Raw genomic sequence first — 136,464 nt, forward strand, 5'->3', positions numbered from 1 at the left:
TGGGGATGCAGCCTGGCTGCTCCTCCCCCAGGTTTGGCCAGGTGACAGGAGAAGGCCTCGGGGACTGTTCTCGATGCAAGAACAGCATGCTGTGGGCTGTGCACACTCATCTTCCTGGGGTCACTTCTGGTGGCCCACGCCACGGCGAGCTGGCACAGATCTCCTGGCCTGGAACACACCTGGGGCTGAAAACCCCAGGCGGAGCGTGGGAATCAGATCATCCTGAGGGCCACCGAGGGAGAGGGATTCTCCGAGGTCCGCACAGAGCACTAAGCAGCTCTCACTAACCCACTCTCAGGAAAGCAGCAAGATCCAGAATAAGAGGCTCCAAGAGAAAACAAGGGCCTATTTATCACAGTTTTTAAAAATCCACATCTCTGCCCTGGCTGGTTAGCTACGTTGGTTAGAGAGTCCTCCTGACACAAGGCTCAGGTTCGATCCCGTCAGGGCACATACAGTCAGTCAGTGCATAAATCAGTAGAACAACAAACTGACGTTTCTCATTTCACTCTAAAAATCAATTCAAAATATTGATTGACACCATGCCCTAGCTGGTTTGGCTCAGTGGTTAGAGTGTCGGCCCACAGACTGAAAGGTCTCGGGTTCGATTCCGGTCAGAGGCACATACCTTGGTTGCAGGCTCCAGCCCCGGCTGCGGAGCGTGCGGGAGGCAACCTGTCAATGTGTCTCTTCTCGCATCGATGTTTCTCTCTGTCTCTCCCCATCCCTTCTACTCTCTCTAAAAATCCTTGGAAAAAATATCCTCAGGGGAGGGTTACCGAGCAAACGAACAAAAAAAAATCCACCCATCTCTGAGCTGCTCCTGCCAGTTCCCAACACCTTCCCAAGTTCATTCTCCAGGTCACCTAGGCCAGGCCCGCTGGCCGTGATCCCTGGCCCGCGAACTCCGAGGTGCAGCTGGAGGGCCTCTGCTCTCTATGGGTTTCTGCCTTCTTGCCTCACGCCCAGCCTGAAGCTCCTAGCCCAGGGCCTGCTCTGGTCAGTCTTTGAATTGTGGGCGAAAACAGGGTTCCCTGGGAAAGTAAACTGACCGACGATCTGATCGCACATTCCTAACTGGGCAGGTCCCCGCCATGCCTGGGGCCTGTAACTGCCTTCAACAGGCCCTGTCCGTTGTTTCTGAGCATCTAGGTTAACATATCCCTCCCCCTATCAGCCGGGGAGGGAAGTAACAGGCCCACAGCCCCACAGGCCCACAGCCCCAATCCTGTAACCCGATCCCCACCATGGCCTTCCCTGGCCCCCCCCCTTCTCCGCCTTGTCCCCTCCTTAATCTCAAATGCCTAAAGGAAGCCCGAAGCATCTGAGATCTTGCTCCTGGGACATATGCCGTCAGGTCTGGCTCGGCTCTGACGGCCTATGTCGTCAGACTGGTTCAAATAAACTCATAAAAATTCTCTACAGGTTTGGCTGTGAGGGTCTTACGTTGACAGAATCCACATTCCCAAAACAGAAGGATTCTGCCCGGTCGCCTGCCCTGCACCGTCACCCGCCACAGTGTCACCTACCCTGCTGGCAAATGGCTGGCACTCGTAAATTATTCGTTCAGTCTCCCATCAATTAAAAGCTGGACCCAGACACACGCATCCTTGTTTAGCTCCCTGAGTCAACTCACGGGGGGGGGGGGGGGGGGGGGGAGCAGACAGTTCCCCAACAATGAGCGTCAAATGAACGGTTTTCGGGGGAAAGGCTCCAGCATCTCATTTGGTTTGGGTAAGATGACCTTCGATTTAAACACTTTGCCCAATGTCTCCCCCCCAAATCCTCGGCCAACCAAGTGGTCTGTACTGTTTTTTTTCAAATGTGTTCACTGTGCCCCGCTGCCCACAATCAATTCCTCCTCCCCTAAAACCTTTCCCCTCAGAGGTCAGTGGCCTGCAAATCCTGACACCGGCCCCAAATCAAGAAGCCATCCCAGAGACGAGTCCGGCCTTGGCCAGGTGGCTCTGTTGGCTGGAGCGTCGCCTCGAACACCAAAAGGTCACGGGTTTGACTCCCAATCAGGGCACACAGCTAGGATGCGGGTTCGATCCCCAGTTGGGGTGCATATAGGAAGCAACGGATCCATGTGTTTCTCTCTCAAATCAACAAAAAGCACATCCTCAGGTAAGAATTAAATCAAAACAAAACAAACAAAAACAAACAAATGTTTTAAAAAAAACAAAAACAAAAACAAAGGATGGGTCTATCTCTCTTGGGGGGAAGGCCGGGTCCTCAGGCAGACGGGCAGCTGGCCTCCCGAGTCCTGCCCTCCCCGGTCCGGACGGGCAGCCTGTTACAGGAAGGAAGTAAAAGGTCTTCATAAATGCAGTTCGGTGCCAGACTTCAAAGTATCCCCAGGGGAGATGTGGAAACCTCCTCTGCAGCATAAATGAAACTTGCCCTGTGACGACAGCAGCCTTCCAAGAATACAGTCTTGATAATAACCGAAATATGTAACTGAACTGTGTGTGGTCAGAAGTCTTTCAACACAGCCCGAAAATCAACCCAGGGAGAGGGGTAAGGGGCGGGTGGGAGGCAAGCAGGTACATCACGTAGGTGGGCAGACAGATTAGACACACAGATTTCGTGCTATGAACAAGGCAGCCACAAAATATTCTCTCTGCCGAGCTCCTGGGCACATGCCGGACATTGGGATCTCACGTCACCTGCATGGCCCATTTCGTTCCCACTAGAGCCCTAGGAAGTGGGTCCTATTGCTATCCCCAAGTTTACTGATGAGAAAACCGAGGCTTGGGAGTCAAGAAACTTTGTCCAGGGTCACAGCCAGCAGAGAGCAGAGCTGGGAATCCCTCAGGTCCGACTCCAAAACTCACGCTCTCACCTACCAAGGAAAGTGGTGAGTACAAGCCATATAAAAAAAAAAAAAATTCCACTTAAGGTTTCTTAAATTACAACACAGATATAAAACTAGGTCACCCTGTTGGAACCAAAATGATGTGATTGCAGCCGGCAATAAAACTACAGTAGCTACGAACGCGACACTGCCAACTCTAAAATTATTCGCACGCTCGTCTTCCCACTAGAATTGCGCAATTCCCGCCGCAGGAGCGGCCCAGCCTCTATTAACATCCAGCGCACGACCCTCTACGGTGGCTCGGCTGGAGCGTCGCCCCAACACCAAAAGGTGGTGGGTTCCATCCTCGGTCGGGGCGAGTACAGAGAGGTAACCGATCGACGTTACCCTCTCTCCCTCTCTCCAAAATCAATAAAAGCATATCCTCGGGTGAAGATTAAAAAAAATCTAGCTGGCGGTGGGCCCATCTGGAAATCCTCTGAGAAAAGCTTACCCACAGGAAGCGACAGCTCGGCACAGCACGAGCACCAGGCAGGGGCTCCAGGAGCACGGCCCTGGCCTCCTCAGGGAGAAAGTGTGAGGCTGCACGACACGTGGGTCACCACCCCTGGAAGACCTCCCGAGAGAAGACATGGAGGGGGAGAGCCAGTGGCGTCATTGTCAGCGGAGGGCAGAGCGGCTATCACCGACAGCATCTCCAGGCAGGTGGCCAGTGCCCAGGAGGCTTCTCTTGGGCCGGTTCTGCCCTCTAGGACGGGCTCCCACGTGGGGAAACCACACCCCTGCCATGCATGACTACCAAGGTGGCACCCAGGCTGGCCTCTGCACTGCTCCCCAAAGCCTTTCAAGGAAGGTCCTAGGAAGGTCTCTGCAAGGGCCTCACCAGCCGGGGGGGGGGGGGTGTTCCCCGACACCTGCACGCGTGGCAAGGCTCCTGACTCCTCCCCAGCCCCTATGTGCTCCCCAGTATTTAGTCTTCCTGCTGCGCTGCTGATTAGGGCGCGAAGTCAGGTGCGGCAAAAACGAGCAGTAACAGAAAGAAGAAACGAAACGGCCCCTCTCCACTGGTGTGCGGCCACGAATCCCCCGTGCATCCCGAGGGCCACGCCATTGGCCACGTGCGGGCCACAAATCCCCCCACGCACCCTCGAGGGCCACGTCGTTGGCCACGTGCAGGCCAAGAATCCCCCGTGCACCCCGAGGGCCACGTCATTGGCCACATGCAGGCATGTTCTGTGGCTGTGCTCTGGTGTTTCTGCAGGGAAGTGTGGACACAAGCGACTACAAACTGCTGTTCCCCCAACCTGACGGAGGCACCACAGACAGGACTGTGAGGCTCAAAACCCACTTTCTGTGTCGGGAGGGAACCGCCGTCCCCTCGCTGCCCGGCTGAGCGTCCACGGTTGCGTTGGGCACGCTGGCCGCGCGCTGCCCCCTGCACTGAAATACCCTCCAATTAAGCCATTTACCCTGACGGGTGAATATGCTGAGTCAGGCAGGTCCGAGAGGGAATTCTGAACCATACTTTCCTATGGCCCTCGGAAAGCAGCGCGGCTTCTGCCCACCGAGAGTCTATAAAAATAAAGCAAATTCAAAGTTAATTGGGAAATTAGATCTTCACAAGAACTGGGGGAAGGTCACTGAGGGTCACATTTTTGTAAAGAACCCCGCCATCGTGACTGCGGGGAGAGGTGTGCACCCACCCAGAGGTCTCTGAATCTCTCCCGGTCACAGGATGCTGTTGTCACGAATAAAACCACGGGGGGTGCCCTGTAATTCCCACGAATTCTTCACCTTTGCACCCAGAAGTACGACCGAGCTTGTCACACAGCACGTTCCGACGTGGGGACTGCGGAACCCCGTCGACCCATCAAACCCGCCTGCAGCCGCCTCACCGCTTGCGGCCGCCTCACCGCTTGCGGGGACCTGCATCCCGTTCATGCCCTGAAAACTACCCTCCCATCTGGCCTCTGATCGGATCCTCGTAAAACCCGTGCGACAGACAACAGGAGTCAGGGGGCCACCTCCTGATTCATTTTCAGCGCACCTCACTGTACGCACATTACGCAAGGTGTGCTCGAGAGGGTAGACAGAAACCCAACCTGTGCGAAATAAGCCTTTTTAAGGGCAGTAGAGGAGCTGACACCCGGGGAATCCGTGGGAAACGCGTAATTTTAGAAAGGAATTCTTTCATAAAAACAAAGTTTGAGTCAGAGCACAGTGTCTTAGAGGCAAGGGTACTTTGTGTTTGCTTTTAACACAAAGATATGTTACTTTTTAAATGAGGGGCCAAGGATTCTAAAGAGAGGAAATGAACCCCCAACTTGAAACCCCGGACACAGAAAGGAGAACACAAGGTGCGAAATGCTGTGCGTGGGCTGGGGATGGAGAGCCGTGGGATCCCCACAAGAAGCCAGGACTGCCGGGAGCAGGAGGGCCAATGACCCCTTGACGTGGGGAATGAATGAGCTTGGTGGTCTCCACTCCACGCGTCCCTGAGCACGGTAATAGGGTAAAGCAAGGTGCAGGGTTAGGAGGGAGCCAACAGTTGCCTCTGCTTCTGGCTACCCTGGCACCAGCTTCCTGTGCCCCAAAGGATCCCCACCACTCCGGGGGGGCCGCAGCAACCAGGAGAGAAAGGCTGCTTAAACATCCTATAGTCCGTTGACAAATATCTGAATGGGGCTCTGGCTCGTGGACAGGGGGAGCAAGGGGAGTGTAGGAGCCATTCTGGAAGCAGAAGTCGCAGGTGGGCTTAGGAGAGGGAAGAACCCAGGATGGCCCTGAGGCTTCTGGGTTGGGTGGCTGAACGGCCACAAGAAGAGTATGGAAGAGTCTTTCCCTTATTACCTGAAGAACTCGGTGTCCAACAATTAGCCGAGAATCCTTCGGAAGGAGGGCAGTAACCACCCTATTTCCCAACCTGCCATACACCCGGGAGGGGCAGGCCTCACTCAGCACCACTTCTTTCAACCATCAACTTCCAGGACATAAAAATAATCCACACAATATACAAGGTGGATATTCCCTAAAACTGAGCCTCCCAGTCACCCAAAAAGGTCAAGCTGGCCTCCGCCCAGGGCCTGCTGGGAAGCCAACATCAACCTAATATTTGCTTGGGGTAGAAGGTGAAGTTCACAAATGGTAACAAAATATCACAAACCAAAAGCAGAAAGCGTTCCTTCCTCGTGTTAAGTAACAGTTGTTTTTTTAAGCACTCTCTGTACAGCCTGGACTATTTCTAGACTCATCAGAGAAACTGTTAACAGTGGTGCGCTCTGGCGAGGGAGCCCGCGGGAGGGGGCCGCCTCTGCACCCCCTCCCCTTACACCGTGAGCTTATCTTACTATCTTTAAACAGAAAAGACCCGGCTCGGGCCACTCAAAGCAAGCAGAGGCCTCGGGAGAGCATGCGAGTATCTCTGAAACACGCTTTGCACATACGAGCTTGGAGAGCAATTTTATTCTTAAAAGCACCACTTCTTCCGGAATTCAAGTCCAGGCTCCCCCCGGCCACAGAGCTCTGTCTGGCCTGCCAATAATAACCATGCACAGTGACTAAACATTTTTTCCAACAAAGGGGGAAGAGAAAAAGAAAAAATGCTCCCGATCAAAGTGCAGAAGGAGCTCCGGGGCCCGGCGCGGGCGCGTCTCCGCCTCCCACCTTCCCACCGCCTTTGCCTCTCGCGCAGTCTAATTGCGCGATTGGATGGGGTCCTCCGCCAGCCACAGCGCCCCAAGCGCCCCGCCTCCGCCCGCCCCCCCCGCGCCCCGCCGCACGAGTCACGTGACGGCTGAGAAAAGTAGGGGAAAGGTTAGCGCGAGCCCCGCCCCCGCCCTGGCATGCCCCGGGCGCTCAGATCCTGTTCCACCCGCCGCGCCTCTAGAGACCTTCCGGAGCTGGCAGGCTCGCGTCGCCCGCGATGCCACCAAGGCGACGGCGAGCGAAACGCAGCGCCCCTTCGTGGGGAGGGCCGAGTCCTGCGTGGTCAGCCTCGGGGACAGTTCAGAGCTTAGCGTGCCTGGATGACACCCCACCCCAGAAACGCAGCGCCGCGCCCCAACGAGCCCCGAGCGCGTCGGGGAGGGGCTCGCCGGGACGCACAAGGAAAAATTAATTAACGGTGTTTCTATGAATGGACACACACAGGGTCAGGGTTGCATAAGCGCAGGTCCTCGCCCCAGGGCTCCGGGGAGGCCCACGCTTGACCGCTCGGTGACCACTGACTGGGCCCAGCCAAGGCCAAGGGCGCAGCGACGCCAGGTTTCTTCCCATCGCCTCCGGGTTAGGCCATCTGTTTTCAGCACAAACTCTGAAAGGTTCTTTTCGCCCGGCTCTGCCGCTCGGATACAAAGTTATGCGCGCTCCTCCCGACCGCCCCGTTTCCGTCCCGTTCAAACAGCTGTTCAGAGAGCGAGCGGCGCGCAAGGTCCGGGGCAGCCTCGCGCCGTGGGAAGGAAACCGCGCGTCTGCGTGCAAACCGAGCCCCCGGGCGCGCGGGGCCCGGCCTAAAAGCGACCTTCAGGGCCAATCGGACTCGACGGGCCCAGACGCCCCCTCCTCTCCACCACTAGCGCGATCAGCACCCGTGTCCCCGTCACTATACCCCCCTCACGGACTGCAAGTCACCTTCAGTAACTTGGGGAGGGGAGGGCGATGCTTGCCGCGTAAACAAAAAAAGCAGTGCGTTCGGCCATTTTTTATTCAATTGGTTTATGGTTTTTAAGGAAATAAGTATGCTCGAATGTCTGGAATGGCCAGAAACCGGACACCTGTGCAAAGAAAATGGTGTAACAAAATACAAGTTTCAAAAGGTTAACCTGATTCTCATTTTATTCGGCAATGCACAAAGTTACCGGTTTCCTACTAAAATCTGCCCTGGGCTATTTTAATACACGAAGCTCTGAGGGGCTGAAAGCCTGTCCCGGTTTGGGAATATTAAATCTGTTCTGTATTCAACCTGGTGAATTACTTGGGATTTTTTTTATTTTTATTTTTTTAACTTTCGGAATTAAAAAAAAAAAAAAGAGAGAGAGATCAGCCGTCATCTTTGTTCTCTCGTCATTAAAGAAAGCCAACCACTATTTACATTATAGAGACACCGACCCACAGCCGAACCAACAAAACGAAAGTAGCTGCTGGCTGCCTGGAGGAAGAAGCTGGGGTTAGGGGTTTGCCCCCCGTCAAACTCCCAGGCCGCGTGGGTCCTCGGCACCTGACGCCCCCACCCCCGCCCCGCGCCGCAGCTCCGGGTCCAGCGACCTTGGGCAGGTTCTTTGCACCCACCTGCTCTGAACCCCGCGTGGCACGGGAGAGGGCGGGGTATTGCAAGCGGGGACCGGGGCCCAGCGCCCTTATCTCGTCCAGCGCCGGCGCTCAGACCGCGTCTGCAGTAGCCATGCGTGGAGTACCCGCGCCAAGGGCGTGTCCTGCAGGCTGCAGTGCGGGAGAGGGCCGGGGGCTGCGGGGGAGGGGGGGCTGGGGCTCCTCGGAGTTCCGAGGTCCGAACGTCCCCTAACTCCTGCAGGGGACTTTCGTACCCCAGACCTAATCTACTCCGTAGAATGTGGGGTTGGGTGATGGTGAAGGAAGCCGGCGGCCCGAGTGGCCACAGGCCAGAGCTGTCCTGCCCAAGTCCGGAAAACCAAGCATCCCTCCATCTATCCCCTGAAATGTACCTGCCTGCGGGTCCACCGACCCTCGGGCGGACCCCCAGACCCATTCCACTCCCCGGGAGTGGGGCTGAGGCGGGGCGAGGAAGGAAGCTGGTGCACGACTGGCCCCGCGCCGGCGGCGTCTTGCCAAGTCCGGCGGGTTGAGCATCCCTCCCGCCGCAGTAAGGGACCCTCCTGCGTGCAGACCGACCCGGGGAGGAGCCCCAGACCCCATCCACTGCGGGGGTTGGGGAGTCCCTGCCCCGCTCCGGTTTCGGGTTCTCTACTGACCCCGCCATCCGAGACGGACACTGAGGGTTCCCCTCCGCGCCCCGGCTCCGACGGCGGCCCCCCACCCTCTGCCCAGGTCCGGGCCAGGGCAGTCCCCGCGCACGCCCCGCCCTGGAGCCCACCGCCGCCCGCAGGGCAGCGCCCGCCAGCCTCCCCGCGGGGCAGGGCCTCGGCCCGGCCTTACCGAGTCCGGGGACGGAGGCGCGGCGGGAGCGGCGGCGGCAGCCGAGTGAGCGAGCGGCGACCGGCGCGGGGGGCTGGAGGGCCGCCGGCGAGGCCGAGTGCAGCCGACGCCGACCCCCGCGGATTGGCTGAGGCCGAGGAGGGCGGCGACTCCCGACGCCGGGCGGGCCGAGGGCGGAGCCTGGACAGGGCGGGTCATCGGGGGGCGGGGCCCGGCGTGGCGCCCGGGGGAGCGGGTCAGGTGAGGAAACTGAGGCTCTCCCTCGGGCTCGTAACCTCGGCCTTCCCAGCGTGGGGCCTAGAGCAAGATTCCGCCCCCTACGAGCCTCAGTTTCCTTTTCTGAAAAATGGGTCAACTCATTAGGGCCATACCCATAAAAGCGCTTAGGATGGTGCCCAGCTCGTGCGCGCCCTTTAGAGGCATTGTCCTATGTAATCCTCATGGCACTGCTATAAATGGCTGATCCCAGGCCGGGGGGGGGGGGGGGCGGGGAATAAGTATTACTAAGAAGATGGATCCCACATTGGCCCCAGTGCTGACTCCAGGGCCCACGCCCCAAATCGGACCTTATCCCCCGAGGGACAGCTGGTGCAGCGTGGCTCGCGGGACCAACACGCTAATGGGAATTCCAGTGACCCTTCTGAGCCCCCTCCTCAGCTAACTGGGATAAAAATACTTTCCTTGATGGGTAAAGTTTCATAAACTAATTAAACATGCGCCTAAAGCATACTAAATGCCTGGAAAGAAATGGCTGGAAGTGGTGACAGAGCGACCGAGAGACTCTTGTGCCAGCGACTGAGCTCGGGAGAGGGGCCGGCGGTGGAAGCTGCGCGCGGGCGCATCCCAGGGGTCTGGGCCCAGGGCCGCCGGCGCCGCGGGGGTCGCGGGGGAAGAGCGCGCGCGGCTCCGGGTGCGCCCTCCCCGCGGGGGGAGCCCCCCCTTGGCCCGCACTGTTCCCGGGCCCGAGGCGGCGGGCCTGCCCACAGCAGGTGCTGCATAAAAGCACCTGCCTACGGCCCAGCCTCGGCTCCCCCGAGGGCCAGTCTCTCCCCGGCTCTGGGAACCCGCGCCTGCCTCTGGCTTTCGGCCGGAGTGATGTGGTCGCCACGGCGCAAGGATTCGGAAGAGAAAACGAAAGTCCTCGGCGCTCCCGCCCCCGCCCCCGCCCCCGCCCCCGCCGCCGCCGCGGGCACTTAACCCCTGGTGCGCAGTGTCCAGGCTGTTTTCAACTGAGTCATGGGCTGTGCGCCCTTGGTAAGACTTTGGCTTGCGCCTGGCCGCTGTCGCGCGCAGAGCTCCTGTCGAGGCTCGGGGATGACCGCGTCCCTCCCGGCCTTTCCCCCGCCGCGCGCGCATCGAGCCCCTCCCCCCTCCCCCGCTGCGGGAGTAAATAAGCTGCCGGCTTCTCTCTGTAAATCCCTAGAAATGAAGCAACCGGGTTAAAGGGCAGGCACGTGAGACATTTAGGTGACCTTTTGGTGCCGAGCGGCCCTCCAGAAAAGCTTTCTACCACCCTCGCGTGGGAGCGCGCCCTTGTCCCCAGGAGCTCACCAGCGCTGGATGTCATTACCGCGTTTTTAAGTCTTCACCAATCCTAAAGGTGGCCGCAGGTATGCCCCTCCTTATTTTAATTTGCATTTTTTTGCAGTTAGAAGTTGGTTCCCCCCCCCCCCCCCCCGCAGATTTTGCGGCCCAAGAAGGCAGATGATCTGGGCTAGAGCACCGCACCCTCCCTGGCCTCTCCAGGGTCACCTGCGTGCCTCCCCCTGCACTTGGGCCTCCCTGGTTTGTGCCTCGGAAGCTAGACTGTCGCCCTAATTTCAGATGCCCTTCCTTCTTCTCCCTGGAAACCTGGCTGTCTGTCCCAAGGTCATTTTCTCCCTCGCTCCATGCTCTGTCATGCGCCCCACTGGGATTGGCCCGGGGCCCGGTCTGTTCCCTGGGCTCTTTGGCCTTGACCACGCACCCCTCCCTGAGCGCTGCCTCATTGCCACCTGCAGGCCGGGCGGTGGCAGGGGCAGGGCCCGCGGTGGGTCAGGGCGCCGCCACCCCACCCACAGGCGCCAGACTCACCTGTGCTCCAGTGGCCCAGCTCTGGGGCGGCGGCAGTTCCAGCCGCGCCCTGGAGGCCTCGGTGTCCTCTCCAGCTCGGCAATCTGGGACTGCAGGTCCCCAGGTGGCTTGGCCCAGCAGAAGAACTAGGCCCCTGGGGAGCTGTGAGCCGCGTCCTATTTTGAGTTCCCTCTGGACCCAAAAATATCCCAAAGTCAGCCTCAGAAAGGAAAGAAATATTAAACTTTTTTTCTTCTTCAAATTCTTCCCCAGTTTGAAACAAACATACTTGAACAGCTGCTTATTGTGGCTATAAGGAAACCTCTTTAAAAAAAAAAAGTGCAAGTACTAAAATTTTTATTATCACTAAGAGATTTCCCCCTTTTTACTCTAAAAATATCTTTGAAAAAATTTAAACATATAAAAAATTAATGAGAATAGCATAATAATATACTAGTATAGTAGTATAATAAAGTCCTATATCATCACAACTCAGGTTCAACAGGTATAAAGCGAGGGCCAAGGTGTTTGTGCACCTACCCCCCCCCCCAATAACTTCTTTAAAGCCAACCCAGAAACCCTACTGTTTTTGTCCCCAAGTCCTTGAGAACAAATTTCTACGAGATAGGGATTCTTTTTAAACAAACATAACTGCAACACCATTGTCCAACCTAAAGTGGGGGAACAATGCCACATAAAACTTGTAAAGCCCTCTTTGCCTGCCAAGAGCACAGCTGAGCATGCTCTCTCTTGCCAGCCACTTTCTTGCTGGCAGCTCCCAGCCGGTTCTGATCCAAAAGTGTGTGAGACTTTTTGGAACTCGGCTGCCATTTCCCATAGGAAACAATTTTGTCATCTCAGAGCTCCGAGCTACCCTCTCCTCTCCAGAGCTTCGAGCCCCTCTGAACTCGAACCTTGAACCCCTGTAGGCAGCGAGGAAGTGGTGGCTGCTCCACATCAGGGGAGTGATAATATTTGCTAGTAATATTTGCTCAACCAGCATCCCCGGGGTTTGGTGAGGACACGGTGAGGTAATATAGATGCAAGCAACCCGAAGGCAGCCAGGGGAGGTGGCAGTGAAAGGAACTCCAAGCAACAATGCAAATAAATGTATTCTTCATTGAATAGGCTCCCCTCTGACCCAGTAAGCCTACCCCCCGGGTACACACCACAGGGAAACGAGAGCTTATGTCCACACAAAGACTCATACAGGGATGTTTACAGAAGATTCATTCAAATTGACAAAACCCAGAGAACAACCCAACGTCCATCAACAGTAGAATAGATCAATAAACAGCAGTTTCTCCCTACAGTGTAATAATTAATAGTAAGCAGCAAGACACACACAACATGGATGGATCTTGCAGGTCTTATTAGGCGAAAGACAGCAAACAAGCACACGGAAAGTATATGTACTGTTTGTTCAATAACGTAAATGATGCACATTGACGGCGGTGACCGATACTGACTGAGCCGCCCATGAAAGGGCCCTATACGCCTAAGGTTATGCAGGTGACGTTCTTTGCTACCTGTGTGTTAGGCCTCAGTTTTTAAAATTAAAAATGATTGAGCCCTGGCTGGTGTGGCTCAGTTAGTTGAGCGTCACCCCATGCACCAAACAGTCACTGGTTCGATTTCTGGGTCAGGGCCCATGCCCAGGTTGTGGGCTGGATCCCCAGTAGGGGGCATGCAGGAGGCAGCCGATCGATGTTTTTCTCTCACGTTGATGTTTCCCTCCATCTCCCTTTCCTTTCCTCTCTCTCTAAAGTCAATAAAAACATATTTTTAAAAAAAATGATTGAAAGTTGAGTGGGGCATTGAGTGGGCCATCAGGTGAAGTGGAGGTGATGACACTGAGACAGTGGGATTACCTGGGGAGACAGCACAGTTGGGAGGAGGGGAACAGGCTGGGGCAGGGGAGAGGCAGGGAGAGTGTCCCAAGCCTGGGAGGTGGCAATGCCTTGGGCAGGAGTGGGAAAAGAGGCCTGTGCACCCCATCTCCTCTCCCTCCTCCTCACTGTTCCTCCCCTCCAGGGCAAGGACTCTATCTGGCTTCCTCTGCACCCTGAAGTATCCAGCACCCTCTTGGACCATTTTAGAGACAGGGAAGGTAGGCAGACATTTGCCTTCCTGAGGCAGCATCCCAGTACGCTGGCTGCATGGACGCCTTGCACCCCCACCTTGGCCTCAGTTTCCTCAGGTAAATAAATGAGGTTTCTGCCAGCCATTGGAGGCCATGGACTTTCCATCCTAGAACCACGGCCCAATTTGTCTGTGACCTCGTGGAGAAGGCCCTGGCCCTGGTAAACACAGCTGTGACTTACTCCAAGTCTCAATTGCCCAGGTTTCGGCATTACGCCAAGGTTGAGCTGGTCCCTCCAACCGCTGCTGAGATCCCTACAGGTATTCAGAGCTTGAAAAAACTAGTCCCTGGTACTCAAGCTGGTGGCTTCAAACAGCTAAGGAAGCTCTGCTAATGGCCCGGTGGCCACGGAGGTGTTATGTCGGTGAGGTCATAGGCAAGAGTGGCGTCATTGGCTACGTTTGAAGACCGATCCATCTTTCACATCTGATTTTATTTTATGCTTTATTATTTGCATGTTCTTGGACCATGAGTGATCGGAATGGTATTTGAATGAAAAAAGGTATGTCCTAAAATGAGGTTCTTGAGCGAGGAGACTCGTGAGCAACTTTCACCACCCTTTTTTATTGATTTGGAGAAGCAGTAATTCTGGTTGCTTAGGGATGGGAACTCCAGAGCCAGGTGGCCTGGGTTCAAATCCTGACTTTGTCGCTGACCAGCTGAGTGATCTTAACCTCTCGGTGCCTCAGTTTCCTCCCCTGTAAAATGGCAGCATGATAGGCGCTGCCTTGGAGAGTCTCGAGGAAGATAACCAGAGTGCGGACGGGAGGTGCTCAGCGCGTTACCAAGTACACAGTAGGTGCCGCAGGAGCGTTAGCTAGGATTACTTTTTCTCTGCGGAGACCATGTTTTAAAAGCTTTTGTCTATAAACAGTAAAATTCAATGAAAGAAAAACTTATTTCCTTGTTTGTTAATCAGAAACGGGCACGACTGCCGGCTGGAGAGCATTCCTCGAACAGATTCCTCCCTCGGGAGCAGGGCCGCGACTGCTAAGACCCACAGAAGCCAGCCAAGAGCAAAGAGCCCGGCCTGGCAGATGAATGTGGAACCCCTTTAAGGCTTTTTGAAAAGGTCAGAGTAGTTCAAAGGTCAGCATCGTGACCTCTTCAGATCCCAGTCACCTCTGAGACCCACTAGCCCAGCCACAGCCCACCTGAGCTTCTTGGAGTGAACCAAGCAGCATGCCGGGCATAGAGCAGGCGACAGCTCACTGGGTGTGCCTTGAAGTCGAGTCTTAGCTGGCCCACAGCCGTGGCCAGGCCAGCCTGGACCCTGGGGCCTCTGGGCACCTGTTCTTGCTGTTCCTCTATGTGAAATGCCTTCCCTCTCCCCTCTGGTCTTCGTGCCTAGCTGTGTGCTAAATGCCAGGAAGGGCAACGGGGTAAACCAGGACCCTTTCCCGATGCTCAGAGCGCATCTAGCTTTCGGTTCAGCTGCAGCCCTGCCCAGCTGTGAAGCCGGAGCAGATAAACTTTCCTCTGTTGCAAAATGGGGTAATAACCAGATGGTGCCGGGTCCATGTGGGGCTCTGCCCACAGCCCTCCTCCCTTTAAAAAATCTGCTAGGATGTGACTCATGTATGCCGTGAAACCCAGCCTTTAAAAGTGTACCAATCTGTGGTTTTTAGTATATACATAAGGCTGTGTAACCATCATCACAATCTAACCCCAGAACAGTTTCCCCAAACATGTTCCCCTAAAAGAAACCCCGTCCCCATGAACAGTCACTCCCTCCACCCACCCCCCTCCGAGCAGCCACCAGCCTGCTCTGTCTCTATGGATTTCCCTATTCTGGACAGTCCCTATGAATGGAGTCCTACAGTATGTGTCCCGGCTTCTTTCACGGAGCACAGTGTTTTCAGGGCTCATCCAGGGTGCAGCCTGTCAGGGCTTCATTCCTTTTTAAGGCTGAATAGCACCCCATTGTATGGGCCGATGGCGGTTTTGTTTATCCATCCCTCCTCCGGCCAGTGCCCTCAGCTCCTTCACTCACCAGCCCTGATCCACCTGTGGGGGGAGGTCAGGGTGGGGGGACGGGGGTCGGGAGGGTTGGGGCTCCCACAATGACCTTGACCCTGAACTATTACCCAATTGCTGTCTCCTTTCTCACCTGGAAAATTCATGCTTAGCCTTCAAGGGTCAACTCAGACCCCGCCTGCGACAAGAAGCCTCACCAGATGACCCCAGACAGCCTGAGAGTCCCGTCCTCGGGGTCCTCCCGCAGGCCCGGTTCCAGGGCGCGGGCCTTTGGTCGATGCGAGGGGCCTCCCCGCCCCACTCCGGATGCGGACCGAGGTGGAGTCCGTTTCTGATGACCCGAACCCGGCCAGCTCGCCAAAACCGGTGGAAAGTTAAGGAAGGGGCGTCGGCTGGGCCCGAACTGGCCGCCAGATAAGTTAATTGTTTCCTTGAGGTCACTTGCTTTCGGAGGGAGGAGAGAGGAGCCTGGGGAATTTCGGGGGCGGGGTGGGGTGCGGGAGAGGAAGTGACAGCGGGTCCGCGGGGAGGTGGGGGCGGTGGGCCGGGATGGGCGGCCGGGGGCTGGGGCAGCTGCCTGAGCGGTTGCATTTTAAAAACGCCCAAGGGTCCAGCTCCTTTGGATTCGTGTTTCTCCCGCGGGGAGCTCGGCGGGCGACCCCGGCGCTGCAGCCCTACCCCTGCCGGCCTGGGTGCCAGCGGGGGTGCCCGACCCAGGCCCGGGGAGCGGCTGGTGCCCGGGGCGCGACCGAGGTCCCGGGCGCTGTGCGCAGGCGCGGGTCCTGCCGCGGGGGGTGGCTGGAGGCGGGCGAGGTGCGGGCGGGAGTCCGAATGCCCGCCCCCCGCGCACACCCCGGCTTCCTCCGCTCTCCCCCTCGCCCTGGCTCCTCTCGGCGCCCACCCGCAGCCTCATTTGCGTCCCAGGCTCCCCTAGAGCCCGTGTTTTGCGCGCTAGGAGTTGCTGGGGTGGGAGGGGTGGCAGACCGCGCGACGCACTTGTCCCCCTGCCCCCCCATCACCGTCCCAGCGCGCGCGAGAGGGCGCCCCGGGAGGTCGCCGCGGGTCAAGGTCGACGGGGCGGGGCGCGGGGCGGAGCTAGACGGTGGGCGGGACCCGCGCGCGCGGCGCGACTCGGGGCCGCGGGTGGGGAGGGTGGGGGTGGGGGGTGCGCGCCGGGGGAGACCCCGCGCCCGCCCCGAGCGCCCTCCACGCGCGGGGCGGGGCGCCTTCCTGGGCCGGGCGCCCTCGGTCCACCCCACCCCGCGGCCCCCACCCCCGCCCCCACCCCGGCCGGTCGCCAGCGCCCCCAGGGGCTGGAGCTGGAGTTGGCCTCCCCAGCTGGCTGCTCGGGCGCCTCTTTTTTAAGCCCTAACATTACGCAATGACGGCGCAGTCACTGTGGGAAAAGAGGAAACGCTGGAGGTGCAGGGAAAAGCTTTTACAAACTGCCCGACACCTCCGCGGCTGGCGGCGCTCGCTGCGTTTCCTCCGGTCTCCGTGCCCGTGGCGCGTCCGGACGCGCGTGGCGCGTGTTCGCGGCGTGGAAGCCGCGCGGTCCCGGAGCGTTTGGTTCTGTTTCTCCATCGGATGTGAGTAGCTTTTCCCAGGGAAATAAGTGCGTTCCCGGGGCCGAGTCCATAGAAACTAGTCAGCAGCCCCCCCACCTTCTCCCGCCCCCCCAACCCCCCCCCGCAGGTAACCACGACTCTTAGTCGGCTGCGTATTCGAGACTCTTCCACATTTTACATCACACTTTGGTGTCCCCCCAAAAATGTATACACACTTTAACAACCGATAGCTCAGTTTTGAAAATGAAATATGTTTTAATAAACACTGCCTTTATAATTATTCAAAGTGTGTGTATACATTTTTTGGAGCACTATATATACACACAGTTTTATTTTTATACCCGCCCCCACAGTTTTATTTTAGGGATCTCTTTTACTCAGAACAGATCGAATTGTGTATAGAGTCCTGGGACTTGTCCCCCAGCCCCTTCGCCAGCAGCGTTTTGGAAATGACTTGCTCAGCCACGGGCACCTATGTCAGACATTCTCTGTTGTTTCTTGATCCTTTGTTTCCAGTTCCTCCAGTTAACCGTTTGCCCCAAATGTGTTTCTCCAGCCCCTGCTGCTGTGCACCGCACCTGCCCTAGGTCGGGGACGTCCAGTAATGACCAGAGGAGATGCCACCCGCTGGGGGCTGGTTTCTCCGAGGGCCACCAACAGGTAACGCTGCAGGTGGGCGGGGGAATCTTCACTATGGTTCAAATAGCAAATCAGTCTGCAGAGCACCCGGGCGAGCGCCTGGCTGGTGGTGTTGCTCTCACGTCCGCCCGTCGGGGCAAAGCAGGCGCACGGCCCCTCCTTCATCGTCGCTTGATGGCTGTGTTGGTGGCCAGAGTGTTTCATAACTGGGGCACGTGAAAAAAAAGTAGGGAAAAGTTTTACTCTCACCCCTGCCCCAACGGACACACAGGTAACCACTCTGACTAGTCTCTTGGGTTTTCCTTGCAGAATTTCCTTATGAAAATACAAGCAAAGATGAGTATATATGTATATTTCCTTCTGATTCATGTGAAAAAAGGCAGCTTAGTCTAGCCCCGTGCCCTGTTTGCCTTTTTAAAATTTTGCTTATATGTCTTGGTGCTATTTTGTTTTAAGCCGCCAAATGTGTGGTAACTTTTTTTTTTTTTAATTGATTTTAGAGAGAGGAAGGCAGAGAGAGAGAAAGAAACATTGACGTGAGAGAGGAACACATCAGTTGCCTCACAAAGGTGCCCCGGCAGGGGATTGAACCCACGACCTGGGTACGTGCGCTGACCGGGAATCGAACCCACCGCTTTTTGGCGTACCGGGCGATGCTCCAACCAGCTGAGCCGCACCAGCCAGGGCTGTCTTGGTGCTGTTTTCTTGTCACTCCTATTTAAATTTTTTCCTATGTTGTTTGAGGGTACAGTGTTCTGTCGTATGGTTTATTTTACCACAGCTTATTTGTCCTCTGTGACACTTAGGTGTCTGCTGTCTTTTGGTCTATAAACATTGTTGCAACGAATATCTGCATAAAGGTCAGTTGTTCACCTGCAAGCCTCTCCGTAGGGTGGATTCTCAGCATTGTGATTGCTGGGTCAAGGCCATGTGTGTGCACAGTGTGGATGTCTGTTACCGAATTGCCCTTGGTATTTGTATTAGTTATGGGTCTCCAGAGAAACAGAACCATTAGGGTATTGGATGGATATATATAATTTTAAATATAATATAATTTATTATAAGGGATTGGCTCATGCAGTATGGAAGCTGACAAGTCCCAAAACCTGCAGTGGGCAAGCTGGAAACCCAGGAGAGCTGATGGGATAATTCCAGTGTGAAGTCTGATAGGTTAAAGACCCAGGAAGAACCAGTATTTCAGTTTGAGTCCAAAAAGGGGGGGGGGGGGGGAGAATCAATGTCCCAGTTCCAAGTTAGGCAGGAGGAGTTTCCTCTTACTCAAGGGAGTGGCAGCCCTTTTGTTCTGTTCATGTCTTCACCTGATTGGACCAGGCCCACCTGCATTAGAGAGGGCGATCTGCTTTACTTAGTTTGCTGATTCAAATGTTAATCTCACCTAGAAACACCTTCACCCCCCCCCCAGAATCATAGTTGACTAAATAGCTGTTCCCCCCACAGCCCTGTGACGCAGTCAAGCTGACACATAAAATTACTCCTCACATGGTCCGTGAGATTGTCCCTCTCCCGCCACAGGTATGAGCACACTTACACAGCTCCACAGGGCCTCACCAGAAACGTGTGTCAAAATGTTGGATTTCCCCCAGTCTGGGAAGTGAAAAATGCTATATTCTTGTCCAGTTTTAATTTGCATTTCTTTTATTATGAGTAAGGCTGGGTGTCTTCATAAATTTGAAGGACTTGTATTTCTTTTTAAGTATAGTACTCATACACTTTGCCTATTTTCTTTCAAAGATTTTTACTGATTTTTTAGAGAGACGGGGGGAGGGGGGGCAGGAGAGAAACATAGGGGTGAGAGAGAAACGAGAAACATCAATAGGTTTGCCTCCTGCAGACCAGGGACCAAACCCGAAACCGAGGTATGTGCCCTGACCAGGAATCGAACCTGCCACCTATTGGTGTCCGGGACAACACTCCAACCAACTGAGCCACACTGGCCCGGGCTAGGTTGTGGATCCTTGTATAAACTGAGCTGAAAAAAATTTTTTTACCAAGTGTGTCTTTTTTAAAGTATATACTTGAATGATTTTTAATACATTTACACAGATGGGCCGTGATCACCACAATTTTAGAACATTTTCATGGCCCCAAAAGAACCCTTTGCCATCAACAGTCACTTGCCATTGGCCCCTGACCCTTCCAGGCCTAAGCAACCACGAATCGACTTTGGGTCTGTATGGGTTTGCCTGTCCTGGACAGTTCGTACGTGGCCTTTCGTGTCTGGCTTCTTTCACACAGCATGGCGTTCTGAGGTTCACCCATGGTGTAGTTTCCTCATTTGTAACACGACAGGTGATAGAGTAGGTTATTATGGGGATTACATGGTTAAACTTCATTATTTCTGGGCATGTTGTGAGGACGACTCTGAGAGATGAGCCCTTGAGTTTTTAGACGGAGTATAGATGGTCCCCCTTGTCCCCGCTGACATGTGTCTGAAATGTGTCTCTTTGGCCTGAGGATTATCTTTGGCTGATTATTTTTAAGAAACAGCAGACTCGGGAAGCTTTTCTTTATCTTTCCCTTAACTGCCTAAAAGAATTTAGATAGAGGGCCTGGCGCAGGAGGAGAGCTGTTCGCAGAGAGGTGGAGCGAGCGGCGTGGTGAGCTGGGGAGAAACAGCGGGCCCAGCGGGCCGACTCTCCTCTCTGTCCCCTGTCTCCGCAGGGCCCGGTGCGCAGGGCCCACAGCGGCTCCTGCACCGCCCTGTCGATCGCCTCCCTCCCTTTGACGTCCCAGCCCCGTCCCTTCTCCTCGGCGCAGGGGCATAGAGGCCTCAGCTGCCTGGCTGCCTGTGGGCCTCATAATCTTACGGGGCCCTCGTGCGTATGTGATTAAATGTTGTTGTTCTTCTGTTAATCTGTCTCGGGTCAGTTTAATCTTTAGACCGCCTAGAAGGAGAGAGGACGGTGTTTTTCTCCCGACACCTGAGCATGTTTTCTCTGCTTGAGCTGGGACACTCATCTGCTCCTGGCCTTAGACTGGGTGCTCCTGGATCCTGGGCCTTTCCATTTGGATTGGGATTTGTACCAGGGGCTTTCCTGGTTCTGGGGCCTTCACGTTTGGACGGGATTTATGCTTTCCGGGGTCTCCGGCTTGCAGGGGGCAGATGGTGAGACGGCCTCCACATGAGCATAGCCCTAACGCACCTTTCTGTGTACCCACAGAGGTGCCACTGGCTCTGTTCTCTGGAGCCCTGACTAACACAGAGGGATTACTTTTGGGATCACACGTGATAAATTTTGTAACGTGCGGGCACAGGGCCTGGCTTGCAGCGAGCCCTGGGTGGCAGGTGGTGACGGAGGGGGTGGAGCCTGGGCTCAGCCTGGCCACGTGGACAGAGCCGGACAGCTTGCTGGGTGGGAGAGGCCTCTGGGTGGGCCGCGAGGCAGTGACCTGTGAACGGACCTCACAGGACCTCCTCTGCCAAGTCCCCTCCACTTCCCACTTGCCACTCTGTCCTCAAGTTCGCTCAGTTCCCAGCATGAGCTCCTGCTGTGCCAGGCCTTGTCCCTAAGCAGGGCCCCAGCTTGGCCTCTGGACATCATGACTGTGTGGCTGGAATTTGGTTTCCTGTGTTTCCAAATATTTTTCACGAGTAGAGCTTGTCTGAGAAATCAGCTGGCCAGACTCTCTTTCCCAACATTCGCTTACCCGTCCACCCACCCACCCACCCATTCTTCCATTCATTCATTTACACAGACTTGACCTTGTTTTTGTGATTTATTTGTTCTGCGTTCCTCAGGTTTCTAAGTGCTTTACCCACCATTGTCTTGCCCATTTTGCAGACAAAGAGGATGAGGAGCAGAGAGAGGTGAGGCCGCTGCATCCAAGGCCACAGGGTTGAAAGGGGCAGAGTTGGACAGCAGCCCCGGCAGGTGGGCTCCAGGGCCAGGCCGAGGGCCCGCCGAGGTCCATGCAGACCCACAGCGCTGGGCTCCACCAGCCCAGGTCAGGAAGATGGTTGTCACTTTGTCCCGCGTGGGGCACCGGGCCAGGCTTAGTGCAGGACCCAGAAGCTTATGAGGGCATCGTCCTTGTGAGCAAGGAGCTCGCCTCCTCGGGGGATAAACAGAAGGATTTGGTGAGATTCTGGGAGCGTCTGCAGCCCGGCCACGCCTGCTGTGACCCGTGACCACTGTGGTGGCGAAGGAAATGGATCCAGGAGGGAGCTCTGAGTAATGCTGAGTGAAAATGGCAGGACTCATGGTGACTTGGTTCAAGGAGGGGGAGGGGAGGTGCCGGGTTTTGGGGGGCGGGGGGCTGGGAGAGCGTGTGGCTGGGCTCCAGGCAAGGGTCCCAGCCCATGGGATGGCTGGTGACTTCAGGAGGAACTCTTGGTCTCATTACCACGCCCTGGCACTGGATCGTGCGCCTACACCTGAGGGCGACCTGTCGTCACCCCCCCCCCCCCCCCCCCCCGCTGGGCTCCATTTCGGACGCTCCTGGCATCTGCTGCCCTCTGGCTGAGGTTCGGGAGGGATGGAGTGAGGAGTGAGGGCAGCAATGGGACCTTGTGGGGCCTTGGCTGCCTGGCGAGGGAGGATTCAGGCTCGTTTGCTGCCAGGGGCGACTCCTCGGGGGCCTGGTCTGCAGCGGCGCCCGAGGCCGGCCTGCCGGGGTGGCGGGGCCGCGCCGGGCTGTCCCGAGGGCCCGGGCCCGTGGGAGGGACTGGCTGTCGCCGCTTGGCATCCAGATTCAGCCTCCGGCCGGCCTGCAGAAGAACGTGTTCTCTTTTCAGAGATTTGGTAAGTTCTCTCAAGGAAAACATTGCTTATCAGATGAAATGTCCATTTTGGTGTCAAGGTTTGGGTTTGACGGTGAAGGAGTGTCCTCCCTTAAAGGGGAGGAAGTGTTGCGTTTCCGTCTCTGTGCACCCCGTCATCCCGGGAGGAGGGGATCTTCTGGAAGGCAGGAGACGTCAGGGTGCTGCAGAGCTGCACGCGGTAACGTTAGCCAGCACCAGGACAGGCGGCCGCAACGTGTACCCCACACTCCCACCGGGGCGAGAAATGGTGGGTACGCTAGTGTCCCCAGTCCACAGATACGGAAACTGAGGCACGTGGATGAACTTTCTCAGGGTCACAGAGGGAGCAAGTGGCAGAGGTGGGGCTCCCCCTTGCTGGAGGACAGAGACAGGCTCTGCTGGGGACGATGCAGGGTCTGCAGAAGTCCCCCCAGTTCCTTATCTCTTCAAAACCGGCAGCCCTGAGGCCCTGGCCAGGCAGCTTAGTTGGTTAGAGAGTCGTCCCGATGCACCGAGGTTGCGGGTTCGATCCACAGTCAGGGCACATACAAGAAGCAACCAATGATACATAAATAAGTGGAACAACAAATCGATGTTTCTCTCCCTTCCTCTCTCTCAAAGTCAATAAAAAATAAAATTAAAATAAAAAACACAGAAAAACCCCAAAACCTTCAGCCCGGAGAAGCCCCTCGGTTCAGACGGGAGCTGCACCCGAGCTTCTCAGCCCTGGGCCACCCGTATTAGAATCACCCAGGGAACCACCCCAGACTCAGTGAATCAGGATTTGGGGGTCTGGCTGGGGTCTGGCCATAGGACTTTGAAAAGCTCCCACGTGCGCACTGGCTCCTCTGCCTGGCACCCAGTGGAGCGGCACCTCCCAGCACCCCACTTGCTCTGGGATTGAAACCATAGCCCAACCGGCACAGGTTTCTCGTGAGCGAGAAGTGAGACGTTCCTGCGCGGACAGCCCGGAGAAGCAGGGCTCACCCGTTACAGCAGCAGTGTGCGCCTCTCCTGACCCACGCGCCCGGCCGTCTGAGGCGCAGCCGGGCCGGGACTGGCCACGGCTTCTCTGTGAGCAGCCCGGCCTGTCCACGTGAGAAACGTCTGCGCCAAGCCGATGGCATGCCGGCAGCAAGGTCTCCAGTGCTCTGGAGGACAGTTTTGCCGCTGCAGCTACACATTGGAGACTAGGAGGGGGCCCAGGAAGACCGGAGAAAGCAAGGCCGGGCCTGGATCAGAGGTTCTGGGCTCTCAGAGGGGGGGCCCTCCAGGGTGTTCCTTCTGGCGCTCAAAGGTGTGTGAACCTGGACGCACACGAACAAAGGGCGGGGGCTGTTACCCTTCCACCGAGGAAGCTACAGGCCAGGCCTGGGCGGGAGCACCCCCCACGCCTGCCCAGGAAGGAACCTGGGAGCCGCTCGCCCTGTGAGGTTACTTTCCGTAGGGCTGCCTTTTATTTAATCTTCACTTGAGGGTATTTTTTCCATTGCTTCCCAGAGCGAGTGGGGGGGAGAGAGAGAGAAACGTCGCTGCGAGAGAGACACATCGGTCGGTTGCCTCCTGCACGTGCCCTGACTGGGCTGGGGATCAAACCTGCCCTTGGCCAGAATCGAACCCCGGACCCTTCAGCCCGCAGACCGACGCTCTAACCACTGAGGCAAACCGGCAGGGCAAGCTAGTGAGGGTTAGATGAGTTAGTGTGTGTGACATGCCTGACCTACCCCTGCACACGGCACCAGCTCAGCAAGTGTCACCATTGTCACTGTCCCGGCCCGGGTGCACTTGGGCCTTCCCAGGCCTGGTTCCTGTCCCTGGACCAGGAGCATCGGGCAGGAACCCAGCAGGTCTCCCTCTTTCCCCATTTCCTCTTTGACGTGCGGGCTCCGAGGCAGCCCCCGCGCAGTGTAATTGTACGTTAAAACGAGCGACCTTCGAGCCCCTCAGAGGTCGCTCCTGGAGACGCCGGGTGGGTTCTGCCAGCCCTGGGCTTCCGTTAGGAGCCTGGGTGTAGGACCAGACGCACCCCTGGTGATTCTGCTGCGCACGCCCAGGCTTGGAACGGTTGGCCGGGTTCCCGAGGGCGACGTCTGTGTCGCCTGGTGGCCGTCAGCAGGAGGAAGGAAAGAAGAAAACGGGACGGTGTCTTTCAGGTCAGGCAGCCTGGGCTCTGCCTGTCCCCGTCTCTGCTGAGTCACCTGCGCAGAAAGTGGGCCGAAGGGCGCGCGGCCGGCAGGTGTGCCATTGCCGCTTACCTGCTGGCCGAGCCCCACCCAGGAAGTGGCCCGGGAGCCTGGGCCCGGGTGGGTGTGAGGATGCTGGAAGGTGCTGGCAGGAGCCCCACGCGCTGCCTGCGGGCCGATGGCTCCACCTGCTGGACCAGGGGATCTGCAGACATCCCCTGGGACACGCTTGATCTAATGCTTTCAGAGCTGTTCTCCTGTGGTTCCAGCAGGCACGAGTGACTCCCGGTCTTCCACAAACCCCTGGGCAGGCTCCTGACCCCTCCTCCCGGGACGCCGCAGAGGTCTGTCTGCACGGAACTAGCCACGCTGGCCCTTCCCGGGGACCCACTGCTGTCCCCCGCAGTGTGGAATCGGGATTCCCACGGAGACGTTTGGAGCGCTGCCTGCCTGCCTGACGGGGCCAGGGTGGCGGTGGATGGTGGCTGTGTGCACGTTAGCGGATAAAACAGACACACGTCCCCTCCTGGGGCTGGCGGTCCGGCGGGGGAGGCAGGCGAGACACTCAACTGTTGACACCAGGAGACGGAGCTGAGACGGTGACCAGGGAGGGGCCTCCTGAGATGGGGTGGCCTGGGCGGTCCACTCTGAGCTAGTGACACGTATTCATAGCAGCCAGGCACACCGGTGAGTGATGGAGGTGACAGTCTGACCCAAGACCCTTATGCCTAATCCCTGGGCCGTCTGGGTCCCACTGTCCCCTTTCACACGCTCCTTCCATGCCCACCCCCATGGCTCTCGCACATGCTGGGCTTCCTGGGAGGCTTTGGGTGGCACAGCCTGGGCCTTGGGCCACTTGTGGCCTGGGGAGGGTGGAGCCACGCTCTCAGCCCAGGGGAGAAGCTGGGGTGAAGGCTGCACAGCACCGTCAGGAGCTGGGCGAGGCCAAGGTGGGTGCCGGCGGGGGCGGGGGGCGACTGGGCTCATGGGAGGTGAGGCGGGCAGGTGCCTGGAGACCCTGGGGCAGCTCACGGTGCTGACCGAGCAGCGAAGTGTTTCTGTGGAAAAGGGGAGAAAGCTGGCCTGGGCGAGCCCAGCGGGCAGGAGGGACAGCGTGTGCTGGCACAGGCAGAGAGCCCTCCCAACCCTGAGGTGACGCTTGGCGTGTCCGGGACACCTGCCCAGAACAGCTGCGTCGGGCCTGCAGGGAACATTCACACTTTGCTAAGGTACCGATGGGGATCTGTTCGGCTCCCCCCCAACCGAGAGCGATGTTGTTAACCAGGTTTCCTATTTGTTTTTAAATTTGGGGTAAAATATACAGGCCATAAACCTACCTTTTTAACCTTTTGTGACAATTCAGTGACGTGACTGTGGTGACACCATCGCCCCTATGTGTGGCTTTCCCGGGACCTAGAACCGAAACCCCGAACCTGTGCCCCTGGGAACCTCCATCTACTCTGAGTTTGCCTATTCGAGATAGTTCATGTGAGTAGAATCGTACAATATTTATAATTTTGTGTATGGCTTTTTTTTCTTTTAAAAAAATGTCTTTATTGATTTTTAGAGAGAAAGGGAGAGGGAGAGGGAGAGACCGAAACATCGATGAGAAACATCGATCGGCTGCCTCCTGCATGCCCCCCACTGGGGACGGGGCCCACAGCCCTGGCATGTGCCCTGACGGGGATGGAACCGGTGACCTCCTGATGCCTGGCACCACGCTCAGCCCCTGGGCCACACCCGCCCGGGCGGGTTCTTTCACTCGGCCTGTTTCCAAGGGCCGTCGATGCTGCAGGGTGTTCACTTTCGCCCGGACAGGGGTGTCATTTCTCCCTTTTTGTGAGGGTACCTGGTCTAGTTTGAAAAGGAGTGAGCGCCCGCCAGCCCAGCACCGGTGTTAATGTTTTGTAGGCGCGTCGCCAGGCCCTGGGGCACAGGCTGCGCTCTCCTGGGTAACAGGTGACCACTGGCCGAGCTCGCTTCACCCCCTCGGACGGGTGAGAAGTCAAGGCCTAGTGCTTGGTCACGTAGCCGAGATCACACACGCTTGCTGGCCTGCGTGGCTCCAGGACCCCTGATGAGCTGGGCGGCCGACCGTGGCACTTTTCAGGTAAGTCCTGTCTCAAATGTTTGCAGCCTGCACGGGGACAATCGCAGGACCCGGTGTCTGGCTGGCGAAGGGAGAGCCAGAGAGAAGGCCTGGCTGGGTGGGACTGCAGACACGTTGCTCTCAGGTGTCCGCAGGAGCTAGGGCACAAACTCCCATGTGGCGGCACCAGAGGGCACCCCACCTCTGAGGTTGGGGCCCACCACCCTTCCAGCCCAGCAACCACAGCAGGGGAACAACTGGGGTCTCCTCCTGCAGGACTGAGCGCCCCCTGCTGTCCACGGAGGGCACTGCCGGGGAGCATCCCCAAGGCCTGGGCCAGCATCCGGGGAGCAGGAGGGAAGGGGGAGAGGCCTCCTGGGTCAGTGCTGTCTTCATTTTCTGATTTCCACATCACAGGGATGACCCCCCAAGGGACGCTTGAAGGAATCTTGCCAAGAAGGTATTTATTGTCGTTTGTGTTTGTGTCACTCGAAAGCCCTGTTGTCCTGGAGGGAGGCACAGAGCCAGGGCCTGGGTGTCTGAGAGTCCCTCCCTCCCCACACCCGCTCCCCAAAGTCCACGCCTCCATCCCTTGGGCCACGCTGGGTTCAGGACCTGTCCCTTCTTTCCTGGGTTAGCTGCCTGCCTGACCGTCCCAAACCCTTCCAGGACAGGTGGCTGCTTTCAGAACCAAGTTCAAACCTCCTTGGCCCCCTGCTGTCTCTGCTACTGCTCAGCAACTGGCCCTCAAGGCCCAACGAGGTCCCTCCTCTGGTGGTCAGGGCACTACCCCCGTACCGTGACCTCCCCTTCCTTCTACACCCAGTCTCCTGGTTTCACCCCAGCTTTTAAAAAGCAAATCACTACCAACAGGCACACGGACCCACTCAGAGGTGGGATCTGCTCGTCTTTGTCTGTCTTGCCCAGAAGTGGAATCTAGATTGTCCCTTGGCGTCAGCTCCCAGGTCCCGGATGCATCTCCTAAAGGGTCCCTTTGGCCTGCTGCCAGCAGTGGGGGGTGGAGGGTGGCCAAGAACGCCAGTCTTTGTCTCACGCAGCACCCAGGTCTGCTGGGGGAGGGCCAGGCTACGGATTCTCCCCAACTTCTGGCCCCTGGCGTGGGGAGGCTGCTGCCCAGCGACCCGGCGCTCGAGCCAGAACCAGAACCGGTACAATTCTGGCATCAGAACAGAAACTCAGGCTCCCTGGAAAACAGTTTATTTTTATATTTCTGCAAATGTCAGTTCGACGATCAGCTCAAACACGGAGCAATCTCAATGGTGTTTATCCGCAGGACAGTCTGCGGGCTCACAATGACTGGAAGAGAGAGAGAGCTCAGTCACTGCTGGACCACCACCTCCAACCTTGTTAATCAGCCACCTGAGAGACCCCGCCCCCTGGCACCCACTCTTTCCATGAGGGACTCTGCCTCGAACCAGCCTGGGGGCCAGGAGAGCCCTCGTCGAAGCCCCCAGCCTTTCCCCCACCGTGCTCAGAGACCCCGGGACTGTAGGGGGGTGCACGGCCCCATCTGGCTGACCTTGAGGCTTCCTGACCCAAGGCCAGGTAAAGCCAAGGCTGTTTTCTCAGGTGTACTGGAAGGACTCCCTACTACTGGCAGGCCAGGCAGCAGTTCCCGCTGTGACTAAGGGCTGTGAGTGACACACATTTCCCGAGACAGGATCCCGCAGCTTGCAGGGTCCCAGCCTGGGGGAGCACCTGCCTCATGGGGACTGTGACTCCGGTGGAGGCCCTGTCTTGAGTCTCAGTCCCTGGTGTGGGGGGAGCACCTGCCTCATGGGGACTGTGACTCCAGTGGAGGCCCCGTCTGAGTCTCAGCCCCTGGTGTGGTCAGGAGGAGTCTGGCCTGGCCCTCCTGGTCAGGCCCAGTGGGTGGTGCCGAGCAGGGCAGGGACACGGGGGGTGGCCACAGGGCGCCAGCTCCGCCCCATTACTCACTTCTCTTCTTCCTGTAGTTTTTCCTTTTCTTAAACTTCATGTTGATTTTTGGCCATGATTCTGTCTTTTCAATGACTGTGGCCTCTACGCGGACAAGATCCTTCCTAGGAGAGGGAAAGTAAATAGTGACGTGCTTTCTCCATTTGCTTTCAATGCTGCTCATGTTTTTCACAAGATTCTAAAAAATGAGTTTTTCTTTTTTGCTGATTTTAAAAGGGACACATGCCTCCCTGTAGACGGTCTGAAAGCTACAAAGCGCATGATGAAGACAATGCAGCCTGCCCGCAGGTCTTCAAGGGCCATGTGGGGGCGAGTGAGTAACAGACCGCTGGCCTGGTCTGGGTGTCCTCCCACGGGGACCCGGAGCATCCGCCATCACGGAGTATAAGCCTCTTGTGTTTGGCGTCGGATCGAGTGATGGATGCCCACCCCGTCCCCTGCCCGGCTTCACCGCCCAGCCGTGGACAAAGCCCCGCATCTGAGCGCACGTTACCCCAGGAGAGGCCTGCCCAGCAGTGTGAAGTCATCAGCACCAACCAGCAGGACCTGAGAGGGAAACAGGGTGTTGCCTGTAAGTGACACAGTCACTCAGGACAGGTGGTGACTCGGGTGCACTGGGAAATGAGAAAGGGACCAGTCAGAGATCCTGCTATGGACGGGATCCGCTACCTCAATCATTGCTTCAAACAAACCTTACCCAGCCCTGGCCATGAGTGGTACCTCTCAGAAATGCCTGGACCGTCAGACGCAGGCGGTAAGATTGTTTGATGTGGGGATCGCCTATCATGTTAAGTGTCAAACTCCTATGAAAATGGCAGCTTTTTAATAATTAACAACAAACACAAAAAAACCATCCTCAGTGATGTCTGACAGACACAGGGAGAAACACACACGTCGGACAGCGGTGCCCTGGAAGCCGGTCGCAGGACACGAGACTGCGGCTCAGGTGTATCTGACACCAGCAGAACCCCAGCTGCTGCCACCATGTCCTCAGTGCAGCGAAACTGCCACCAAATGTGGCCACAGATGAAAACACCCTCGCAGTCCAAGCACAGTGCTGTTTTTGTAGATGCTGGAAGACTGTCTTGAGTTTTACTGGTAAGAAAAAAATCCAACCGCACTAAATGTAGATGTCTAAAGACAAGCGCATCCGTAACACCACCGGTGGCCTGCGCACATCAGATGACGACAAATGACAAGTTGTCTTAGGCTCACTTTCAGCACCTGCTCCCGATGCCTGGGTTTCCCACGTTATAAAGAACCACCTGCGTTAGACGGCGCTTCCCATCATGTTAACGTGAAACGTTTCCAAATAACACCTTTTCTGAAACCTTTACAAACGCACTCCCGAAGCCGTAGTGACTCAGGCTCCCGAAGCCCACGTGCTCACAACAGACCTGCCAGCGCCCGCCGTTCAGAAGAGAGCTTGCGCTGCTGCCGCCCAGCTCCGAGCTAAGGAGGCGGCTCAGGCCGCAGGCCCTGAGACCGTCTCAGCGAGAGCAAACGTGCCAAAACCCTACACTCACAGAGGACGGAGTTTTCATTAATAGGGAAAATCCTATGTGTCACGTTACATTATATTGACAGTAATACATATCCTAGAAAAGCGACCTAGTACAGAGAGCTTATATTTTGTATATAGTTTTATAAGTAGGAGCAGAGTAGGCAAAAATCAAATAGACTCTGAAAACAGCAAACAGAACCATAACAGAAGGGTAGCAACGCTCAGCTAAACAGACAGAGCTCGCAGTTCCCAATGTAAGAAAGAGCCAGTGCCCAGGGAAGGACCTCGGAACCGGGCCTCGCTGCTTCAAAACAGAGCAGCCGGCCAATCAAACGTCAGTGTTCCAGCGGAAACTTAACATTTTTCCCCTAAAAATATGGGCTTCAAACTCTATATCCTCAACTGGGACCTTTATCTTACCTGCGACGGAGCATTTCCTGTGGGAATTCGCTAACGACGTGAGAAGATCAACAGACACGCTGCCTGTCTCCGGTGAGGGGTGAGCCTCCTGAGTCGGCCGCCCTCGGAGGTGGCGGCCAGCTCTGCCAGCCCCTCTCAGCTCTGCCGGCCTTTCCCTCGGCCCTGCCTGTGCCTGCCTGGCCAGCCCGCTTCGTCACTCACACTCCTGTCCCTTGGTCTTGCTTGTGGTCACCTCTGATTTGAGGAAAGCTCTCCGGGGATGGCCCAGGAGCAGGGGTCAAACATTTGGGGCCGAGTCCCTGAATGCAAAGAAACTGACAGTCTCACCTTCTCCAACCGGATCCTCTCTCCACATGCCAGGTCTAGTTCATTCTCGATTAAAATCAGGTCTTCAGCGGTCACCTTCCACTGGTGGCTGGCAAAGTGCACCACAGCAAAGAGCCTGCCGTACTGGCCGGTGGCGATCAGCTCGTTCACCTTCCCCACGACCTCTGCGGGGAGGGAGGCCGGAGAGTGGCACAGGGCCAGCCATTACCCACGATGGAAAGGCAGCAGCTACACCTCCACACTGGGGCCTGGGACTTTAGTACATAAAACCACGCCTCCCCCTCCTGCTCTCCCGCAGCTGTGTGACGTGGGGCTCCTGGAGGAGTGGCTATAGGGCAGGGTAACAGCAGGTGGCGGGGCCTTGGCTCTCTCCACCAGGGTCACAGGTGCTCAGGGGTCTCTGCTGAATTAATGTGGCTCTCGAGCCTGCTGCTAAGGGGCAGAATGAAGCAGAGCATTTGCTGTACCAGGTCTTGGAGCAGGAGAAACGTGACCCCCTCGCTCAGCGGCCAGGTGGTGTGTGGAGGGTGGTTGGCACCCTGGCTCTGCCTCTTACCTGCGTGGTGTTTGGTCTCTTCGGCTGGGTCTGGCAGAACAACTTCAGGCCATGGTGGTGAACTCAGGGATGTTTTAGGAACGTATCTGTAAAAACATTTGACACATGCATGTCACACATGTGAAAAGGCAGTTCAAAATCATGAGACATTGCTGTGTGGAAACGCCAGGAAGGACAGGGTCTGCCACGTCACCCAGCCACGTCACCGGGTCCCCTCTCGGATGCTGCCAGGGCAGCTGCCCCGGAAGTCAGAGGGAGATGTAAGCCCACATTCTCAGGGACACCTGCTGAGGGTGTCATGTGATTTGGGACCACAGCGGCACTGGCTCTTTGGTAGGGACCCAACCCTTTGGTGTAAATCTGAGGACAGGCCCCCACATATCCTCTCAGAATTGCCATGCATTTCCAGGAACAATGGCTAAGCATTCAATAGTCCAGAGAGAAACTGTGAGCTTTCCACTCCAGAAGGGCCCTCCCCGGAATAACCCTGTGGACCCTGGGTCTGCACCCCAGCTCCACTGCAGAGTACGTGACCTTGGTAAGTGTTACCGACTCTAGGCCTGGCTTCCTTAACTGAGAAAACAGGAATAAAGCACCTGCCTCCAAGGGCTGTGGGGGGTCAGAGGGGACCATGTGCCCAGCTGTACCCAGCAGAGGGGGGATGTGGTCAGCTCAGGGCCCTGGAGCTGCAGACCACTGCCACACTCCGTCCTGTGCTTCGGTCACCTGTCTGCTCCTCCCTGCCCAGTGGCACTACACTAGGTGTGGCTGTTTTCTTCATTCCAGAAACTCTCCCCGAGCTCAGTCTGCTATAGAGAGTGGGGTGGTTGAGGGTGGAGGGCAAAGAAGGGAAGCCTGGTCTCAAAAGGAGGGGTCTCCCTAAATTCCTGACCTATTGCTGCCTCAAATTTCTGCAGTCTATAAAAAAGGGGAGGTCTGGCCCTGGCCAGTGTGGCTCAGTTGGTTGGAACGTTGTCTTTTACATTGAAAGGTTGCATAATCGATACCTGGTCGGGTGCGTATGGGAGGCAACCCATCGATGTTTCTCTCTCTCTCCCCCTTCTTTTCTCTCTAAAATCAATAAGCATATCCTCAGGTGAGGATTAGAAAAATAAAAGGAAGGGAGGTCTGTACACCTAGATGGAAGTTCTCAGAACTGTTTTTAAGCTTCTGTTGCTGTTTGCTACCAGAAAGTGAACTTTTCTGTCTTTCTCACCGGCATGTGCTCAACACAAACCTGTGAAATGAGTGACACTTCCCATGTTGGAGTCAACTGGCCAAAAAGTTAACCTGAGCTTTCCCAACGTGCTAACCTCAGAGCCCTAGAAACATGGGCTCTGGCAGGACTCAGCTGAGCCCGTGAAAGGAACAAAGACCGGAAACTGGAACCCGCTGGGGCAGCAGTCGCCTTTCACAGAGGAAAGGGGAAAAAAATAAGCCAAATTAATGAAAAGGCCCACTTACGATTCCTTTAGATCCTGACTCAGTTTTTCAACTTTCCCTTTTGAGAAACAGAAACCCCTGGACCTCCCTGCTGCTGAGACTGGTGTGGAGGTGGTGGCGCTGAATGAGGGCTCTGTGTACACCAGGCACTGTCCACACTTTAAATGCAGACATTTACTTATCCTCACAAAACTCCACGGAGCTAGACACGCTCGTCCCGCTTGCAGAAGAGGTGGCACGGCTCGGATGGGCGGCCTTGCTCGGGAGCTGCCTGAGGTCCTGAGCACAGGGCAGGGCAGGGCCGGGGCCTCTGCACGCGTAACTGCCACCCTGTCCTGCTCCTCTGTGTACGTCCACCATCCAGTGTGACTTTGTCAAATCCACCTTATGTAGTTTACAGTGAAGTTTCTTCCTTAAGTATGAGATTTTAACACTGAATATTATCTTTCAAAGCTCACTGGTTCCTCCTAGAGATCTTGACCCAACCTGCCTGTGACACAACCTCCTTCCTGGTTGGAAACCCTCCATTTAGGAGCCACAACTTCCCCTTGATAACTCCAGCTACGCAGGAACGGGGAACACCTCGCCCTTTGGATTCTTGAAGTTCTATCTCCACTCTATGTATGTCAAGGGTCTGAGAGAATTATTGTCAAAAGAGTTAAAACAGAACTATTTCTGAAAACCCAAAAGTGTGAAGTTTTGACGTCAGAAAGACAGTCCTACGAGCGGGAGGAGAGTCATGCAAACCGACGTTACCGTTGTGGAAGTGGAGCGCTGTGCGAACGGGACCTCCGAGGAGTGGACCACAGGGAGGCTGAGGGGACAAGAGAGGCGCAGTTACCATCGTGAAATGCGAGCCGCCCTGGGTGACACCAAACGCAGGGCTGTCCCCGTTATTGCTTCGAACCCCATCATGATGTGTCCGCAGGACATCCAGGCGGACACAGCTCAGAGAGCATCGCCTGCCGTCCTTAGTTGTTACCGTGGGCATTGAGACTCGTCCGTCACCCCACCTAAGGGGCCTAAACCGAGTCGCCCACCCGCTAACCCATTCCTTGACCAAGTGTCCGGCGGGTTCAGACCCTGTCCTGTGCCCGGTGCCTGGCGCCTCCGGGTGGCCCCGTTGACAAGCCCGCCTCCTGGTACTGTCACCCTGTGTTGTCCCCGCGTGTGGCGCTGGTTTCTGGGACCGAGGGCAGGGGACTGAGGTGATGCAACAGCTTCAGCCAACGGCCAGGGTCTTGCCGCTCTTCTGCTGAAACCCTCCCAGAGCTTCCCGTGCCATTCAGCGGGAGCAAAAGCCAAGCCCTCGGGGCCCGCAGGGCGGTGGCAGCGTCACCCCGTCTCCCCTGGCTCGCCGGGCGCCCCCCCTGGAAGCCTGGGCCTCGTCTCCCCGAACCCCTCCCCCGGGCCTGGGCTCTCGCGCTGACCTGCACGACACACGAGCCCCCGTGCGCAACACGATGCCTTAAAAAGCAAAATGACCCTTAATACAGCACCTAAAAAGGGGGAGCCCTTTAATGGCATCAAATATGCATTTAGCTCAATTTAAAAAAAACAGCCCTGGCCGCCGGCTCGGAGGTCGGGGCCGGGCCCGGCGGGCAGCGGGTTCGCTCGGGGCGCGCGGGGGACTCCGGCGCCCCCCCCCCTCCGAAAATCAGAGGCAAACACCCTCGGGGGAGGATTAAAAAACAAACACAGTAGCGGCGGTGCTCGCGCGGCGCGCACTCTCCAGGCCATTTTCTGGCAGAAGCGGTTTCCGGGAACGTCTTTTCTGAGCCTCTCAACCCAGCGGCTAAAGCGCAGGCGCCGCTTCTGCTGGACGGTGACGACCGGGCGGGGGGCGCGGGTCTCGGGGGTGGACCCCGCCAGGCCCCCGCCCTCTGACCCCCGCGAGCGCCCCGCGACAGGCCCTGCGCGGAGGGGAGCAGCTGTGCCAGGGCTCAGGCTCCTGACTGAAGGGCCCGCGTCTGGACCTCGGCGGCCCCGACCCCAAAGCCGGGGCCACGTTCACCGCGCCCCAGAAGGCGACCGGCACCGACGGCTTCAGGTCGGACGGACGCAGGGCGCGGGCCGGCGGGAAACCCGCTCCCTCCCTTCGCCCCGCGGCCCGGGTCTCACCTGCTCCGGGCCCCGGCGGTCTGAGGACGCCGCGGCCGCACGCGGACAGCAGCCGCCCGAGAGTGACCGGCAGGGCTGAGGCCGCCATGGGCGCCGCCATCTTGCCGGGGGCCTCGGCCGGAAGCGGAAGCGCCGCGAACCTGGTGCGTCGACGCACCGGCCCGGCGGGGAACAGCGCCTCCCCGCGCGGCAGCAGCACCTCGGCGGCTCCGGGCTCGCGCCCCTTCGGCGGCCATGGCCTCGGCGGCCGTGGAGAGCTTCGTGACCAAGCAGCTGGACCTGCTGGAGCTCGAGAGGGACGCGGAGGTCGAGGAGCGCAGGTACGGCCCCGGCCCTGATCCGCTCAGGCCCTGCGGACCCCCGGCGGCGCGGCCACCTTGGGGCCGGAGCCTCGTCACCTCCCGGCGGCCGGCTCCGGGCCGGGGCCCTCCGGAAGCCCTTTGGTTTCTCGGCCCGAGGTCCCCCTCTCTGAGCTCTCACCCCGAGGTCCTGCCTCTGCCCCGGTGACCCCGCGCGTGCCCAGCCCTCGCCCGGCCGCAGGGGGACCGCGCGGGGCCCGGGCCCGGGCCCGGGGGGCGGGTCGCAGCCTGAGCAGCTCCTTTCCCGCGCGACTGGGGACCGGCGGCGACGCCCGGGCCCGGCCCTGCTGGGGCAGGGACACTGACCCCCGACGCCCGGGCATTGGCACTGCTGGGGCAGGGACACTGACCCCGACACCCGGGCTCTGCTGGGGCAGGGACACTGACCCCGACACCCGGGCTCTGCTGGGGCAGGGACACTGACCCCCGACGCCCGGGCATCGGCACTGCTGGGACAGGGACACTGACCCCGACCCCCGGGCCCTGCTGGGGCAGGGACACTGATCCCCGATGCCCCGGCACTGCTGGGGCAGGGACACCTGACTTCCACGCCCAGCCCCGGCCCTGCTGGGGCAGGGACACTGACCCAGTCGCCCAGGCCCTGCTGGGGCAGGGACACTGATCCCCGACGCCCCGGCACTGCTGGGGCAGGGGCACCTGACCCCCACGCCCAGCCCCGGCCCTGCTGGGGCAGGGACACTGACCCCGACGCCCAGCCCCGGCCCTGCTGGGGCAGGGACACTGACCCCGACGCCCGGCCCCGACCCTGCTGGGGCAGCAACACCTGACCCCGACGCCCGGGCATCGGCTCTGCCGGGGCAGGGACACCTGGTCCCAGCATAGCGCAGGACGGCTTCGGGGAGGGGGCGCCTGAGCTCAGCTGCAGGAGAGCCCGAGTGACACCCCGAAGGAGGAGCAGCGGCTTGTGTCTGAGCGGAGGAGGCATTTCACTGAGACCCGAGCACTCCCGGGCGGGGGAGGCAGAAGCGGGTCGGGCACCTCGTTCCTTTAACCCTGTGCCCTTCCCCGGGGCTGGTAGGCCGAGAGGGAGGGCGAGGCCAAGCCACTTGCCCAGGTGATGCGGGAGGAGTCACACCTGACACCAGAGCCGGCTCTCAGCCGTCACACCCTATAGGTTTGATGGGATTTGTTTGAGAGGTTTGGATCCTGACAGTTAAGAGCTCTCGGAGACTCCCAGCCCCCTTCCTTTTTATGGCCGTCTCAGTTTGCAGGTTAGGTCTCTGAGCCTCCATTGCCTCACCTGTAAAATGGGGTCATTCCCCACCTCCCAGGTTTGCTGCGAGAAGGAAATGATTGTACTGAAAGCCCAGCGCTCAGCATGGTACCAAGTGCAGAGCGAGCACCTGTGAGAAGATAAAGGGGCATCAGATTGGGAGGGGCCTCGCCCAGGGGCTGCTGTGATATTCTAGTGTGGAGGGTGGCCCCCAGTGAAGCCAAGCAGGTGGGGGTGGGAGTGAATATATTTGCGTTTTGGGAGGATCACTTGGGCTCTGATGCTGGCGACAGGAGGGGGAGAGCCCAGATGATAGGCAGTTAGGAAGCTCTGTTTCATCCAGACTGCCCGTGGCGTGGGCTCGAATCTGAGTGAGGGCTCTGGGGGGGAGAGTGGGAGGCAGAAGTGGATTCAGGGTGTAATGGGAAGCACCCCATAGGACTCAGCGACTCGAACCAGGATGGGGGAGAGAGTAGAGAAGGTGAAGGTGACCGAAGGTCCTGACTTGGGTGACTGGGAGAAGGGCACGTCATGAACTGCACTCAGGGAGGTAGGAGGAGCAGGTCTGAGGGGGCAGAGCTAGAGTTTCGTGGGCTCATGTTTGGTGCCTGTGCCCCAGGTTTTTTGTTTCTCTCCCTTTTACATTTCTCCTGCACGGGTAGAAGTAAAAACTGGTGAAATACAAGTACTGACGTTTACTACTGGGTGTCTTGCAGGTCCTGGCAGGAGAACATCTCCTTGAAAGAGCTCCAGAGCCGAGGCGTCTGCCTGCTGAAGCTGCAGGTGTCCAGCCAGCGGACCGGGCTGTACGGACAGCTCCTGGTCACCTTCGAGCCCCGGAGAGGCGCGTCTGCAGGAGTGCTTCCCAGTAACAGCTTTTCTTCTGGTCTGTGCATTTCTGACGTAGGCACATAACTGGATACGACTGGTGGGCATTTATCGTATAAAATGATTCATGCTTAACTTTTTTCAGTGTTTATGTAACTGAGCCTTTGTTTCGCAGGTGATATCGTGGGTCTGCACGATGAAGGCGGTCAGCTGGCCACTGGGATCCTGACCCGGATCACCCAGAAATCGGTCACCGTGGCCTTTGACCAGTCCTGTGATTTCCAGCTGAGCTTGGACCGAGAGAATTCCTACCGACTGTTAAAACTTGCCAACGATGTCACTTATAAGCGATTGAAAAAGTAAGTATGTGGTGGGACATCACAGGTAACATTTTCCTTAAACACGGCTTGCTCGGCCCCACCATGTTCCCGCCGGGCAGAGAGAGCAGCGTGTCCCGTCCAGGCTGGGCTTGTCCTCGCGAGCCATCTCTGGAGGGGGGCCCTGTAGGGGGGTGAGGGGCGGAGGCTTCGGCACCGACTCCATTGCTGGTTTTCACTAAGCTCCCCGTTTTCATTTTCTTCCCGGGCAGAGCTCTGATTGCCCTGAGGAAGTACCACACCGGCCCCGCGCTCTCACTCATAGAGGTCCTATTCGGCGACGCAGCCCCCAGCCCTGCCAGCGACATACGTAAGAACTTGTGCCTTTTCTCTTCTGATGGAAATCTTCAGGGAAGGTTTGGAGAGTAACGTGACCGTGGGCCACTTTGTCAAGAGTTTGAGGAGGTACAACTAGAAGAAATCACTTTAGTTTCTTTTTGTAAATTCATGTGAATGACCCAGATCAACTGGGCTCTCTTCCCTGTGCTCAGCATCAGAGGCAAACCCCTTCCGCTCACTTCCACAGTGTTCTCTCTGAGACCACCCCATCTGTGTTTCGAGATGGGGCGTGTTTCTCCCTGCCCAGGTGACAGCCGATCATACTGGAGGATTGTCTTCATCTGTGCTTGAGTGTTACTTTTTGGTTTGGAAAGTCTCATTGGGTTATTTTCTCAGCATCCTGTAGGTATTATAAGAGTGATGTGTGTGAGTCACGGGAAATTAGGAAACACAGAAGCAGGTAAACAGGGAGACAATTGCTCAGAAATCTGCCACTCAGTTCGTCTCACGAGTGTCAGTGTCTAATCTTCGAGCCTTATCCCACATCCACATACGACAGTGTGTTTCACACGTGCGCTCACAGACACACACACATACACTTTACTGCCTTTGAAGCAGCATGACATGTCTTGACCACAGCTGACCCCTAAGGAGGGAGGGGCACGGTGTGGCGTGGCGGGAAGCGCACTGGCACCCCAGCTCCGATGGCATCACTGTCCATGTTCGTCTCAGTCTCACTCGGTCAGGTCCGCACCTGGGCCTGTGAGTTCACACGCCCACGGGTTGAGCGTCTCCACGTAGCTGGTGCCGCGGGGTGGACGCTGGGAGCGTAGCCGGACACGGCGGTGCCTACTCTCAGAGCACAGAGCACGTGGAGCAAATAACCCGTCTGGTCGTGAAAGATACAGGGTGGAAACCCGACCCTGGAGTTTGCTAGTACTTTCTTACCCTTTATTTTTGTCATTTTTGGGCACGTATAGAGGCGCAGTGTGGAAGCAAACATGTCCCGAGAAACACGTCCCTCAGAAGAACCTGTTATCCTGGAGATGAGTTGGCAAGCGTTTTCAGTAAAGGGACAGATGGTCAACATTAGGCTTCGCGGGCTGCTGCAGGAGCGAGCGGGCAGGGACAGCGTGATGGCATGGCTGGGTGCCAGGGGAACCTGGCCCTGGGAAGCTGGCGACAGGCTGGGTTGGGCCTGGTCTGCAGTCTGTGCTTCCTGTCCCAGGGAAATTTTTTAAAAACAAAACAGGTTGATTTTGAGTTGATTGGGTGACTCCCGGGGAGGTCCAGCTCCCTCCCTGTGCTTGTCAGCGCTCCCTCGAGGAAGACAGGCGAGGAGCATGCGCCAGGGGCTCGAGAGCCTGACCTAACCCTGTTGTGTCTCCCGCAGAGGTGCCGACCTTCTACAACGCCTCCCTGGACGCCTCCCAGAAGGAAGCGGTTTTGTTTGCACTGTCCCAGAAGGAGCTGGCCATCATCCATGGGCCTCCTGGCACCGGGAAGACCACCACTGTGGTGGAGATCATCATTCAGGCTGTGAAACAGGGCCTCAAGGTGGGACCTACTTCCCCTCAGCACTGACCAGCCCCGGCCGGCCTGCCGCGTTCGCCGGCGCTCAGCAGGCCCAGGCAGTCAGCGGGCCCAGGCGGCTCGGGGGGAGCTGGTCAGGACCCCCCTGATGTTCACTGAGCATTGGTAGCTGCATGGGACATGGGATGTGACCTTGCTGTGGGTGGCGGTGCCAGGATGTTGGGGGGAGGGTGGCCTTGGCTCCTGTTCTTGGCGTTGATGTGAGGAGGGACTCTCCTGTCCACCTCCTCTGCTGGCTGCCACCTGCCTCTCACAGTGGGACTGCAGTTCTGGAAGCAAGACTGAGCCCCCTCGGAGCTTACCCTGGTCCACGTTGTCAGGTGATATAGTGATGTGATTGATGATGAGATGGTGTCCCAGCCCTGGTTTTTTCAGGGCTCCAAGTCCTTCCTTTCCACATACAAGCTGCTCAGCATTTCCTATTTATTTATTTATTTTTGGTTAATGCTCACCGTAGGATATTTTTTCCCATTGTTTTTTTTTTCCTAGGGAGAAGGGAGGGAGCTGGGGTGAGAGAGAGAGAGAGAGAGAGAGAGAGAGAGAGACATCGAGAGAGAGAGACATCAATTGGTTGCCTCCCGCATGCACCCTGACCAGGGCTGGGGATGGAACCTGCAACCCAGGTACTGGGAATCGAACCCGAGACCCTTCGTTCTGCGGGCTGACACTAACCACTGAGCCACACCAGCCAGGGCGCCACTCAGCATTTCTGATGCTCTGGAGCCCAGTAGAGCCTCAGACCTAGTTCTTGTTCTGCAGACACTGTGACAGTTTGCAGTGAGGTGTGTCCTTTAGGCCGCCCCCCATCCCACATCTGCGGTTACACCTGAACATCACGTCGCCCACATGGCACCCTCTTCTCTCTCCCTGTAAAGCCTTCTGTTTGCTTCGGTGTAAACCTACGTGGTTTCCTTAAACACAGAGTCCCCAGACCCGACCTTGAGCTTTGCCCACCCCCAGGTCCTGTGTTGCGCACCCTCCAACATCGCTGTGGACAACCTGGTGGAGCACCTGGCCCGGAGCGGGCGGCGGGTGCTGCGCCTCGGGCACCCCGCCCGGCTCCTGGAGTCCATCCAGCACCACTCGCTGGACGCGGTGTTGGCACGCAGTGACGGCGCCCAGATCGTGGCGGACATCAGGCGGGACATCGACCAGGTCTCCGTAGGTATCTCTTAGCCGGTGTCCACTTCAGGGCGGTTTTCCAATCTAAGGCTCTCCACGGACCAGATTGTGTCTGCCTGGGTTCCTTTTGCCCTTTATGGCCTCGGTGGCTCATTTAATAATTTCCAGCATCGAGCCTGCCCAGTGTTAGTGGAAACCCACACTCAGCCCTTATGGGACTCAGGTGTCTTGCAGGTGGTTCCCCGGGCAGGTGAGGGGCTGTTTGAAAGAAAACATTGCTCTCACGTCTGTGTTGTTGGTACTATTGGTAAGCAAAAGAGAAAAGGCCTGGGAATAAAAAGTCAGAAAGTAGTTATCTTCCCAGTTTTTCGCCCATCTTACATGATCCCTGTGAAGGAGAGGGTGGCGGGCAGTAGGTCAGTTTGAGATGGCGTTTTCTCTCGTCGTCGGCGCTTCCGAACTCTCTGGTTCTCCAGCTTCCACGATTATCCGGATTTCCTGAAATGTCCCGCCCTGTGTGTGCTCACCACCCCTGGTCTCACTGCAGCCCCACTGTGCTCCTCGGGGCCTTGGCCTCCTAGGGTCGGTGCTGGGAGTTAGCCTTTCCCGCAGAGCAGCAGGTGGTGCGTGGGGATAGCAGGGCGGGCACAGGACGGCCCATCTGTCAGCGTTGGAGGGGGGCAGGAGCCTGCGGTCCAGCTAGTGCTCCCTCCGTCACAATGCGCAGGAGTGCCAGGCCCTGGTCCTTTCTAAGTCATGCTGTCCTGGTCGTCCCTCTGAATTAGGCACAGTGACCCTCCTGTCGCCACTGCTGGGATCCTGCCCTCCAGAGCAGGAATCACAGGGAAGGAGGGGGTGACGTGTCTTTTTGAGTATTAAGGTTGGGGTTTAGATAACCACTTTATGTGCCAAACAACATTTTTTAAGTGTCTTGATGAATGCGGAGTAAAAAGTGAAGTTAAGCCACTAAAACCCAAGTCCTGAGCCAACAGGTGCTCGCCCCCCTCAGCACCACACCTCAGCCTGTCTGGTGACTGAGGGCGGGGCTGGGCCCCGAATTCCTGGCCATCTGAGTTTATAGTTATAGCGCCTCTCCCTCGAGGACCCAGACTGTCCCTGTGCGGTGACAGTAGCTCCAAGGCCGTGCACGTGTCCGGTGCTTAGTCACCCGTTTGTATCTGTTGCTCCTTCAAGAAAGAGCTTGAATTTTTAGTGCCTTTTAAGGAACCTGGGGGAGTGGACCAAGTCATTATAAATAAAAGCACTTTGTGAACTGAAAAGCGCCAAATAAGCGCACAATTGTGTCAAAATGTTGTATTTTCTTTGCTTTTCTCTGTAGGTGAAAATTAAGAAGACCCAGGATAAGAGAGAGAGGAGTAATTTCCGAGACGAAATCAGGCTGTTGAGGAAGGAGCTGAAGGAGAGGGAAGACGCCGCGATGCGGGAAAGCCTCACGGCAGCCGACGTGGTCCTGGCGACAAACACGGGTGAGGAGGATTGTGACCTAAATTCAGAAAACCATGCAGGAACCGCATTTTAGAAATCAGACAGCCTTCCCAGGACTTGGGGTGCAGCCCCAGAGGGGTGATGGGTTTGGGGGATTGAAGTGTGGAGTGGCCCACGGCTGGGGACACGCTGCTTCACAGGTAAACACAAGGCAGGGACTGCGCCTTTGACTGTCCTCGCCACGTTTTTATACTGAGCTACGTGTTTACTGCACGGTCTTAACATGGGACTGGATGTGGACCCGCTGGCTGTGGTGTCTCTGTCGGTGGTGGCTGCTCTCGCAGCCCGGGCCTCTAAAAGCCTGTGCTTCTGATCTCAACCAGGTGCCTCTTCCGACGGCCCCCTGAAGCTGCTGCCCGACGGCTACTTCGACCTAGTGGTCATCGACGAGTGCGCCCAGGCCCTGGAAGCCAGCTGCTGGGTCCCCCTGCTGAAGGCCAGCAAGTGTGTGCTGGCCGGGGACCACAAGCAGCTGCCCCCCACCATCGTCTCTCCCAAGTAAGACCCTCCTTTGAGCGCCTTGGCCTCTCCTGCGCCTCCCTTTGTTCTGTCCCTCGAGGGCCGCCCCAGAAGCCCTTGCTCCCGGGAGGCCCTGGACATGCCGTCCTCTGCACTTACTCGTTTAGACAACGCATCTCTCAGACTGTGCTCCTGGAGGTCAGGGGTCGTGTCGCATTCCTCTCGGAGCCTGGCCCCGAGCTCAGCTGTGCTCGTTGAATTGGATACCCTGACGGGTCACGGGGTTGCCGGCTCACCTCATCCCTGCCCCCTGCCCTCCACTGCTGCGGCCACACTGGCCTCCTCTGTCCTTGCTGTCCCCTGGTCTGGACCTTCAGTATCGGCTGGCCACGCCCTCCCTTTATCTAGGTCTCTGTGCAGGTGAACCCTCCGTGTGGTCTCCTGTGGCCGCCCTGTCTGCGTGGCATCCCTGTCACCTCAAGTCCCTTTGCAGCTCAGCGGTGCTTCTAACACTCATCATTCCTGGCAGTGGTGGGGACTGGGTCATCTGTATGTCTTCCCGACTGGGGTGTTGGTCACGTGGCCTGGGGTAGTCTGGCACAAGGGGACCTTTGAACAAACCAGCCTTTTACAAATTGTCCCAAAGTCCGCACCCAGAAAGGCCCCTCGAGGAGTGGAACCCTCGAGACCCAGTTCCTTTCTTCTCCGGCGCAGGGCTGCGCAGGCGGGCCTGTCCCTGAGCCTGATGGAGCGCCTGGCTGACGGGTGCGGGGTGGAGGCGGTGCGGATGCTGACGGTGCAGTACCGCATGCACCAGGCCATCGCGCGGTGGGCCTCGGAGGCCCTGTACCACGGGCAGCTCACGGCACACCCCTCCGTGGCGGAGCACCTCCTGCGGTGAGTGATGTGGCCACATCCATGTCCTGTCCGAGCCCCGTGCCACCGAGTGGTCTAGTGTGGTTGCCCTGAGAGCTGGCCTTGGGGTGCTCCAGTCTGATGTGCCACCTGTGGGTGGTACCCCGTTTCCTGTGGGGGGCTATGCGGGTCTGCTTTCAGGGCCTCCGCGCCTGGACCTCACGTGGTCGGTCTCCGCCTGTGTGCAGGGACCTCCCGGGAGTAGCTGCCACGGAGGAGACGTGCCTGCCCCTGTTGCTCGTGGACACAGCTGGCTGCGGGCTGTCGGAACTGGAGGGGGAAGATGACCAGTCTAAAGGGAACCCCGGTGAGCTCAGGAGGGAGGGTCAGCTTTTCTGTCCAAACAGACCCCGGGCTCCTCTGCAAACACAGTCCCTCTAAGTTGCTGACTTGGGAGTGGAGGTGAACACAGCACCTGGGAGCCATGGGCGGTTAGGAGCCGGAGGCTCCGAGGCCTGAGCTCCGCTGAGAGTCTTCTCCATGAGCATGCAGCACTGGTTGAGGCCGCCAGTGGTCTGGGCAGGGTTCACCGTGTTCTGACAGTGGCCAGGGCTGCCTGGCTGGTCTCAGGATGAGGTCCTTGCTCAGCCCACAGGACATTGGCTCGATTCCAATCCCTGGGCTGCCCCTCACAGGACTCACAGCTACACTTAAACTGAGAGTGTTGTTCCCAGAATTCAAGTGGGTTGGGGGGGTCCTGTATTTTTTTTAATTGATTTTAGAGAGAGAGGAAGGGAAAGAGAAAGGGAGACAGACAGAAACATCAATGTGAGAGAGAAACATTCAATGGTTGCCTCTCGTGTGCACCCCCACCCAGCATCAAACCCGCAATCTGGGTATGTGCCTTGACTGGGAATCGAACCGGGGACCTTTTTGGTGCATTGGCTGGTGCTCAACCAACTGAGCCACCTGGCAGGGCAGGGGCCCTGCACTTTCGTTTGCTGAGTCTGGTGACCCTCCAACTCAGGTGTGAGCTCCCAGGATGATGCCAGATCAGCTTGACGTAATAGACAGAAAAATGCTGGGAGAAGCAAGCGCTGACCTAGGCGTCCGCTGTGTCCCTCGTCCTAGAACCTGCTCCCTATCCCCTGCAGGTGAGGTGCGCCTTGTCAGCTTGCACATCCAGGCTCTGGTGGACGCTGGCGTCCAGGAGCGCGACATCGCTGTGATCACGCCGTACAACCTCCAGGTGCGAGCAGCCCGCGTCTCCCTCTGTGTTTATTGGTGGGAACCAATCATATTCAAGTGCTAAAAGGAAAAGGGAAGTTTATTGGTTCTTGTGACCGAAAATTCTGGGGAGGAGTCGACCACATCCCGTCTGGATTGAGGCTTGGGTGACATCAGCAAGAGCCTCCACCCATCCATCCATCTGTCCATTTCACTCACTCTGTCACCCCCCCCCCCCACCTCCCCGCCAGGCTCCCTGTGTGGGCTTCAGTTTGCCACCAGCTTTCCTGGTGGCCCTGGCAACTCAGGCTGATGCTTTCCTTACACAGGCAGCCCCTCGGGGACAGTGGTCCTTTCATGGCCTTTCCCCCAAGAATCCCAGTTTTCTATTTCATTGGTCTGGCTCAGGCTGTCCCCCTGCTGTGACCAGGGGCTGGATCTTGGCCCACCTTGGGACCAGCCCAGCCTGGTTTCCTGGAACCCCCGGGGCGGAGTGTGGGGTGGGTGGTTCCTGAAGGAAAATCTGGGGCCGGCTGTCCCTGCAGAGGTGTAGGTGGTTGGTCAGCGACGCCTGCTCCCTTCCCTCTGGTTTTCCCACGTTTCCTCCTCAGTGTCTGTGCTCAGGGTCTGTGCTCAGTGTCAGAGCAAGGCCCAGCTGCTTGGGGAGGAAACACGCCTGCTTCTAAGTACCGTGAGGTTCACGGTTTGGCTGTCCCCTTCCTGTTCTACAGGTGCCACTGTCAGGGCCGTGAGGCGGGTGGCTGCCAGGAGCCAAAGAAAGTGATGTAATGTTGGTATTGGTGTGGCAGCCCCTCTCTGACGCAGGGACGGGCTATTTTCATTTTTTTATTGTTAATCCTTCATATTTTTTCTATTGCTTTTTAGAGAGAGTAGAAGAGAGAGAGAGAGAAAGAGAGAGAGAGAGACAGAGACATCGCTGTGAGAGAGACACATTGATTGGTTGCCTTCTGCACGCGTGGGGATCGGACCTACAACCCTCCAGTACACAGGCTGAGGCCCTAACCACTGAGCCCTGCCGGTGAGGGTAGTGACAAGTTATTTTGTCTGTTCATTTGCTTGCCCGTTAGAAGGGCCGCTGTGGAAACCACGTCCCCGAGGCTGGGGCAGTTCTGCAGGCTTGAGGCCCTCTGCTGAGTCCAGGGGCAGTGTGTGGATGCCGCCCAGACCCAGGCTGTGCTGAGGCCGCGGTGTGCGTGGTGTTTCAGGTGGACCTGCTCCGACAGAGCCTTGCTCTCAGGCACCCTGAGCTGGAAATCAAGTCGGTCGACGGCTTCCAAGGCCGTGAGAAGGAGGCCGTGGTCCTGTCCTTCGTCAGATCCAACAGGAGAGGTATGGGCACTCGCTGGATCCTAGGAACGAGTTACGTATTCAGTGGGCAGGCTGGGTTTCTGCTCAGGCCTTGCGGTCACTGGGCATGTGGGCGTGGAGCAGCTTGTCCTGTGTGAGTTCAGTGTGAGGTGAGCCGGCTGAGCCGGTGGGGAGCCAGGTGTGATGAGGCCTCTGAAGGAACCCACCCTGGGACCAGCGTGCGTGCACAGCAGGGTGAGCAGCCCCAGCGCCTGGGGAAAGGTGTTCCCGGCACAGGGAACAGCGTGGAGGCTCAGGGCACAAGTCTGCAGTTGGGGTGGTGGGCTGGGAGCAGGGCAGGCCGGGAGGCCCCAACACCCGCCAAAGAGGTGGATCGCCTAAAGCCCAGAACTTGTCTATTTGGCCTCAAGGCTGATTCAGCCTCAGGGCGGGGTGCTTATGCCCACAGAGCATGTGGATATTCCATTTGGTAAGAAAACCGTACCCAGAACAGGTTTTTAGTTAACGGGCTTTGTAAAATGTTTTCAGTAGAAGGCTGAAAGCAGGCGGGAGGGGAAAGCTGTGGTGGGAAAGAAAATGTTGGGGCGTCTCTCGTGTTTCCCTTGCGTATCAGCGGCAGCACATCCATGTCCCCCAGGCTGTGTCCTGGGTCTAGCTCGGAGCAGGTTGTTCTTACTTGGAAATGGGTTAACAGTACGATAGCTACCGAAGTAGAAGTTGGGTGCCATCTAACCGCACTGATGAGCGCGGTTAACCGCAGGGTGTCTGAGCAGCCGTGGTGTCCACGGTGCCTGAGAGCTGAGTCTGGCAGGTGTGGGGGGCGAGTCCACGGGAGGTGGAGACAGGTGGTGAGCCTTGAGCTGAGCCTTAGGTGGTGGCTGCTGACCAGGGCAGGAGCCATAGTCTCAGGCCTGCTCGCCCACTCGCCCTGCCTCGTTTTTAGGTGAAGTTGGCTTCCTTGCCGAGGACCGGCGGATCAACGTCGCCGTCACCCGCGCTCGGCGCCACGTGGCCATTGTCTGCGATTCTCACACCGTCAGCAACCACGCCTTCCTGAAGACCCTGGTGGTTTATTTCACGCAGCATGGGGAGGTGCGCACGGCCTTTGAGTATCTTGACGACATCATCCCTGAAAACTATTCCCACGAGAGTTCCCAGGGCCACGGCCAAGCTGGTGTGAAGCCCCAAGGTTCTGCCGCATCTGCCAGGAAGCCTGGAAGCAGGCGGCCGGAAGGAGGCCGGGAAGCCAGGGTGGCCCAGAAGGCGCCACATGGGAAGCCCTTGGGCTCTGAGGCCCATTCTCAGCCCAGCCTCAACGGATGCAGCCCCAAGGGAGTGGGGAGCAGAGACAACGCAGCTCACTTCAGGGCTGTGATCGCCGAGTTTGTGGCGAGTGAGCAGACGCAGTTGGAGTTTCCTGCGTCCCTGAACTCACACGACAGGATGCGCATCCATCAGATAGCGGAAGAGCACGGGCTGAGGCACGACAGCACCGGGGAAGGGAAGAGCAGGTTCATAACCGTGAGTAAGAGAGCCACACCGGCCACGCCGGCCACACCGGCCACGCCAGCCACGCCGGCCACGCCAGCCACGGCGCCAACACCGGCCCCGCCACCCCCAGCAATGACTGACAGCAAAGCCCCTCTCCATCCGGAGCCCCCCAGCCCCGCACAGGCGGAGCCCCCCGCCCAAGAGCCGAGCAGCGTGGATCTGCAGGCTGTGCACCTGGAGAGACTGCAGAGGGAGAGGGGCCGGCGGGAGCAGCAAACCAAGGAGGGGCCGCGGGCCACGGGCTCCGGGCTGCAGCGGTTACCAGGAAGGAAAAAGAAGAAAGGTGCAGGTGAGCTGGGCCAGCCGATGAGAGCACAGGCTCGGGGTCCCCTTGGCCGGGCCTCTCCGCACTAGAAGTGCACCTGCCACCCTCAGAAACCGACTTCCTCCTGCTGGTGCCTGATTCTGGTTTTGCACCTTATGTTTACTGGACTTGGAATGAGCCCCCGAGGGTGGTGACTGGTCACGGTGACCCTCAAGTGCCCAGAGTCCTGTGCAGGGCCTGGCAGAAGGGAGTGTGCTCACTGCAGGGAAGGGCCAGAGGCACACGGGTGGGTTACAGGTACGGGGTTCTCTGCTGTGGCGACTGCTCCTGGCTCAGACCCAGGAAGGGCACATGCTCGGCCACTGTCCTGTGCTGAGCTGGCCATCTGCCTGGTGCCCTGGGGCTGTGAGCTCTCCCCCCCGCCATCCTGCACCGTGATTGGGTGTCCATGGGTACAGAGAGAGGGCCTGGGCACAGCCTGGACACGCCCTGTCCAGCTGCATCCTTCCCTCCCCGAGTGACTGTCCTTCCTCAGGGCCCGCGGCTGTGGACCTCCCTGCCTCGGAGGACTTCGACACCCTGGTCTCTGCCGCTGTGAAGGCCGACAGCACCTGCGGCCTCGCCAAGTGCAGGGCCAGCGTCGCGACTCTGGGCCAGCTCTGCCCCCACTGCAGCCGCCGCTACTGCCTCGGCCATTGCCTGCCCGAGGTGTGTGGGGGGGCTCCTCCCGTCCCCCCCCCCCGACAAATGGGAGGAGTCTCCCTGGAACATGCACCCACCAGCTTGCACTGGGAGCACCTGCCCCAGGCCTGGCATTGGGGCCAGATGAGCAAAAATAGGGTTTTTGCACAGAGATTATAATCCCGCTTTGGGTGCATTTTGCTGTATAAACATGGCATGCTCTTGTGTGTCACTCCATCAGGGAGGCTGTGGGACCAGGCCCCGAGCTTGCTTCTGCTCTGAAGGTGGTCTGGGCTGGGGTGAGGGCGCAGGTGAAGGGAAGGGAGCCTGCGGGTAAAGGGTTGTGTGCGGGAGAGAACACAGCCCCTCCGAGGTCTTGTGCCCGGACTACATGGTCCTCAAGCTCCTCGATGGGCGGAGCTGCAGGGCCTTGTCCCCTCTCCTGGCGCTGACTCTTGTGTCCCCCACCCCCCCCAGATCCATGGCTGCGGGGAGAGGGCTCGCGCCCACGCCCGGCAGAGAATCAGCCGGGAAGGAGTCCTGTTCCCCGGCAGTGGGACCAAGGACAGGTCCCTGGACCCAGCCAAGAGGGCCCAGCTGCAAAGGAGGCTGGACAAGAAGCTGGACGAGCTGACTGGCCAGCGGAAGAGCAAAAGGAAGGAGAAGTGATGCGCCCCCCCCCCCCCCCCACGGGGCCTGCAGACCTTGTCCTTGAAAATATGGGAGAGGGGCGAGCGGGCTGTTCCCGGGTGCTTTCTGTTCCTTGTAGCTGCTCTGTTGACAGCGCAACCCCGCTGTCCCCACCAGGCTGCACGAGCGAGGGCCTCTGGGAGGAAGGGGGGCCTCTGGGAGGAAGGGGGCTTTCTTGGGGCTGCGCTGGGGGCCCAGGAACACTCACCCTCTTCCTCACTCCCATGTGGATCAGTTCCCAGTCCCCTTCCCTCCTAGTCAAAACTCAGATTCCAGCGTCGGAATCTTGGGGTGCTGCCATGAGGGACAGGAAGCCTTTGTTTCCTTGGAGATGTGCCTGGGCCCATCCACTGTCAGGGGCTGGCCAGCTTTCCGCCCCTCGGGGTGAGGCAGAGCCCTTGAAAACCCAGCGAATGCTCTCAGGGACAGCACCTGCGAGTGCGGGCGTTTTTCCTGCGTGTCCTCCGTCTTCTGTCCCCTGTGCCTGCGGTGACCCCACCCTGACCCTGCAGGGCAGGACGCAGCTCTGGCGGGCCCCTGCTCCTGGGACGTCTGGAGGGCCACACTGGGGTGCAGTTCACGGAGGCTCCCAGCCCGTGCAGCCCTCCCTTGGTGCTGAAATGGCTGCTCCCTGGGGGACCTTCTTGGGAACGAGCCATCCCCGAGTCAGCGTTGCTGGCACGTACAAAGCCGGGGCCCTGTCGGGGGGCTCTCCACTGTCCTTCACCAACTGCTTTATTTATTGCCTCAGGCAGATGTATTATTTTAGCCCCAGAGTTTTATTTGTTCAGAGTGATGTAAATTATTTAAAAATTAAAGGTATGTGCACACTGCCCACAGGATGCCGCGTGTCTAAGATTAGCATCTTTCTGCCTCTTGCTCACTCTCCTGAGGTGGTCGAAGGCGCGGGGTGATTGTTTGCTGTAAACACTCAGGCATCTAGAGGCGTTAGTGATGCTCAGGGCGGGCGGGGAGCAGGCGTGCTGCTGGGGGCGGTCCCTGTCCTGTTAACGGCGAGCAGAGAAGACCCTGTTTTGCTTGACTTCCCCACCGAGAGAGCGGAGGTCTGAAACGGGAGAGTTTAGAGCTGTAACCCTAGGAGGACCACAGGGGAAGGGGGAGAGGAGGCCAGCGCAGTGCGGGTGTGGGGTAACCCGATCACATTGAGCACCTGGGTCCGGCCACACCTGACTCCCACCCCATTCTTCCCCGTCTCCTGAACTAGTAAGTCCCCCTTTTTAGCTGAAGAAAGTCTGTCCCTGCAGCTAAAAGCGTCCTTGCTGGTCCAGTTGTGCCCACATCTGTGTATGCCATCGGGTGTACCCCGTCCCAGCGTGGGGGCAGGGCCCAGTCAGTGCACCTGTGCTGGTTAGAGAAAGAGCAGGCCCTGCACCTTCATCCACATGCGTCTCCCACGGGCCGCTCCGCCAGGAAGAGCCCAGAGTAGAGGGAGGCCGGCAGCATGGCGTGGGCGGGGCTGCTGGAAGGGTCTGAGCCTGGATGCTGGCGCCCGGGAACGCGGCTTCGGCAGGCCCCTTCCCCCTCCGCCTGCCTGCGCCTCTGTGGCGGGGCGGGAGCAGCCTCCCCCTCGCTGGCTGTGCTGAGAATCCACGCAGGGAGCGGCTGAAAGCTCGCGTGCTGGCCCGGTCCGGGCTCGCGGGCTCCACGCCGGCACCTGGTGCGGGTCCCCGGTGTGGTGGTTGCCCACCTGCCCACGCCCAGGGCACTCATCGTCTACTGCTGACCTCCAGTCCTGCCAGCACCGACACATCCTCAGGATGGCAGAGTCGGCGATCGCAGTGCAGAAAGTTTCCATTTCTCATCCAGGGAGACCGTGTTAGGAAAATGTTTGTAGCTGGTTGCTCGAGAAATGTCCTACACTTGGCTGGATGGGGGAGTCCCCAAAAGAAAGAAACATCCCACACCAACCGTCCTCCCAGCCAGCAAGCGTGACCCCTGCTGGGCGGCCTGCAGGAGCAGCCGGAGCGCAGGCTTCCCGTCCTGTGGGGGCCCAGGAGGGGGCCCTACGCACAGAATGGAGCCTGGCTTTGGAGCCTGTCAGCCCCGCCGGGTTCATTCCCAGGTTTACCCCATACAGCCTGCGTGGGCCCGTGCCTCAGCTTCCGCCTCTGTAAAATGGGGAAACGACAGGATATATCTCACTGGGAAATGCCTTAAACATCAAAAGGCCCTGAAACAGCGCCTGACACTTCAAAAAAGTCTGCTGTCCCTCTCATCTAGCAAAGCCCCAATGACCGCGGGATAGATGCACACGTGGCTCCTCGCATGGGTGCAGCAGACGGCCTTGGCTGCTCAAGGCCCAGGCCGGGCACTGGGGGCCCCAGGAGTGCTGCTGGTTTGGGCGTCCTGCCCCTTGCGTGGGGGCACCGGCTTCCTTCCGAGCAGTCGGCTCGCTCTCGCCTCCTACTGGTGGGTCGAGGACGGCGGCCAGCCGGCTGCCCAGTGTTTACCTGGGTTTGTTGGCCGCGTTACCGAGAGGCATCCGTGGGCCGATGGGCACCGCGCTGCTCTGGGACTCTGAGCCTGAGCTATAGCCTGGCACTTAAAAGGAACTACGCTCGGTGCCAGGAGCGTTGCAAAGTCTGCAGCCTTATTTGGTCTGGAAACTTCTTTGCTTGGAGGAGAAGGGGAGGGAATGAGCAGGCTGCTCCTCCCGGCCGGGGAGTTTCACGGCTGCCAGAGGGTCGCCCCGTTGGTGAACTGTTCTGTCAGTTCTCCCGCATTTGGCTGCCTAGCAGCGGTCCCCCCCCTCCTCTGCAGCACCTCTTAGGGCTCCCCTCCGCTGGCGCCGAGCAGCTTACAGAGGTGTGGTTACCAGCCGAGAAACCCGCCTGCGGCCTGTGTCCCGCTCGGAATTGAGGAAACGCGTGGGGCCGGGCAGCCCTCACCGCACTCAGCCCCCGGTGCCTGGGTGCCTATCGGGCGGCGTTCCCTCCGTCTTCCGTTTCTGAGAGTTGCTTTTTACTTATACATTTTTTACTGGAGCTGCCATGTTTAAGTCGTGACTAGGGGTTGGGCTCTGACATACGTTCTCCGTGCCTGTTGGGATGGCCTTGTGGGGCTGGTTCTTTATTTGGTTAAGAAGGCGCCTCACATCAACTGCCTGTTCAATGTTAAACCAACCTTGAATTCCTGGAGTAAATCCCGCTCGGTCTCGGTGCGTCGGTTTTACGTAGGTTGTTGATGGGAGCGTTCGGAAACACTTGGAAACCGCTGTTCTGGGGTGTGCTCCGAACCCGAGGCGAGTCTCTCGATGGGGTGGCCATACTTGGATTCTTTTCATGAAATGAGGTAGAGAAACAGACCCCACCACAGGGCTTCTTATACCCCTTTATTTCCTGTTAAACACGTTTTAGTCCCCCAGACCCAGGGAAGAAGACTCCGCGGGAGGAAGGCTTCAGCTGTTGGGTGGTCCTGGCCTGAGGTGGCCCTGCTCACTGCTCAGGGTGCACAGAGCAGGCCCTGCATACGACTGTGCAGTTGGGCTTTTTGGGGGCGACTTGGGCCTGCATTGCCCCCCGCGCCCTGCCCATCAAGTCACGCACAAGGGCTGCGGCCGCTCGAGGCGAGGGCTCCCAGTTTCTAATTTGCACAGAGATGCTGTGGAGGCTGCTGTGGCTCTGGGTGGATGGAAGGAAGTTGGGGGCGGCGGTGGGGGAGCCCAGCCAGTGCCAGAAATTTCTGGCCTGTCATCTTTAGCAAATGGCTCGTCCTGGTGTCCCGGTTCCATTCGCACCCTGTCCTCAAGCCGCAAGGCCAGAGCTTGCAGCTGACTGGCGACGTCTCCTCTAGCACTAGGGGTTCGTGGGGCCAGGGCCTGGCAAGTACCATCCGGGTGCCGCCTCTCTCTCTGAACGGGGCACTGCGCCAGGGTGAACCTGTCTCTCTTTTTTAAAATTTATCTTTATTGTTGAAAGTATTACAGATGTCCCCTCCGCCCTGCTCTCGCCCCCTCCCCAGGCCTTCACCGCACTATTGTCCATGGGTTTTGCATATATGCACATAAGTTCATTGGTTAATACACCCCCGCCCCTTCCCTCTGAGGTCCCTCAGTCTGCTCCCTGCTTCTGTGCCTCTGGATCTTTTTTGTTCATCAGTTTATTTTGTTCATTAGATTCCACATATGAGTGAGGTCATGTGATGTTTGTCTTTCTCTGACTGGTTTATTTCACTCAGCGTAATACTCTCCAGGTCCCTCCATGCTGCCTCAGAGGGTAAGGGGTCCTTCTTTATAGCTGCGTAGTATTCCGTGGTGTGAATGTCCCATTCACAGCTTTTTATCCACTCATCTACTGATGGGCACTGTCTCTTGTTCCCACGGTGCAGAGATGCCAAGGCAGGGCCCTGCCGCCCAGCACACTCGAGACCAGCGGGAGGTGCAGACCTCACTGGGGATCCCGTGGCCCCCACCGGAGAGGGGCAGCCCAATTTGTAGGAGGCACAGAAGGGGGACTTCTGGTCAAGATGCCAATGCAGGTCTTGCTTAGAGGCACAGCACCCCCATCTGTGACCCTTCACTGTGATACGAAAAATGGGAAAAGTTTTCAAAACAGGGAGCCTTGCTTAAAGGAAGGGAAAGACCCTTGTGATCCAGAAAACAGACGGGAACCTGGCAGCCAGAGGGTGGAGGCCGTGGGCCCGAGGCTCCTGCTGCGGCAGGATGCGGGGTGCTGTCCTGGGGGTGACGGGACTAGGAGGGCAGCTCGGAGCTGGGACCGGAGCCCGGTTCCCTGGGGCAGGGCTTTCCGATGCATCAGAGGGAAAGCGGCTGCTCCCGTTACTATGGCTACATCACAAATTTACCCAAAACGTTGTGGCCTGCTCCAGGTCCTGGGGCTCAGGAATTGGGACAGCGCAGCGGGACGCGGAGGCTCTAAAGGCGGCCCCCTGCCCGGAGGCTGAGGACTCCGGTGTCCCTGGTGCTGTGGTCGGGCTCGCTCTGCTCCCTCGCTCTCCCCGAGCGGCCTGTCCTCGGAAACCGGGAAGGTTTCCACGTTTCTGGCCTGGCTGGTGGGTGACTTAATGGCGCAGGAAGTGCTGCCGAAATGCTCCTAATAATGAGTGTGCTTGTCTCACGTTAGCTCACGCTCGCCATGCAGGGGTCTTGCCCGTTGCGTGTGTGCAGCGGGGAGCCGGGGTGTCCAGGCCTGACTCCAGGTGACTGGCATCCGCCGGCCGTATGCCCTGCTGACTGTCCTCGGGGCCTCGTGGGGCAGCGTGGGGCTGGGGCAGAGGCGACCGCTGCAGGGCCCCGGGCGGCAGGGAGCCTCCTGGAAGCTCTGACCTTGGGGGAGAGGTGGCAATCGCGTCCCAGAGTGTATGTATTAAATCACTATGTTGTACACCTTTTAAAAATCACATCATACAACCTAACCAAAAAAACAGGAAAAAAAAAAGGCAGGAGGCCATCGCGTCAGAGGTTATTTATCCGGACAGGGCATTGGACGTGGGACCGCCCTGGCCACAAGCCCACCTGCACACGCCTTCTCCTAATTCACCTGTTTCCAAAACCTCTGGCCCCTCACCGCCGAGCATCTCGGGTGCCCTGGCACTGCCCAGCCTGGGTCCCTCTGGGCCCTCCCTGGGGCCGTGGCGGGGGCAGGGAGACCCCAGGCCACATGGCCTCTGTTTCCCTGAGGAGCTGGGGTCCTTCCATCCCCACGAAGCCCAGAGCTCTCTGCCATCCCAGCCCCTGGCCGGGGCGAGTTTCAGATCTGTGTCAACCGGCATCGTGCAAACGCCTAGGACCACATCCAGCCGCGGGGGCGTGGACACGGGGTATGGTTTCTATAAACACACGCGTATCAACACATTCCTCTTGGGCTTAGTAAGCGGGCGCCCTCCCGCTGTGCACGCCCCGGACCCGCTCCCTCGGTCCACGCGCTCGCTGGTGGTGAGTCCCAAGGCCTGCTGCCCTCAGGCCACGCGCGAAGCCGGGGATCGGTCCACAGCAAGGGCGCGTGAAGGGGCGGGGGGGGGGGGATTAGCCTGCTGGATGGAGCTCCCTCCAGGGCCAGGGCGGGAGGAGAAGCCGCCCGGTGGCTCCCCAGCCGTGGGCTCCTAGGGCCAGGCTCTGCCCTGTGGCTCCTGGAAACTTCTCGGCATCTCCTTCCCACGGACAGACGTGCAGGCCCTCGCGAGCCGTGCGTGGCTCGCAGGAAGCGCCCGTGGATGTTTGTCGAGCGAAGAACAAAACTGTGAAGTTGTGAACGGAACGGGTTGTGCTAATCGCAGAAGCACATTTGCTTTTTCCAAACGAACCTCGGCCTCCAGTCTCCCAAAGAAACAAGAATGAAATAAAACAGAGTTTCTTTCAGCATCGGCGCAGAAGGTCCTCGAGTTTCAGCCCAGGTCCCCAACAAGAAACCGGGGCCTGAGTCGCCCTCCCGTCGACCTGACGGACCCGGTGCCGTCCTGGCAGCGCCGGCCAGGCCCCCGCGGCTCGCGGATAGGGCGGCCATGAGCGACGTGCGGTTGGCCGCACCTGCCCTGGGCTGACCCGTGGGGCCCGCTGACGGCCCGGCGGTTTGAACGGGGAACCTCTGCCCCGCGTCCAGGCTAAACTTGGCGGAGCCCGAAGCTTATCAGCAGGGGGGCTCCGTGAGAGAAAGGGAACACGATTATGGCGCGGGGTTCGATGCCACAGTGCGTGTTTATTTAGAGTGCGAGGCGTCATCGCAGCAAAGGCAGATTTGTAAAAGCTGATAAATACCGCAAATAATACAAATACAAAAAATCATACTTTTTTTTTCTTTCCTACCGCTCTTGGCCAAACGCTCCTCAAATGCCTTTTCACACGTCGACAGTCTGAGTACTTTGCAGAGAGAACCGAAAGAACTCTCTCTTTCTGTAGGTGGAAATCTGCTCTGCGCCACTAATAGTTTCACAGGGTTTCTTAGCTACCCCCCTAGGGCCCCCCCTAGGCCCCCCTCCCCGCCACCCCTGGTAACGTCTTGTACGGTCTCAGGATCGTTACCAAGCCAGGAAGACCCCTCTCGGGGTTTTCATAACGAACCGTGAGGTTTCTGGGCCTCGCACGTTTTCCTGTGTGTGTTTAATATGAAGGCGCCTTTGAGCTGACGACGCCCGTTAGCTCTTTGGTTGCCAGTGTCCCTGCGGTCGTGGGGACCCGGGATGTGAAGCTGGGGACACCGGGGTCCAATCAGCACAGGGCTGGACCATTCCCCGGCGTGCTTACTCAAAGGTACCCTGTTCGTTTACCTTATTATGAAAATCCAAGAGCCTGTCGACGCCCTTTTCCCCCAAATGGCTCCTTCCTCTTAATGAGCTACTTTTTAAATTGTTTTTATTTTTTAATTACAGTTGACATTCAATATTAGTTTATATTGGTTTCAAGTGCACAACATAATGATTAGACATTTATATAACTTACGAAGTGACCCCCGCCGGTAAGTCTAGCACCCACCTGGCACCGCCTGGTTATTACACTGTTATTGCCTCTGTTCCCTGTGCTGTTCTTCACCCCCACCCCCGGGCTGCTTCATGAGCGGCAATTTGTACTTCTCAGTCCCCTCGCCCTTTCCACCCACCCCCAAGCCCCTCCCGCCTGGCAGCATCCGTTTGTTCGGTGTGTCCATAAGCCTTTCTGTTTTGTTTATTTTGCTCTTTAATTGTATTTTTTTTAAAAAAAGTCTTTATTGATTTCAGAGAGAGGAAGGGAGAGAGAGAGAGAAACGAGAAACATCGATGTGACAGAGAAACACCAGTGGGTTGCTTCCTGTACGTGCCCTCGCCGGGGACTGAACCTGCGACCTGGTGCGTCCTCTGGGGGAAAGCGAACTAGCCCCCCGTGGGTGCAGGGCTCCTGCAGGGGCCCGAGGACAGGAGCACAGGCGGTCCCCTGGCCTGCAGCCAGCGACAGCTGGGTCAGGAGGGCCACAGGGTTGACTGGCTGTGGGGCAGGCTTGGGGGGCATCAGCAGGACCCCGGGGAAGGGGGGCCAGGGGCATCTCCCAGGGGCCAGCACCGGGCCAGGAGGTCACAGGAGCCACTTAGCGACAGGAAGGGGCGAGAACGGGCTAGGCCAGGGCCGAGAGCTCACTTTTGTTCTGCAACCGGAGGACCCCCCCCCACGAGAAAATTACATTTCATCTTCCCGCCGAGAGGCATTGTGCGTCCCGGACACGGGTGCTGCGGGGGAAAGGGACCCCGACAGGGGGAGGTGGGGAGTCCCTGGGGTTTCCCACAGCAGGCCAGCAGGGCTATGGGCAAGGGCAGGCAGGCGGGCAGGCGGGCAGGTGTGGTGGGTAGGTGGGCGGGTGTGCAGGCGGGCAGGTGTGCAGGTGGGCAGGTGTGCAGGTGGGCAGGTGTGCAGGCGGGCAGGTGTGGTGGGTAGGTGTGCGGGTGTGCAGGTGGGCAGGTGTGGTGGGTAGGTGTGCGGGTGTGCAGGTGGGCAGGTGTGCAGGCGGGCAGGTGTGCAGGTGGGCAGGTGTGGTGGGTAGGTGTGTGGGTGTGCAGGTGGGCAGGTGTGCAGGTGGGCAGGTGTGCAGGTGGGCAGGTGTGCGGGCGGGCAGGTGTGCAGGTGGGCAGGTGTGCAGGTGGGCAGGTGGGCGGGTGTGCAGGTGGGCAGGTGTGCAGGTGGGCAGGTGTGGTGGGTAGGTGTGCGGGTGTGCAGGTGGGCAGGTGTGCGGGGGGGGGGGGGGGGGGGGCGGGTAGGGGGCTCCCCGCCGGGGCTCTCAGGCGCCCGCCTCCTCGGTGTAGGCGGAGGGGGTCCCCTGCCCTCCAGCTGGGGGGGCTCCCGGGAAGCCGCGGGCGGGGCTGGCGCTGCTGCTGGGGGGGGGGGACTGCGCGCCAGGCCGCGGTGCAGCCAGGAGGGGGGACCCGCAGAGGCCCGGGGGGGGGGCGCAGCCGAGGACCAGCCGCCGGCGCCGCGGGCCCTCCGCACGCGCACGGACAGGGCGGCGCTGGACGCGGTCCCCGCGGGGCGAAGATGCCCGAGACAGGGCGCCGCGCCCCGCGCCCCCCGGAGGCACCCGCCTCGTCCCCGCGCCGCGGCTCCCTGCAGAGGGCGGCGGCCAGCGCGGGGGACCGGGGACCGCGGGCTCGGCCCCCCCCACGCGAGGGGCTCCACCCCCGGCGCGTCTCCAGGGCCGCGGGGCGGCCACGCAGGGCGGGGAGCGCGGGTGGGCGGCCGCCAGGCGCGGGACCGGGGCACGCGGGGCGTCCTGGGCGTCGCGGGTGGGCGCCCGGCACCCGGCGGGCCGCGGGGGGCCCACGCGGGGCCTCGCTGTGGCCCAGAGTCCGGCTCGTCCTGTGGGAGGGGCGGGCGCGGGGTTTCGCGCGGCAGGGACCAGGCGCTTCTGGGACCCCCCTGGCCCCCTCCCCCCCGTCCCCTGCCCCTCCCAGGGTCGCGCGTGGGGCCCTCACGCTCCCGGCAACAGGCCTCGCGTGGCCCTGTCCCCTCTCCAGGAGGTCCCCGGCGCCCCTGGACCTGCCCCTGGGCCCACCTTTGGGTGCCCACAGCTGTCGGGCCTTTTGCCAGGTGAAGAGCCTCTGTTTGTTTCCAGGTTTCCTTTTAAATCATGAATCGGTGTCCGTGGCCTTTTATCAAAGGTTCTTTCTACATCTATTGATTGTGTCATTTTTTCTCTCTCTCCTGTAATCTTCTCATCCTGAAAATTAAAAGGTGGACCCCAGGGCGTGGCGGGCGTGGTTCAGTGGCTGAGCGTGGCGCGGGGACCAGAAGGTCAGGGCTCAGGCCTGGGCTGCAGGCGGCGCCCCGAGGACTCTCACCTCTGAGGCTTCTCTTTCTTATTTAAAGCCAAATAAAGTCATTTAGGGCCCCCTCTTCACCTCCACCCCGCTCCGCTCCCTCACCCCGCATTGGCCGGGAAGTGTGTTTAATTCCCGTACATGTGGTTGGGATGTAGAATTCTTGCTGGTTTTGGTTTTTATTTTATTTTATTTTGGTCAGCAATAGTTTTTAGGATACGCATAGGTGACTGTGTGGAAAAGTAGCTTTTTTGTGGTTTGACGTTTTATCGCCCCAACCAGCGGGGCCACCCCACCCGAGCAGGGTGTGTGGTGTTATTTTTTATGAAGGTGAAAAAATTCCCTTCCTGTTTTTCTGGCTGTTTTTAATCATAAATGAACAATAAAATTTATTACAGTTTTTTTTTCCCTGCATCTACGGAAGTTTTCTTTTGTTTCCTCCCTTAGTCTATTTTTGTGGCGAATACATAGGGATAGGCTTCCTGACGCTCGCTCACCCCTATGTTTCTAGGACGAGTCATTTCTAGCTTGCTCTGTTTCCCCCCTGCCCCTGTGCTCTGATTTCTTTCTTTCTTTTTTTTTTTTTTTTTTAGCAAATTTCCATCCACGTTTGTAAGCGAATGGGCCCATCACTTTCCCTCCTGGTGCAATCTCTGTTTTTTATGTTAAAGCCGCAAGGTTTCCCTGGCTCCCTAAAACGATGCGGAGAGATCGCCCCTTTTCTTTCTGCTCTAGAACAGTTTGTGTCCTGTAAGGATTATCTTTCTTTGAAGGTTTGGCAGAAGGTGACACCATCTGGTCTGGTAATTTTTATGTGGCAGTGGACGTGCGCAGCCTGGAAAAAACCCTACAACTCCAGTTTATTTAACGTTTCAGGCCTGCTCAGCGGTTCAGTCTCTTCTTGAGTGAGAGCAGGTACTATGATTTTTCTAGAAAGCTGTTCCTGCTTTCCGGTTTCCTGCTTACTGGTATAATACTTTTATAATTTTTAAAAGCTTCATTCTATCTGCCCATTTTTATTTGTGCCTTCACTTCTTTTCTAAAAATATGTTTTTATTGATTTTAGAGTGAAAGGAAGAGAGAGAGAGAGGGAGAGAGAGAGAAACATCGATGACGAGAGAGTCATTGATCCGCTGCCTCCTGCAAGTGCCCGACTGGGGATGGAGCCCGAAACCCGGGCACGTGCCCTGACCGGGAATTGACCTGGTGACCTCCAGGTTCACAGGTTGACGCCTAACCACTGAGCGACACTGGCCGGGCTTCACTTCTTTTTTCCCCCCTTTGTCAGTTTGCTAGAGGTTTGTATTTTGAGAACTGTTTTTTTTCGTTTTGTTTTTGTTTTTTAAAAAACAAGCATCTCTATTGTGTCTTTGCTTCCAAGCTCCATAGGTGCCCTGTGGCTACCATCAGAATTCTCTTCTTCAAATAATATTTATCAGACTCATACTATGTGCCAGATACATACTGATATATATATATATGTATCTCACATATACAAATACAATGTGCACATGTACATACAGCACACACAGCCATACACATGTATAATGCAACATGTAAAACATAGCGCATACACACACGCACACACACAGAGACCTGCGCAGTGCATGTAGAAATGTGCACGCACACGGCACACACACAGCAATGGCCACGACGGACAAAGCCCGTCTTCAGAGAACGGACAGCCCAGTGGAGGGAACACGCAGTCAGACGCAGTGACCCGCTGCCACCATGGGAGGGAGCTAACAAGGTGGGGACTCGGGGCGGGTGGGGCCTGGGGGTCCTGAGGGGGGAGGGCAGCTGGGAGAGGCCAGATGAAGGGGAGCCCTGAAGGGCTGATGGAGGCTCCTCCAGGCTGGGACCCCTGCTCCCCTGGCCCCTCCCTATCGGTCTGGACCCGATGCCACAGGGCTCGGTGGACACCGTCTACTCAAAGGCCACTCTGGGGAGTCTGGGCCACTCTCCCGGGAGGAAGGTCGCGGGCTGAGTGGACAGGGTGGGGATGCACTGTCCTTATAACATGGGGCTCCCAGGCTGACGTCCCCCACCTCCCCCCACACATCGAACTCAGCTGCCGTACCTGCTGTGGGTCAGGGGTTCGGGGGCCTGGACAGGGGCCCTGAAGCACCCGGGCCTCTTCCTAGCGGTGACTGGGCCAGTGCTGTCCAGGTCCTGGGGCGGAGGGCAAGCAGGCAGACCTGCCGCCTTCCTGGAGATGAGCTCGGAGGGGAGATGGTCGGTAAGCAGGAGGAACGCAGCCTCCGACGCGATGACTGCTCCCGAGTGGGGGGCGGGGGGGTCTGTCCTGTGAAACTAACAGATAACAGCCGGTCGGGGGGATGGGGCACCAAGCGGGGGAGGGGCTGGTATGTTAGGTGGGGCGGCTCCAGAAGACCCTCTGGGGGGGGACACTCAGCAGCAGAGACCCCCCAATGCACCGAGGAGCCAGCCGTGGACTCAGGGAGGGTGGTGATGCGGTGACCTCCTGAAGGTGGTGGTTGTGATGGGGCAGAGAAGCGAGGCAAGAGGCAGAGGGTTTATTTGTTGTTTTCGTTTGTTTTTTTAGGAAGGACTTGACTGAATGCTTGTGTGTGGATGGGAGTGATTCAGCAGAGAGGGAGAAACTGATGATACAAGAAAGGGGCCCCTTGGCGGGGGGGGGGGGGTGAGAGGCGAGGGGACCGACATGGCAGAGGGGTGGGCCCAGCTGGGGGCTGGGGGCTGGGGGCTGGGGGCTGGGGCACCACCCGGGAGAATCGGAGGATCCAGCCGTGGTTGTGGGATAGGAGGTGGGGAGATGACACTGCTGTTTCTTAGGCGTCCCCTTTTTCAGCGGAAGTAGAAGGGAGGTCAAATATTGGGATTGAGGAAAGAGAAGAGGGGTTTGGGAGGCTTGAAGAGAGAGGAGCCCTTATCCTGACTGCTGTGAACTGAATTGTGTCCCCCTCAAATTCACCTGTCGAAGCTCTAACCCCCAGTGCAACTGTATTTGGAGATGAGGCCTATATGGAGGTAATTAAAGTTAAACGGGGTCATAAGGGTGGGGCCCTGACCTAATGCGATTAGTGTCCTCTTACGAAGAGACACCAGAGGGCCTTCCCTCCCTCCCTCCCTCCCTCCCTCCCTCCCTCCCTCCCTCCCTCCCTCCCTCCCTCCCTCTCCCAGCTGAAGCCAAGAGGAGGGCTCCAGGGACCAAAGGGTAGGCACCTTGATCTCAGACTTCCAGCCTCCGGACCTGTGAGAAAGAAACGCCTGTTTTTGAGCCACCCTGTCTGCTGCGTTTTGTTACGGCACCTGAGCAACCGAAGCCCTGGCTGAAAGGAACTCACGACCTGTGAGCAGTTCCTGATAAAAGCAAACAACACATGCACTGCATCGAAATGGACCACGTGGTTCTTAACGTCCGGCATCTCCGCAGTGATGGGACCCGTGCAGTGGTCAGGGACGTGCATGTCTCGGTCACACCTGCACCAGGTCCCGGCACACAGTAGGCGCTCAATAATGCGGAGTGGCCCCCAGGCTAAGTGCTATGCTCTGTGCCCCCCTGACTCCCCGGCCGGCCCTCCTTCCCTCTGCACGGTCTCCCCACGCCCGTTCAGGTGGGGTGTCACTTGGGCTATGAGGCTCACAGCTGGCCTGTGTCTGACATGACCCCTCTCCTTGTCCCCCGGGTCCCTAGCACAGCGCCTGGTGTAGCAAATGCTCAGTGATGACTCGTTGACAAATGACGGCTTAAAATACAGACTCTGTTGGGTTAGCTTTGGTCTAAATTCCTGTCCTCTAAAGTTTTGTCTGAATTTTGTTGATTCCACTGAAGACGGATGGAAATGTGTTATTTCCCACGACTGCTATTATTGTGCATTTCTACTTGTACTTTAAAGATTTTTTAAAATTGCAAAGATAAAACACCAGTCATATTTTACAAGATTTGAAAGGTAAACAAGAGGTAAGGCCTTGCCCTGCCCTCACCCTGATGTCACTGTTGAGGGTGTGATCACATCCTTGAAGGTTTTCTTCTGTGCATTTATATACACATTTTTTTTACATGAGTGAAAATATATTGCCCGGTTGTTTCATAAGCTGCTTTTTCAAAACCTAATTGTCTGTCTTCTCCTTAAGTTGTGTCCCCTGGCACCTGCACGTCTCACCTTGGCCTGGCTCTGCCATCACCACTGGTGGGGGCTCTGCATGTGGCAGCACCCGTGGGCGATATGAACTTGAAGTTGGTGTGAGGCAGCTTCATTAGCCCCGTGTAGAAGATTCAGGACCAGAGAAGTTGAGACACCTGCCCGGGTCACCGAGCTCACCTGGGGCTAGCGGGGCCGCAAGGCATCGCTAGTTCCCACCATGCTCGCCCACCTCCACCCAGAGTGAAAACGGGGGCCTCTCACCCGCTCCCGATGCGGCGCTCAGTCCTTCAGGGAAGGGTGGCTGCCCCTCTGAGCTCTGGCGCTCCGACCCTTCGGCAGGTTCCCTTGGCCCAGCCTTTCAGCTTCCTCCTCAGTCTCCCACCTGGGCCTCAGAGGAGCCCGGTCCCCAGGACCCTTCGGAGAACCTGGGTCCCTCTGTGAAGCCAGAGGGGACTTGAGGTATAAATGCAGGAAGGGCCCCCACCCACCGGAGGCCTGCGAAGAGCCAGCGGGGGCTAATGGGCCCGGCCAGGGGCGCCCTCGGCTCCTGCCCAGGGGAGGGCTGGGGGCCTGCGGGGAGCCATAGGAGACTCATCCCTCCCCCATCCTTCCTGGAGGCCGCCTGGGGCAGCTGGCTCCGTTGTCGGGACTCAGGGCAGGGCAGTGGAGGGAACAGGCTCTTGTGGGCTAGGAGAGGCCATTACATCCGCCCCAGCTGCCGGCACGATGGGCCTGCCCAGGGCTCTGCACACTGAGTGGGGCGGGGGGAGAAAGGAGCACTGCACCTGGAGTCCATGTCTGAGTTCTGCCACTTGCTAGTTGGGGACCATGTGGTTTAGGTGACCAGAGCGTCCAAGTCCTCGCTGAGCTGCTTGGATGCCCTTCGCCCTCCCTCAGCTCCGCCGAGAATCAGGGGACGTCGGCCAGCGGCTGCACCAGACGAGAGGGAGGGATGGGTTTGGTGAAGAACCCGGATTACCCTGGGTCCCTCCAGGGCAGGGTGGGGGCTGACACAGCACCTGTATCACCTGGCACACAGGTGCCAGGCCACCTGCCGCACCCGAGCAGGTGCTGCGTGCTGGGCCGCTGATGTCTGGGCTCCTGGAGCCAAGTGTTCACCCTCCTGCCCTGCCCTGGAGAGGAGGGGGGAGTGTGGGACGCATTGGACTTCAGCCTTGGAAACAAATGTGAGCGAGGAGAGGAAAGGTGGGGCCTCAGACGTTGACACTGTGACAAACCCCAGATCCACCTTGGTAACAGAGGGGAGTGAGGACTGGGAGGCTCCACTGTGCCATGGCCGTCCCCACGTGACGGGGACCGTCCTGATTTTACAGGAACCGCCTGGACTGTCACAGGCTTTTATTCTGGGCTTGCTGAGCTGGGGCCATGGTGGACGTCCTGCCTCCAGGAGCCTCTCCCAGGACAGTTGTTTTCATTGCTCCTGGGTCCCATGGAGGCCCTCACAGCGGAGGCCCGAGGGAGGGCTGAGGCCCCGAGACCCATGCCCCAGTGAGAGCACCCATGCCCCAGTGAGAGCACCCATGCCCCAGTGAGAGCACCCATGTCCCAGTGAGAGCACCCATGCCCCAGTGAGAGCACCCTGGTCCAGGGTTTAGGCTCAAGGCCTGTGACTCAGCAAGGGGCCTGGTTTTGGTTACTAGTTCATGGAACTGATCGCAAACAAGGGAGCCAAATACCATTAAGGTCCTTGCAGGCTGTTGGACCGAGAGGCTCAGTTCCTTGCTGGCTGTTGGCCAGAGGCTGTCCTCAGCTCTCAGACCCGCGGGTTGAGGGGAGATGCGCAGGGTGTCCTCCCCACCCTCCTGGCCACGCCCCCCGCTCCAGGGCTGGCGTGTGACTGGGGCCTGACCAGTGGGTGCAATCACTGGGGCTTTTGTTCAAATCCTCAGAGAGGGGACCCCCTCTTTCTGCTGGGATCGCTGAATTCGTCAGCTGTAAGCCAGGAGCCGGCCATGTCGGAAACGACCTCTCTGGAGCGGATGGACACGGCCCACGCATTGGCTTGGGGAAGACACGCTGTGCCCGTGTCAGAGGTCACCGACGGTGTGTTAAATAGGTACGTGTGACTGTGCGTCAATCAGACCGCAGTTAAACCAATTAGAAAGGCTCTCGGAGAACATCTGCCCGCGGGCAGGCCTCCGAGTTGCCAGGAAACTCCGGCTGGCATTCCGACGCGCTGAAGCAGTTTTCCATGAGGCTCGGCTCCGTGAACTGTGCCCTGTTGTTTCCTCCAAGCCCCTGCTGGCGGCTCTCCAGCCCCCTCTGGCTTAAAATAGGCTGTTTTGCTCTTGCTCCCAGTTGTCCTGATCCGGGAGGATCTCGCCTGTGTTTGCACAGCGTGGGCCTCGTCAGCGTGTGCTGAGGGCGCGGCTGCCTCCTCGGACCTGGCTTCACCTCGGGCGTCGGGAGGCTGGGCCAGAAACGCGCCGTCCCTCCGTCCTGCCTCTGCCGGAGCCCGGGGTCCCTGGGAGGGAGGGATCCTCTCGGCTGAGGGCTGTGACCCAAGCTGTGCTTATGCCAGAAGATCTGGGGTTTTAAAATTCTGGCAAACACTAGGAAACCCGAGTTATCGCAAAACCAGGGCGGACGCGGGATTGGAGAAAGCGGGCGGCCTGCTCCCTCTCCCCGGGTAGGAGGCAGGAAGGGGCCCGGCTTTCGGGCTTTGTACTCGCTGGGCCCCCTGCCGAACACGTGTCTGCCTCCCACCCCCACATCGATTCAAATGCCCACAGCCTGACACAGGGCTGTCCCTTTGGTCTCAGCTGAGTGTGGAATCCAGCAAGGACGTCCGGGGTGTCCTTGGGCTGTGATAGGCATCCCCCCGAACCCCAGCTCCCCATGCGTGCTTTGCTGGTGGGAAACACACAGGTCAGGGGCCTGAGCTTCCAGGGAAGCGAGGTGGTCCCTGCCGGAGCCTGTGGCCGGTGACTGGGGCTCCAGCCAGGGCCGGGCACCTGCCGGGACTGACCTTGGGAGAGGAGCTCCGTCTGCGAGCCCGGCTCCCACTGTGGGCGCTCACAGCTGCTGAAGATGAAATGAGATGTGTGGGCGGAGCTCGTAGCACAGGGCCCACTGCACACAGTAGGCCCTTCCCTGATGAATGGCAGTCACTGCCTTAATCACCTGTGCCAGGGATGGGCTGCTCCCGGGCATGTCCCTCCTTCCGTGGCCACCGCCCCATCCCCTTCGCCTCCCTCCCCTTCACCTGCCCGATGCCTGACCGCAGTATTGAGGACACCAAGGCACAGCAAGACCGAGGTCCCGCGGCTGGTAGGTGGTGCACCCCCTTTCCGAGGCTTGCTTTGGACCCGCCCGCCCATCCCCTGCATTGTCTGACAGAGTGGGTGGGCTTCTGGCCCGTTCATTTTCGCAGAGAGGGTGGCGATCCGGACTATGAGAAAGGGCAGAGCTCCGTCCCTCCCCGGCCCACCCTGCGTGTCCCAAGGGGGTAGAAAGCCGGGCTTGGTGACAACCGGGGGAGCCGGGCAAGGGCACTGGCCTTCTTTCTTTGTCCTTAGTACAAACAGCGGTACCCACTGCCCGAAACTCAGTTCTGCGGACCAGTGGTTGTCAGGGCAGATGGCTAGACGGCTGGCTCGACAGTCTCGGGGTGAAAATCCGTGACGCTCGGGGCCTGAGCCTCTGGCCTGCACGAGACACCCAGAGGGCAGGCTGGTGGGGGGCGCTGGGGCCCAGCTGTGCTGCCTTATGGGTGGGGCGGGAGGACAGCCCATGGCCCATCCCTGCCTGGCTCCGTGGGGCGCTTGAATAGTTAAACACTGGGGGAGCGGGGAGGGAAGTGGAGGCTGCTCGTGGTCATCCGTGGGCCTCCCTCCACTAGCCCAGAGGTGAGGTGGTTCAGGGCGTGGGCGGGAGGTGCAGAGATCCTCCTGGGACCGTGGGTGGCCGGGGGAGAGGAGGGCTTGCTCCCTAGACAGGCTGTAGTGATCTAGTGATTGGCACACGGGAAGTGTCCCCTGGCTGGGAGGGGCCCAGATCCTGGCGTTCACCCCTCCCCCTCCCCAGCCTGGCACCTGTAAGGACGGATTCACGATCATACCCAGGCCCAGCCCTTTGCTCACCACCAGGCCTCGGTAGTGGGTGAGGGATGCCCACCCACCCACCCACTGGGCGTGGGCTCTGAGCCTCGGCAGCGAGGCCACTTCAAGCTCCTGGTTGGGGAGGGAGCTCCCCACAAGGGCTCTGGGCTGGAAGCCTGGGGTGGGTGTCCCCCAGGAAGAGGCAAACTCCGGGCACTGAAAACCCGGGCCCCCAAGTGCCCCCTCAGCCAGCTTCAGGCCTGGGAGGCGTTGTGCCATGAGGAATGATCAGGGAAGCTTCTGGGTCCTGGTTGGCCCCCTCACGTATGTCCTAGGACCCTGCCTGGCTTCTCTGAGTCCCCAGACATGACAGACGTGGTGGACCAACTCTGCTCCCCTGGAATTCTCTGGGTGGCCTGGGGAGGTGACCCCAGCTGCTGGGAGAAGGGCGGGTGGGCACCTGACCTCCATCAGCTGAAGCTCTGAAACCACAGGGGGGCCCCCTCTCTCCCCAGGTCAGTGGCCTTGCTGGCAGGGACTGTTGGGCATGGCTGGGACTGTTGGAAATGAGAGCTTGGGAGCAATGGCCTGGGGTGGCCAAGAGAGTGGCCCTTGGGGACGTGCACGTGGGGATCAGCTTGCAGCCCCTGCGCTGGGGCCACCAGGGTAGGATGCCAGCCGGGGGTGGGAGGTGCCCTCCCTTGATGGGCAGTCCACTCAGCTAACCACCCCTCCTGCTCAGAGCCTGGACACGGCCCTTGGGCCCCCTCCTGGCTCTGAGGAAGAGGGGCCTGCCCCTGACCTGGCCTCTGGTGCCCCTGCCCTGCTCTCTCTTTGGGCCCATGAAGTGGCAGGGTCCCCAGAGCTTCCACAAAGGAGCTGGGGGCCGTGCTGGACCCCAGGAGCCCAGGGTGGGGCTGACCTGAGGCAGGGGGCAGGCAGGGCCCTTTCCTGCCGTCTCCTGGGAGGGGCCCCGGCTTCTGTGGTGAGGTAGGGAGGTGCCGGCACAAGGGCAACCCTGCCTCAGGGCGTTTGGACAGGGCGGGGTGGGAGAGGGTGCAGCCCCACCCCAGGGGGCCTCCGTGTGGACATCTGTGCCCCTCACAGGCAGAGCCCGGGCAGCCAGCACAGGGCCTGGCGCCAGGTAGACGTGATGATAACCGAGGTCCCCGGGGGAGCACGGCACCTGGGTGGTGAGAGAGGGCACCCGGGGCATGGCGCGTGTCGCCGAGGACCAAAGCTCACCTCGAGAGGGAGCATGTCGGGGGGGGGCACAGACCATCGGAGGGGAGGGGGACCAGCCCGGAGAGGAAACAGCTGCGGGCGGAGCAGGTGGCGGTGGGGGAGGGGTGCATGGAAAGGCCGCTGCCCGGGAACCTTAGCGGGGGAACAAGACCACGGGCAGGACCGAGGCAGTAAGATATAAAACCTTTATTGACGTACGTTTATTTCATAAAACTTCCTTTGGCTATACGGGGTCCCTGTGCTTGGAGGTGGGCTCGGTGGCCAGGTAGAGCCAGTGCCCACTTTCGGGTGGGGCCCGGGCCCCAGAGACAGCCTGGGTGGTCTGCAGGCGCCGGGGTACCGGGAGGACAGCAGCCGAGACACACCCCGTGCTCCGTGCTCCGGGAGGGTGCTGGGGCCCGCTGGCATGGAGCCAGCAAAGAGGGTGACCTACCCCAACTGCCCGGGGTCCTCCGTCTCCCCCCTGCTCGCTGTGACCAGAAACACACCCATTAAAGTCACCACAGGGTTCATCGAGGGGGCAGGGGCGCCACCTGCAGAAGGACTGAGCCACTAGGCAGGTTACCCCCCACCCTCTCCCGTGTAGCTCCGTTTGTTCGGGTCCACCCCACGGCGGGAGGAAGCCGGTTGTGTCCTTTTCAAGGGGAACTTGTCAAAAGGGGCAGCAGGTGGCCCCTCTCCCCTCCTCTCTGGACCAGCCTGGGGCGAGGAGGGCCCTGCCACCCGGGACGCCTTCTGCGCAGTGGGCCGCGGACGGAGGAGAGTGGCCGGGTGGGGGCGGGCCCGGCGAGGCCACGGGTCTGCTTGGTCCCTCATGGAGCCTCCAGCCCGGTGAGAAGGGGTCCTGGGGGGCGGGAGGCAGGCTTTCCTGTCCTGGGGCACCGGGGCGGCTGCCCAGATCCTGTCCCCGGGAAGGGTCTCTGGGGGTCTGCTCGCCCGTCTCCCCCGCAGGTGCCCACCCCTCAGGAGGTGTTCCCGGGGGGGCACTGCATCTCCATGGTGACCGTGTTGGGTGTGCCGCCCCCGGCCTCCCCGAGCTCGGCCCCGTCACGCAGGGCCCGCTGGAAGACCACCCTGAGGGGCTCCCACAGCCGCTGCGACTTGTCCCTGCCGGCCAGGAAGTAGACGACGGGCTTGGCGCTGCTGTTGACGCAGATGCACAGGTCGGTGACGTACTCGGGGAAGGGGGCCGGGATCTGGAAGGCCCAGAAGAGGAACCAGTCGATCCCCAGGTAGATGGAGGACACGAGGAAGACCGAGACCACGGCCAGGACGACGTGGTTGAGCTTGGCGGAGCGCTGGCGGCGCCGGGCCCGGCACTCCACGTGCAGGACGAGCGCCAGGCAGGGCAGCACCATGAGCGGGCAGAAGACCAGGAAGAGCAGGACGCCCAGGAAGATGTCCGTGTGCCTGCAGGCCGCCCCGGCCGCCTGGCGGCCCAGGAACGCGCAGAAGTAGTTGTGGATGCCGGTGACCAGGAGCGACAGGGTCCAGAGCAGGGCGCACACCACGGCCGACAGGCGCTTGGGCCGCTGGCGCCAGTACCAGGCGGGGAAGATGACGGAGAGGCAGCGCTCGCAGCTGACGGCCGGCAGGAGGCTCACGCCCGCCACGAAGGTGCAGAGCCCCAGGACGCGGCCCACGGCGCGCACGTACTCGGCCAAGGCGCCCCGGAAGCCCCCGGTGCTGAGCGCGGACAGCACGGCCTTGCTGGACAGGTAGCCCGCGTCGGCGCCCGCCAGGTGCAGGAAGTACACGGAGAAGGGGCTCCTCCTGATGCAGAAGCCGAAGAACCAGAGCACCAGCCCGTTGCCCGCCAGGCCGCACAGGCAGAGCAGCAGGAAGATGTAGTTCATGACGGGCGGAGGCGGCAGCGGGGCCAGCTGCTGGATGGTCAGGAAGCCGCGGCTGTAGAGCTCCGGGGCCTCGCTCAGGCCGGGGCACATCTGCGCGGCCGAGGGAGGGGACCCAGTGAGGCCGGCGGCGGGCCCGGCCCGGAGCCCCTGCGCCCCTCCCTGCTGACCTGTAGAGCCGCTGGCTCTGGGGCGGCTGCTTGGCTCCAGCTAGAGCGGGCGAGGCCCCTGGTTCCATAGGGCGCCGCCACCCTGTGACCCCGAGCCTGAGCTGGCCGCCCACAGGGGTGACAGTGACGTGCCCATCCCTCATCAGGCCCTGGGCCGCCCACCGGTCAGAACAGACACTGGCTGTGCAAGGTAAAGGGGAGCCGGGGAGCTCCCCGGGCGGGGGGAGGTGGGAGAGACAGGGCCAGGGAACGCAGTGCTGGTCGGGGACCGTGAGAGGGTGGAACCTGCTGCCGGGGCTGGTACTGGGCGGCTACGGGAGGAGAGGGCGCACTGCGCGCACGATGGTATCCTATCGATGCGAGTGGACGGTGCTACGAATGGGGATGTCCTTGTTCATCGAAGGTGCGGACGACATCCGCTCTGCTCGGGGCAGGGCAGCTCCGGGTCTGCAATTTACTTGCAAGTAGTTGTGGGGGGGAAAGTGTAGCAAGGGATAGAGAGAGATACAAACACAGAGACACGCATACAGAGAGAGACACAGAGAGAGAGACACACACACACATAGAGAGACACAGAGAGACACACACACACACACAGACACAGGGAGAGAGAGCAAGTGGCCCTGTGGAGAGAGACTAACAGTGAACCACTGGGGGGGGGGGGTGTGCCAGGCACTGTGCTATTCTCCCAGGTTTCCTGTACATTTGCAATATTTCACACTAAAGTGTGAAGATATTTATTAAAAAAATAAAACCATGCCCAGCTGGCGTGGCTCAGGGGTTGAGTGTCGACCTATGAACCAAGAGGTGACTGATTCCTGGGCAGGCCACATGCCCAGGATGCAGGCTCGATCTCCAGTAGGGGGCGTGCAGGAGGCAGCTGATCAATGTTTCTCTCTCTCCCTCTCCCTTCCTGTCTCTGAAATCAATAAAAACATTAAAAAAAAATAAAAAATAAAAGAAAACCAGGTGCAAGTTACAAAAAGCAAAGAGTGGGCCTGGCTCACAGTGGGATCAGAGAGGCCTGGGGAGTTGGGGTGGCCCCCTGCTGGGCCAGGGAGCCCTCTGGGATCTAGATGGTGGGGGATCTAGTCCAGGGGTCCCTGGGGAGGGGGAGGGGCTGAGGCAGTGGCTATTTATCTGGCTCTACGAAGCACTTTAATATTTTAACAGCTGATCCGACTGCTCATGTGTATACAGCAAATGCCAGTCTGGCCCGTAGGGTCTGGGCTGAGATATAAATGCGTGGAGGTGGGCCAGGTGCAGGAAACGGAAGACCCAGGGGGCAGGGCGCAGAGGCAGGCTGGAGAGAACGCTTTCCAAGTAAGTGGGCAGCCCCCCACTCCAGCTCTGGTCATCTTTCCCCCGCCCCCAGAGGAGCCAGAACTCTAGATTGCAATGTGACTATCCTGATCTTAAAATGTTCATATTTAAAAAACACTGCATGGGCCAAACACAACACATCTGCGCGCTGGATGCAATTCCCGGGCTGCAGATTCTGGTCTTGACCTCTTACGCCCAGTGCTCTCGCTGCCCAGAGGCTGTCACTTCCCTTCCTACACCCGGGCAGGCATCACTAATCCATCTCAGCTCTCACCACACCTGGCAGGCATCACTAATCCATCTCAGCGCTCTCACCACACCTGGCAGGCATCACTAATCCATCTCAGCGCTCTCACCACACCTGGCAGGCATCACTAATCCATCTCAGTGCTCTCACCACACAGCTTGAACCTGGCCTTGGCCCTGGCCCCACATTCCCAGCCTCCTGTCCACTCTAAAGCTGGGTATCAGTCCCCATCGCTCGTGACTCACAAAACAAAACAAAACAAACACGAGGTTCTTGAGGTAGGACAGTTCTGCCACCTTCAGGATGGCTGCCAGCTCTGGCAGAAAGCAGGGTCCTGAAGGCTTGCTCTCTGGGCCTGACGCCCCCTGAGTCAAGGGGAATCTACAAACAGGGACTGGAAGGTGTTAGCCGAACTTTGGGGAGTCTTGATGAGGTCACTTTAAGGGGGTCCTGTCACCACTCATCCTCCTCTAGGTACATTTATTGGCTCAACATCTCTGTCTGTCAACCCCCAAGTCCCTTAGTAGCCCTGTTTTTTTGGTTAATCCTTGCCCGAGGATGTTTCCCATTGATTTTTAGAGAGAGTGGAAGGGAGGGAGGGAGGGGAAGAGAGAGAAAAACATTGATATGAGAGAGACATCGATTGATTGACTCCTGCACGTGCCCCAGCCAGGCCGGGGGATCAAACCTGCAATCCAGGTAAGTGCCCTTGACTGGGAATCGAACCTGCGACCCTTCAGTGAGTGGGCCAAAGCTCTAACCACTTAGCCACACTGGCCAGGGCTTAGCTTGATCTTTCTCAGCCATTCCTGCTGGTAGTGTCGACCACGCCAAGCCACAGAGTAGCCTCTCACCAGCCTCCTTTCAGCTGGGGCACCAGACCTAGTGATTCCTGAGACCAGGCCCTAAACAAGCCCGCGGAGGACCAGCTCGGACGCTGGGAGGGGACTGGCTGCAGGGCTGGATCCGACGGGCAGATCACTCAGTGCCTCTGCAGCTGGAAAAAGCCTGCAATCTGGTCCTGGAGTCAGAGCGGGAGGCCGGGTGAGTCACTGGGTGTGGAGCTGCCCTCCCCAGACACATGCCGCCTGGAAAATGCCTGCTCCGGAGCCTGGCCCCCTCCTCGGCTCTGCCTTCTCTCAGGGGGCTCTGGAGACTCCCCCCAGCCAGTCTCTGCCCCTGTGGCTGCCACTGCACAGTGGTCACTCTCAGAGGAGGGAAATGCCAGGGACTGGAGGTCAGGGCCCTGGGCAGGAGTCCCGGCTCTGCCCCTGGGCTCACGCCCGCCAAGCCACTACCCTAGCGGGAGCCTCGGGCTCCTCAAACGTTGGAAGGCGGCACCAGGTAAACGCGGAGTTTCTTCCACCGTGAGAGTGTTTTGCCTGATTCAGGATGGAATTCGAGTGTTCAAGGGCCTCTGGGGAGAAGGGGTCCTGGGGGTGGAGGTGGGGGTTGTCAGTCTTAGCCACGGCTGGTGTCTGAAGACAGGAGGTAAATGTGACTAAGACCCTGGCCTTGGGCCACACTGGCAGGGTGACTCGGAGCAGGCACCATGGAGCACATGGCATCAGGGCTACCTTGGAGCTGGCCTTTCAGGGTGGCCGTGGAAAATAGCCGACCACCCCATCTCTGCAGGGAAGGACAGAAGGAGGCCTCTGGGTTGGTAATCTATGCCCCCAAGGGATGCACAGGTATCCAGTCCTCTGTGCTTGCCTCATTGATGAGGACACTGGGGACCCGAGGGACCCAGTAACCAGTGCCGGCCATAGAGCCCGAGGGGCCCTGCTGCCCACCTGTTGGTCCTGACCGGGAGGATGGGACCGGTGGAGGAGAGTGGGGAGAGGTGGGGAGATGCTGGGCTGGGTCTGCCCCCTCCACCGCACCTGTCCCACCCGCCCGAGGCCACGGAGCGCCCCTGCCGTGGGCTGCCTCTGGCACTTGCCTTGTTCCTGTTGGTGGGATGGGCCTCCCAGGAGCAGTTTGCAGCCATCTCCGGGCCTGAGGAGTCCAGATCCCTCACAGCTCTGCTCGCAGCTCACTGGCTGGCACACCCCACCTGCGAAGGCAGAAAGGGCCACATCAGGGCAGCAGTGTTCTCCCCTCCCCAGACCCCTGTCCCCAGGCTCCTAGGGCTCTTACCTTACAGGAAAGGCTGACCAGCAATCACCCGGCTACCTGAGAGGTAGGGCCATGTGGGAGGCACAGGGATCATTCTGCTGAGTCCAGAGCCCGTCACTTCCTGCCTGGGTCCCTCACACACCCTACTGACACGCTGGTGAGACCTCCCTGGGAGCCACACAAACTTGCTGGGTACCTCCTTTGTGCTCAGCCCATGGTGGGACACGGGTTCTCTGCAGTCAGTCCCAGAAGGCAGGGAGGCTTCCTGGAGGAGGAGGCCTTTGGCTGGGCCTTGTGTTTGTAACATGCTAAGGTGTCTGGCCTTTCCCCTACAGGTGCCCTGAAGGCAGGACAGCTCGGTCATCATCAGCATCATTGTCACCACCATCAATCCCCACGTCAATGACTGCCAGCTGGACGCTGAGCACAGGGCCAGCTGGCCCACACCTGTCATCCTGTTCGGTCCTTGTGATCAGCTATGAGGCAGGTATGGTCATTCCCCTTTGAGTGGGGCACCAAGGCTCAGGGAGGTGAGGTCACCTGTCCAGGGGCACACACCAAGGCCCACGCTGTGGTTTTGCAGGTTTGCGTATGGTCAGGACTCCAGCGGGTGTGAAGGCAGGAGCAGTTGGAGGGAGCAAGCCAGGAGGTCTCTGCCAGGGCCAAGGCTCCAGGCTGGTAGAGGGGCAGCTGGACTCAGCCGGGAGGCTTGGGAGGGGCGACAGTCCCAGGAGGGGGCTTCTCTGCCAGGGACTGGTCCACCCTGGCTGGGCAGAGCTCATTGGTCTGCCTGCACTGGGTCCCCCAGCCTGAGCTCTGCTTCCACAGCCAAGCACCTACCCCTCCTACTGTGCAAGTGGGGAAACTGAGGCTGTGTGCAGAGGAGGGGTCTTGCAGGGGCACAGCCCGGGGAAGGCTAGGCCCCTCCTCAGCTGCAGGGAGCGCTGGGCAGCGTGCACAGCTCCACTCCCCCGGAATTCCTTCCTCCAGGCCCGGCAGCCCCCTCCACCCGCCACCCATCGGGGCGGGGCGGGAGGCCCGCCCATCACTGGCTGGAAAGGGTGGCTGTCCGTGCGGGTTACCCGCCCCACGTTAACCCTTGGTACCCTCCAGCCAAAGGCACCAGTGCAGCCCCCAGAACCTTGCGACCCTGGACAGCGGCCGGTGCAGCATGGGGGCTGTGAGGGTGCTCCAGGGGGGCTACTCGAGGGGGTGGGAGCCCTGTGCGCGGGAATAAGTGAGCGAGTTCACGATGCATGTGCAGTGTGGGTTTGCACAAAGCTGTGCCAGGGAGTGTGCATCTTACCCCTGCTCCCCCCCCAGTCTTGACTCTAGTTGTCTCCATTGCCCCAGGCAGGCCTCATGCTTCTCTGTGCCTACCTGCAACTCCAAACCTACCCACCTCACCCCATCCTTCCCGGCCGCAGGTCCACCCCCTGCACTGTGCACTGTCTTTTCAGCGCCCTTCCAGGCAGGAACCACCCCTTAGGGCTGGGCTCTGGGCTTGGACCCCAGGGACATCCTGACCATAGAGAGCCCACCCTTTCCCCAGGCAGGTGAGACCCCCGCTCAGCTACACAGGTGCCCCAAGGGCAGCTGGCTGGGACCTGCGCATGGTGCCCTGCTTGGGCGGGGCAGTAGTTGGCCCAAGCTCACCTCTGCTGACTGATGAGTGGGTGGGTGGGTGCCCTTGTGTGTCTCTGGGCCCGCAGGGAAAAGCTATTGCACTCTACAGAGAGATCTGGAAGCCAAGTGGACCCCAGATGGGCCATAAAAAGACATGTGTATGGCATATGCGTGGGCCATGTGTGAGTGTGCGCTCCTCAGGTTGGGATGGGGCCTATGGGAGCTAAAGCAGACCCCCCACCCAGAATGCTGCCAGCTCAGCTCATCCCTGACCCTCTCAAAACCCAAAACCCAAGGATGGGCCCCCGATTACCTGTCCTCTCCTCCGGCCTTAGGAAACCCTCATTTCCTTTCACCTCCACCCCACCACGACTCAGCCCCAAACCTATGCCAGCCCCCAGGTGAGGCTGTCCTCCAGGAGGCCCAGAGGGGGACCGTCAGACTCCAGTTCTCCAACCTGTCTTCCCAGCCCCTCTCCTGTCCCCAGGCTGCCACCTGGGCTGGACCTGGGAGCCCTGGCAGTCACTCCCCCCAGACACAGAGAGCCTGCGTTTTCTCGCTCCAGCCCCCGCCCCCCAGTCCTCCGCTGACAACTTGTGTTGAAGAGGCTTATCTGGGTGGAGGGATACCTTCCAGGTTTCATGAACAGCCTCGACCCAATGCCAACTCCACACCAGGTGTCTCAGGCCTGGGACAAGGCAGGACACAGCTGTCCAGCCTCCTGTGGCTGCCCAGGCTGGTCCCCCTGTGTCTACCCCAGCACGGCCCCCCGCTGCCTGAGCTCAGCCCGGGAAGGAGGGAGCCCAGTAGTGGGGCGTGGGGTGTGCAGAGTGCGTGAGAGCAGTGGGAGCCATCTCCCCAGCTTGGGATGCTGCCCACTGGGTGTTCCCTCCCCACCCTTCCAGGCTTGGACAGCTGCTGCCGCCGGGGTGGCGGAGGGACTGAGGGGGAGGCCACACCCGCTGGAGGGCAGGATAGGACCTGGAAGCCGAGGGCAGCTTGGGGGTCGGCAGGAACTGCCAGGACTCCAGGGCCTGCTCCACAGAAGGAGGAATCTCCAAGGTCCCCGAGGTCCCTGGGACTCCTGGAGCCTTGAGGGGGCCGTGGGAGGCGCTCAGGTGGTGACAGCCCTCTCTGGGGTCTCGGGGCCCCTGCTTGGGGCTGCGTGGTTGTTGGGAGCTGCCTGCCCTGAAGGTGCCACCTTGTCCTCCCTCCCTGCCTGGCCTTTGCCCCGCAGCCCGGTTCCTGCACCTCCCTCCCCCCGGGCCCTGGGCCCCACGGAGCTACCTGCAGCTGTCCTGGTCCTCCAGGGCACCCCTTGCTGGAGGGCTCCTTCGGTGCCGCCCGGCTCGGGCTGCGGGCCGCGGGGCTGCAGGCCAGCGCAGAGCGGGCTGGAGCCTCGGGAAGCAGGAGCCCGGAGCGGTGGAGAGCCCTCGCCTGCCGCTGGAGATGTCTTTGGAAGCAGAGAAGCAGAACCCGCCCCAAACCCAATTCCAGGCCCGGCGGGAGGGGGAGGGGGAGGGGGAGGAGGAGGGGCTGAGCGGGATGAGGCTTGGGGAAGGAATGCCCTGCTCGGGAGCACCCCCCCACCCAGAGCCCCACTGGGAACTCATCTCTCAGCCTGGTGACGTCAAGTTGGCCCGAGCACTGTGGCCAGAGTCCAGCTGCTAATCTCCCGCGCATCCTGGAGAGCGGGAGCGCCCGCTGTCCACTCGCCTGGTGCCTCCCGTGGGCTCCCACTGGACCTTTGGGTGGGGGGGGCTCGGGCCCAGGAGGGGCGGGTCCCCACCAGTTGTTCATACGGACTGAGGGCTGATACAGAGAAGCCGGGAGACAGCAGGCGAGGGCTCCCTGGAGGGGGAGGTGCAGGCGTTTGAGAGGTAGACTTGGCAGGGACTGTGAGGCCACCCAGGTGGCACTGCACCCCCCCCACAGCCCGGAATCTGCCCAGGGTCCCCTGCAGGCTCACGGAACCAGGGATTCCCTTCTCCTGGCCTTAATAGCAGTCAGATGGCCTGAGTGGAAAATCACCGAGGCCGCCTGGCCCGAGCGTGGTGCCTGCTGTGTGCGCCGCTCAACCTCAGCTCCCCTCCACGCGCACCTTGGGGGCCTGGGGCACCAAGCCAGAGCCTGGGGGTGCGGACGCCCCAGGGGTGGCGTGAGGACAGGGTGGGGAGGAGCGGCTTCCTAGGGAGCCCGTCAGGAAGGCCTCTCCTGCCCTGGGCCAACTTTCTCATGGCCCAGGGAGCCCGAGGGAATTGCGGCCAGCGCCTTCCCCGCAGGAGCGAGCGGTGCCCAGATCGTGCGTGGGTGCCTCTGTGGGCATCTTGAAGGGAGCCCTGCACCTGCCCTGGGGCTGGGCCTCTGCCCCGGAGGAGCCCCATGTCCCTGTCCAAGTACAAGCCTCAGAGGGAGGCGGGAGGGCGGCCCAGCTGGCCTGGGGCGGGGGCAGGAGGAGGGCTGCGGGCTGCTGGAGCCCTGGGCACGCCAGGGCTGAGGGGCTGGGCAGGCAGCGGGGACCCTCCCCTCCTCTCCAGGGCAGGCCAGCTGGGGCCCAGCTGGGTCACTTGTTTATATGGGGAGGCCAAGGGGAGGTGGGGGAGGCTGGAGGAGGCCTAGTCCAGGCGAGTTCCAAGTGTAATTGCATTTGGACACTTAAAAGGGATTGTGTGAAGGGGGCAGTGGCTCCAAGGTCCACCGCCTTATTTGGTGTGGAAATTTGTTTCCTTCAAAACTAATGAGAGGTGCTTGTAAGCAGGCGAGCCATCCTTTGCCTGGGTTTGCTGCTGTGGCCAACCTGTGTCCCCAGCTGGAGGCTGGGCTCCTGCAGGGACAGTGGAGAGAGCGCCAGGCTGCCACGTGGGGCTCCCGTGGCTGCTTCCAATCTTGGGTGGTCCTGGGCCTTGGTTTCCTCACCTGCCAGGTGGGGAAAAAATGACTCATGGAGTTGCAGTGAGGAAGAGGTCAGATCCGGGGAGCAAAGCCCTTCGTGCACCTCAGAAAGGCTCTGCCCAGGAGCTTTATTATTATTATTTTATTTTATTTGGTTAACCCTCACTTGAAGATATTTTTTCCACTGATCTTTTTAAGAGAGAGTGGAAAGGGTGGGGGGGAGAGAGAGAAACATCAATGTGAAAGAGACACATCAATTAGTTGCCTCCCGCACGTGCCAGGACATGGGCCGGGATCGAACCTGCAACCCAGGTACATGCCGTTGCCTGGAATTGAACCCATGACCCTTTCGTCTGTGAGCTCACAGTCTAACCACTGAGGCACACCAGCTAGGGCAGGAACTTTATTTTTAATTGTCCCCCACCATGAGCCTTGCAGGTGGACTCTGTGGTCCCACAGCCCCCTCAGGCCAGGACCTTCCTGTACTGGGGGTTCCTGGGGGCAGGAAGTTCTGGGCAGGGCTGTCTGTGGCCAGGACCCTGCTCTCTGGGTGACGGGGGGCCATGGAGCAGGGCCTCTGCCCCTTCTTTCCCACTGAGGATAGTCAGACTGGGCACCAGGCACTGTGCTCCAGGCTGACGAACAGCTGAAGTCAAGCAGGGAGGCAGACCAGAGTCAGATGCTCCAAACCCATGTAAAACCACACCCGAACTGAGGGCGCCACGGCCAGGTGTGCCAGGGAGCCAGGATGGCTTCTCCGAGGAGGTGACGATGGAGCCCACGAGGAAAGTTGGGCAGGAGTGACTCAGGTGAGAAGGGAAAGGAAGGCATCCCAGCAGAGGAAAGGGTAGGAGCAAAGGCCCTGAGGCAGGAAGGCCTGCTGCACAGGTGAGTGAGGGCAGATGCAGAGGGGGCAGGGGTGGATGAGGCGCCCATGCTGGGCAGCTCTGATCAGCTCACCGGGTCCAAGATCTCACCTCTCTGCTGCCACCGGTCCCATCTGTCAGGGGACAGGTGCAGCGATGACTGCTACACTACCGCTTACTGTGTCTGTGAGCCAGGGCCTGCATAAATTGAATTGTGTAATCGTCACAACCCCCACCCCCTTTACAGATTCACCCAGCACGTATTTACTGAGTACCTACTATGTGCCAGGCACTGTTCTAGGCCCTGGGAATCCAACAACGAATGAAACTGATAAAGATTCCTGCCCGAAAGGTGCCCACATTCTGGAAATGAGGAAACTGAGTAGCTTTGTGTATCTGTTGGGCCTGTGCTGGAGGCTGGGACCTCTCCGTGTCCACATCTTCAGCACTGGCCATGGAAACGTCGAGGTGAAATGTGAGGACAGCTCTGGAGCCCTGGGATCTAGCCCTGACTCTTCCTCTGACAAACGGAAGGAAGCTGAGCCTCGGTTTCCCCAATTGTGCCATGGAGACGATGGTGCGATGTGATGGTACTTGTGCTCCAAGCCCTGTCCTCGCTTCCCACTTTAGCTCTGATAGGCTGGCTCTTCTGTTTTCTCGGGAGGCAAGGCAAATCTGTGCATGGTGTGGGTCTCCCAGGTCAACCCCTGAGGCCCTTTGGTTCAAACCCTTGAGATAAAACTGTCTCTCTAAGGTCTAGCTAGCTTTCCTGATGGGAAAGGGCGAGTGGGACCCCCAGCTCTCTTCTCTCCCCTCCTCCTCCCAGTTTTCCCTGGGACGGGTGCAAATGGCAGAGCTATTCTCAAGTCCAAGGGACCTGGTGTCTCCTGTTGGGTGGAGGCCAGGTTTCCTAAACTTTCTGGCAGAAGCAGCTGTTTTCCAAATGAAAGTCACGATTGTTAGCTCCCGGTACGGCGGTTTGAACTGGAACGTCCCCGAGGTCTCGTTCCATCTGCCAGCTGAACAGATTGTCCTGAGTGTGTGTGTGTGTGTGTGTATTTCTAGTCATTAAAAAAAATACCAGAATCTTTAAAAATATTATGGTAGCCCGGCCAGAGCGGCTCAGTTGGCCGAGCGTCATCCCAGGCACCAATAGGTTGCCGGTTGGGTCCCCGGTCCGGGCACATGCCTGGGCTGTGGGTTTGATCCCCAGTTGGGGCACCTACAGAAGGCAGCCGGTCGATGTTTCTCTCTCGCATCGATGTTTCTCTCTCTCTCTCTTAAAAAAAAAACAGAAAAAAATATTATGGTAAACCCTGGCTGTTTTTCTCAGTGGTTAGAGCCTTAGCCGGCGGACTGAAGGGTCCCGGGTTTGACTCCGACCAAGGGCACATACCTCGGTTGCAGGCTCCATCCCGGCCCCAGCTGAGGCGCATACAGGAGGCAACCGATCAATGTGTCTCTCTCACATTGATGTTTCTCTCTCTCTCTCCCACTCTCTCTGAAAAGCAATGGAAAAAAAAAGCTCAAGTGAGGATTAAAAAAAAAAAAATTAAAGAAAAAGGTCAGCTCCACCTAATGTAAAATTTGCCATTTTGGCTATTTCTAAGTCTGTGTGCCCACTGTGCCCTTCGCTTGCTGTGTGGCCTTGAACAAAGCTCGTGGCCTCTCTGAGCCTCAGTTTCCCCAAGAGCAGCAGCGGGATGATTGCCCTCTGCTCTAGGCGGTGGCTTCGAGGCTGAGGTGTGACAGGGATTTGAGAATCCTTTGTGATCTGAAAACACTGGGTCATTTTTCACCCAGAGATGATGTAGGAGGAAGTGTGAGAGAGCAGGAGCAGGGACTGAGGCCCTACTGTGTGCCCCAGAGCGCCGCCGCAAACCCCGTTTCGTGGGGACAGAAACAGAGGCCCGTGGTATGGGGGCTGCCTGAGCTCCCGGGGATGGGGGCGGGAGGGGTGTAAATTCAGGGCTGAAGGATTCAGGGCCCATGCGTGTCCCACGTTACCGAGAGGCTAGGTGATTTTTACTTTATCCACGTGCTTTTAGAAACCACTTGTCTCCGTCAACAGTGTGAGGTCAGTTCCCGGCCCGTAGTAGGCGCTCAATAGATGCGTGGATGATTGAGCGGGTGAACGAGTCTTTAGAAAGACCCACGGGGCACAGGCTCACTGCTCACGCAGAGGAAACCCAGCCCCGCGTGTGCGCTGGGCCTGATGCGCCCAGGAAGGAAATGAATGCCACAGGAAGGGCCTGGAGCGGGCCCAGGGTGCCCGCGGTGATGGCCGGTGCCTCCAGGAGGCGAGGACACCGGCCCCTCTTGGCACCTCCTACCCGCCCCCACGGCCTCACCAGGAAGTTCCCACTATTTCCCCAATAAAACAGCTGGAACCAAACACGGAGGAGGTTGGCCCTCTGCCCAGAGCTCGAGCACGTGTTTGGGAGCCTAGGGGGTGCATTTCTGACATTCAGACCAAGTTTGGCGCAACCTCTGGGTGTGTATCTCGGGAGGAAAAGCTCTCTGCTGATGGCGCAAGCCTCCCCCAGGGGCCTTGCCGCGGCCTGGAGTGATCTTCAGGCGGAGCCAGCCAGTGTCTGTCCCCACCAAGAGGATGCCTCCATCCACTGCAGGCTCCAGGGGACACCGTGGGCTTTGTTAACACACTGGAAACGCAGCTGCGGGGTGCTGGGCCGGTGGGGGGTGTGGGGGGCGGGAGAGAGAAGGACCCTGTGCCCTAATGAATCTCAGGTTTGTTTTCTTGCCTGGGGGCAGGGCAGGGACTGGACTTTCTGCCAAGGACCCGCTTTCCCTTCTACTTTGCAAACTGCTGGCGCTGACTTTGCCAGTCCCGCCTCTGGGCCGGCCTCACCTGCAGGAGGAAGCTGCTTGGCCCTTTCCCCGGCCTGACGGGCTTCATCCCCCGCTGAGCAGGTCCTGAGCTCCCGGCCTCAGCTGATGGGGGGCCAGGGCTGTTTTCAGACATGGCGTTTCCTGCCCATTGGGTGATGCAACCTCGGGAGGAACATCACGCAGCCCTTCCAGCCTCAGATTCCTCATCTGTCACAGGGAGAGGGGCAGCTGTCTTAGTTCACAGGGTGGATGTGAGAGCAGATGAGAACAGTGGTGACCTGGCCAGTGTGGCTGAGTCGGTTGAGTGGGTCTTCTGCGCACTGAAAGGTCACCAGTTTGATTCCTGGTCAGGGCATGTCCCCAGGTTGTGGGTTCGATCCCCAGTCGGGATGTGTATGGGAGGGAGGCAACTGATTGATGTTTCTCTCTCACACCAATGTTTCTCTCTCTCTCCCTCTCCCTTCCTCTCTAAAATAAAATAAAAAAAAAAGAATTGTGGTGTGGGAGATGATCTTAGGGGCACAGGCATTACCATGAAAACAAAGCCTTTCTTGTCACCTATGGTGGCAGGTAGCCTTCTAGTGTTCCTCCTGGTGTTCCTGCTGCAGGTGATTCCCTCTTCTTGACGGGGGCTGGACCTGGTGACCCGGCTCTAACCAACAGAACATGGCAAGAGTGACGGATGTCTCTTCCAAGATTAGGTCCTGAAGGACGGTGCCTTCCATCTCGTCAGTCCTTTCCCTCGGGCTTTTCCTGCTTGTTCCTTCTGATGGAGTGGCTGCCATGTCCCGAGCCGCCCCATGGAGAGGCCCCTGTGGCTGGGAACGGAGGGCGGCCTCTAGGCAGCAGCCTTTGAGAAACTGAGGCCTTGAGTCCAGCAGCCGACGGGGAGCTGAATCCAGCCAGCAGCCGCTGAGCAAGCCTGGCCCACACTGAGACCTGAGACACTGCAGCAGGGTCCACACCATGAGCAGGCCCGTGAGACCCAGCGCCAGGCGCATCCGGCTGAGCCACATTCCGATTCCAGCCTCGGGAAAACTGGGAGATGACAAGGGTTGTTTTAAACCATGAAACGTGGGGGTTATTTGTTATGGTAACACAGAGGCCAGTTGGGCGTCTCTCTGGTTTCACTGCTCCCTCGACACTGCCCACTCAGCCAGTGCCCTGGTGCCCAGGAGACCCACACATGGGACTGCTGTGAGGACCCAGCTACCCAGAGGGCCCTTTCTCTCCTGCGGGCACCCCTAGGTGCTAGGCCGACTCCTGAACGCCAGTGATGGACACAGTCCAGGGGGCATCTGCTGCACCCCGGGGACAGTCTGGCTGTACCAAGGGCAGTATGCTGGCATCTGAGGGTCAGGCCCTCCTACTGGACCACGCCGGGCCCCTCCCCCATAGTTTATCCCCACCTCCCCTCCTGTGAGAGCTCCTGTGAGCCCCCTGTACTTACACCAGCCTCGACACCAACCCTGCGAAGTAGCTGTAAGTGCCTGCAGTGCCATATCCCGCTCGGGCCTTTGTGAGTTTGTACCTAGATATCGAGGGAATTCTTCAACTGCAGTAAGACAAGTCCTTGGGGATGGGCCAATTTTGCTAAGAGCTGCATGCATGTATTATTTCCCTTTTTTTCCGAATAAAAATACTTTGTCAAGTTTTAAGATGTTAAAAAAAAAAAAATCAAACCCATGAGCACAGCCTGTGACTTCTTTGTACCCTCTCGGGATAGCCACACTCTCCTCAGAGCTGTACCATCTTTCAAACATTAGCCCACTGCCGTGCTTCCCGATTTCATTGTTATTCTAATCAGCATCTCTCCTAAGGAGGCGGAGTTTTGTGTCACACGTTCATCACGGATATTTTTTCTTATTTGAACTTCTGGTTCACGTTCTTTGCCCCTTTCTTATCTACAGAGAATTTAATCTTTTTATTTTTTATTTTTTATAAACTGACTTTTCTGAGCTCGACGAGAGGCAACATTTTGGCTCCAGGACCTTCACCCGCTGGCATCAGGCCTGTGGTTACGATAGGTCAGAGGCAAAATGGATTTTGCAGATGTAATGAAAATTACTAATGAGCTGATCTTAAGTGCTGTAAGGAGATGATCCTGGATTCTCCGAGGTGCTCAGTGTAATTGCATGAGCCCTTGGAAGCAAAGAGATGTGGCCGCTGGGAAAGCCAGAGAGACGAGGCATCCGGTGGTATTTTGGAGCATCTCATTTGGAGCATGAGAAGGACCCAGTGCGCTGCTGCTGGCTTTGATGATGGAGGGGGCCACGGGCGGAGAAATGTAGTGGTCTCTAGAGCTGAGGATGTCCCCTGGCCAACGCTCAGCAGTGGGGACCTCAGTCTTAGCCCTGCTGTAGTGAATCCTGCCAGCTGCCTGCTTGACCGGGCTCCAGGCGCTGACACCTTGACTCAGGCCTCTTGAGGCCCTGAGAGGAGCACCTGGCAGCTGCTCTGGACTTCTGACCCCTGGGACTGAGAGATAATAAATGGGAGTCTTTCTAAGCCAGGTCTGTGGTGACGTCAGGGCAGGAATAGAAAACAAGCTCTTTCTATGTCTTGCAATATCAAGCTCTTTCTATATCAAGCTCTTTCTATGTCTTTCTAAAGGCTGCAAACGCTCTTATATATGTTGTGACCATTTCTTCAAGTGTGTCGCTTGTCTCTTAAACTCCACCCCGAATTGCACGTAGTCCTCCAAATTCCACGATCAGCGTTCCATTTCGGGAGGTGTCCTTTGCGGTCACCCCCACATACCCAACACACATGCAAAACAGATTCCTAGGCCCTGCCCGCAGAGCGGCGGATTCAGCAGGTCTGGGAGGGCCCAGGAATTTGCATTTCTAACGACGCCCGGGCCCCGCTGACGCTGCACGACCGGGGCCCCCCGGGGAGCCCGCATTTCCCCCCCCCCCCCCGCGGATCCCGCATTTCCCCCCCCCCCCCCGCCCCGGGCGCTAGAGAGTCCCCAGGGCCCCTCCCAGGTGGAAGGAAGCGGAGCCCGGCTCTTTGAGGGGCGGGGCTTCCAGGGGCCCCCGCCCACACGCGCGCGAGCTCCGTCCTCATTGGCCGGTAGCGAAGGACGCTCCCTACGTCACAGTGCGGTTCGGGCTCCGCCCGAGCTCGGGGCGCCCGGACACCGCGCCTGCGCAGTGGAGCTCGGCGCTCCCCCCGGAGCAGCGGCGGGGTCCCGGCGGCCCCATGGCGGAGTCCGAGCCCCTTCTGAGCCGCGCCCGCGGCCGCAGCGGGCGCGACTGCCCCGCGGGCTCCCCCGCCTGCCGCAGCGTCCACGTCGGCCCCGGTGAGCGGCGGCCTGGGCGGGGCCGGGGCCGGGCCGGGGGTGGTGCGCGGGGTCCCCGCGGGCGCGCCCCCGCCGCCGAGGCCCAGCCCCTCCCCGAGCGCGGGGCGCTGCGCTGGGACCCCCGCCGGGCGCGGAGCGGGGACGCCGGCGGCGGGTCAGCGGCTGCGGGGCCCGCGTGGCCGGGACCAGCCGGGCGGAGGGGGCGTCGCGGCTTCGCGCAGCCCCGGCTCCGGGGTCCCGGGGCGCCCCCCTCGGAGTGCCCGGCGGGGACCGGACCACGTCCTGCCCGTGGGTCGCCGCGGGGACCCCCAGCAGGCAGCAGTTCCATCCCCCCAGCACCCTGGTTCTTTCTGGGGAAACAGGCACAGAGAGGGGCGTCCCCCTACCCAAGGTCACACAGCCAAGAAGTGGCCCAGGTGGGATTCGAGCCCAGCGCAGGGCGACTTGCGAGTCCCTTTGCTCTCCCTCCTGGTTCCTGGTCCCAGGAGGCTCCCTGGGGCGGGTCCCCTTGGGTTTGGGGTAGGGTAGACCCCGGCAGCTTCCTCCCTTTGCCCTCTGCAGCTCCCTCCCGGCCTTCCTGTTTGCCCCGAATGCCCAGGGAGGGAGGAGGGCTGGGAGGTTGGAGTCCATCCGTCCCTGAAGGGCCTCGGCCTCATTTTACAGAGGAGGAAACTGAGACCCAGACGGCCTCTGGGACCTGTCCAAGGTCATAGCTCTGGGATCTGGTGCTGCCGGGGCCACTGTCCCTCTCTCGGCTCACCCTCTTCTGTCCAGGGGGGGTGTCCTGTGGTGTGTGCCCATCCGTGGAATATCAGTGGCCGGTCTTGAAAAGGAGAGATGACTAAACTTAAGAGGCCGAGGTGGCCGCCTGACTGCCCATCTCAGAGACTGCCCCTGGAAAGTTCTCCATCCAGCCCCTGCCAGGCCCCGCAGAGCCCTGGGCAGGGACATATGATGGCATTTGGGGGGCACGGACTTCGTGTCTGGAGGTCTGGGTGACTTTCTGGATGTGTGATGTCAGCAGGTTGCCTAACCTTTCTGAGTCTCGATAAAAGGGGTGTAGCTATAGGTGCTGCCCTGAGGGGCATTGAGGAATGAGGGAGCCCAGGGAATGCCCACTGCACAGGGCCGGCCAGCCTGGGAGCTGTGGGAGGGGAACCGCCATCAGTGCAGGTCCCGGCACTGAGATGGGATGCGGTGCTGGATTCCCTGTTGTCCTCAGTGCTCTATTCCACCTCGACACTCCTTCCTGCTGTGGCCAGGAGTGCCAGGGGTGCTGACAGGTGATTGCCACCCAGGGCGATGAGACCCTGGACCCCCAAGGTGGAAGACAGTCCTCCTGGGAGGGCTCACAGCCTGGGCAAGGGCATGGAGGCCTTGGAGAGCTTGGCCTTGGTGGAGCCAAGTTCAGGGTGCGTGGCATGGAGGGCACAGGGTGGAGGAAACAACAGGAGAGGAGGCCCAGTTCCAGGCTTGAGGGGAGCCTTTCTCCTGGAGCTGCGGGGACCCACAGGAAGCTGTGGTGTGCTCAGGAGGGTTTATGACAGAGCCCTCTGGCTGCTGTGGGCTGTGAAAGGGAGGCTGGCATTGGGCTGCAGAGCCTGGCAGGATGGGCCTTCCTGAGATTTGGTGCCCCAAAGGAGGGCCGAGGGCCAGGTGAGCTCAGGTGGCCACACCCAGAATTTTACAGACTAGCAACCAAAAGCCAGGAGAGAGTGTTGGGTAAGCCCTGGACAGTTCCCAGAGTGCCCACTACTCTTGGCCGGTGATGGCTTGCCAGGGCCTGGGCCTGGGCCTGGGCCTGTGCACCTTCAGCTGCACCCCCATCCTGGGCCTGGAGCGAGCCTGGTCCCCGACTGCCTGTCGCTTTTTGTCTGAGAAGCTGTATCCTTTGATCTCTCCATGCCCAGATTCTGTTTCTTTCCCTGGGACTTGGTCATGTGGGGTGGGAGCCAGAGTACTTTGCACACGTTGAAAAGCCACTTTACCTGTTTGGACCCTGCCTGTCACGTGGGGCACAGCGCTGAGCGGGGTTGCCTTCTGGGCAGGTGCAGACCCGCAGCAGGGTGACAGACACCTGGTTCCTGAGCCTTAGGACAGAACGAGGCCAATTCTTTCCTTCACCTCAGTCATCCCGCAGCAGCAAGTGCCATGTGACCCTTCTTCACCCAACATCTTTGTTCTTTCTCCCAGGTGCCACGGCTGTGCGGGACCTGTGCTTTGAGCAGGCCGTGATCTTTATCGAAGACGCGATCCAGGTGGGCAGTGCCTGCTCCCGGTGGCTGGGCCTGGGCTTGTCTGGGGCTGTGAGGACTGGGTGATGGCTGCCCCGATGGCCCCTTGAATCCTCGCCGTCCTGGGGCCAAGGCCAGGGTTGGTAGGCCCTTGTAACCATTGATGGCCCAGCCTCTGGACATGGCCTCCCTAAAAGTGGGCCCTGGGATTTCTTCTTCTGAGACCCCAGTCATTTGCTTTATTGACTTGCCACATGCAGGAGACCTCTCGCCTGCCACCCCATCCTAGGTCCTGTGACAGATGCCCAGAGATAGCAGGACCATCCCCCACCTACAAATGACGCGCAGGCTCAAACAGGGAGATAGAGTATGGAAGTGAGCAGTGCCCCACCTGTAGGCTAGGGGCATCCTGGGGGTGACGAAGTTGAAGTGGGGACAGGGTGTGGGCCTTGCACAGGGGAGAGAGCCCTGCAGGCGCACAAGGCACAGCTGTGCATTCAGAAAACCAGTGTCCCTTCGGTGGACCTACTTGGCCTGGGAGGCTGGCCCGGGGGCACTCTCCATCTGCCTGGCAAACCTGACAGCTGGGCATGATGTGGCCTTGCTGGGTCATGGTGGAGCACTTGCCCGCATGCTGAGTTGAAGCTCACCCTGCGATCCACAGCCCGTTTCCCGGCCTTGGGCCTGCATGTGGCCGGCTGTGCTGTGCTGGCTGTGACCCCCACTGATGCTCCCCTCTGTGACCCTTCACTTCCAGTATCGCTCCATCAACCACCGCATGGACGCCAGGTCGATGTGGCTGTACCGATGGTACTACTCGGCCGCGTGGCAGTGGTGAGACCGCACACGTGTGGGGTGGGGGGTTCCCAAAGCCCTGCTGGGCGGGGGAGGCTGGTCTCGGTCCAGGCAGGCTCCTGTCCCCGAGTGGAGAAGGTGCTGTCTGCCCTCCTCATTGGAAAGGAGCCGGCCTGTAGACAGAGGGGCTGCTCGGTGGGGGTTCCTTTCCAGAACACTCCGGTCCCTGTTGCAATTGTTTTGACGCGATTAGTTAAGTTATCTGACCACATAGGAGTGGCCGCAGAGCAGGAAGTGTGGTTCTACCCGGCAGGGACCCGGGGGCTCTGCTTGCCCAGGGGGATTTTGGCCCAGAGTGTGGCTGGTTCTCATGTTCTAACTGTTTCCTGTCCCCGCTCCAGGAGTTTGAGCTTCATCATTTTCTTGATCCTGTCCTTGGCTTTTATCGAGACGCCCTCTTCGTTCACCAGCACCTCTGATATCCGTTACCGCGAGGAGCCCTGGAACCCGCCCTGTGGCCTCACGGAGAGCATGGAGGCCCTCTGCCTGCTGGGCTTCGCCGCCGACCTCTCCGTGAAGGTGAGGGGACGCTGGCAGGGGCGGAGGCCGGACCGGCGCCCCGCCCGCCTGCTGCTTTTCTGATTTATTTATTACTTGTTTTTCATTCCCACCTGAGGATTTTTTAAAAAATTGATTTGAGAGAGAGAGGAAGGGGGGGAGAGAGAGAGACATGGATGTGAGAGAACCATCCATCAGTTGCTTCCTGTACGCACCCCGACCGGAACCTGACACCTTTGTGCTGGATCACGCTCCAACCAGCCGAGCCACCCGGCCGGGCTCTGATTTATTTTTAACGCCTTTTCTTCTATCTGCCTTTCCTCCTGTGCACTCTAACGCCCTGAACGGAGACCTCAGTTTCTTAGAGAATTCTGGGCCTCAGAGCAGAGGCTGTGTCCCTCGCAGAGTGAAAACCGAGGCTCGGTGAAGCCATCAAGGGTCACAGCCTTGCAGGCCTGTGGGACTGGCTGAGGGTCTGGCTGTGGGGAGAGATCCCCGCTCACCCTCCCGCCCCGAAAGTAGAGAAACACTGTTACTTCTGTCCAACGAGGATCCAGAGCTCTGGTCTGGGTCCGCAGTGCGGCCCCTCCCTGCCCCCCGCCCCGGGCTCCGGGTCACGAGGTGCCTCTGGCGTGATGGGCAGTCCTGAGGGAAGGGCGGGTCAGCTCTGGGTGCTGACCAAGAGTGGCGTGGGTGCGTGTGTGACTGAGGGCCCTGGGCAGCGTCTTATTTCTTCTTTTCTGCCCATTATGTGGTTAGGAGGGCTCGGGGGTTTTAAAACTGGAACTGAAACTGTGAGAAGTGCTCATTAGCATTTTTTGAATGGTCAGGATGGTTGGGAAATTTCAAAGGTGACAGAGTGCACACTTACATCTGCACCCCATGACCTCTGAAGGCCCCAGTGATGGTGGGAAATGGCAGTTAGGTGAGGGCAGAACTGGGGACAGCCTCAGGCCACCTTGCTGGGAGGTGAAGCCGAGGAGGCCCCCCCCCCCCCCCCCCCCGCCAGTATGTTCTGTTTCTGAGTCTTTCCTACAATGAGTCCTGGGCCTTTGCATTTTGCTGCACAAGCTGAATTGGTGGTTGGACGGGCAGAGCGGGCAGGGACCGTGTTACCAATGAGGAAACCAGCACCCGAGCTGCTAAGTGCCAAGCTCAAGGTCACTAGCTGCCTGAGGTCACTAGTGCCCAGGGTCACTAGGGGGCTGGGAGGGAGCTCAGCTTCCTGCTCCTCGGGTCGTGTGGAGACCATGCTGCTTGCTGAGGTGCTCTGTGCTCTGACCGCTGACGGCCTCGGCTGGCTGCAGGGCTGGCGTCTGTGTGGTCGTCTGCCCTCCCGATGCTCACCCCCGGTCTTGCTTGCAGAGCTACCTGGTTGGGTGGTCCCAGTTCCGGAGGAGCCTCTGGCTGCTGGCCTACCTTGTGGTGCTGGTTGCGTCTCTCATGGACTGGATTGTGTCGCTGAGTCTCGTCTGCCAGGAGGTAGGTGGGGAGGTGGCTCTGAGGCGGGAGCGGGGAGCTCTGGGCAGGCCACAAGGTATACCTGCCCAGGTGAATGGTGGGCAGGGGTCCTGAGGTCCTGCAACCATCCAGTTCACTCACCGAGCTCTGCCCACCCTGCAGAGCTGTCGGTCACCCATTGCCGGGGAATCCTGTTCCCACCTGCAATGACCCTGAGGCCTGGGGAAGGCACGAGGACCTGGGAGCATGTTCCAGGACTCCCGATTCCTGCCCCACTCCTTTAAGCTGATTCCTTGACTGCCTGGGTCCCCCATGAAAGCACCACTCCAGCACCTCACCCCAGCCCCACCCCCGGGGCTCTGTGACCCAGACAGTAGAAAACCCGGGTGAGCAGGTGGCCCCGTCGGTCTGACTGCAGCCTCTTGGGTTCCCTTCAGAACACCCAGGAGCACTGCCTGCCCTGTGATTCGGTAGAACAGAGCTGGGAAAAGTTGGTTTGGGGACATCTGTGTCCATCAGGGCTGGTCAGGGACAATGGCCCAGACGCCCACCAGGTGCTTTTTGGAGGGAATTTAATGTAGGGACTTAAGCAGGCGTTGAGTAACCGAAAGAGTAGAAAGGGGACCCAGCGGAACTCAGAGAACTGCAGGAAGCACCCTCCCCCCAGGCTCCCAGAGCTGGGACCTGCCCTCTGACCTCTGGGGACGGGGCACTGCCCGGCAGGTGCTGGTGCTGCCCAGAGGCTTGGTGAGGTGGGTTCTGGGAGCACCGACAACGGGGAGGCTGGCAGCCCTGGGCACTGAAGGAACAGCAGGTGAGCAGAAAGGCCCCATGCCCCTCCTCCTGCCTCCGGGCTCCCTCCAGCGCCCCCACGGGCAGAAAGGAGCGGGGAGCAGCTGATGGAGGAGAAACGTCAGTGGCGGGTCCCAGCACCCACACCCCCCCTCCCACTTCCCTGCGGGAGCCCCCACAGCTCACAATTTTCCCTAGTAGGGTGGCGCCCTCCTTCCCACAAAGGAAGTGCCCCCACCCCTCACCCCTACCCCACCACGAAAGGGAACAGAGACCGAGACCAGCCCAGCCTCTGGCTCCATTTCTGAGTGACAGTCACTGCATCCATCTTATCGGCCACTCAGTCATTGTCACTTCAAGCCTAAATTGTGAGCCCCCCCCCCCCGTCCTCATGTGATATCAGGAGGAGGCAGATTGGGTAATACGCACAAAGATGTGTCTATGTTGTTGCTGGTCGTGGGTCCTAACAGAAGTTTATAACTTCCTCCTGCTCCCCAGCTTGTCTGGGCTCTTCATCTGGTGGGGAGACCCACATTCATTCCTGAGGAGCCTGAGTCCTTTGGGGTCCTGCCTTTTTTAAAAAATATCACCCCGCGTTGTGGGGGCGACTGGAATATGATGATTAGTGTAATTCATACTAAGGTCTGAGTGACTAATGAGCCACCCGTTACATGAAGGTGTTTTTTGATTTCATGAAGGTTTTTATTGATTTTAGAGAGAGGACGGGAGAGGGAGAGGGAGATAGAAACATCAGTGGTGAGAGAGAAACATCGATTGGTTGCCTCCTGCACGCCCCCCATTGGGAATTGAGCTTGTAACCCGGGCATGTGCCCTGACCAGGAATCGAACCATGACCTCCAGGTTCTTGGGTCAGTGCTCAACCACTGAGCCGCGCTGGCCGGGTGATCCTGCCTTTTTGATTACTGGATTTTTCTGACAGTTTTTCCTACTGGGCGTGCCAGGGGGATCCCTGACACAGATGTCCCTGCCCCTCTGGGCAGCAGCACCCCAGTCTGTCCCTGGAAAGGGAACCGTTTACCCCGCCGGCAGCCGGCCCCTTTCATGAACAGTTATGGTGCCTCCCAGGTGGAAGTGTCCCCTCTAGAAACGACATTTCCTGACCGCAGGCCCGGAGTTGGGGTTGGGGGGTAGGGAGTAGAGGTGTTGCAATACCTTTTCGCCCTGCGTTGCTGGGCCTTCTGAGGATGTGGGGCCCTCCCACAGGGCAGCTGCTTTGGGCAACGGGCCACGGTGAGGTGGGCGAGAGCCGTGAGCTCTGCCCTGGTCTGAAGGGGTGTTGGTCCTGAGGCTTGGATGGGGGTCCTGGGAGAGGCCTCTGCGCAGGGCAGGCGGAGCCACAGCCCGCACACCTGTCCTTCCAGAGTGGACAGATCAGTGCCCTGCACGGAGAAGGGCCGGTGCAGTCACCCACCCACCAGGGGCCGCATGGGCGCGGGCCTGGGCTCTGCGTCTGGCAGGGCGGGTCCTCAGTAGTGGCCTCTGTCCCTGCCCCTGTGGCCACTTTGTGTGTGGCCTCCTGGAGATGGGAGCGAGGTGGCCACCTTGGGCTCCGAGGCCTGGAGGTCACCACGGGTAGGTCCAGCTCCCTGGACAGGGGGACTGATTGGCTGGGATGACACATGGGATAAGTGAAGGGCGAGTGTCGTTTTTGCAGCGGAAGGTGTGCTGATGGTGGAGGAAGGAGAAGGGAGCCTGAGGGAGTCCTTGGGAGGGGGCAGGGGGACCCTTTGGTTCTGACACGTGGGATGAGGGGAAGGAGAGGACGTGTGTGCATGTGGGTGCGTGTGTATAGTGTGTGCGCCTGCATGTGTGCGCACGGGGAGGGTGCAGACTTCCCATGCAGCTTGCTTCTCTGAGGGAGGGTGAGGCCAGAGCAGAAAAAAGGGGGGGGGAAAGAGGGGCATAGCATAGCCCCCAGAAGGTGGGACAGCTCCCACTGCCAGAGCCCAGTGCAGGCTGCTCTCTGGGAGGGACAAGTGTCTGCCGGGCTGGGGGTCCGGGACAGCGGGACGGCTGAGTCTAAGCCAGGGCTGTGACCGGGAGCCCAAGGGGGCTCGCAGCGCAGGGGCTCTGCCGTTGGCCCACCTGCCCTGGCAGGTGTGAGGTGTGGGGACCCTGAGGGCCGGCCGGCGCTCAGTGTCCCCTCTCTCCCAGCCGCTGCGGCTCCGCAGGCTGCTGCGGCCGTTCTTCCTGCTGCAGAACTCCTCCATGATGAAGAAGATGCTCAAGTGCATCCGCTGGTCGCTGCCCGAGATGGCCAGGTGGGCCGTGCCGCTCGCAGGCTGGGCGGGCACCTGGGGAGCCCCCCGGGTGCTTTGTCCCTCTGGCTCCCTCCCCATCTTCTGCGCTCTCACCCTTGGTCCTGGCAGCCCCTCAGTGGCCCTGTGCAGCTGAGGGCTGCCGAGTCCTGTGGGTGCCCCCCTGTCCCCACTTGTCCTCCTGCCCCTCAGTCCCCTACCCTGTGGCTCACGTGGCTGACCCCTTACTGCCCAGCCCCAGGTGGATGGCAGCAGGTTTTCGCCTCAGGGTCCCTGGGGTCCTTGGACCGCCCGGGATGTGCCCCTGGGTTGTAGATTGTCTCTGCCAAAGAAAGAGGCTCGGTTAGGGCAGGACCCCACGCCGGGTGCTTGGCAGGCTGTGGGGCGGAGGAGGGGACCTGCCCCAGGGGCCGGCTGCAGGGAGCTCCCTGGGCGGCCAGGCCCCTGCACCCCCATCCTGCTTGGCCTGTGGGGTCTGCCCAGTGCTGAGCGCCCGCGTCTGTCCTTCCAGCGTCGGGCTGCTGCTGGCGCTGCACCTGTGCGTCTTCACCATGTTCGGGATGCTGCTCTTCACGGGCGAGAAGGTACCCACCTCAGCCGCTCCGCCCCGCGCGGGTGATGGACGGGCGGGCCCTCTGTTAGTCCACCTCGTGGGAACTCCGCTGGGTAGTTCCTGGGCTGACGGAGAGGAGGACCCCTGCCCACCTCACAGCAGGGCCCGTGGTGGCCCACCTGCCATCCAATCCAGGTGTCTGTCTTCAAATGGCCGTGGTGTCCCACTGCTCCCCTTCAGGGCACCGTCTGCCGGGCCTCCTGGGCTCGGGTAGCTCTGCCTCTGCTTGGCTCCCCCCCAGGCACTGGCTGGGCTTTCTCTGTACCCCTCCTAGACGGGCCCCTCAGATTGACACTTGGAGTCATCTGGATGGCCCACCACCTGTCCCCGTCGCAGCACCTGCCTGCCTGTCTGTCTAGCAGATGCTTCTCACCACAGCCCTCTTCTCCAGCGTGGGCTTTGCCCTCCCCTCCTGCGTCCCCTCCCCTCCAGCCCCTCACTGCTTCTGGCCCCAGGCAGCTTGTTGCTTTGTGGAGGTGCCTGCCACCGGTCACTCGGCCGGCCGTCAGCGCCTGCCTTGGCCCCCACCCCACCCTGCACATCTGTGGTCCATCTGTCCTCACTTCCTGGCCAGGGTCGCTGCCCTCCTCAGCGCTGGAGCTGTCCTATGTTTTTGTTTTCTTTTTTAAAAATATGTCTTTATTCAGAGAGAGGAAGGGGGAGGGAGAGAGAGAAACATCAATGATGAGAGAGTCATTGATCGGCTGCCTCCTGCACGCCCCCGACTGGGGATCGAGCCCACAGCCCGGGCACGTGCCCTGACCAGGAATCAAACTGTGACCTCCTGGATCCTAGATTGATGCTCAACTGCTGAGCCACGCGGGCTGGGCTGTCCTGCGTTTCTGTCCTGGGAACCTGGCCAGGGCTGGACTTTCTTAGATGGTGACAGTGTCTGGGGGTTGGTGCTGTGCTGCCCACGAGAGAAGGGTGAGGACTGTGCCTTCTCCCCCGGGTGGGAAGAGCCGCTGTGTGTGTATCTGGGTGGGACCAGCTGACTCTCAGGCTCCAGGAACCGTCCAGTGGCGTCTCCCTTGCTGCTGTCTCCCGGACCCCAGGACACGTGGGGTGGCCTCTGACCTGGGAACATGAGTGTCCCGAGGTGCCCAGAAGGATTGGCTCCTTTGCTGGTTTTGTTTTCTGCCCACGGAGGGGCCTGGGCTCAGGAGAGTGGCTGCGTGGCTGTGGGTAGAGGGCTGTGTGTGTTGGTCGTGGCGTGGGTCCGGCTTCCTTCCGTAGTTCAGGAGAGAGGGTGACAGTGGCCTGCCTCTGTGGGTTCCTTGTCCCCAGCCCCCTCAGGCCCTCTCCAGCCTAACCCAGAGCACAGGTCAGGAATGGGTGGGATCCTCACTGCGGAGAGAGTGAGGGAGCCCAGGCACGGTGCCTCCTGTCCGTGGCTGTGCGAAGCCACAGCTGTGAGCGCCACACATGTCTGAGTCCAGTGAGTCCCACACAGACTCTAGGGCAGGTGAGGCCCCTGAGGGGGGAGAGTGGGGACCGTCCCAGTAAGGCCGCTGCAGTTCCAGCTCCTCTCTGTCCTCTTTGGAAGCCTGGTGGGGGCCCTGAAGCATGGCCTCCGCTCCTCCCGCCCGGCTGGCCTCAGCTTTCTCTGAAAGCTCTCCGGTTGGCACCTGCGTGTGGTCTCCTGGATGCTGAGCCCTGACGCTGTCAGCTGGGCCGCCCCAGAGCTTTCTGCACGGTTCCAAGCAGGCCTGGTGTCGGTGCGGGTGTGTGGCTTCCCTGGGCGCTGGCTCTCGGGCCTGGAGGCCTTGAGTTCGGTCCCGTCTAGCCTCGAGTTCAGAGCCTGCTGGGAAACGGGGAGATGCGGGGGGGCGGGGGTCAGCGGCTGAGCCCACGGTGGGCGTCCCCACCTGGCTAGGCCAGGCCTGGAGCTCTGGCAGCCTGCGGCCCTAGCTGGTGGGAAGCAGGCCTGCTTGGCTCCTCAGAGCCGCCCCATCTGCTCCCAGCAGGGCGACGGGCAGGACAGGGAGAGGCTGACCTACTTCCGAAACCTGCCGGAGGCCCTGACCTCACTCCTGGTGCTGCTGACGACGGCCAACAACCCCGATGGTGGGTGAGCGGGGCTGGGCGGGCGCTGCGGCGAGCCAGCGGGTGGGGGAGGTTGGTCCCTGCTGGCCGAGGGCGCTGCGCAGCAGGTGGACATGCAGGGTGGCCTTGCACCCCCCTTCCTTTCTCGTTTTTCTTTCCCCCCTTTCCCGGTTTTCCCTGTTTTCTGCTTTTTTCTTTTCATTTATTTTCTCGCTCCCTCCTTCTAGCTCTGTTCCCTGTTTCCTCTTTGCCTGTCTCTCCTGACTCCTCTGAGAAGCTAAAAACTGTTCCCTACGAGGTGACGCATGGTGGGGTGTTCAGGGGGCCCCCCGGTAGCCTCCTCTGGGGCCCAACCGTTTTCCCAGCTGTGGGGTGCGGCCCAGCGGCCATACGGGTGAGGCCTGGGGTCTTCGGTGACCATGGTGCTCCCTTCGGGTTGCCAAGGGGCTTGTATGTGCTCCGGCTCGGCTGCAGCCTGGCGTCCTGGGCTGGTTTTTTCACCTTGGGCTCGGGATGGTCACCAGACTTAGAGACCTTCCTAGGAGGGGAGCCTTTGGCTGCTGTCCCGAGAGCTGTGCAGCCGGACCCTGAGCGCTGTTCCCACACGTCCCGAGAGTCCTAGCGGGTCACCCAGGGAGAGCCAGACTTTCATTCTGTGTATGTGAGGGGGCCGCAGGGAGGCAGATTCAGCTCAGCATAAGGGCTGAGCATCCTCGAAAGGTAGTGAGCTCCCCGTCACCAGGAGTGTGTCAGCAGAGGCGTGAGGGTCGGAGTTTGGACCAGCAGGCCTCCCAGCTTGCCCAAAGCAGAGCCCTCTCTGCGGAGAAGGCGGAGGGTGTGGTCACGGCGGGAACGGGGCCAGAGCCGGGCTGTGAGCGAGTTTGTTTCTCCAACCCCTTCCTCAGTCATGGTTCCCGCGTATTCCAAGAACCGGGCCTACGCCATCTTCTTCATCGTCTTTACCCTGATCGGTGAGTCCCGGCGGGTCTGCAGGGGTCCTGGGGTGAGAGTGTCCCCTGACAGGATCCCAAACGGTCAGGGGTGGGTGTGCTGCCCGACCCTGTGACCACCTCAGTGAGGCCCCCTCCCTCACTTGGACAACTGTCCCCAGCGCCCAGGGCTGGGGATCAGGACAGGGAGGCGGGGGGGGGGGGGTGAGGTGCCCAGGCCCCACCCCCTGCTCGAGGTTGTCCGGGCCCCTTTTGCTGGTTCCCCCGGGGTTTGCTGTGCCGTGTGATCCTCTGCGCCTTTGGGCGCCGCCCCAGCCCTAGGCCCCCAGAGCCGCTGCTCCCCACTGACCGGGGCGTTTTCTTCCCGAAGGAAGCTTATTCCTGATGAACCTGCTGACGGCCATCATCTACAATCAGTTCCGGGGCTACCTGCTGGTGAGCCAGGCTGCTGCGCCCCCAGGCCCCCGCGCTGAGGCCTCCCGAGCCCCTGGTGTGCGAGGGCCGCCAGGCCCCGTGGGGTCCACTGTGCTCTCTGCACTGCTCTCTGTCTCCCTCTTGTGGACGAGCTGGAGCTGTGTCACATCCTGCGCCCTCCTGGTCCCCACCTGTCAGATACCGTCCCCAGGGCCACCCAGGCCCTTCCTTTGCCCCCTCCTCTGAGGGAAGGTACCAAAGATTGCAGCTCCAGGGCAGCTGACCCCAAGCCCTCTGTGGGAGAGCTGGGGACCCCAGACACGGGGGGGGGGGGGGACACAGGCCTTGGTGAAGGAGGCAGCCGGGGGCCGTCGGCTCCTTCCTGCAGAATCCATCCTTGGCGTCTGAGGGCTCCTTTGATGCCGACAGGGTGAGGGGCGGCTCCCAGGCTGTGGGTGCAGGGCGCCCTCAGAGGCTGCCGGGGCCCAGGGGCTGTGCTGTCCCGGGTGGGCTGAGCAGCCACTCAGAGGCCCCCTCCTTGCAGAAATCTGTCCAGGCCTCACTGTTCCGGAAGAGGCTGGGGACCCGGGCGGCCTACGAGGTCCTCTCCAGCACAGCAGGGGGAGAGGCGCCCTCTCGGGGGTGAGTGCCGGGCTCCCTGGGAGGTGGGGCTGCTGCTGTGGGGGCTGCGGTGTTCATTAGTTGGTTAGGGTGCGTCCTTCGAGCGCCAGGGCTCCCCTCGTTCCTGCCTCTGAGTTAGCACATTCATCCTCATGACCCCGAGTGCCTGGGCTGCGAGGGGCCCAGTGGCTCTGCCTGCACACCCACCGTGCCCTTCCCTTCCCACCCCACACCCCTGTGCCCTAAGTTGGGTGTCGGGAACAGAGGGACCTACCTAGGCCATGTCTCCACTGAGCCCTGGTTTGGAGGCATTGTTAGCATGTAAGGCTCCAGTCGGGCTGCTCCTGAGCGCCCTGCTCCTGGCTGACAGTGTCTCCAGGATTTTAGAGATGGGATGGCTGTGCCTCCTCCGCCATCGGCTTCTCCTTTGGAGGCCTCGCCATCACCCAGGTCTGCACAGTTCAGGCCAGAGGTCAGGTGCCCCTGTCACTGAGCTACTGGGCTCACTGGGGCGTGGGTGTCTTTTTTCCACAGAGTTGGGGTGAAGGCCCAGGACCTCCTGCAGGTGCTTCGGAAAGTCCAGGTGGACAGCACCCGCAAGCAGGCCGTCATGGAGGTATTAGCCCCCCGGCCTCCCAGCCTGTGCTTCTGGGCCCTGCCCGGTGGTCATGTGGGCCAGCAGCCCCTTTTCAGGGCAGGGGCGTCATTTCAGAGTAGCCAGGGCTGGGCCAGCCCGGGGAGGGAGGTGGCTCCCCCTTCCCCTCTGGGCTCTCCTTGTCCTGGGCCCTGGCTGGCCCACTGACCAGTGCCTCCCTGCTCTGCAGAAGGTGCGTTCCTATGGTGACGGCCTGCTCTCAGCTGACGAGTTCCAGAAACTTTTCAACGAGTTTGACAAGAGTCTGACTAAAGAGGTAACTGGGGCCAGGCGAGAGCCCCCTGCCCAGGCCAGGGCTTCCCAGGGTTAGTGGGGAAGTTAGCGGTGTCTGAGGGGTTGCCCACCTGGGTGCCTTAGTGACCAGCACCAGGACTGGCCTGCCTAGGATTCTGGCCCCGAGATGGTCATGGGAGCTGAGATGGTTGGCTGTTGGAAGCTGGGGAGGTTGGGATGAACTCATGAAATCTGCAGAGGCACCTTCCAGGTGGTTTTCTCTGTCTCCATACAAACCCTCACTCTCTTCCCCTGTGCCCTTCCTTGGGAGGCTCTGAGTTTGTCTGACCCCTTGGTCTTTTATCCCGACGCTGATTGTAAGGCCACCGGGTAGGCCTTGGTGTCCAGCTCAGTGCCGTGTCCAGAAGGACCCCTCCCGCCTGCGTTTTATGTAGTGGGTTTCTGGGGTGTGGGCGGCGTTGTGGCGAGACAGCCGAGGCTCTCAGGCAGTTTGGGGGCTAGGGCAAGGCCTGCTGCTCCAGCTGCTCGGCCCCGAGAAAACGGGGATGTGGGCAGAGTCCGGCTGGACTCCGCACAGCTGTGTCATTGTCCACTCAGCTCAGTTGCTGTGACAGATGCCACAGCCTTCCCACTGTGGCCCACGGGATGTTCCGTCTTCCCCAGCACCCTGGGACTACAGAACTGTGGTGTGAGGTCGGAGTTTGGGTCCTAGAGGTCCGCGGAGCTGTGCTCACCTTGGCTTCATGACACCTGTCCCGCAAAATGCCGATCGCAGGGGCAGGCAGATGCCAGGGTGTGTGGCTGGGACAGAGCCGGCCAGCTTGCCCTCCTGCGTGTCCCCCCCAGTGTCCCCTAGTGAGGAAGCCTGACCCCATGCTCCCCGCCGTGGCAGAGCGGGCGTCGCAGGCAGAATCGGGCCGAGGGGATCGGTTGAGCAGCACGGCCGGTTGGGTCCTGCCCAGAAGAGCCTCTGTCAGTCTGAGTCTCAGTGTGTCCCCTGCAGTTGCAGGAACATATACGCACCTGCAGAAACACTTTTTTTTGACATCTGTGTGAGGTGACGTGACTCTTGCTCTGCAGCGTCCTCCAGGTCCGTCCACGCTCGTGAGAACGTAACGGCCTCCCCGAAACGGTGGCCGCGGAGAGCCCCGGAGATGGGACTGTTGTCAGGAGCTGTGGGCGTTTCATTTTTTTTTTTTTTTCCGGTTAATTCTCACCCGAGGACATTTTTTTTCCATTGATTTTCAGAGGGGGTGGCAGGAAGGGAGGGGGAGAGAGAGAAACATCGACGTGAGAGACACACCGATTGGTTGCCTCCTGCACTCGCCCAGCTTGGGGCCGGGGATTAAACCTGCAGCCCAGGTACGTGCCCTTGACCTGGAATCGAACCCGAGACCCTTTGGTGTGAGGGCCGACGCTCCAGCCACTGAGCCCCACCAGCCGGGGCTGGGCGTTGCCTTGGCTTGCCTGTGAATGAAGTAGCCTGTGCAGTCGGTGGCCGGGGTGCGGGATGGCGCGGGCGCGGGCCCTCGCGCTCCTCACGGCTGTCCTGCACACCCGGGCACCCGGGGGGCTCCGTTTGCGGTCCCTCCAAGCCCCGCGGAGGTGGGCCTGCGCCCCTGCGTCCCCCATCCCGTTACTGCCGAACTGTTCCCATCGCTCCCGCTCCCGCCCGTCTCCGGCCTTCTTTTGTGCTGCGCTGTTTTCAGTCGTCAGCATGTAACTTACGCACGCTTTCCATGTAACGCTTCACGTTGTGGTCAGCGCTTTGCCCGCACCTGAGGGCTGCGGAGTGTTTCCTCTCGGTTTCCTTGCGGGTCGGGGCTGTTCAGGCCGCCCCTCTGCTGCTGTCATAAGACCTTCGTGCGTGAAGCCCTTTCTGGGTTTGAGGTGGTTCCTTGGGGGGTACCCTGGGGCAGGAGGTCAGCTGGGGGAACGTGGGGCCTTGGCATACGGGCGCACGGGCCTTGCCGGGCTCCCCGTGGCCGCAGCTGTTGCTGGCCGCGTCTCTGAGCGTGCGCGTCCCTCTAGCACCCGCCGCCTCCGGAGTACCGGTCCCCGTTTCTGCGGACTGCCCAGCTCCTCTTCGGCCACCGCTGCTTTGACTACCTGGGGAACTTCATTGTCCTCGCGAACCTCGTGTCCATTTGTGTGAGTGCGGATGTGCCCTGAAGGGGCCCCGGAGGTGCCCGCCCCCTGCCAGCCTCCCAGCAGCGCCCCCAGCCTTGCGCGAGGCCCGGCGCTGGGCCCGCTGGCGAGCACCTCCCTCTGCTCTGCAGGTGTTCCTGGTGCTGGACGCCGATATCCTGCCCCAAAACCGCGACGACTTCATCCTGGGGGTGAGCTCTGAGGCCGCTCAGCAGTCCGGCCTCTGCTGGGCTGACGGAGGAGAATGTGGGGCTCCAGGTCTGCTGGGAGGCAGGGCTGTTCCAGGGCCGAGTGACCAGCTCTGTCACGGGGTCCCCAGAGTTGGGGGTAACAGGTTGTGGGAGGGGAGGCTGGCCGAGGCTGGTGCAGGGCAGGGAGCCAGGGGCAGAGGCCCCCGCGAGTGCGGGGTAGTCAGCTTGCGGGGTGGACGGCGGAGGGAGGGTCCTGTAGAGAAAAAGACCCAAGGGGGCAGTGAGGGCTCAGTGGACCGGGCGGCCCGCGGGTGAGGTTGGAGGCCAGTGGCGCTGGGACTGAACACTGGGTACCTGTTGGCCCCGTTCAGGTCCTCAACTGTGTCTTTGTCCTGTACTACCTGGCGGAGATGCTGCTCAAGGTGTTCGCACTGGGCCTGCTGGGGTACCTGTCCTATCCCAGCAACCTGTTCGACGGCATCCTCACTGTCATCCTGCTGGTAAGGCCTGAGGCCCAGCCGCCATTCTGGGTGGGTGGTGCGCCCTTGCACTGGCTTTGCGCTGTGTTCCATGTCAGGCGGCCCGAGGACCTGAGGGCGCAGGACGGGGCTCTGGCCTCGAGGGCCTGGCTTTCCCCAGCGAGCTGCTTGGCGGGTGGCCGATGGGGGTACAGGAGTTTCTGCAGTGTCTGAGCGTGGTAGGGTCCCCGCCTCTCCTGACCCCTGCAGGAGGCCTGGGTGGAACCTGCATCCCTCATCGGCCACCCCAGCCCCGGGCACAGCCTCTAAGGCCACTAAGGACAGTGAGACCTTGACGTGGGTGGAGGGCTGGCAGGAGGGGTGTCTCAGACACCTAAGTGCCCTGGGGGCGTGTCCCATCTCTTCTCCAGAGCCAGCGGGTGGGGGTGGGGGCTGTGCCCGTGAGTGACAGCAGCGGTCAGTGTGACATGTGACATGAGAGTTGCGGGCCCCTCGGGACAGGAACAGAGATCATTCGAGAAAGGCCTTCAGCCCGTCTTTGACCAAGTAGCTCCTCCTGCGCCCAGGACTACGCCAGCCTTTCGCTTGTCCCTCGAGTGTGGCCCCGATTCCTAAGACCAGAGTGTCTTTCTCAGCCTCAGGAAGTCCCGGCATTTGGAACCAACCTGTGGGGACAAGAACTGAGCTCTCGTTTCTCCCCGAAGCCCCTTGTGGGGAGAACACACTAGGCAGCTTTATAACCCACTGAAACGCCGCCAGGTTAGCGTTGCTGTAGCGATGCCTCCTTCTCTTTTGCAATTAAAGGTTTTGGAGATCTCAACTCTGGCTGTGTACCGATTCCCACACCCAGGCTGGTATGTGACTGAAGGACCGAGGGCGGCTACAGCAACCACGCCCAGCTGGCGCCCCGGGAAGGGTGTCCCCCGCCCCCGCCCGCAGCCGGGCCTGCTCACTCACTCGCTTGCTCGGGCTGCTGGGGCTCAGGGGCGAGACCCCGTGGCTAGGAAAGCGGGCTGATCGGGACTCTGCCCCCGCCCTCTGAGGGCCTCTCTGATATTCCTAACTCGCCTTCAGGGTGTAATTCCCCGAGTGTGGCAGGACGCTCTCAGTTAGGGTGCCCCCACGGTGCAGGGGGCCCAGCCCCCAGGATGGTGGACATGTGGCCCAGGTGAACTGGGGGTGGAGCAGAGGCCCCAGCTCAGGGCTGGTGACCTGTGGGCACTGGAGTGGAGCTGCATCCCTCTCTGGCTTGGAAGCCAGAGACTTTAGGCCCCCTGTAAGGTGACGGGAGGGCCTGGGGCTTGCCGCTCTCACGCTGCTGTTTGAGCCCCAACACCCCTGGCTCTGGGCACACAGAGGGGCAGATATTGGGGCAAGGGCCCCAGGGCAGCTTGCCTTGCAGCTTGTAGCAGCCACAGGTCTTGCTGCCCAGATCACAGCTGCCCCAGCTAGTTCACGTGCCGGCCTGGGGCCCTCAGGCAGCCCCGGTCTGTGGGTGTCTGTGTTGGACCAAGCAGCTGGGAATAGCTCGAGGTCGGGAGTGCGCCTCAAGGACTTGCTGTTTAGGGTCAGCCGTGTGGCAGCTGCTGGGAAGGGTTTGTCTCGGGAAGACAGGTGGGGCTGGCACTGTCCTTGGTGGCCGAGGTGCTGGGTCTGCTGTGAGCACATGCTGGTCGGTGGGTGATGCTGCTCGGCTGGCCGGGCTTCTGCAGGACCAGCTCTCCTATGTGTAAACTGCACTTTTGTCTGAGAATTGTGGGGCTGACATTCTGGGTGAGGAATGGGTTTAAATTTAAATAGAAATGAGAGCATGGCGAGGCCATGAGGGACAGCAAGGGATGGATGGGGGTTGGGGCAGGTTTAGAGGGCAGAGATCAGGGGATGGGACATGCGGTTAAGGGTCGGGGTAAGTTCAGGGGTTGGTGGACAAGGGAAAGGATCAGGGATCAGGAGACAGGAGTCAGGAGATGGGATTGGAGGAAGGGGTCAGGGTTCAGGAGATACTCGGTTAGGGGTTAGGGTAGAGTCGGGACAGGGTCATATCAGGAGACAGTCAAGGGACGGGGTCAGGTGATAGGACAAGGTCAGGGAGCAGGAGATAGGGTCAAAGGAAGGGGAAGGGGCTGGGGGTAGGATATGTGAATATGGGTTAGGGGGTGAGTGATGGAGTCGGGCCAAGCCTCCCAGTTTTGCTGGGACCTGGGCTGGGCATCCAGGGTCCGCCACCTTGGTGGTGTCCGTGTAAGACGAGGGGCCAGCTGGCCCACCGCCACGTGGGGCCGTGCTGGGACGGTCTGTGCCCACTCTGCCCGGGCGTTGGGCGCGGGCCTCCAGGCTCTGCGCCTTGGTCACGGCGGGGTCTCCAGCTGGAGTCGGCGCTCCCCGCTCTCCGTGTCTGCCCTCCTCTGCCCTTCACCGTGTGCGCACTGCCTCCCCGTGGCCGCGTCTGGGCCCCTGCCGACCCCTCTGCCTCTGCAGGAAGCCGGAGGTGCAGGGCCTGCTGTCGCTGTGGGACATGGTCCGCCTGGCGAACATGCTGATCGTGTTTCGGTTCCTGCGCATCATCCCCAGCATGAAGGTCTGTGGGGCCCCCCCCGCCCCCTCACGTCCCCGCTGTCCGCTCCGCTGCTCCTTGTTCCAGGGAGCGGGCGAGCCTGGGCGGGGACCAGACCCTGCGGTGCCCCCCTGCACCCGGCTGGGTGGGGAGGGCACCAGGCGAGCGCTGTCGGACGGGGTGAAGCCCTAGGCAGTTGTTGGGGGAACTTTCAGCTCCTCAGGCCCTTGGCATGTGCAAGGGGCAGGATGGAGCCCTTGGGACATAGTGTTCCCGTGTCCTGAGGTGTCTGAAGGGCCTTTGGTTGGGCTCCTTAGTGGCTCCTGGTAACGAGGGCAGAGTAGGCTTGACTGTAGCGCTCACACCTCCAGGACCGTCTTCGAGCCTCGATTTCTCTGATGTTCCCACCATGGTGACATCACCCTTTGGGGAACCAGGAGTGACATCACCCTGAGGGGAGGGGCCCAGCCCTGCCCAGCACGAGGCAGAGTTCACTACTCCCTTGGTTTCTCTAGGAACTTTTTAGAAGAGACCTCGAGAACACCAGGCCCCTTCCTGGGTGCCAGGCCCGTCCCCTGGGCACACCTCTGCTTGCCGCCGAGCTGTCATTTGTCCCATCTGAGGGCAGCTCAGGGTCCTAGGTGCAGGTGGTGCTACTGCCCCGAAGCCTCTGCATGTCACACTGTGCACGTGTGATCATATATACACATGTGAACACATGCATAAGCATGAGTCATACATATGTACACGTGATCACAATCCACATGATTACACACCTGTAATAAGTTACACATATAGACAGCATATAGCTACACACATAGAAGTACATACATGTAATAACACGTGTAATCAAACACACATCATTACAGAGATAATTACATACATGCACACACCCAGCAATGCATGTGCATGTAACTAACAACCATACATAACACACACATGTAGTCACATGTACACAGTGTACACACACAACTATGCGTACACACACAAACTGCACATACACACCTCTCAATTGTGCACACACGCCTGTGTATATACACAGCCATATATGCAGTTATGTATACACGTGTGCACGTGTGCACATGTGCACACACAAATACATATGTACAGCTACATGTGTATAGACACAGTTTTATAAATGCACATGTACACATACATGCAGTCACATGCACAGAATCACATAAGCACATACACACATGTACATATAGACACACAGTTATATGCACACCTGCACACACATACAGGTTTCCACCTGCTGGCAGCTATGATGTTCTAATGCATCAGGTGGGGAACGGGCCTCAGGCATGTGGGTTGGGAGCAGCCCTGTGGCCGGGGTTCCTGGCTGCATCTCTGAGGCCCCCGCTTGCAGACCTGGGAGCCTCCAGCCCAGAGAGGCTGACCTGGCCGCAGGGCTGGAGGGCAGTGTGGTCTGTCCTGCATGGGGCTTCACCACGGGGACTTGGAACTCAGACCCAAGGCTGGGTGGACGCGGTGTCTGGATGTGTGGGGGTGAGTGAGTGTGTATGGGGGTGTGTGTGTACAGCTGTGTGTATGTACTGCCCTGTGTACAGGTGTGTTTGGTTTTGTGGGTGTGTAGGGGTGGCTGTGGGGTGTGTGTACAGGTGTGTGTGTTGGTGCTAATTCACCTGCCTTTCAAAGGGCGGGTGGTGGGCAGGGTCAGCACCACCTCAGTGAGACCAGGAGGAACCGGCTCTGCTCTCTCCGTCCTCAGCTGATGGCTGTGGTGGCCAGCACCATCCTGGGCATCATCAGAAACATGCGGGCTTTCGGCGGGATCCTGGTGGTGAGTCCAGCTGCCTGAGCGGGTTGGGGGGGACACTCACCGGGAGCTGGGCACCAGGGACCCCAGATGAGGTTGTGGCCAGCTCTTCTTTCTCAGGGGGCTTTCAGGAACTCGGAAAGGTGATTCCTCCCCACCCCCACCCTAGGGCCCATCTGCCCCTGAGGTGCTGTCTGCTCCGCCCACGGCCCAGCCTGGTCAGGGGTGTGAGTAGGTGGGACCCAGGTGCTGCTTCAGGCACAGGAGACTCTGTGACAATGACGAGGATGATGCCGCTGGTGGCCTTTGTCCTTTATTCTGAATGACACCATGGGAGGTGGGAGCCACCTGGGAGGGGAGCCCTGGTGCCCTGGGCTTGTCACTGGGGCTAGAAATAGAATCTTGCATCAGGCACTGCCCCCCACCCAGACCCCTATTTGCACATCGGGGGAAACTGAGGCCAGAAGGGGCTATGTTAGCCCAGGATGTGAGCCCCTCTCCTGGCCCCCTGGCAGTTAGGAACCAGCCCAGCGCAGCCCCCCTCCGAGGCTGCCCTGTGCTTCTGGGTCGCCCCCTGGTGGACACGGGAAGCATGGTGGGCCTTCCTCCTGGGGAGGCCTGGCCTTCCCCACCCTTCCTGGGACCAGCTTCTGGCCCTGTCGTCAGCGGAGCCCTTGTCCCTCTGCCTGCCACCCCTGTCCTGCAGGAGGGCACACAGCCTCGGCTGCCTTGGCCTCTCCAGGCCACAGTTTATCTTTGGGGCTCCCCCAGCAGTGGCTCCTCCCTCCTCTCCTCTGTGTTGTCCTGTGCCTCTGGGGCCGTTCGGTGGCCAGGAAGGGGTGCCTGGGGGTAGAGCCCCAGGGTTCCCGGGGGTGGGCAGCAGCGCCAGGCGGCCCCTCGCAGGGCGGGCTGAGCTGGGCTGCCCGCCGGTGCCCGCAGGTGGTCTACTACGTGTTCGCCATCGTGGGCATCAACCTGTTCCGGGGCGTCATCGTGATTCCTCCTGGAAACCGCAGGTGAGGCGGGGCCTGCAGGTGCCGATGGAGCGCCGGGGGGGGGGGGACAGCTGTGAGGTCTCGGCAGCCCTGTGGGTCAGCTCCCCAGGCCGGGCCCCCTGCTCTTTCCCTTTCTTCCTTGCTGCCCCCTCCCCGTGCTCCCCCGCCCCTCTGAGACGCCCTGGCCTAGGTCTGTGCTGAGTGTCCCCAGGTCTGCCCAGCGCAGCCCTCCCGCTCGCCTGCGGCCCTGTGCTGGCAGAGGGGGCGAGTGCAGTGCCGCCCTGGAGCTCGGAGGCTCCCCGCTGGCATGGTCTGGGAGTAGTTTCCCCGGTGCCCCCAGCTCTCCCCTCCCCGCTGCCCTCACGGGGCCTCTGGAGGTCGGAGGTCGGGCATTTCTTCTTTTGCCTGTTTCTCTGGGGCCCCAGAGGCTCCCTCTGAGGCGATGTGGGGGCACCCGGCGCACCTGGTGTGCCCGTCCCAGCCCCGCCCCTGACCCAGCGCTGTGTCCCCAGCCTGGCCCCTGACAACTGTTCGGCACCCTGCGGCAGCTACGAGCAGCTGGAGTACTGGGCCAACAACTTTGATGACTTTGCGGTGAGCCCCTTTCCTTGCTCCCTGGGACCCCTGCCCCCTGCCCCTGGCCCCCCGCACCCTCCTGGACCGTGTCCGCTGCCCGCAGGCCGCCCTGATCACGCTGTGGAACGTGATGGTCGTGAACAATTGGCAGGTGTTCCTGGACGCCTATCAGCGCTACTCCAGCCCGTGAGTGACCCAGGCCCGGGCTCTCTGCCCTTCTGTCCTTTACTCCTGCCGTGACTCTGGGTCACACCTCCTGCCACGGCTGGGGGTGTGTGGGAGGTACAGAGGCCCCGGGAACTCCTTGGGGGTGATCCTTGCATACCTGGGGGAGAGCAGGGAGGGTAGCTGAGTGGAGGGGAGGGGAGCCTGGGGGGCATAGCTGAGTGGAGGGGAGTCTAGGGGCTTAGCTGAGTGGAGGGGAGTCTGGGGGGGTAGCTGAGTGGAGGGGAGGGGAGTCTGGGGGGGTAGCTGAGTGGAGGGGAGGGGAGTCTGGGGGGGTAGCTGAGTGGAGGGGAGGGGAGTCTGGGGGGCTAGTTGAGTGGAGGGGAGGGGAGCCTGAGGGGTAGCTGAGTGGAGGAGTTTAGCTGGAGCTCACCCCAGCCTGGGCATGGTCTTGGTTCCAGCCCTGGCTGCTCCTCTTGCTGGCCCAGCTGCCTTGGGCATCCTGTTGACTGTTTCTAGGCTTCAGTTTGGTTGTCTCTAAAATGGGGACACCGTCACGGGATTACCAGGGAGGACATTGCGAGAGCTGTCACGGCCTTGCAGGGGGGTCTGCATTTCTTGGATGATCTTGCTGTGCTCATGGTTGGGCCCTGGGTGAGCCTCCTCCGTGTCTCCCGCAGGTGGTCGAAGATCTATTTTGTGCTGTGGTGGCTGGTGTCGTCTGTCATCTGGGTCAACCTGTTTCTGGCTCTGATTCTGGAGGTACGGAGACTCCCGCCCGCCTGCCTGGACCTAGGTGGGAGAGTCTGCGCCAGGTTTGGGCGTTTCCTGAGCCCAGGCTCTGTCTTTCCCTAGGGGCTCGGCCAGCTTGCCTGGCTGCCAGGAGGGCCTAGGGACACCCCTGACGTTTGGCCTGTGTGTGTCCTTGGGCCCCCAGCCCAGGACTGGAGGCGGTTGGAGGAGGGCTGTGGGAGAGTGGCTCGGGCATGTCGCTCTTGCAGGAGATGGTGGCCTTGCTGGCCCTGGACCTGAGCTTTCCCTCTCCCTGCATTGGATACCAGGCTGGGGTAGTGTGGGAGCGAGGCTGGTTTCATGCAGAGCTGATACCCACGGGCCTCCTTCCATCCCTCTCCCTCCTACCAGAACTTTCTTCACAAGTGGGACCGCCGAGGCAACCTGCAGTCCCTCTCCGGGGACCTGGGGGCCACCCACGAGACAACCACTGTGGATCTCTTGTTCAGGTGTGTGAACGGGAAGGGCCTGTGCTCACCCCTGGGCGAGGAGGGAGGGAGAGGCAGGGAGGCGATGGGCAGGCGTCTTTTGTAACAGTGACATTCCCCACAAGCCTGGGGCACCTGGCCTCCCTCCTGCGGAGCTCGAGCTGGGGTGTGGGTCCAGGGTCAGGGTCCGTTGCTTCCACTGCCCTTGCCACCTGAACTCTGTCCTGTTCTCCATCGAGCGTGTTTAAGGAAACATCCTGCAGGTCCTGGTAGTCCTCGGGTGCTTCTGTTGGTGGATGTGGGCAGGTGGCCCCAGGAAACCTACCTCTTTGCTCTCTGTGGAAACTGTTTCTCCCCTGATACAGGAAGGGGATGGTTCCGATCCAGGCGCCTGGCCTCCCTCATGGGCATTGGCTGCCTTGTCACAGCTGTTTTCTGTCCAGTGCCAGCGTCCCCCCTCGGCTTTTAAGAGCTTCATACAAACATCCTGAAAATGGCTGAGCCTGGTCCCCAGTCCTTGCCATGTGTCTCTGTGCACGTGTCCCTGAGGTTCTCCTACCTGGAGCGTGGACAGGGCTTGCCCCGAGCTCTTTCTGAGCGGCCCAGGCAGGGCCTTTGTCTGTGCTCCAGAGCCCCTGTGTACCTTCTCCCCGACTCCGCAGGGAGGTCCTGGAGGAGCCCACAGAGGAGGAGCTGATGGCGAAGCTGCAACACCATCCCCACCTGCAGCTGTGCAGGTGACATCAGGTGCCTTCTTGGCTGGGGCGGTGACAGCAGTGTGGCCTGGGGACCGAAGCGGGTCCTGGGGAGAGGCAGCTGCGGCTGGAGGAGAGACATTCCCTTGGACAGAGCCACTCCGCCCACCGAGGCTGTCACAGAGCTGAGGCCCCTGTGTCTGCGAGCGGAACCACGGCAGCTTCTGTCTGCAGCGTCTCAGCGCGGCCGGTGCTCTGGCAACATCCACGCCACACCACGCCGTGCCACGCCGCGCCACGCCGCGCCACGCCGCGCCACGCCACACCACGCCGCGCCGCGCCACTTTCTTACGTGAGCTGCTGTTACTTGTCTAAGTACGGAAAGAGGGCGACTCTAAAGGGACCTTTTGAGACGGTCTGAAAAGCAGGAGGCAGTGGCTTCCCCTCTGCCCTGTGACTTCCATGGTGCCTTTGCTGCCGGCGGCCTTCAGGGACCAGAGGCCCCCGCGGGGCCCGCACAGGCCAGCCGGCAGCCCTCCGGGCCACTGAGTGGGATCCCGGTGGTTTTACACCAAGTGAGTCTTGACTGTTTTATTCCTGTCTGGCTTGTAGGAACGTGATTGGGTGTGTTTCCTTACGGGTCAGAATGCCAATTATCAGTGAGTCTTGTAAGAAATGAGGTTGTCGTCCTTCCGCTGACACAGCTCGGCCTGCGCCTCGGGACTGGGCTGCCAGAGGGGTGTTTAGGTCCTGTGCTGACAAGGTGCGTCCTGGCCTGGGCTGTTCCCCCGAGGCCAGGGCACTTTTTCCTAATTTGCACAGAGGCTTGTATAAGCCAGTGGTGGCCCTACTCTGTGTCCTCGGTGTGGCAGAGGGTGCCGGGGGCGGGGGTGAGCAGTGTGGCAGGCCACGTGGCCACTTGATCCACCACAGATCTAGACGATAAGTGTTTTCTCACGTGAACTGCCAGCTCAGCGATTGGCGGTAGCTCCTGGGGACTGGAATCTGCATGGAAATGAACGCTGGGGTGCGTTAGTGATGTCTGCTGTGGGCCCTGCGGGGGCCATGAGGACGCAGGTGCTGGCCGCGTCCTGGGAAGGGGTCTCAGGTTCTTCTGTTTAAAATATCACAAACCCTAGTGCTCGGGGTTTGGAAACCCTGGTGGTGTTTTTTGTGTCCATACATGTTGTACTTTCTGATCCTGGAGTTGATCTGAAATCCTGGACGTTTACCTGACATCCCTCAGGCTTGGGGACCTTTGGGGTTGTGAGGAGACTCCTGGAGCTGCCTGGTCTGCAGGCCGCCTTTCTGGAAGGCAGGTTGGGGTGGGGAGGACGGTGTGGAGCAGCCGACGTCCACCTGGCCCTGCCGGCCCCACTGTCTCGGACCAGGGTCAGGCTCCCTGGACCGCCGCTGTCATCCGACAGTTTCCACCCCAGGTCTCAGCACCACCTAGTGGCAGGATCGGGCTCCGCTGGCTTCATTTGCCATGCGCGGGACTCTGTCACCCTGGGACCGCTCATTGCTTTTCCCAGGCCAGCAGAGGCTGCTTGTCTCTGTGGCTGGGACCCTGCCTCAGTTTGGGCTGCAGGCTTGTCCACCCACAGCGAGCCTGGTGCCATCGGGCACCTCTGGGTGGGACGTCCCGTGCAGGTGCCAGCGCCGGCACCTTGGGTCCACCTGCCCCGTTTCCTGTCTTGTGCGCAGAGAAGCGCCCCCGATGCTCACTGTCCTGAGCAGGTAATTCTGGATGACCTGTGCTGGGCCCAGGGAGACAGTGCTGGCTGGACGCTGGCTCCGGCCCTGGGTGGGTAGCTGACGCTGGAGCGATCACTCTGGTGCCTCCTGACTGTGGACGGGGCTCGCGGGTCTGGGGATTCCCGCTGTCGGTTTCAGTGGTGTCGGCCTCCGAGCCCTTGTTCCAGTGAGACTGTGGCTGAGCTGAACTTGGGCACGGCTGCTGGTGAGGGGGTTGGGGTCCCTGGGGTGGCCTGTCTGCAGGGCTCGTGTCCCCCCCCAGGCACTCAGTTGCTCGGACCACCATGCTTCCCTGAAGAAGGTCCACTTGAGAAGAGCGTGTGCTCTCAGCCCTGCAGCCCTGATGGGTCCCCGTGGTTTTCTGTGGCTGTCGTGGCTCTGGCCACCCTTCCATGCTCTGACCTGGCATCAGGGACAGGTGATCAGTGTAGCCGCTTAGTACAGTGGAAAAGTCAAGGACACCAGGTCTGGCTGGGATCACCGCCTGGATGGGAGTGGAGGCAGGAGGGTCCCTATGGTCTTAAGTGTAAATGGCAAATGTGAAAGCCCTTGACGGACTAGGTATAGAAAAGGGAATATTGATAAACTGAATCCACTTAAGATAAGAACTGTCTTTAAAAGATACTGCAGACAGGCAAGCCGCAGCCTGGGGAAATTACTCACAGCAGGTATAGCTGAGTAAGGACCTATGTCTGGACCGTGTAGAGAGCTCCTACGAATAAGCAAGAAAGAGACACACCAACCGAAAAAAGGGGCTTGACCAGGCTTTTCACAGAGAAGCCGACGAGTCCCGCAATTATGTGAAAACACGGGCAACCTCACCAGTAATTAGTGACGTGCAAAGGGAGGCCCCGTTGTGGGACATGTAGATGCACGTGGAGGAAATTTAAGTATTTATATAAAATTCAAAACCCAAGTTAAACAGTCTACCGGAAGGGCGTGCGCAGTCAGCAATATGCTTGCTTACAGTGTGAGGGGACGTGAGCTATCATCCCGCAGGGTGGCCACCTCTTGGGGAGGCGGGGACAGTGCGCCCAAGTTCAGCTCAGCCACAGTCTCACTGGGACAAGGACCCGTGGGCGATGCGGTGGGCGCACGGCCTGGGTGTGTTCTCATTCTTGGCCGTGCGAGGTCACGGTCACCGTGTTAAGAACTTGATAATGTAGGTGTATGTTACACGTGTCTTTCTGTACATGCCAAATATTAAAATATAGAAGGAGAGGACAGGAGGCAAGGAACTGAAGACAAGGAGCTTGGGCAGCTCCTCCAAAGAATTTCCTGCAAAGGCGTGTGGTCAAGTGCAGGTGACAGCTGGCGGGGACGTGGGGTCAGGAGCTTTGGGTTATGTGTGTGGAGAATTGTGCGGACTGTTGGGGGAGACCTGGGATGCAGGGAGCACACTGGGGGTGGGCGTGAGGAGTCGCTGGAGCCTTGGCTTTGCATGGGTGAGGTCAGTGGACGGTGGCAGTGGATGGTGCCACCAGTCAGTGTCTGCGCATGGGGTTTCTGCCAGTCCCATGGGCCCAGTGGCGTCATGGGAGAGGCAGGGCCACCAAGGTCCCCTCCGGGCTCCCTCCCACATGCAGTCCAGGCCCTGGCAGCTGGGCGGGGGCCAGGCCCGGGGCCCAATCTGTCGCTGGAACCTCGGCGCAGCCCCGGTGCGGTTGGCCTTTCATGTGGTCTCCTCAGCTCAGCACAGCAGGGAGGGAGCTTGTCTTTTCTCCGGGACGGCCAGGGTTTGGTTTCCTGCCTCGGAGATAATTGTTGGTTCATATTAAAAGGTTAGAACAATTCCTTGCTTTAAAAGAAGAGTGGAAGGCAGGCGCACCGCACCGCTCGTAAAAATTACAGAAGGGGGCGTGGGGCTCGAGGCACCCTCACATCAGAGTGGCCCCAGACGCTGCGGGCGGCGGTCTCCCCAGCCCTGTGACCGTGCTGGGGGCCGAGCTATTCTTCTGGTAACACAATCGGACCCACACCAGGGCTGTGGGTCCACACCTGCGGGGCCTGGGTGCCCGCTGCTGCCCGGGACCCACAGCAGTTGGCTAATCTGCTTTTGGGCCCTGGCAACACCTGTCGGCAGGTGAGCCAGACCTGCCTTACCCACCCCTCGGCCTTTAGTTTTCCTCACAGACTGTAGGTGGGTAGGAGCCACCGACGCAGAATCCACAGTGAGGGGACCGTCTCCAGCTGCATGCATTAGGCCAGCGGCCGTGGGGGTGGGGGGCAAGGACACCAAGGGCAGAGATGGGGCCCCGGCCTCCGTGGGGTCCGGCTGCCTCCCCCAGCCGCAGTCCGTGTTCTCTCCGCTGCCCCCTCGCCCCGCTCTGCGCAGCAATGTGGTGTTTCCGGCCCTCCCTCTGTCCCGGGCCTGGCGGCGCTGTGTGCAGCTGGCGCTCAGTGAATATCCACGTGAAAGAATCTAGGACAGATGTGTTACATCAGGCTGGAGCGCTCGACCCCCAGATATATGTGGGGGCTGCTCTATGCTAGGTTCGGAGGGGAAGTGGGACAAAACAGAAAACCCTGGGGCAGGAGGAGGCTGCATGTGCACCAAGGGACCCACTGCTGCTACAGGCCAGCCGGGAGCTTCCCGGCAGCCTTTGGGAAAAGGGAAAAGGTTTCTACTGGAGGAGGCAGTGGGCTGCCCCCCTGGCCTATACCAGGGCCCGGCAGGCCCGGTGGACTTCCTGGTGGAGGTGTGCTGGCGGGGCTGGGACAGGTCTCCGGGCAAGCTGGCCAGGATCCACAGCGGTGTCCCCAGCCTTGGTTTTGTCAGGCGCCTGTTTTGAAGGCTCATCGTGGGGCCCACGGAGTGAAGGATGTAAAAGCCTGTTCTAGTCGCGCAGCAGCGAGGGCAGAAGTTCTCATTTTCTTTCTCTTGAAGGTGCTCTTGGGTGAATAATATGCCGGTAGTAATTAGTAATAATAGAAGCCTCATTTTTTGGGTGCTTGCTCTCTGCAGGGTATTGACTTGCTTAATCCTATAGAAGCCTCTGGCCATGGCAGCACTTATAGATGGAGAAACTGAGGCACAGAGAAGTCGGGTAACTTTCTCAAGGCCACACAGCTGGTAATGGCAGGGCTCACTCCTCCTGGCTGGGCCTTTTCTCTCCGGTGTCATCTGACCGCACGTCAGCGCAGGCTCCCTGTGCCTGAGATAAATATTTGCCGAGCAAATGCTGCAGCGTTAGCTGTAACTCGCAGGGTTGCCCTTCCGCACAGGGGAAGGTCATTACAGTCCTGGTGGGCCGTGTGTCACCACAGAAGGTGGTTGGTGACAGGTGTGACCAGGTGTGCTTCTGGGGGGCAGGCCGGGCTCCTTGTGACTTTCTCCCATCTTAGCAACAACCCTAAGTGGCCCAGGGTACCCGGAGTCCTCAGCAGGGTCTGGGCCCCGCCTGCCATGACCTTGCTGGTGAAAGGAGGTGGGTGGGTGGCTGGAAGAATGTTGCTTAGAAAGCTGATGTGCCAGCCCCTGGGCTGTGTTCCTGCCTCAGATGCGAGGTTCAACTTTGGAGCACCTTGCAGGCAGGTCCTGGTCTTTGGGGATGGGCCCTGTGGCTGGGCCCCTTCTCTCTGCTGGCCTTAGCTTCCTGGGGAGGAAGAAGGGGTGGAAGTGACCTCATGGGGTTTCGGGACACTAAGGGGGTCAACGCAAGTTGAAGCACTGAGCAGTGCTGGGCAGTTCCTCGTGAGGCTGCTGTCCCCTGAGCCTGGACACGGGGCAGAGGGAGGAGCTTGTTCCTGATCAGCTCCCGGGTGATGCTGTGACAGCCCCCCCGTGCCACTGTCCTCACCTGGCACCTGGCAGGCACTGTGAGGGCGGGGGCCGGCTTTTCTCCCTGCTGGGCATCGCCCCCTCCAGGTCTGCACACAGGTGCTGGGGCCCTTGTTTCAGGGGTGAGGTGGCACCTTCTGAGCCTCTCATCCCCCACCTGGAGGAGGTGTGCACCAGGGGAGCAGCCTGTGTGCAGACCCGGCACCCGAGGGCGGCTTTGATGCCTGCACTGGCCCCAGCTGACGAGGTCGTCCTGTGGGCCTGAAGTGGGCACCTTGTCCATTCACCAGGCACCACAGAGCCAGCTCCAGTGACAGGAAATGCAGGTTCTTTATGCACCCCTGCTGTCAGTGGGCTGGGGGCCCAGCGGTGATTTGCATACAGGTGAGGGCCCCGTGGCAGAGGCCCTGGCATCCAGAGGCAAGGCAGGTAGGGCACACACCTGGAGAGCGGCTGCCTGGCACACTCGCAGTACCAGGGCCGGTCGGCGGAGGGCAGCAGAGCTCCAGAGCAGGCGTCTCCGGAGGTCCTGCTGGGAGAGGGGGCAGGTACCCCAGCCTGGACTCCCCCCCCATCTGCGAAGGTGTCTCCCCCACCTCCCTGGACCCCGAGGCCTGCGCTGGGAGCTCCCCGCGGCCGTGCGGCCCCTGCTTCCGTTGGCCCTCGCTCACTCATCGCTGTTGTGCCTGGTCAGATGGATGCGGGGGACCCGTGGTGCCGGCGACCTGTGCCCGGCCCGTAGGGAACATGTGCTGAGTTGTCAGCTGTGGGACGGAGGGCAGCGGGCCTGCTGGGGGGGCAGTGTGACGGTCACAGCGCCGTAGCTGGCCTCTCCCACCGAGCCAGCGGACCGCCTGGGGGGCAGGGTGGCAACGGCCCTCCCCGGCCCTGGGGGCTCTGCGGGCCCCTAAGCCCACATTCTTGGAAAAATGGCCAAATAGACCTCTGGGTGCTGGGCTGGCATCAGATGGGCCCCGGCTTCTGCTCCCTCTGTGTGTGTCTCTGTGTCCCCACACACCCCTGGGTTCTCGTTCCTCTTTCAGAGGAGGGGGCTGAGGCTCAGAACACCCTGGACCCCCTTCCCAGCAGCATGAACACCCCTCCCCCGGTGTAGGCCTGGGCTGGCCGCTTCCAGAAGCCAAAGCGTTTGACACGCCCTTGGACCAGATCTGGGGGACTGTCCGGGGTTGAGCCCCTCCAGCAATGACAGACACAGTATTTTAGCTCAACAAGGGGGATCTTGTCACCATCCGAGGTGTCTAAGGTGGCATGTGTGCCGGCCTGCAGGAAACAGCGGCAGGCAGGGCCGGGCCTGGCAGCCGGGGCTCCGGTGGGAAATCTTGGGTGTGGGGCTTGTGGGAGGTTTCTCAGGCCCAGCAGAGGGCCCCTCCCTGGGAAACAGCCTCATGCTGATCAGATGCCAAAGCTGATCAGATGCCTTTGGCGTTTTTTCTGAGATGCAAAGAATGTGTTCAGGGAATTCGGCCTGAGGGCCTGCTCTCCGTTGGCGCAGAGTTTAGCTGCATAACTAGGAGGCAGTGACTGTGGCCGTGTGGAGGTATGCAGGTCAGGACCCCTGCTCTGCCTGTCGCGTGGATAGCCCAGGGGAGGGGACTGCCCAGGGGACACTGCGGGGACGGGACGGGTTGGGGAGTGAAGCTGGCAGAGGGTAGAGAAGGGCTCCTGCTGGTGGGAGGGCTGTGTGTGACTGCCCGTGGGCAGAGTGTGCCCCACTGTGGCCACCCTCCCAGGCTCTGGGGCCTGTGCTCCTGGGCGGAGAGTTCTGGAATCTTTTTTTTTTTTTTTCCCGAACAAAATCCATCCACATTCCAGTTGACCGATGACGAGGTGGTGGGAACAGGGAGCTCCTGTGGTAGGGTGGGAGCTGGCCAGCGTGGGCCTCCCCACAGAACACGGGTGTCGCACCGGCACCCTGGGGGCGCGTTCCATAGAACCATGAACTGGGGGCTTAAACAAGAGTTTCTCACGGTCTGGAGCCAGACGTCCAAGATCGAGGTGTCCCAGGGCCGCGCTCCCCCCAACAGCCCCGGGGAAGGCTCCCTCCCGCCTCCGCCAGCTTTGGGGGCTCTAGGTGTCCTTGGCAGGGACCGCGTCTCTGCCTTCGCGGTCACATGGCCTCCTCCTCTGCATGTTTTGTAAGGACACTTGTCACTAGATTTAGGGCCCACCCTAACCCAGTGTGACCTCATCTTCATTACACCTGTGAAGACCCTGTATCCAAGTAAGATCCCGCTCTGAGGCCCCGGGTGGACCTGGATCCTCCCCGGAAGAGGCGTTTCTCTCTCAGGCGCGCCCGTGGATGGGCAGCTCTCCTGGCTTTATGTGGCGATCTGAACCCGTGGCTTCTAGGGGCCACGTCCTAGAAGGGGTTGCAGGAGTTGGGGGACAGTGGCAGGATGGACTTCGGTGTCCGATTTGGGGCCCACCCCTGGCCTTGGCATTTGGTAGCTGTTTGGGTGTATGTGGAACCCCCCGGGCCTCAGTGTCTGCATCTGTAAGGGGGGCATGCTGGTGCCTCCGCCACCCTGATGTCAGAGGCTGATTCTCTGGAGCAAATGGAGGGGACAGAGGGGTGGTTGGTGTGAGACCAGGAGCAGCATCTTCAGGCCGAGGGTCCCGGCCCCACCGCCCACTGTCTGTGCCTCGGTCGCCTCATCTGCGGGGTGAGATTTCAGGAGTTTCCCCCACGCCCCCCGTTGGCCTGCACTGAGGACAGTGAGAGACGAGTCCCCGGTGCCTGGCCGCAGGGCCCGTTCTCAGAGCAGACCAGGCTCCCAGCTTGAGGTTCTGGGTCCCGGCGCCTTGGGGACGGTCGAGGAGAGTCTTGCCCCTAGAGACTTCGGTTCCAAAAGAGGTTTCATTGCCATTAGTAGCGGTGGGTGCCATCAAGACAGACCTGGGTGATTGTCAGCCACACCTGGAGACAAAATTGGTCCTAGACCGGCTGCAGGGTGAAGTTGGGGAATGCAGGGCTCCGGCAGAAGCGACATCCCAGAGTCTCCCAGGTGCCGGCTGCTCAGACCTGGGGCCATGCAGCGTCCACGCCCGTAGAACCACCACTAGGTTTGTCTACAGCGAGAAGACAAGCTGGGCAGTGTGGCAGCTGGGTCCCCAAGGCCCACAATGAGGAGAATGCGTTTATTTGCACCCAGCCCCCCTCATTCCAGAAACGGGTCCCAAGGAGGGGAAGTAACTTTCTGTCCGTTTCATGGGACTCCCTCGTGCCTCACTGTCTTCCCTTCTAGATGCTGACACCATGGCAGCTGGCAGGGCCCCTGTCCCGCTGGCTTTCCATCCTGGCCTCGCTCTCCAACAGCTCATGATCCCTGGACAAGCAGGACAGTGTCCTGGGGTGGGGGGGCTCCTGTCTGAGGGCCCTGCCATGGGGCTTTTGTGACGGGGGTTCCATGGATCAGCCGGCACACCTGTGGTCAGCCCCCCACCCATGTCACCATCTGGGTAGGACAGCCCCTCCGGTGCTCAGCCCCTGGTGCCCCTCGGCTGGCTCACCTGGCACAGAGATGCAGGGACACCGAGGGAGGACTTTTGATCTCAGGACGGCTGGCGCTTTTGCCAAAAGCCCCCCGATGTTGCCGCCTGGCTCCAGCCCAAGCCAGCTTTTCCAAGGGCAGCTCCTTGGAGAAAGCCTTTGGGAAACACCTTTGACAAATGGTTTTATGCAAGGCCCGGAGGGCTGAGGACCCAGCCCCAGGCTTTTGCTTGGCTACCAGCCTGGGTCCCAGGACGCAGGGCCATATGGCAGGTTCAGAACATGAGCCAGGTCCCTGCATTCCTGCGTGGTGGCCCCGGAGGCCCCTGCTGCCCGAAGCCTACTCCCAGCTCTGCCAGCCGGAGCCCTCATGAGTGCCCGGTGCACTCAAGGAGGGAGGGGGCGCTGGCTTCCACCCCCTGCCAACCTGGAGGGCATGTGACCCCACACCAGCGGAGAACCCCCGCCCCACCCGCTTGGGCGCAGCGATGCTCCACGAGGCCACTCATCCAGGCCTCAAGTCTGGGAAGCGGACGGGCCGGTTATTTTTGTCCAGTTCGCTGGCCTGATATCTTTAATGAGGCCAGCGTGAGCGCTTCCTCGTGGTGTGCTCTAAGGAAATGTTTGCACACTGAGCACTTTCCCACAGCTGTGGGACAATGTGCGGTCCCTTGCCAAGGATCACTTTTGCCATCCTGGTCTTTCCTGTGCCTGGAGGTGGGCCTGGAGGGCTGCCAGGCCGCATGCCAAGTCGCCTCCATCGATCACTATCAGGAGGCACAGATGAATATCTGGCGCAGAGAGGCCTGGCCTGCTCAACGGGCCTGGGGCCGGTGGTCGAAGCCTCGTCTGCTTGCGGGCCTGGGGGCTGGGGGCTGACGGGCGGGGGGCATGAGTGACCGTGCTCGGCTCAGCCATGGCTGTGTGAACTGGCCCCCTGGCCCTGCTCCCGGGTCTTTGAAGCAGCCCTGCCCGCCTGGCCCGGTACACCCAGTGTGGGCCGCTGCATTTCCAGTTGATCCGGCTCCATGGTGCGAAACCACACTGTCCAGTCCCCCGAGGCCACAGGCCCTGCCGCCCAGGCCCGCTGCCCAGGGAGGCCTCGTGGGAAGGTGCCTCTGGGCGATTCTCTGAGCCGCCGAGCTCCCAGCCCCCAGTGGGGCCCGGCCTCGCTCTCACTGTCTTCCCGCTCGGGGCTGTGCAGAGGCCACAGCTCCTGGTCCACAGAGTGGTCAAGCTGTGTGGCTCCGTGAGGGCCTGGCCACAGAAGGACACGCGGGGACACAAATGGCAATGTTGGGGTTTTCAGGGACCACAGCCTCTGGGTGGGAGAAGGCGGATTCTGAGTGTGGATGATTGCAAGGGGCGCGTCCGAGGAGAGGAGGAAGGGGTCTGGGGTGTGCGTGTGTGTGTGTCGGGTGTGGGAGGTTGTGAGTGGGAGGCTCAGGATCGGGAGCGAGCGATGATGCCGACACGCTTGGAGTCTGTCAGGCACTCCAGGGGCGCAGGCTCAACGCTGACCCCTCCACTTTTGTTCTGCAATCTTTGCTTCCTCAGGAGGTTCCTGGAAAGGGGACCTCAAGGTCGAGATGGGCACTTGGAGGCTTTGGAGGCCGAAGCAGTTTCATTCTGGCCGAGTCAGCTGAAGGAGCACGTGGGCCTAAAATTAGGCGAGTGTGTGCTGCGAGCGGGTTCACACGCTCCGGGCGCAGGCTTCCCCTGTCTGTTAATGGTACAGTCTGTTCAGACCTTTGGAACATTCCTCAGCTTTTATTTAATACAGGAAGAATCATTTCTGGAATTAGCATATAAATTGGCCAAAGTCAGCAGCTCCCGTGAAAGCCCTCTCCCCAGGTGTCAGGGCAGGATGGCCGGAGGCCGGGAGGAGGGACTGGGTGGTTGATCCCAGCCCCTCTGCGTCCCTTCGAGGGACAGAAAGACATGCTCTGCTGGAAAACTCCAGGCTTTCCCCACAAATATGCAACCTGGGAAAGAAATGTGTCCCCTCCGCGTGGCTTCGAGGGGACAGGGATCCCGGCCCTGGAAGGGGAGGCTTGAGTGGTGCGTGGGAGTCTTCCAGATAAATGGCCTATCGAGGGAAACTTTCTTTCCCACGGGCTTGCTTCTGGAGCAAGGTTACGGAAAGGGGAAACCGAGGAATGCCCACTCCCTGGCTGTCATGTCTAGTCTGGTCAGGGGCTGGTATTTTACACATTTTATAGCCCTGTTAGCTCCGGGTCTGTTGGACAGGGGTGAGCAGTTGATTATTAACTGTTTGCTACGTGTGGCATTCCGAATTCTGGCCCAGATGGCGCTGCCCGGCATGCTGATTCCGCCTGCCTGCTGGGCCATGGCCGGGTGGCCACCTCTGCTGCAGGCATGGCAAATTCCCCCGATGCCATGGCCAGCCCTCGCTGAGCCCTCGGCTCCCTTGGGCCCATATCATTTCCGTGGGTCCCACTGCCCCATGACCCACCCACCCCGCGTCGCCCCAAGGCTGTGGGTGTCCGTCCCTGGGATGCCACACGATCGGATTCTGGTCGTCCACTGGGACACGTTGTGTCCTGGCCGACCACAGGCCTGGTCTCCTCTCAGTGGCTCAGCCCCCAGGCCTCTGTCTGCCCGTCCACCGGTCTCTTCCTGCAAATGACTCTGACCAAGTGCAGCTTTCGGTTGGGTTGGAAGTCTCCCGAAGGGGCTTCTCAGGCAGGGCGCGAGTTGGGAAGGCCGCGCTCATAATCAGATGCTCGGCTTTTGCATTCACCGAATTTCCTACCAACCTCCTAGAAACATCCTTTCCTTGCAGAATCCGAAGGCAATTGCAAGGCATTAAAAAAAGTGCCTACTGTGTGCAAGCTCCCAACCACCCTGCACGTCCTGCCAGGACAAGTGCTCCATGGCCCCACGTCCCCGCTCAGGGCCTGTGCGGTCTCCTCCTGTGGCCTCAGCCCCACCTCCCGGCCTCTTCTTTTGGGCACCGGGGCCCCCATGGGATGCTTCTGAATGGCAAATTTCATCAGTCACCTTGAACTTGGAACTTTCTGTCTCAGGATAAACGTCTAAGAGCCTCTGAGAATTGAGGACGAGGGGGCAGGCGCATGCATGGGGTGGGGGGTGCAGAGACCTGTCCTCAGGCTCCGGTGCACGGGGCACCCTCCCCCCCCGTGGAATGAAGACCTGCGTCAGGTGCCAAATTCCCATCTGTCTGCTGGGTGATGGGGGGCTCTGCCCCCACTTTTCACATGGGGCCGCCTCGGAGCCTCCCTAGGAGCTGCCCTTGGCGATGCGGTGGGCCCTTCCCGGGCCTCAGACCAGGCCGTCCCTCAGCCACTCTGTGACCACAGCAAAACCTGCGGGGTTTCTCATGACCTCCAGCCCCTCGGGCACCCACAGCCCCTCTCACAGACCCGTGCCGGGAAATGGGGTCTCCGCCAGGGAGCCATGGTGCCGCGACAGGCCTGTGGTCAGCACCCAGCTTCCGGGAGGAGACCAAATGCCAGACAGAGGCCTGACCTGCGGGCCCGACGGGTCCCTCCGCGGAGAAGGAGGGGGCTGGTCAGGGACCCTGGCTTTGTGCAAGGCCTGCCCCTCGAGGCTCACCTCCAGGTGACACTGGAGGAAGCTGTGACGGACTGGACCCTGGAACCGCCGGGCACGCGGCCGAGATGCGGAGAAATGGGAGTGCCGCCGCTTGTGTTTATCGAGTGCGTGTCCCGGGTGGCTGGGCAAGTCCGCTATCTTACTTACGTGCATTATCTTATTTAATGAGAGCCTGACAAACCTCCCAGCAGGCCCGAGTCCCGGTGGATGCCCGTCACCAGGCGTCATCGGTAACAGTCCCCTTGAAAGGTGAACCCTTGAGCCCGTGGATGACCAAGAGCACGGCCTCCCCGTGAGGCCCTCAGCACAGCCCTTGAATTGTGCCCACTTTGCGGATGAACAGCCTGAGGCGTGGGGGGAGGAATGTCAAGGTCACAGCTGCCGTCCAGGACTTAGATCCCTCTGGAGAGAGGGGCTGCCTGGGAGGTCACGTGGTTCCAGGGGACACGAGGGGAGCCGGGGGAGAATTCTGCAGAGAGAGCGCTTTCCCCTCGCAGGAATGAAAGGCTCGCGCGCATTCCTCCGGGGCAGGGGTGTGCCAGGGGAGAGGGCGGGCAGGGCCCTTGACCGGCTGGCCGCCAGCAGCTGGGCCGCATGACAGCCCCGAAAGCTGCTGGCACCGACTCAGGCCGGGCGTCTGCAGTGGGCAGCGGTGCCAGGGGCGGGAGGGCGGTCTCACCAGCCTGGCACCTCGGCTGTGTGACTGCCGCGCCTCTCGGGGCAGGCAGGTGCAGCCCGAGGCGCCGGCGTCCGCCCAGCCTCCCGGCCTGGCCTCAGTGCCCAAGCTCTGGCTGTGGGGGGGGTGGCATGAGTAAGGGACGCGTGAGCTCCATCGCACTCGGGGAATAGGAACCCAACGGCCTTTTTATAATTGCCACCCGCTAACCCGGCAGGCACTTTAGTTTTCAGAGCCCGGCTATATCTCGGGACAGACGACCTGGGGAGCACCTGTGGACTTGGGCACGTGGAGGCGGCAGGGCCAGACCTCCCTAAGACTGGGAGCGCGAGGCACAGCTCGAGCCCTCTCTGGGCTGCGGGTCCCACTCGGACTAAAGCTAATAATAGAGATTCCTTGTTGTGTTGGCTCTTGGCTCCCCCTTCACTCAGGGACCCGCCAGACAGTCCCCGAGTCCCTGCCCCCCGGCATGTGTGTTTATGTGGGCAGGTGAGCATGTGTGTGGCATAGGCATGTGGTGCACACATGTCCATGCATGTGCACATGTGTGTACACGTGTTTGTGGGTTTGTACAGGTGTGATGTGCAGGTGTGTGCAGGTGTGTCTGCTCGTGCACCTGCATGTGTGCAGCTGTGTGCATTGCTCCCATAGGAAAGTTCTTCAGATCGTACCCCCCTGGGTGTAGGTCACAGGTATTGTTGCCATGGTGATAATAGCGGTCACTTTGGAGAGCCTCCCGTGTGCCAGGTGTGTTTCAGCTCCCCCGGAAGCCTCGCCCCAACCCTGTGATATGGGCACCGTCCCCCACTTTCCGGATGAGGAGACTGAGGCTTGGGTAGGTGCAGGGACTTGCCCGGTGAGGGCCCAGCTGCGATTCGAACCCCTGTCTCTGTGACTCTAGAATCCGCAGGCGCTCCACCTCGGTGCCCGCCTCCCATCTGGAAGTGAGTCCCTGGGTCTGCTTCCAGCCCCGCTCCACAGAGCCCTCGGGTGAGATCCAGCCCCTGTGGATTCACTCTCCCGGGAACCTCGCACGGGGCAGGTGGGCAGGTGAGTCCACGGGCCACATGGGTCCAGCCTGTGGCGCTATGTCACTTCCTCAGGATGTGATCTCGGGTGAGCTGGCATCTCTGTGCAGTTTCCACACATAACGTGGATCCAAATCCATGATTTGAGTGATTTGCAAAGCCCTACAGGGTGCCAGGCACACAGTGGGCGCTCTGATGCTCATTTGATCAGAATGTGCTTGGTCAGGAAGGTAGAATTATTTTCCCATTTCCCAGATGGGGAAACTGAGGCTCAGACATGGACGTGGCCTCCCGGGTCACACAGCCTGGTTGAGGCAGAGCCAGGCCGGGTCTGGAACCAGGTTCCTCTGACTGAGGCCTGTCGTGCAGCATCCACCGTGACACTGCCTGGAACAGCCGGCCTCTTGGGCAGGTAAACGATGTTTCACGTGCAGGGGTGGCCATGCTGCCGGCAGAGAGCACTGTGCGGGGAGCCCAGAGCCCCGGCCTTGAGTCCTCGAGCGACCTTGGGCAAGTGCCTTCCCTCCTGGCCTAGGGGCCTCCCCGTGCCCGGCTCACGGTGGGCGGGTAGGACGAGGCCCGAGGGCTGGTTCCAGGCCGCCATTCCCGGCTCGGTTCTGCATGGACGGCTTGCCCTCACGCCTGCCCCGCCTGCGGCCTGGCCGGCCTGCTGGGCTCCAGCTGACTCACTGCTCTGCTATGCGTCCTGCGAGCCAGCACCCACGCCCTGCGGCGGGGCCTCCGAGATGACCGGGCAGATCTCTGTGCTGAGCGGGAGGCGCTGGGTCCCCGAGAAGCATCCTTCCCTCTCCCTGGGCCTCTCCATGGAGACAGCATGTCCCTGCACCTGTGACCTCAGGAACGATGCCGGGTGTCTCTGGGTGTCCCTTGGAGGTTGTCCTTGAATCTCTTCCATGCCACGGTGGGGTGGGACATAGGGGCCAGGACAGCTGGTCCTGCCCATCTGCTCCTGCTGGCTCAGTGACCTGGGCAAGTCAAGTTACCTCCCTGCCAGGGACACCAGAGTTTACAGAAATGGTGGCCCAGTGCCCTGCCTGCCCATGGGCTCTTCTGTGTGGCCCCATCTACACAGGCGGGGGGGGGGGGGGGCGGATTCATTGGGGGCAGAGAGCAGAGCTGGGGCCCATGAATCACTGCTAGTTTAAACCCCCCAAAGTTCCCCACAGTCTTCAAGGACACTCCCCATGAGTCAGGTTGGGCTCCAGTGGGGATTTGAACCCTGGCTTTATGACCCCAGATGCTGCAAGGTTTCACCTGAAATGCAAGGCTGGATGAGAGGTTCTGACTGCTTACTGTGTGACCCCAGGCGGGTTACTTAATCTCTCTGAGCCCTGAGAGGGGAGCAGTGGGCCCTTTCAGGGTGCTGGGAGCTCAGGCTTTGCACCGAGCCTGGTGCTGGGTGTGGGCTCCACTGGTGTTCAATGGCCACATGTGGCCAGGGGCTGCCACATTGATGGTGCTGGTCCAGATGGCATCTGTGTCCACCCCTTACCTGTCCAGGTGCTCTTCCCTCTGGCTTGTGTGGCCCCTGGCTCACCTGAGATGCTCATCTGTTGGAAGACAAGAGTTTTGGGGACATTGGAGAGGTAATAAGATGGGATCACCAGGCTTTTATGGAAGGGAGGCAGGCAGGAGAGGGAATTTGGCCCTTTGGAGATGGCTGGACCGGCCATGGGGGGTTGAGAAGGGCACACCCCTGGGCCTGAGTCTGGATCTCTGAACTGGTCTCATCCCCTCTTTGGGTCTGTCTGGAGGCTCTGAGTCTCTCCACCCTGCACCAGTGACGGGTACAGATTAGGAACCAAGTCCTTCCTGGGAGGCTCGGCAGCACCGAGAGTGGCTCGCATACAGACGGCACCTAATAGTGGTCTCCCTGGGCAGAGCTGCCTGGAATTGCCTTTTATTTTCCTCTGCATGACCTTGGACTGACCTTCCCCAGGGACCCTGACCATTCCTGAGACCCTGCCCCGTCTCTGCAGCACTGCTTACTTTCTATCTTCTAAGTGATTTGTTTTGGCGATGGGGCCGAGGAAGGGTGAGGCTGGGTGGGTGGGAAACCGCATGGCACAGCCCAGTCCAGCCCCCGTGGGTGGAGAGGCCCTGCCCATGGCCCTGAGGCCGCGCCAGGAAGCTGCCCCCCCAGAGCCCTACACTGGGAGAAGCCCTCTCTGAGTCTTGGCACTCAGGCCTCGCAGCTGCCAGGGGCTGGCCGCGTGTGGTCACCAGGCTGGCACGGGTGGCCTGGCGGCTCGAGGAGGGCGGGCGGGGTGGGGGTGTGCCGAGGGGCACCGCATCCATCACTGCCAGCCGCTCTCGCAGGTCCTGCCAAGTCACGGTGGAACCCGGCCCAGGTGCCAATGTGCTTGGTAACTTGATTGCTATTTGAAAAATTAAAGTGGTGTCAAAAAAATCTAACCTCTGCATTCATATCAGGAGCCTGGAGGCAGCGGGTGGTGGCCCAAGCGGGGCTGTTTGTGCAGGGGGGCCGGTGGGAAGGCACCCCGGGACGGGAGAGATTACTGCCTGCCTAGCGCTGGGCGGAGGGACAGGTGACACCGGCCTGGACAGAAAGCACGGCCGGGCCCGCCCCTCACAGCTGCTGAGATGGGCCGCCCAGTGCCAAGGGCCCAGCCACCACCTTCCACGCACCTGGCAAATGTGCCAGGGCCAGGGATGGGTGGATACGAGGGTGACGTCTCCAGGCAGTGCAGTGCCTGGGCTTACAAAAAAATGTTTTAAAATCTAAATAAAAACATCAACTTTTACATTGAAGAAAATGTTTTAATGTATGCACCGGGTTGAGTAGTGTCCCTGCAAAATTTAGAGCCACCTGGAACCTCAGAACGCGGCAATATTTGGAAATAGGTCTTTGCTGATGGAATTAGGGTGAAGTCACAGTGGAGGACAGTGGGTTGTAATCTAATGACTGTGTCTTTCTGAGGAGCCCATGCGAAGATGCAGGCAGAGGTTGGAGGGGTCGGCTCCAAGCCCAGAGCCACCTGGAGACCTGGGAGCTGGAAGAGGCGGGAAGGACCCTCCCCAGAGCCTTTGGAGGGAGCTCGGCCCCGAGACACCTGCAGCTTGGACCTCAGGCCTCTAGGCTAAGGGAGAATAAGTTTCTGGTTTGTGGTAACTCACTATGGCAGCCCCAGGAAAGTAGCAATATATACTATTAATTTGCTTTTGTTCCAATGCAGTTATAAATTATTATTTTATGGAAGAAGGAAGCCTTGAAAGCAAAAGTCCCCGAGGCTCAGGGAAGTCTTAATTCGAGGTGAGAAGACTGGCCCCTCTCCTAGGAAAGTGCCTCCTGGTCTGGGGGCTCCTTGGGGGAACGGGCCCGGCACCCACGCACAGCGGAGGTTGAGGGGAGAGATGGGCCCTGGCGTGAGCATCTTGGGTTCTGGTTCTGGCTCCACATTTCCTGACTGCGTGACCTTGAGAAGGGACGTGACCTCGCTGAGCCTCAGTTTCCCTCTCCTAGCTGTCTGCTCTCGAGGGCTGTCCGGGGAGTCACTGAGAAAGGTCAGTCTTGTGTCAGAGCCCAGGGGTGGCGAGGGCCACGTCGCCTGCCCCTGGCCCTGGGCTCAGCTCTCAGAGCCTCTGGGAGGTGACCGGAGGCATCGTAAACAAGGACATTCCTGCCGGGAATTTCTGAGTTTGAGAAGAGCTGGCTCCTTCCTTGTCCATCCGGCCTTCTGTCCGGCTCAGAGTCCCTTCTGTCCCTGGAGGTCCTTGTCCTTGCGGTCAGCTCAGTACCAGCAGGTCCTAAACGGAGGCCCAGGAGGCTGTGCCCCTGCTTCTCTTGCCCAGAAGCCCCTTCCCTCTGGGGTGGCCACGTATCCAGGCCCCTGGGAAGCCCCTAAGCCTGCCAGAGACGCGGGCCTTGGCCTTGGCCTTGGCCTTGGCCTTGGCAGGCTGCGGGGCAAAGGCTTGTCCAGGCCGGCCTGGCCTCCCCGGGAGCCGAATGTAGCCCCAGCAGTATCCCGGCCCCCAGGGGTGGCTCAGAAAGGTTGCCAGGCTGGGACATCTTGACATCTTGGCACCGCTGCCCAGCCTCTCATGGGAGACGGCCCAGAGCCACTGGGCTTCCGGACCGAGGCCGGGCACAGGTGTGCTCGTGGCGGGCCAGCCAGGCCTACACCATCCTGCTTTCCTGCGTCGTCGCCATTGAGCAGCTTGAAGAGACCGGGTGTAGACGGGATTTCAGCCCTCACCGTGCAGAGGAGGAAACCGAGGCACAGAGTGGCTGGGGACTTGCCTGCGTAGGTGGCACAGCCAGGGCGGGAGGTCTGGGCAGGAGGTCACTGAGAGCCAGGTGCTCTCCTCCCCAGGTGCTCAGACCGGCTGGGAAGGCTCGCGGCCGGGGTGGCCAAGGACTTGGGGCCATTCCTGCCTCTAGGTGGCGGGTTCTGCTCGCGCTGGGCCTGAAGCTTTGCCCCCTGAGCTGGAAACCAGGGGCTGACGGGCTCAGCGCTAGAGCTTTCTGCTTCCAGAACTTTCCGTCGGAACTGGGGTGGGGTGCAAGTGTCCCTCAGCGAGCCCACCTCCCACGTTAGCCCCTTCCTGCAGACGCCCCGCCGTGCTTCGGGATGCAGGCCACCCTTGCCAGGGGCTGCCGCCCCCCTGGACAGGCCTGGGCAGGTCCTAAGTCCCCTCCTTCCCTTCTCCAAACCCCAGCCCCTGGGGGAGGAGGAACCCTGGCCTCCGTTGCCTCTGGGCCGGAAGGGTGGCTCTCAGGAGGAACCTTGGGGTGTGTCCAGGCAGCCACAGGCCTTGGTCTGGGAGGTGACCTTGGCCAGGTGCAGCCGTGAGCTGCCCGAGGGCAGGCCCGGCTCGGGCTCTGGCGCCCGCCGGTCCTCATTCCTCACGTTTCCCGTTCTCAGGGGCTCGTCGGAGGGCTGCGTGCTGACCAATGAGACCTGCTTCCCTCCCGATTCTGCTCCTGAACTTGTGAGCTCGGGCAAGTCAGTTCCCCTGAGGTCTCCCCCTCCCCGGGAAGCTGAGTGAGCCCGAGGTCTCCCCCAGGACAGCCTCGGTGGTCTAGGCTGTGGATGCCGCAGTCCTGACTCCATCCTATCCTTGCTGGTGCCGCCCGGTGATTTCCCTTCTCCGGGCCTCAGTCTGCTCATCTGTTTAATGGGGGGAAACAGGACCCATGAACACTGGCCGCAGGTGGTCGGCTCTGCGTCTGCTGCACGGCCTGAGCTCGTCCTTTCCTCCAGCTCTGCTGCTTTCAGTGACCAGGGCAGTGGTTTTGGGGGGAGGTGGCTGAGCTATCATTTCCATGCCAGAAGCCAGGCCTTTGCTCAACAGGAAATCTCACGGGAGAGGCGGCTGCCTGGGCCAGGGTTATCTTAATCCCCGGTGTCCTTTGCTTTCCTCCGAGCCTCTCCTGTTCTTGAAACAAATCTCGGTGTAGGGATATGAAAGAAACCGACCCCCCCAAAAACCCAAAGAGATTTTAGGAGCTGACGTACCCCAGGCCACATAGACTGTCCATTGTGACCGGGGGCTCATTTCCTGACAGACAGAAAGCCATCCTTGGGGCCTTATGCAAGAGGCTTGGCCAGGGAGCCCGTTGTCCCGCACCCCTGGCCGCCGACAAGCACGTTAGCGCCGATTTACTCAGAAACCTTAGCCCGACTCCCGATAACCTCCGATCACCCGGGTTGGAGATGAGGGGGGCTCCGGGGAGGCGGGAGGGCAGACTCCCTCCTGGCAGGCCTTCTCGCCGGGGTGGCCGGGCTCCCAGGCTGCGGCGGTGACTGTCGTCTCCCCAAGGGGTTGCATGTTTCTGCAGCTTTTTCCGCTCAGCTGCCTTCCGCCCGGTCACCCGCCGTCACAGGTGCCTTCTGGGAGAGGGCTCGACGTGTGGTGTCCGGACGGGCCCTCGGGTCCGGGTGTCCCCCCTGCACATGAGACCGTGCCACGCCGGGGCCCGAGGAGGAAGGGGGCTGCTTCTAGGGGCAGCGGCCACCGTTTCACACGCCGAAACCACCAACGCAAAGCGGGCCCTGCCTGGACGACAGAGGGGACAGAGAGGACCCCCGCTTACGGCGCCAGCCGAGGGGCAGGGTGTGGCCTGGCCCAGCCGCCCGGGCCTGTGTCCCGCAGCTCCAACGCTCTGCGCACGCCTGCGGATGGCCGGGAACAGGCTGTGCGTGTGGCTCGGGGCTTACAAATAAATGTAGGCGAGCGGGTGAGACCGAGACGAGGACGCACCTGCTCGGTGCACGGGGCCTCTGCGGACGAAGCGCAGCCAGGCCCCGGCCCCGCGGGGTCGGCCGAGGCCTCCTGGAGGAGGCGCAGGAGGAAACAGCCCCAAAAGCCTCCTCAGGTTCAGCGGGTGTGGCCTCAAGGTCAAGTTCAGCAGGGTGCCGTCTCAAGGTCAAGGCCGGAGCAGTCCCGTGTCCTTCAGCAGAGCCTCGGGCGCCGGGATTGAGCTCTGTCCTCTCCAGGGAGGCCGACCTCTTCTCAGTCTCCTCGGTCCCCTTCTGCTGTTTCGGAACTTAGCTTCTGTTCTCAGTGGGGACCCTAATGACCTTTACGTGGTTAACTTTAACTGTCTAAGTCGGCCAGTGTGTTATACTCCTTCCGAATGACACGCGACTTCAGAGTGTATCCCCTCTTCCGACTTACGTGCGATTGTGTCATATATTTTATTTCGAATTTTAACGCCCCCCCGTTAGACCTGCTTTTCTCTTTCTATGCAATTGGTGTGCGTTTAGGTTTACGCAGCGGCTCCCCAGGCCCTTGGCTCGTGATTTTACATCTTCCTTCTGTAGATCTCTCTCTTTGGCCTAAATATCCTTTGGGATTATCGTCGCTGGTAGTCTATGGGTGGCAAACATCATTTTTACTTGTCTAAAAAAAAAAAATGCATAGATCAGTGTTTTCCTGTGTGGTTTGTACTTTCTGTGTTAAGATAAAAATGGTTTTCTATAGTGTCCTCTAAACGTTGTGTAGTTTCGCCTTTCACGTTTTGTGTTCAGCCACCTGGAGTGGATTTTTGTATACAGGGTGAGGTGGGGTCTGTGGCGGTCACCAGTGCTGGCCACCGAATGAATACGTAGGGCTCTAAGTATTTCAGGCGCATGGTGGGACTGCAAGTCCCCGCCGAGGTTTGCGTCAGTCTGTGCCTCGTAACAAATGGCCACAGGCACAGTGGCTTAAAGCAACTCCTGTTTGTCAGCGGGGTTCTTGGCTCAGCTCCTCACGAGAGACGGGGGACGTGGTCTCCACCGGAAGCTCCAGGGAGGAACCTGCTTCTGGCTCACCTGGTTGTGGGCAGACTTCAGCTCTGTGCAGTTGCAACACTGAGGTCCCCGTTTTCTCGCCGGCCCTCAGCTGGGGGCACCATCCTCAGGTCCTGCCAGGTGGCACCTCCTTTCACAACCCGGCAGCTCACGTCTTCAAGGTCAGCAGGAGGCCCTCGCTCCTCTGCTATGATGGCAGCTGGTATGACCTGGCCCAGTTATGGGAGCGACTCTCCCGGTTGGCACTGGGCGTGGAGAGGACCTGCTTTGGTCTGGGGTGTGTGAGCAGAAGTGGGGCCTGTCCCTCCTGAGAGGAGCTTGAGGAGCGGCGTGTGACTTGTCACGTGAGCCCCTGTGCGGCTGTAAGTGGGGAACAGTCTCAGTGTTGTGTCTCCTCCAATCCTGGTGCGTTTAACGTATTTTCCTGGCCTTACAGTCCCAGTTAGGCCTTTAGTGCAATTGCTAGATTTGACTGTTACGTTCAGAGCTTATGTTCATCAAAAGACACCATAAAAGCGTGAAGAGACCAGCCGCCAAACCGAGAGGGGACAGCGCCGTGCCGAGACCTGGCGAAGGATTAGCACGAAGGGAGTGAACGTTTTCATGCAGGTTTTTATTGTCAAGTGAGGCTGACGGGCCAGGAGACGCCTGCCATTGAAAAGATAGATTGTGACTCACAGGTCCCAGGAGAGGGCACGCACCACACCATGGGGGGCACCCGGGGAATCTCCGGGGTTGGTGCGGAGGCAGAGGGGTGGGGGAGACGTGGGCATGAGCCTTTATCGCGGTCTCCATGGGAAGGAACATGCGAGGTCGGACAAGCAGCCTGGGGAGGGGCTAGTTTGAGTAGTTCCAGTGGTCTCTGGGCCGTGGGTCTGTCCTGGTTGTCTGGCCCCTCCCTGGGAGGTTAGGGCAGGGACAGTGGCCCTGAGTGCGCGCGTCGGATGTGGGGGTGGTCAGGGATCACGCTCCGGGTGGTTGGTCTGTATCGGGAAGCGTGCTGGCGGGAGAGTCATTTTCCACCTCTAGGAACCGGATCACCCCGGGAGGAGAAGCCCCTCCGGTCAGCGAGGCCCCAGATGTGGAAGAATCCAAAGACAGGACATAGAAGACACGGTGCACTGAAGGTTGCCTGCAAGTCACCAAGGAAAGGATGCAGCCCAGCAGGCGGGAGACGCCACTGTACCTTCCCCAGAGAGAGAACCCAAATACCGATAAGCCTATGAAAAATAAACACAAAAAAGCAAAGTAAGACCACAACGAGATACCATCTCTCACCGGCCAGATCCGTAAAACATTGGAGTTTTGTGTTGGGGAAGACAAGGGGCCACAGAGCAGCCACACGCGGTTGCTGGAGGGGAGACCTGCTGCCCTGCCTGGGTTTGGGGAACAAATCGGCATATTTCCCGGGAAGTTCGAGATACGAATTCCCTTTAACCAAGCACATGCGTTCAGAGATATACCCCCCAGAGGCAGTTCCAGCATAGGTTCTTATTGGAACATTTTTGGTTGAATATACAGGCCCAGGCAGCCGCTTTACTCCAGCTCCCTGAAAACGTGGTCCTACCACCGTCTGCTTCCCAGCTGCTGTTGAGACGTGGGCTGTGGCTCTCAGGTGGTCTCTCCTGGTTTTTTCTGCCTCTCTCACTGCTTTGGGGAAGTTCTTGTCTATAATAAACGTTTTTGATGGTCCGTAATTGATGATTTGGCATCTTGAAATCAGGGACCAAACTACTGGCCAAAGTTATTTGCATCCGTCTCACCGCTGTGTTTTCACAGGTGTGTGAAAATCACAAACCCTCTAAACCCCCCAAATCTGTGTTTCACTTCCTTCCCAATAGGGGACACCTGCTTGTGACAACGTCCCCCCACTACAGGGATCAAGACTCTTGCCCATGTCTTCCCCTCACTCCTTCTGTCTCCTGACCAGCCCTGGTGCTTCCCCAGGTGGCCCCTCAGGGCACGATGTGGTCGGGACACCTGTTCATTCCTCCCTGGGAGCTGACGTATAAATTCTTCTTTCAAGGCAGTGTCTCTGTGCCTGTCATTTTAACACACCCGATTCGAACAAAACCCTATGGAACACCTTCCTCTTCGGGATCGTGTAGTTTCACTGTGACATCTCCAGGTGGGGGTTGCTCGCCCTTCATCCTACACTGGAGTCTTTGGGATGCCTGAATCTGTGCATTGATGTCTTTCATCAGCTCTGGAAAATTCCCAGCCATGCTCCCTTCAGATACAGCCTTTGCCCTACCCTGTCTTCTCCTTCTGGAACTTCTACAACCATGGGCTTTACCTCTCGCTCTGTTCCCAACCACGTGGGGCAGAACCGAGCAGAGAAAGTCAAGGAGCAGGGAGGAAGAGGGGGTGGAAGGAGCTGGGCAGAGGGACACTGAGCCTTAGAGGCTGTGTGGCTTCAGAGTGAGAGGGGAGGCCCAGCTGCAGGGCTTCTTGACAGGGTTCCAGCTCATCTTCCACGAGCTAGCCATTCCTGGTGGTATGCCTGAGCTAGCCCACAGCCAAGGGACATGCCTGAGCTAGCCCACAGCCAAGGGACATGCCTGAGCTAGCCCACAGCCAAGGGACATGCCTGAGCTAGCCCACAGCCAAGGGACATGCCTGAGCTAGCTCGAGTGGCTTCTTGTTGCTGGTAACTGAACACTGTCACCCACTGGTGACAGTGGAGACTCTGGGAGGCATTTGAACACAAGTCCCTCAGGGGTTTTGTGAGATGCCTGTGGCACACATGTGGTGGCAATGGGGCACAGTCCAACTCTAGGAGCCCACAGGTGTCACCAAGCCCTCATACCTGTCACCCTCCAGCACAAGGCCTGATCCGAGGGACCCTCATACTCACCTCAAAAGAGTTATTCTGCATCTGCACGGCAGGCTCACAGGTGTCTCCCGGGCCCTGTCCCCACCACTTGCCTTCCTTTCTCATTCAGAAATCGAGAGAATCGAGGCCAGGTCATGCGTGGGAGACTGCTGAGACTTTCCCCTCTCCACTCGGTACATTTCTTTTATATATTAAAAAAAAAAAAGTAATACCATTAGGTCATCTCTCTTTTTTAATTTCTGGGAAAATCTTTACTTTGTGTGTTTCTCAAGCATCTCGACATTCCTTCCCAGACTGACCGTGCATCCCTTCCTCCCAGCTCCTCTCAAATTCCCGCTGGTTTATCTCCTGCAAAAGCCTCAGAGCCCGAAGCAAATCCCCTCTCTCCACCCCGGCTCTGCAGAGAAGGAAGGGCCCGGCTCTCACCCTCTCACCGAGGTCTTTAGGCAAAGCCGATACATCCCCACAGAGCCTGCAAGGTGCCTCCACGGCCACACAAGCCTCTGCCTATTAAGTCCTTCAAAGGGCATCTGTGGGCTCTGAAAGCCGCCTGGGTTCACTGATTAAAAGCTATTGTTTTTAGGGCTGCTGAATACATTACGGAGCCGGATTCAAGGACAGTCAGCATTTGCAAAGGGTGACAGCTACCTTTCACCTTGCTGCCTTGAAAGGTGAAATGCGGGTGTGGTGGAGACACCCCCTGCTGGGACGCCCTTGGCTGGCGAGGCCAGGGGGCAGGGCGCCGCTCCTCCTGCACCCCAAAGAGTGACGCGGAACTGTCACTATTCCCCTCTTTGGCCCGCGTGTCCCTTCTAGCGCGGGAGCTCCCTCGCTCGGGCCCGAGGACGCCGCAGCTGCGCCTGGGGCTTGGGGACGGTGCTCCCTGCGTGGCGGGCACGGCCTCTGCGGAAACGCTCCGAAAGCGCGTTTCCTTACCGCCCGCCGAGGCCGCAGGCACACAGCGAGCGCCCACCGCGCCCGCGGGTCTGCAGCCCGCGTCCTGCTGGGTGGGGCTCACTCCGTCCCCTCCCGACGGGAACCCGCAGCCCGAGGTGGGAACCCGACGCGGGGCTATTAGGGATTCTGGCAAGGTAGGCTGAATCAGTGGCGTCTCCTTTGTGAGCCTTAATCCGCCTTGTGCTGGCTGCGCGGACATGGCTAATTTATTTGGGGTTTCATTCTGCGGCTGACAGCGGCCCGGCTAGCTGGTCGCCGCGAGCGGCTGCACCCCAGCTTTCAGCTGCTGGAGGCGGCGTCCTTCTCAAGGGCGTCCTCTGTCTGGCTTTATGCTCCGGCCCCGGCTCAGAGGGGGGCGGAGGGGGCGTCACAGGGGCGGGAGGGCGCGAGGGGCGCAGCCCTGGGAGGCAGGGGCCTCCGCAGGGCCCTCCGTCTGTGGGGGACGCTCCACACTGCGACTGTAACCGGCAGGAAGAAAGGGACCTGGTTTCATGCCCCAGAAATCCGCACGGGGTCTACACACAAGCTCTGCATACGAAGGCTGCACACGAGAGGCCGGGGGACGCCAGCCCGCGCGGACAGCTTCCGTGGAGACCGGGCGTGAGGCGCGCCTGCTGGGCCTTCAGACGCAATGTGCTCAGAGAGGAGGCAGTCTGACCGTAAGCCCCCGCAGGGTGCCAGCGGCAGGGCCTCAGTTTCCCCAGCAACCTGCGCCCATCTCTGCAGAAATAGGGGCTGACGTCAGCCTCTAACCTCCACACGCCCGAGACGGTTGATTCACTTATTTTTTTTGTAGCAGCGGGATGACTTGCTTGTGCAGAAAGAAAACAGTAGAGCCCTGGCTGGTGGGCTCAGTGGGTCGGGTGCCAGCCTGTGCACCGAGAGCTTGCGGTTTGGTTCCGGGTCAGGGCACATGCCCGGGTGGTGGGCTCAATCCCTGGTGAGGGGCGGGCAGGAGGCAGCCGATTGATGTTGGGCTCTCAGATCTATGTTTCTCTCTCTCCCCCGCTTCCTCTCTCTCTAAAAATAAAGAAAACAATAGTAATGATTTTCAGTAAGATGCCAACACGCCCGCGAACCCGAGTCTCAGCACAGTGAC

The 136,464-nt window shown here is 59.9% G+C and overlaps 4 protein-coding genes and 1 pseudogene across 7 annotated transcripts; 3 read left to right on the forward strand and 2 right to left on the reverse strand.

Moving 5' to 3' along the window:
- Window positions 1-13,158: 13,158 nt before the first annotated feature.
- LOC107537411 (ATP synthase F(0) complex subunit g, mitochondrial pseudogene) lies at window positions 13,159-13,547 on the forward strand (annotated as a pseudogene).
- A 14,024-nt stretch (window positions 13,548-27,571) lies between these two features.
- Window positions 27,572-34,798, reverse strand: MRPL21 (mitochondrial ribosomal protein L21). 2 transcript variants are annotated; one of them, XM_087822057.1, is made up of 7 exons: window positions 34,691-34,798; window positions 33,326-33,383; window positions 31,127-31,212; window positions 30,571-30,734; window positions 28,813-28,865; window positions 28,320-28,423; window positions 27,572-27,677 (listed from the first exon to the last, which is right to left on the reverse strand). In XM_087822057.1, exons 1-7 carry the CDS (start codon window positions 34,788-34,790, stop codon window positions 27,613-27,615), a joined length of 630 nt encoding a protein of 209 aa, XP_087678183.1. In that variant the 5' UTR covers window positions 34,791-34,798; the 3' UTR covers window positions 27,572-27,612. The 2 variants fall into 2 exon arrangements, with proteins under 2 accessions (XP_087678183.1, XP_016068959.1); XM_016213473.2 differs by lacking the exon at window positions 34,691-34,798 and adding an exon at window positions 34,000-34,161.
- An 83-nt stretch (window positions 34,799-34,881) lies between these two features.
- Window positions 34,882-49,872, forward strand: IGHMBP2 (immunoglobulin mu DNA binding protein 2). The gene is made up of 15 exons (XM_087822058.1): window positions 34,882-35,010; window positions 37,000-37,169; window positions 37,287-37,470; window positions 37,701-37,798; window positions 39,161-39,324; window positions 40,321-40,521; window positions 41,822-41,969; window positions 42,312-42,486; window positions 43,162-43,344; window positions 43,551-43,669; window positions 44,457-44,551; window positions 45,756-45,879; window positions 46,802-47,698; window positions 48,210-48,382; window positions 48,833-49,872. The coding sequence occupies exons 1-15, from the start codon at window positions 34,925-34,927 to the stop codon at window positions 49,022-49,024; spliced, it is 3,009 nt and encodes a 1,002-aa protein (XP_087678184.1). The 5' UTR covers window positions 34,882-34,924; the 3' UTR covers window positions 49,025-49,872.
- Window positions 49,873-69,196: 19,324 nt separating this feature from the next.
- On the reverse strand, window positions 69,197-70,180 carry LOC107537412 (mas-related G protein-coupled receptor member F). Its single transcript, XM_016213421.2, has one exon. It carries the CDS (start codon window positions 70,178-70,180, stop codon window positions 69,197-69,199), a length of 984 nt encoding a protein of 327 aa, XP_016068907.2.
- A 15,171-nt stretch (window positions 70,181-85,351) lies between these two features.
- TPCN2 (two pore segment channel 2) lies at window positions 85,352-110,227 on the forward strand. Of its 3 annotated transcripts, none has more exons than XM_087822060.1 (25): window positions 85,352-85,483; window positions 87,677-87,741; window positions 88,475-88,551; window positions 88,914-89,091; window positions 90,436-90,552; window positions 93,544-93,605; window positions 94,114-94,186; window positions 96,180-96,282; window positions 97,167-97,232; window positions 97,582-97,646; window positions 98,170-98,267; window positions 98,781-98,862; window positions 99,071-99,157; window positions 101,167-101,286; window positions 101,415-101,474; window positions 101,846-101,974; window positions 102,758-102,807; window positions 104,432-104,531; window positions 106,240-106,311; window positions 107,227-107,303; window positions 107,795-107,876; window positions 107,962-108,044; window positions 108,704-108,785; window positions 109,167-109,264; window positions 109,906-110,227. In XM_087822060.1, the coding sequence occupies exons 1-25, from the start codon at window positions 85,384-85,386 to the stop codon at window positions 109,982-109,984; spliced, it is 2,205 nt and encodes a 734-aa protein (XP_087678186.1). In that variant the 5' UTR covers window positions 85,352-85,383; the 3' UTR covers window positions 109,985-110,227. The 3 variants fall into 3 exon arrangements, with proteins under 3 accessions (XP_087678186.1, XP_087678187.1, XP_087678185.1); XM_087822061.1 differs by having other exon boundaries at window positions 85,357-85,483; window positions 93,499-93,605; window positions 106,183-106,311; XM_087822059.1 differs by having other exon boundaries at window positions 85,357-85,483; window positions 93,499-93,605.
- The last annotated feature ends 26,237 nt before the right edge of the window (window positions 110,228-136,464 follow it).

The sequence above is a fragment of the Miniopterus natalensis genome, chromosome 11 (assembly GCF_054644295.1).
Source record: "Miniopterus natalensis isolate mMinNat1 chromosome 11, mMinNat1.hap1, whole genome shotgun sequence".
In the NCBI taxonomy this organism is placed as follows: Eukaryota; Metazoa; Chordata; class Mammalia; order Chiroptera; family Miniopteridae; genus Miniopterus; species Miniopterus natalensis.

Excerpts from the sequence above, each read along its gene's own strand:
- MRPL21 (XM_087822057.1), bottom strand. The coding sequence starts at position 34,790 with ATGGCGGCGCCCATGGCGGCCTCAGCCCTGCCGGTCACTCTCGGGCGG. Across the intron at positions 28,866-30,570 it reads AGAGGATCCGGTTGGAGAAG|GTCCTGCTGGTTGGTGCTGA; the intron begins GTGAGACTGTCA and ends TTTCCCTCTCAG. Across the intron at positions 27,678-28,319 it reads AAACTACAGGAAGAAGAGAA|TCATTGTGAGCCCGCAGACT; the intron begins GTGAGTAATGGG and ends TCTCTCTTCCAG.
- IGHMBP2 (XM_087822058.1), top strand. The coding sequence starts at position 34,925 with ATGGCCTCGGCGGCCGTGGAGAGCTTCGTGACCAAGCAGCTGGACCTG. Across the intron at positions 35,011-36,999 it reads GCGGAGGTCGAGGAGCGCAG|GTCCTGGCAGGAGAACATCT; the intron begins GTACGGCCCCGG and ends GGTGTCTTGCAG. Across the intron at positions 45,880-46,801 it reads CGTCAGATCCAACAGGAGAG|GTGAAGTTGGCTTCCTTGCC; the intron begins GTATGGGCACTC and ends CCTCGTTTTTAG.
- LOC107537412 (XM_016213421.2), bottom strand. The coding sequence starts at position 70,180 with ATGTGCCCCGGCCTGAGCGAGGCCCCGGAGCTCTACAGCCGCGGCTTC.
- TPCN2 (XM_087822061.1), top strand. The coding sequence starts at position 85,384 with ATGGCGGAGTCCGAGCCCCTTCTGAGCCGCGCCCGCGGCCGCAGCGGG. Across the intron at positions 93,606-94,113 it reads TCGCTGCCCGAGATGGCCAG|CGTCGGGCTGCTGCTGGCGC; the intron begins GTGGGCCGTGCC and ends CTGTCCTTCCAG. Across the intron at positions 107,304-107,794 it reads ATTCCTCCTGGAAACCGCAG|CCTGGCCCCTGACAACTGTT; the intron begins GTGAGGCGGGGC and ends CTGTGTCCCCAG.